We start from the raw sequence: 144,179 nt of genomic DNA, 5'->3' as shown, positions 1-144,179 counted from the left end.
GTGTATTTGTGGGAGAGGTGGTGTGTATTCATCTGGGGGGTGGTAAGTGTATTTGGGGGGCAGTTAGTATTTGTGGGGAGGGGAATTGTATTTGTGGAGTGGGGGAATTGTATTTGTGGAGGGGGCAATTATATTTGGGCTGGTGGTGGTGGTATTTGTATTTGGGGGGTAGTGGTGTCTGTATTGGAGGGGTTAGTTTTGCATTGGGAGGGGGTATTTCGTGTGTATTGGGGGGGTGTTGTATGGTTGAATGAATATTGGGGGGGGGGGGATTGTGTGTGTGACCAGGGGAGGAGGGCGAAAGGAGTGTGAGGAAAGGCGGGATTGAGTGAGAGGGGTAATTGGGTGACAGCGGAGGAGGGGGAGAGAGAGAAGAGAGAGGTTGTAAGGGAGGGAGAGTGAGTGTGGAAGAGCGGGGGAGAGTGAGGGACAGAGGGGGGACAGAAATACATGTGTGAAAGGGGGGGCTAGCAAGGCTTCCGATGCAGGGGGGGGGCAAGCTCTAGTCCTGGGCCCCAGGAAATTTATAAGTATCCCGTCATGGACGGGATGGCCACTCACAGGAAAATATACTCAGGGTGACTAATCACGTACACAATAATGTAAACCATAATGAACTTTACCAACAGGGCATAAACACATATAGGAACAACAATACACAACACAATAATAATGAACACACGCAATGTCAATGCCTTCTCCCTATCCCAGGCCCAATGGGATAACACGTGTCACAATAGTGTGTGGATGCTAGCGCTACCCCACTTGGTGTCGTTGGTGAACGGGTTGGGTACCTTCTTTTGTGAAGCTCGTGCAATGTGAGCCTCGCTCCCTGGATGGAGGCTGACGCCATGTTCCATGGTGCAGGGCCTCCGACACAGCCCACCTCTCTCCTTACCCCCGGCAGCCGCACACGTTGTGTCTGAAGGCTGAGGGATTCTTGCTGAAATCCGTCCGGCTCCGCAGTGTTAATGATGGTACCTCTAATAGGAAGGGTCCCTAACTATGACTTTCCATATAATACTGAGCTGCAGGGGTTGAGGCCTAGCTCGGGCCTTAGTGAAGCTCTGGCTTAGTCCCAAGCAGCCTGACTAGATCCCAGGACAGTCTGTTGACTTCATCTGCTCCTCCAGCATTCCGACGGTGATTTGTTACAGTTCCAGTATATGTATCCCTTGCTCTGTGTCAGAGTTCTTTTGTCCACCTCTACCAATATGGCACCACAGCCCTTTCAGAGCAAGGAAGAGGAGATTTATACACGCCCACAGTGGCCTGGAGGTATACCCTGCTAGACAGGTATAGCACCTGTTCCCCCACCCTAAGTGAGAACATGCGGCTACCTGGTGTTGCTGGTGCGTTGCATATTTGTTTGGCTGGAACAGGCTCTGAGTGCTCCGCGATGGTGTGGGGAGATATCAGGAAAAAGGTTTTTAGGTTGATTCATCTCTTAGACAGAGCCTCCAGCAAGCTAGGATCCTGCTATGGCCAGGATGGTCCATGCTGACACTTCTTAGTTGATCCAGACAGTTAACCACACAAGATTATGTTTAACCGAGGTTTATTGCATTTCCAGCAATCACTACATGCTTCACCTTCCCTTGAAGAGCACCTCCATGGCTTTAGGCCCATGTAGGCCCCTCCTGAGCTCCTCCTGTATCCCCTGCTGGGATACAGGGTAGATGTTTCCCACTCCACAAGGGGAGGGAAGAGAACCACTGACTTCTGGGAGAGTGCCAGTATATACCCTGGAGGATGGGCTTGTAACCCTGCCCCATAACAGGGCAGGTCTGATACTAACAGGCATCACATTAATGGCATGTGACCCAGCCAGTATCCTCCCCAGGCTCCCCTAGGCCTTCATGAGGAATTAACACTTCCAGTGCCTTAGCAGGACTTATACTGTTAGAACCCCCAAAAGAAGAAATAGCGGCCGGAGGCTATGCTATACAGGTTTTCAGGATATCGCTGCTTTAGCTGACTGGACCACTGATTAAGCCACCTGTGCTGAAACAGGGATATCCTGAAAACCTAACCTGTTGGTGGCCCTTAAGGACTGGAGTTGGCCACCCCTTGTGTAATGTGTCTGCCTTTGTTCTCAGTCACCTGAATTTAAGTCGCTCTCTCTAACACTCACGTGCGAGTTAAGGTGAATCAGCTGTGTCTACTTCTGCAGAATTGTCACATTGACAGATTTACTGTGAATAAACCTAATTTTGGCTATGTAAATCAGCCGTTTGCTACTGTATTTACATCTGAGTAGCTAATGAAAAATCCCTTGCTGGTTACCTAATATTATCATCCTGCGCATTTGTAAACAAAGAATTCGGCATGAAATTCCCCCAAAAAACTGCAAATTACATTTCTGTGAAAGCTAATTCAACAAATTATGCATTTTGTCCTAATGCCACAAGCAGAATATTCTATCTGCACAGCTCTTCATACTGGGCTTCTGCCATGCACAGTGTCACAGATATCTGTAAAAGAACATGTGTGCTCTGTATGCATTCAATCAGGAAACTGATAGGACAGTCTTTAAAGGTCAAGAAGAGCATACAGTTGTTTTCTTAATATTTGGATCTATGTTCGTTTCTACTGTATATTTGTAAACCATTACAGATCCTCTAACGTTGGACATATAACAATAGGTACTGTACGGGACATAGATGATCTTCCATAATGAACATCTCCTATGGAATCACCTTAGCACGTGCAATTCACAATATGCAATAATCACATTATCAATAAAACGTATAGATTTTCGTATGTATTTGTATAGACTTAAATACACACAATAAAGAAGTGGTGATACAGTCCACGAATCCCACAGATCATTAAATCAGTCATCAATCTCCACTCAATTGTAATTGGCTAAAGGTCCGTATGCTCAAGTAATGGGAGCAAGAGACATCAGGAGCATCTTCTGCTCTCAAACACTGGCAAAAAAATAGGTACAATATGTACACCTAGTCTTCATTACATACAGTAAATAAACCTGTACCTAGTGAATAACAGAACATGCTTAATAGGTGCAGGTGGACAGTATGCAATTAGCCTGAAGATTTCTAGCACTTTGTATAATCTTATTCACCTGAATTAAAATTAATTGTATTGTATTGTATGTCTTTATGTATATAGCGCCATTAATGTACACACCGCTTCACAGTAGTAATACATGTGGTAATCAAATAAATAACAGAGCATGGGAATAAGTGCTTTAGACATAAAAGTAACATTAAGGAAGAGGTGTCCCTGCCCCGAGGAGCTTACAGTCTAATTGGTAGGTAGGGAGAACGTACAGAGACATTAGGAGGGAGTTCTGGTAAGTGCGTCTGCAGGGGGCCAAGCTTTATGTATCATGTGTTCAGAATATCCACAGTGCTATTCATATGCTTCTTTAAGCAAGTGTGTCTTAAGGTGGGTCTTAAAGGTGGATAGAGAGGGTGCTAGTCGGGTACTGAGGGGAAGGGCATTCCAGAGGTGTGGGGCAGTCAGTGAAAAGGGTTTAAGGCGGGAGAGGGCTTTAGATACAAAGGGGGTAGAAAGAAGACATTCTTGAGAAGAACGCAAGAGTCTGGATGGTGCATAACGAGAAATTAGGGCTGAGATGTAAGGAGGGGCAGAAGAGTGTAAAGCTTTAAAAGTGAGGAGAAGAATGGAGTGTGAGATGCGGGATTTGATCGGAAGCCAGGAGAGGGATTTCATGAGGGGAGACGCTGAGACAGATCTAGGAAAGAGTAGAGTGATTCTGGCAGCAGCGTTTAGGATAGATTGTAGGGGAGACAGGTGAGAGGCAGGAAGGCCGGACAGCAGGAGGTTACAGTAATCAAGACGGGAGAGAATGAGGGCCTGAGTCAGAGTTTTAGCAGTCGAGCAACAGAGGAAAGAGCGTATCTTTGTTATATTGCGGATGAAAAAGCGTCAGTTTTAGAAATGTTTTGAATGTGAGGGGCGAATGTGAGAGAGGAGTCGAGTGTGACCCCTAGGCAGCGTGCTTGGGCTACTGGGTGAATGATCGTAGTTCCAACAGTAATGTGGAAGGAGGTAGTAGGGCCAGGTTTGGGAGGAAGTATGAGGAGCTCTGTTTTAGCCATGTTGAGTTTAAGGCGGCGGAGGGCCATCCAGGATGATATAGCAGAGAGACATTCAGAAACTTTGGTTTGTACAGCAGGTGTAAGGTCGGGTGTTGAAAAGTATATTTGTGTGTCGTCAGCATAGAGGTGATAACTAAACCCAAAATATGTTATTAGGTCACCTAGAGAGAGTGTTTACAGAGAAAAGAGAAGAGGTCCCAGGACTCATTGTTGAGTTGATGCTCTGACACAGAAAATAAAGCACTTTATTCTTCAAAGGTACTGTAGAATAGTAGTATCTTTGCTCACACTGTAGTAAATACTCTAATTCCACACGCTAATTTAAATTAGAATATATATATATTTTTATTTTTTTTGTCTAAAAGGCTCAAATACTTTGATAAACGTCCTAAATGGCTACAACTGTATAGTACATGGTCTGCCAGCTTATTAAATGATTTCTGTATGAGTATTCTATGTGGCAATGTGTTAGAAGCAGGCATGTGACATCACAGCCCTTCAGAGCAAAAATCAATACAAAATTGCTGCTTTATAAATATTAAGAATATCTCATCTGGCTTTATTAGGCTGTTAAACACTTCCCAGATGGCCAGTGGTCAACATGTAATGGAATTCAATATTGATGAGAGTACTGCCATTTGTTTTATGCACAACATTGCATTAGCATTGTCAAAAGTGATGTTTTCTAAGAGGTTATCTCCAGTCTGAATTCCATTGCATTTACATTCTTTCCATTAAAGGTAGCAAGAGTCTCATTGTTGAAGGTATTTCCAACAAGACGCTATTGAAGCAATTATCACAGGCCTGTAGATACATGTAAATAGCTTAATTATTCATATTTTTATATAGCTTCATATATTTTGTTTTATGTCATTTTACCTGAGTGAGTCAGCTAATAACATCTGAAGGTGATCACCTTGAGAAAGGTCCCGTTTGCGGACCAAAACGTCGGTATGGTGTCTTGTTAACTACAATATATTTTTTGACCACCAATTGGAGTGCTGCCTGTGATTTCGTCTCACCGCGGTATCGTATTGCATATACATACATATATAGCATATAGATAAGAACAATAGGCTCTCCGTCAGATCAATCAAGATGATGGGTGCAAATCCTGTAGAGAATAACTAAGGCAATACGATACCGTGTGTGAGACGAATATCAAAAGGCAGCACTCCAATGGATGGTCAAAAAAGTTTGTATTATAAAGACATCATAACCAACATTTCGGTCCTGCAAGAAAGGTTCCATTTGCAGGACCGAAACGTTGGTTATGATGTCTTTATAATACAAACTTTTTTGACCATCCATTGGAGTGCTGCCTTTTGATATTCATCTCACACACAGTATCGTATTGCCTTACATACATACATATATATATATATGTATATGTATATATATATATATATATATATATATATATGTATGTATATATATATATATATATATATATATATATATATAAAGCAACTGTAAATATTACTGTATGTTCATTTGCATGTCTTAGACAGGTCTGCAACCCTGTCTTTCCCCATTGTCACCCAGCATACAGCGCTTCCACTGCAGCAAGGGATTCTGGGAAATGACATGCAAATGAGCACTCAGTGCCACCTTTTGTCTCAAGCTCATATTACACAAGCCAATCCTCAAGCCACTGCATGCTGTTTTAAACACAGCTTTTAAACAGAGGCTGGGATGAGATGAGATGCAAAGCCATTAGACCTACTCACATACATGTTTCAACCTTGATGGGTATCATCAGTGTGAGGCTGGTCTTAATGGCTTGCAGGTTTGAGACTAGACTAGGTAATCACCACTGTCATTAAGGTTATGGTGGGTAAAAAAAAGTGACAAAAACCCTCCACAGTAAAGCATAAAGCAACTGTAAATATAACTGTATGTTCATTTGCATGTCTTAGACAGGTCTGCAACCCTGTCTTTCCCCATTGTCACCCAGCATACAGCGCTTCCACTACAGCAAGGGATTCTGGGAAATGACATGCAAATGAGCACTCAGTGCCACCTTTTGTCTCAAGCTCATATTACACAAGCCAATCCTCAATTTATAAATTGATAAATATAAATATATATATATAAGAAATAGAGAAAAAAGCGCACTCCCCTAGTGCATTTTCTTGAATGACGCAGATGAGTAAAATTGATTAAAATAGATGTGTGGTAGACAATTCACACTTACAAGATGTAAGAGGAAAGAATCACATAAAGTTATCTTTGGTAACCATGACGAAACATGTAGGGTCTGACGTCACTACGTTTTTCACGTGGTGTTCCCACGCTTTCTGGAGGGACACTTGTATATCGTTAGAATTGCTCTGGGACTTTGTAGATACCAGCTGGAGGAGGGTCTGGCCGTTTCCATCTATACCGCGCCTGGATTCATCGTGACTCAAGCGGCTGCTGGCGCTGGCGTGTGGTCCCTGGTTTTGATTCAACCTCTCATTTCTCTGACTCTGATGTTATGCTTGCTTTAACCCCTGCTTGTAGACCGTTTCAGGCACCCTTTGTGTAGTCTTGTAATCCCCAATCCAATGTTACATTCCTAGAGCCGGAAGATTAACTTTCTATGCCTCTAGTTTCTGTCAAGACCCCCTTTCTCTGACTCTCATGCACTGCCTGCTTTAACCATTGCTAGTTCTCAAACCCTAGGTTTAAAGGCATACCTTGCACAGTATGCCTCCACTGAGGTTCAACTAGCTGAGCCTGTTGAGATCATTGCTTTCATCCCCCTGTTCCAGCTAAAGTTCCTGCTACTGAGTTCCCTGAGACTTCTTCTGAAATATTGTTCCCAGTTAAAAGTGATGCTCATGAGTCTGCTTTAGCCAAGAGCCAGCACGCTGATTCCCCTGTATCTAACACTCTTGCTACACCCAATTCTTTTCCTCCTGTGTGTCAGACATTTGAAATTCCTGCCTTTGTCTCTAAGTCTGTTTCCTTAGAACCTCCTACAGCAATTAGTTCCCCTTTTGCTGCCTCTCAAGCTATCACTTCAGAGATCAGCTTATCTGTCTCTGATCCCATAGTAAGGTCTGAGTCTCCCCTTACTGCTTCTAAGTATTCTCCAGCACTTCATGTGTTAACCTGTGCTACTGCTATAACTCCTGATGTAAAACCAGGCTTCCCTCCCTCTGACTCTCCTATAGTCTGTGATATGCCTATCACTAATGCTAAAACTCCTGTTTTAATGGGTGTCTTCTCTGTTATGTCTGTAATGCCTGCAGTTTCGTTAACTTATTCTAAGACCCTTGCCACAAAGTCTTCCATAGAGCCTGATGCCCCCACTATGGATTCTCAGACACCCACTTCAGTGACAAGCAGAACTTTCACCAATGTCCCCGCATGGTTAAATGTACCTAGTTCTGTTTCTTCCATGACCAGTACCCCTATTGCTGGGGCCCATGCAGTATTGGATAAGTCTTTCTCTGTTTCTAAGGTTCCTGTCATAAAAATCCCCACAGGTTTTGGTATACTTATTGTTGACCCTCTGACTCCCACTTCAGAGACAAGCGCAACTTTCTCTGATTCTATCGAAGTACCCAGTCTGGTCCTTGCTGTTTCACAAATACCCACTTCTGAGACAAGCACCATGTCATCTGATTCAATTGGAGTACCTAGTCCAGTTCCTGCTGTTTCTCAAATACCCACTTCAGAGACCAGCGCAATGTTCTCTGATTCTATTGAAGTACCTATTCTGGCCCTTGCTGTTTCACAAATACCTCTTTCAGAGACAAGCGCAACGTTCTCTGATTCCACAGAAGTACCTAGTCTGGACCTTGCTGTTTCACAAATTCCCACGTCAGAGACAAGCACAATGTCCTCTGACTCTATTGAAGTACCTAGGAAGAAGGGGGTAGGATGGTCCGTGGTTCACAGCAACTTCAGCAGCCAACGCATGGATGTCTAAAAAAACTTTATTGATCGCTAGCAGCAAACATCAGGCAACCACTCTAACATGTTTCGTCCAGGCTATGGACTTTTTCAAAGAGTGCTGATAGTGTATGGCAGCCAAATAGATATAGGGAGTGGTGAGTGTATGCCACCAATAGAAACAGGGAACGTATTTAAACCTCACCTGTGGTAGATTAATCATTAAAGTGGATAACTATCTCCACAACAATCCCCATAGCAATGGCTGCACAACAAGGTATTTACAACATACACATGCAAAGTCTTAAAAACAAAACAGAACATATAATGGATAAATTTAAAAACACAACTACTGATGTTTTAAGTTACCAGCATCATTATTATTATATAAAGCTGTATCAATTAATGGAAGTATACAGATGTATAACAAAGGATTTCATATATCTAGTACTTATAAAATCTTTTCAGTACTTATAAAGCATTTTCAGTATCAAGATTCACCTTAAAGGGATATAAACATTTTATCAATTTATTCACATAATTCATATCCATGAATACAGTGGCAACCGCATGACAGACAGTAACTTAAAATGTCACCTCCCAGATCACAATGTAATTGGATGAACACTGTGAACCCACCCCAAAACTTGGCCATTACCCCATCAGGAAGTGTTTCAGTTCCCACTCCTGATTGATGCCGGCCGGATGGAGTGTGTTCAGAGTGTACACCCAATACATTTCCTGTTTATTTAATACCCCCTCTCTATGGCCTCCTCTAGCGTTACAAGGGATATGTTCAATTGCCATATAGGAAAAGTTGGCTATTCCCCCTTTAGGGCATCTGGAGAAGTGTCTGGGAACTGGATGAGATACATCATTCTTTTTAATAAGCCTGACATGCTCGGCAATGCGGGTCTTGACTGGCCGAATGGTTCGTCCCACATACAATTTTTTGCAACCACATCTCAAAAGATAAATGGTGTAGGATGTATTACAATTCAAAAATTCTTTAATAAAATATTTTTTTCCATTGATGTCAGTTTGGACAAATTTTGTACTATGAACATATTTCCACATGGAACAATTTCCACATGCATAAAAACCTTTAGGAATACTACCAATTCTTTTAAGATCAGTTTTAGTTTGAAAGTGACTTGGCGAGAGGTGTGATGCTAGTGTCTTAGCCCTACGGAATGAAAATTTTGGTCCCTTCAAGGTTAACTCAGCAATATCCTTATCAAGGCACAGGGTGTGCCAATGTTTATGCACAATATCGCATATAAGCTTGGATTGGCGACTATAAGTCGTGATGAATAATGGACTCATATCACTATACTTGCTCTTAGATTGTATGTACCCCTTATGATGTTTGTCTTTTTTCTTTTTATCGAGGATTCCAGGGCGATCCAAAGTCATAGCGTACTCGTATGCTGTCTGGATATCTGTATATTTGTAACCCCTGGCTTGGAATCTCTCAAATAGTGCTTGTGACTGCAAAGAGAAATTCTCGTCATCAGAACATATCCGTCTCAACCTTACAAATTGGGCCCTCGGAATACTTTTGATTAAAGATTGTGGATGACAACTTTTGGCTGACAGTAGTGTGTTTCGGGAGTTTGGCTTGCGAAATATGTCAGTTTGGATTAGCATGTCATGGTCTATGTAAAGGAGCAGGTCCAGATAAACATTTTATCAATTTATTCACATAATTCATATCCATGAATACAGTGGCAACTTTTTATTAACTCACAATTATTTCTTATTTGATTCACGTTTTTATTTACAATTATTAGGCACTGCAATGGGCACAAGTTTTGCACCATCATATGCAAACTTATTCATGGGGTTATGGGAAGCACAATATATATATCACAGTAATAATTCTTATCGTTCACAAATTATTTACTATAAAAGATTCATCGACGATCTCATTATTATATGGGACGGCGATGAATCATCACTTGTAGCATTTATAAACACACTTAATATCAATAATGTTAATATCAAATTCACTTATGAACAAAATATAAATTGCATCAATTATCTGGACCTGCTCCTTTACATAGACCATGACATGCTAATCCAAACTGACATATTTCGCAAGCCAAACTCCCGAAACACACTACTGTCAGCCAAAAGTTGTCATCCACAATCTTTAATCAAAAGTATTCCGAGGGCCCAATTTGTAAGGTTGAGACGGATATGTTCTGATGACGAGAATTTCTCTTTGCAGTCACAAGCACTATTTGAGAGATTCCAAGCCAGGGGTTACAAATATACAGATATCCAGACAGCATACGAGTACGCTATGACTTTGGATCGCCCTGGAATCCTCGATAAAAAGAAAAAAGACAAACATCATAAGGGGTACATACAATCTAAGAGCAAGTATAGTGATATGAGTCCATTATTCATCACGACTTATAGTCGCCAATCCAAGCTTATATGCGACATTGTGCATAAACATTGGCACACCCTGTGCCTTGATAAGGATATTGCTGAGTTTACCTTGAAGGGACCAAAATTTTCATTCCGTAGGGCTAAGACACTAGCATCACACCTCTCGCCAAGTCACTTTCAAACTAAAACTGATCTTAAAAGAATTGGTAGTATTCCTAAAGGTTTTTATGCATGTGGAAATTGTTCCATGTGTAAATATGTTCATAGTACAAAATTTGTCCAAACTGACATCAATGGAAAAAAATATTTTATTAAAGAATTTTTGAATTGTAATACATCCTACACCATTTATCTTTTGAGATGTGGTTGCAAAAAATTGTATGTGGGACGAACCATTCGGCCAGTCAAGACCCGCATTGCCGAGCATGTCACGCTTATTAAAAAGAATGATGTATCTCATCCAGTTCCCAGACACTTCTCCAGATGCCCTAAAGGGGGAATAGCCAACTTTTCCTATATGGCAATTGAACATATCCCTTGTAACGCTAGAGGAGGCCATAGAGAGGGGGTATTAAATAAACAGGAAATGTATTGGGTGTACACTCTGAACACACTCCATCCGGCCGGCATCAATCAGGAGTGGGAACTGAAACACTTCCTGATGGGGTAATGGCTAAGTTTTGGGGTGGGTTCACAGTGTTCACCCAATTACATTGTGATCTGGGAGGTGACATATTAAGTTACCGTCTGTCATGCGGTTGCCACTGTATCCATGGATATGAATTATGTGAATAAATTGATAAAATGTTTATATCCCTTTAAGGTGAATCTTGATACTGAAAATGCTTTATAAGTACTGAAAAGATTTTATAAGTACTAGATATATGAAATCCTTTGTTATACATCTGTATACTTCCATTAATTGATATAGCTTTATATAATAATAATGATGCTGGTAACGTAAAACATCAGTAGTTGTGTTTTTAAATTTATCCATTATATGTTCTGTTTTGTTTTTAAGATTTCTTATGTGTATGTTGTAAATACCTTGTTGTGCAGCCATTGCTATGGGGATTGTTGTGGAGATAGTTATCCACTTTAATGATTAATCTACCACAGGTGAGGTTTAAATACGTTCCCTGTTTCTATTGGTGGCATACACTCACCACTCCCTATATCTATTTGGCTGCCATACACTATCAGCACTCTTTGAAAAAGTCCATAGCCTGGACGAAACATGTTAGAGTGGTTGCCTGATGTTTGCTGCTAGCGATCAATAAAGTTTTTTTTAGACATCCATGCGTTGGCTGCTGAAGTTGCTGTGAACCACGGACCATCCTACCCCCTTCTTCCTGTGTCATCATTTCCGGAGGAGCACGCTGACGCCAGCTACACCAGAGGAGGAAGCCGCTGCAGAATTCCCTGCACCAACAGGGACGGCTTTTTCGTGAGTACTCCACGCGGTATTTCAGGGAGATTATTGAGGCGGTTAGTGCCGGGCTGTGATTTACTTGGGGGCGCCCCTTAGGGAGGTGTCCCCCTGTACCTCTATCCGGCTTACTATTACCCAACTCCCTGTTTTCAATACCGGAGGCTTATTGTTTCATTAATCATTGCTGGGTCTCTCTTCAATCAAGTTGCCATAAAGTGTGTGCACTACCTGTTAGCAGCCTCGGTATACTGGGTAATTCCAAATTCTCTATTGAAGTACCTAGTCCAGTCCCTACTGTTTCTCAAATATCCCCTTCAAAGACAAGCGCAACATTTTCTGATCCCATTGAAGCATCTAGTCTGGTTCCTGTTGTTTCTCAAATACCCACTTCAGAGACCAGTATACCTTCCCCGGATCCCTGTGCGGTGCCAAATGTGACCACTGTTGCTTCTCAGACATCCAGTTTAGGAACAAACATACTCTTCACTGGCTATTCTGCAGCTCCTGTGGTAATCAAGAAAGACTTCAATTCCCTCACTGCAAAGAATAGATTTTCTCCTTCTAGTCCCCCCACAACTCCTCATGTAGCCTTAGAGCCTGGGATTCTCACTCCTCAGACAATACTGTCTCTCACCGACTCTTTCACAGTATTTGAGGTATCCGCGACAGACTGCAAGGCGGCTACTGCTAACCCAGGATTATCTCTCATGGAACTTTCTGTAGTATCTGATTTTCTACAGAGTCAAAGGACCCTGGGCCCAAAACGGAGCTATACGTCCTTGATTCTTCCACAATTATTGGGGTACCCACTACTGTCTGCTCTTCCTCTGCCGCAAACTCAGGGTTACCTCCCAGGGAGGTCTCTGTAGTACCGAATGTATCTGCTGATTCAAAGGACCCTAAACTGATTTTTTGCTGCACTGATTCCTCTACAGTATTGCACGAAGCCATTGAATCTGGGACTTCCACTCCTAAGTCAAGTTCGTGTTTTCCTGATTCTCCTTCTGTGTTTGAAGTACCCAGTTCTAACTCCAAGACTGCGGTACTGGATAAGGTCTGCATTGATCCAAGCACTCTCACTTTACAAGCAGCTTCTATACCCGCGGGTTTCTGTGTGGTGCCTGAAATGTTCTCTCTGGATTTCACATTGCCATTGTCTAAGACCGAGACACCCCTATTGGATTTCCTTACATTGCCTGAGGTGCCCGCCCCTTCTTCTTGTGCTCTCACTGTGGGCATGGGCATGCTTCTCTTTGCTTGTTCTTTAGTGCCTACTGTATCCTCTGCAGATTCCCAGACTATGGACCTGATGCTCTCTAAATCCCATACACCCAGGGATGCTGCCCTCTTATCGTTTGCCAGTACCATGGCAGAAAACTACGTAAACACTCCAATCGTCACACTCAACTTGCTAGGGAAAACAGGCCTAGACTTTAAGAAAACTGTATCAGTATCTTTCGGTGAGCCCTCCCACCCTCTACCCTCGATACCCAGTGATCGGATTTCTTTTGGAGTAAAGGATCCTCACAAACACCTACCCGCTTATTTGAGGCAAAACTATTGCTCTTCCAGAATGTCTCTCTGCTACATCCGACCAACAATCGGTGTGTCTTGTCTTGTACTCTGAAACTATTTCAGGAAATCTTGCACCTGACTTGTGCCCTTCTGAAGTCCCTGTTCTGGAATCTCCTGTTTTTCCACAGGTCTGGATTTCCAAATCGTTCTGTGATGCTTTCTGCGTGCCAAGAATTGCAGTACCACCCTTCTCATGTCTAAAGATGGTACTCACTGTGTAATCCTGATGAAGCCACGTATCGAATTGGCGAAACACGTAGAGTGGTAGCCGCCCACAGGAGGAGAGAAGCAGTGACAGAGATTGCGGACCCCGAATCCGAAATCGGAAGTGACGTGTCACGAACAACCGGATGTGACGTGACGCAACGCCTCGGAGAGAGACCAGGAAGCAGATAGCTGACTACGGAGGCGTTTCACGAACCGATTGCGGACCGGAGGAGGGGGGTGAGCCAGGTGTCCACAGCGATTCTCTTCCATCACATTGTTGTGATACATGCGTTATTTGGATGTTTTTATTGTAAGTTTGCATTTTTTAAGCCCTATAAAGTTACGTTTTTTATGATTAGTCTGCACTTTGGATACTTCTTTTTTTCATGCATCACTGTTTTGCTGAGATTGGAGGTCTTCATCTGCTCTGAACCAGGAGCTCTTCTTCTCGTCCATTAACTGCTCCCTGTTGCCCGTTTAATACTAAAATCTTGCGAGTAGGCTGTGCATATGAGCCAAGAAATACCACAGAGTGAATTCACAATTGTTTTATTGTCTATACTTAGATTGTTTTTTGTTTTATTTCCCTTATATGCTCCCCTGGATTGCGAACGAAAATAAAGATGGTACTCGCCAATGAACTGCTGGATTACGGACCTACTTTCCGCCTAAGACAGTTCAGAAACAATTCTGTCACCCAGATCCCTAAGTGATCCTGCTCGCCCAGAGTTCTCGTATGAATGGGGGAGTACTGTAAGGAATCCACTCCTGGGTTTGGCTGAAACCTATTCCTTACAGAACTATGCAGCTTCTAGACAACTCCCCCTTGTTTCTGCAATCAGCATCCCCTGCTCCTGCAATCACTGCAGCCTGCATGCCTCCTGTGCGGCTCTGCCCCTATTCACTGGCTATACTATGTAGAGCCACCCCCTCCCCCCCTGGAAGTGGCTGAGCATAAACCAAGTTGGACTTGGATGTAACTGTGTTTGCCACAAGCTACCTTGTCTTAGCCAATCTGTTGGCCTGCTGCATTCCCTCCTTGCAGAGGCCTGCTCCCTGGTTCCTGTGGCCTGCTGCATTCCCTCCTTGCAGAGGTCTGCTCCCTGGTTCCTGTGGCCTGCTGCATTCACTCCTCGCAGAGGCCTGCTTCCTGGTTCCTGGGGCCTGCTGCATACTCCCCTCGCAGAGGCCTGCTTCCTGTGCTGTAGCTCTGGATCCCTAGGGCTAACCTTTGTTGTTTCTAGGCGGGCCTGCATTCTCCCCTTGTGGAGGCCTTGATCATGGGCTGCTCCCGTTCCTCGCGCAGAGGCCATTCCCGCGCTGCAGCTGCTATGCTGAAGCGCTTCGCACCAGCCTTCCTGTTGCCGAACCCCAGCCTGGATATCGATTACCCTGCCATCTCCAACCCTGACCCTGGCTTGTCTATGGATTACCCTGTTTTCACAAACCCTGACCCGGCTATGTCTGACCACGGAATTCGCACTCCGGATTCGGCTTCGTGGCCTAAGGTCGGTGTATTTACATCCCCACCTCACCCCCGCGGTCTGGTCCTGGTTTGTGGCGAGCATGTCCATTACAGATTCCTGGCTTCTGGATGGTACTGGCCTGCTGGTAATAGTGAGGCCTCTCTGGATTGAATTAGTGCCTCAGCCCATGAGGGACTGAGCACATGTCTCACTCCCGGCCGGGAAGGGAGCTCAGAGCTCCTACCCCATGACGGGATAGTTGTAACCCCAATCACAGACTGCTACTACCCCAAGCAGGGGTAGGCTAGAACTGAAGGTCTCACCCCTAAGGGGCTGGACTTCATACTATAATTTAGGTACTTCCTTCCTGTAGCTCTGAGGGAGGGCCCATTACATGCACCACCACTCTTGTCACTCAGGAAGTCAGCATGTGGGAAAAAAGGTGGAAACCCCAATAGGACAGCCTGTCACAGTCTTTGTCTTACTAGAACTTACATGACAGGGTAGGTAGAGAGCTAGCTGGACCCGCCACCGCTATATGTATGAGGTATAAATTATCAGCCATGGAGCTACTCATATACTTCTTTAAACAGGTGTGTTTTAAGGTGGGTCTTAAAGGTGGATGGAGAGGGTGATAGTTGGGTATTGAGGGGAAGGACATTAGAAAGGTGTGGGGCAGTCAGTGAGAAAGGTTTAAGGCGGGAGAGGGCTTTAGATACAAAAGGGGTAGAGAGAAGACATCCTTGAGCAGAAGTCATAAAGTTTGCACTTCAATGTATTCCAGTCTACTGTATGTATGTCTCCCAACACACCATTTATGTAATAAGGTATTCCAGGCTTGGACTTATTTCCCCCATTGTTTACTTGCATGTACCATGCACTTATCACTCATTGTATTGTTCTTACCTGTACTATGTCTTGTATTAGATCTCTGTAAAATGTGGCGTATATTGGCTGGCGTTATATATATAAAAATACAATGCAATATACAGCACATCACAATCTTGTATCAATGAATGCAGGCCTACTAACAGCTGTTGCAGGCCACAGAACAGAATACTGACCTATGCTCCAAGTTTGTGAGCGAAGGGTGTGGGGTGCTGAATTATTGTTGTGTGTGGGCCCCCAGTATGAGAGGAAGGCCCAGCCAGGATGTTAGCTAGGATGGAGTTTTAACTAGCAGAGCAGCTGGTTCCAATAAGGTTTGCGGGGAGGTTGTTGGGTGTGCCAGATAGGCTTCCTTGAAAATGTGCGTTTTCAGTGAGTTTGAATGACTGCAAACTGGGGGAGAGTCTGATTGTACATGGTAGGGCATTTCAGAGAGAGGATGCAGCACGTGAGAAGTCTTGTAGGCAGGAGTGAGAGGAGGTAATAAGGCATGTACAAAGGTGGATATCGTGGGCCAAGAGTAGAAGGTGTTTAGGTACATCTTTGGGGATGTGGGCTGAGATGTAACAGGGGCAGCGTCGTTAAGAGTTTTGTAAGTCAGAGCTAGGGTTTCACATTTTATTATGGAGGATGTGGGTAGCCAATGTAGGGATTTGCACAGTAGAGCAGCAGAAGTGGATCGGTGAGTCAGATAGATGAGTCTGGCAGCAGCATTTTGCAGGGATTTTGGTTGGGATAAGGGGAATTCCAACTACAAGAAAGTTTCAGTAGTTAAGGTGGAATGAGTAAGTGAATTAGGATTTTAGTTGAATTATGAGGTGCAGACAGCAGGACTTTGTGAGGGACTGAATGTGAGGAATGAAGGGGAGAGCAGAAGATGACCCCTAGACAGCGGGCTTGAGGTAATGATGAGATTGTGGAATTATTGACTGTGAGGGAGAGTTTGGGTATCATCTGCATAGAGATTATACGGAAAGTCAAAAGATTGTATTACTTCAGTAAGAGAGGAGGTGTAGAGTTAGAATAGCAGAGGGCAAGGACAGAGCCTTGTGAGACCCCAACAGAAAGAGGGAGTGAAGAACAGGAGACACCAGAGAATGAAACACTGAAGGAGCAGTTGGATAGGTAGGATGTGAACCAGGATAGGGCTGTGTCATGGATGCAAATGGAGTGAAGAGTATTCAGGAGAATGGAGTGATCAACAGTGCCAAAGGCAGCAGAGATATCCAGGAGTAAGGAGAAGTGACCCTTAGACTTAGCTGTGAGTAGGTCATTGACCAATTTTGTGAGTGATGTGTCAGTGGCAGGTACTGTACAGGATGGAAACCAGATTGAAAAGGGTCAAGCAGGGAGTTGGAGGAGAGAAAGTTAATTAGGCAGCAGTGTGCAAGTCTCTCAAGTAGCTTGGAGGCAAAACGGAGAAGTTAGATAGGGTAGTAGTTGGAGAGGGAGGTTGGAATAAGAAGAGAGGGTTTCTTTAGAATGGGCGTGATGAGAGCATGTTTGAAAGATGGGTATGTGCTGGAGCTGAGAAAGAGGTTAAAAAAGTGAGTTAGCGTGAGGCTTAGTGGGAGTGGAGGAGATATGAGGGGATAGGATCAACGAGGCAGGTTGTAGAGTGAGATGATGAGAGGAGCACAGAGACCTCATCCTCAGTCACAGGAGAGAATGAGCTGAGGGTGGATTTAGGTGTGCAAGAGGGGGTTGGTGTTGAGAGTGGAACTTGATATGTAGAGATGTCATGTCTGATTGACTTATTCTTGTCTGTGAAGTGAGTGGTGAGGGCTGTGAGGTAAGAAGGGGAAATAGGTGTAGTTGGGCGGAAAAAGGAATTAAAGGTGGGGAAATGCGTTGAGGGTTAGAGGACAGAGTTTGCATGAGTGAAGAAAAGTAGGTTTTCTTGTCACTGGGAAAAGGCAGCATTATAGGAGGAGAGCATCAATTTATAGTGAATAAAGTCTGTTTTAGAGCGGGATTTCCCCCAGTAACGTTCCGCGTGCATGGGCACTTTTGGAAGCAGCGGGTAAAGTGTGCATGCCACTGTTGTGGCTTATATTGTCGGGGTAACGTGTGGTGGCGGAAACCATTTTGTCTATGGCTTATGAGAGTGTACTGTCGTATAGAGAGATTGCTACGTCAGGGCAGGAAAGGGAAGAGATATGAGGGAGCAGAGGTTGTAAAGATGCAGAAAATTTTAGGGGGTCTAGGGCATTGGTGTGCAAACTGGGAGGGCGCAAGATTTTTCTGGGGTTGCCGAGGCCCCGTGCTCTTCCCCAAGGCATTTAAATTAAATGCCGAGTGATCGCATGTGGCCTCTGCAACTTCACTTACCGGGATTCAGAGGCTCGGTATGACGTGTCGCCATGGCAATGTGACGTCATTTGACGCCGGTTGCCGTGGCGAAGTGATGTCACAAGACCCCGGCAAAAGAGGTAAGGGAGGCGTGAGCATGGGGGGGAGCAGGCAAGGGGGGTGCAGCTCAAAGAGTTTGCGCACCCCTGGTCTAGGTTTCTGTATGTGCATTTGGGTGTAGGTGATGTGGAGGGTGCAGAGGGTATAGCAAGACAAAAGCTTAGCAGGTGAGGATCAGAGAGAGGGAAAAGCGTGTTTGAGGAGTTAAGAGACCGAGCAGAAGCAAGAGAAAATCATATCAAGGAAGTGTCCATTGCAGAGAGTAGGAGAGGTGGTCCCCTGGGAGAGACCATAGCAGGAGGTTACAAAAACAAGATGCGCAGCTGGAGAGGCATTGGGATTGTCAATAGGTATGTTAAAGTCTCTAAGGATGACAGTGTATATCATTCCGGAGTCATCACAGCATGCGCAATATATGTGATCCGATCTTTATTTCATCGGAAAAATCAGACAGTAGATTTGAAAAGCAATCAATGTGAGTTGGTGGAATAAACCAAACCACACGCAGAAACCACTTGTACACTCATGTTACAGCCAAGCTTCATGTGGTTTTATAAGTGAAATTTTGTCTCCATATGTAAACTAACTAGTCCTCAAGATTTTTACTGTTGCTGCATTAAATCATTGTCCTATCAGGGGGGCCTCCTGGTAGCAAAGGGTTAACCCTGCTGCTTCCCTGCGTGTCAGCAATACACTGCTTTACAATGTGGGCAGCAAAGGGCTAACAAGTCTGAAAGTCTCAGAAACCCTGCTCCCAGGAGCTGGACGGTGATTCCCGCCGCGTCCAGCTTGCAAGGACTCTCCAACAGCTTGGCACAGTCCTCGTGCTTTGCACAAGGAACAGGAAGTGATGTCAATTCGCTGCTCGAATCTCCGTCCAGCACCTGGTTTTGCTGCTATGATCTCGCCGATATTTTCAGTGCTGAAAGTTTGGATATTTACTTGATACATTTTAACATTATACTTACCTTGGTGCGTCTGTCTCTTTTCTTCAAATCTTCATTTATTTTCTGCCGTAGGGTTTTGTGATAGATCCCATTAAATAGCCCCATAGAAAAAAATTTGATATGTACACGTTGGTTTTTGGCATCATTCGGAGATTTGCAGTAGTGACAAACGCGGTCACCCTTCATTATCGAGAATGAAGTACTGGCGTGAATGCGGTTATTCTGCATATATCATTCTTAGTGAATACGGTGTAGGTAAAAATCACCTGCAACATTGAGTGAATCTAGGCCTGGAATCCCTTTATAGCAACCAGTGACACACACCCGAGGGTGAATTGGCACCATGACCCGTCCCCTTCACGCGTTCCACTGATAAAACAATGGCCTCTTATCCTGCTGTGCATGTCCCAGTGCATGGGTTCCAGTAACGTTAGGTACATCTGTACCCGGTCTCAGACACGTGGTCCTGGACGTTTCACCACAAACCAATCTCTGCCTGCGTTTCACCACAGGGACACAGCTACCGGGACATTTTGCCGCTGGCCGCTAAAGTAAATCCCTAGCCTTAACCCTCTAATCTTAACCCTAATACTAATGCTACCCCGACCCTAAAATTCTTAACCCCCTAACCTGAAATCCCTTAAATTAACCCCTTGCCTAATTGCTAAAACCTCTAAACTTAACCCCCTAACCTAAAACATACGTTATCGTAGAAGCAGCCGGCGATTGAGTGTATATCTGCGGCCAAGCGCCATCAGAGTCTTGATCACGGCGAAATGTCCCATTCTGCATCTGTACCATCCTCTAGGTAAGGTAGAATTTTTTGTCATCCACTCAAAAAGAAATGAAGGGTTAATACACACATTTTACATACATCTCTCTCTCCATCTCCCTCTCCATCTCTCTCTCCCCCCCTCTCCCTCTCATGCCAGAAACTCAGAGGGAAAATATATGCTCATAAACCCCAGTGCTGCCAATACTGAAGCAGAAACAAGGCCTGCGCTATAAAGATAATTCAGAAATAATATTTATAAGGCATGCTTTTGAATGAGGGGTCATGATTAATCAATTAGCATCTGGTTATAACAGCCGCCAGAGGCCTTTTCCCTGGTGCTGCTCTTCTTACTGCCGGTACAATGCCTCAGATGTTCTTTATGACGACCTGCTCACTGTCTCAGGACGTGTTGCTGTTGTTAGTTGCTGTTGTTTGTTGCTGTTGTTTGACACTTTCACTGCAGGTTGTGGCCACAACGCATTGGGGACTGCAGTATGTATACAGTGTTGCTAAAAGGATTCTGTTGTAAAGGTGACGTACAGAAGAGTAACAAATCCATGCGTCTTGGTTAGTGGTGAAAGTAGATTTTTATTCTTACAGGTACTGGCCATGGCATTTAAAACATCGGAGGTGGGAACTGAGGTGTCTCAGGGTACTCTCCCATCTCTCACCCACCTTTCACTCTCCCCTCTCTCATTTCTCTCTCTATTCCACCCCTTACACTCTCCTCCCTCTCTCCCCCTTACACTCTCTCCTTAATGTCCCCTCTCTTTCTCTTCCCCACCTTACTCTCTCCTACAGTATCTCTCACCCCCTTATTCTCCCTCACTCTCACCCCCTTACTTTTCCCTGTCACCCCCTCTAACTCTCCCCTCTCTCCCCAGTCCCCTTCGTTACTGTCCCCTCTCTCCCCCCCTTAGTCTTATCTCGCTCTTCCCAACCCCTTACTCTGCTCTCTTCCCCCCCTTACTCTCCCCTATATTAACCCTTTTGCTGCCAGTGGGGAGAGCCATGGATTGAAGGCAGAACACGTGATGAAGCAGCCATATTTACTGCACCCAGACGTTAAATACTGTATTACCGACCTCATTTTAAAAAAGTGCACCCAAGAGAACCAACATAAGATTTAAATTACTAAAAAAATGTCCATTTTTACGCTCCACATTCCACAGGATGCACACTAATTATCCGTGCTTCTTTCATAAGCAGAACTTTGTAAATATCCTTTGTATTGCATTTTTAAAACTCTGCATCCATGTAAGGTGTGATAATGAACCCCAGTGCCAGCTCTTTGAAGGCATGTCAAACCTTTGAGCCTCTATTATCTACATATTTATTCTATCTATAGTAGACTATAAGAACACAATAATATTATTATACAGTAAGGTCCGTTGTTTGGAGGCCCCATCCAAGCGAAGGGAGGGCGGAGAGTACATTTTTATATCAATGTTTATATTCAGTTACCTATCTCCGTAACCTTAATATGCACAACCTGGAGAGGAAGCGTGGAAGGGGTTATCAGTAGAAATGGGCAAATTTATTTTGCGGATAAATAAGTTCCTTTGGTCTGCAGATTTCCGTGAATCAGTCTCAAAAAAGAGCGTTCTGACGTTTTTTGGGGTTTTTATTTTCTCCCTATCACTGGCAATCCACATCGCGGATTTATTATCACTGGCAATCCACATCGCGGATTTATTATCCCTGGCAATCCACATCGCGGATTTATTATCACTGGCAATCCACATCGCGGATTTATTATCACTGGCAATCCACATCGCGGATTTATTATCACTGGCAATCCACATGGCGGATTTATTATCACTGGCAATCCACATGGCGGATTTATTATCACTGGCAATCCACATGGCGGATTTATTATCACTGGCAATCCACATGGCGGATTTATTATCACTGGCAATCCACATGGCGGATTTATTATCACTGGCAATCCACATGGCGGATTTATTATCACTGGCAATCCACATGGCGGATTTATTATCACTGGCAATCCACATCGCGGATTTATTATCACTGGCAATCCACATCGCGGATTTATTATCACTGGCAATCCACATCGCGGATTTATTATCACTGGCAATCCACATCGCGGATTTATTATCACTGGCAATCCACATCGCGGATTTATTATCACTGGCAATCCACATGGCGGATTTATTATCACTGGCAATCCACATCGCGGATTTATTATCACTGGCAATCCACATGGCGGATTTATTATCACTGGCAATCCACATGGCGGATTTATTATCACTGGCAATCCACATCGCGGATTTATTATCACTGGCAATCCACATCGCGGATTTATTATCACTGGCAATCCACATCGCGGATATATTATCACTGGCAATCCACATGGCGGATTTATTATCACTGGCAATCCACATGGCGGATATATTATCACTGGCAATCCACATGGCGGATATATTATCACTGGCAATCCACATGGCGGATTTATTATCACTGGCAATCCACATGGCGGATTTATTATCACTGGCAATCCACATCGCGGATTTATTATCACTGGCAATCCACATCGCGGATTTATTATCACTGGCAATCCACATCGCGGATTTATTATCACTGGCAATTCACATCGCGGATTCATTATCACTGGCAATCCACATCGCGGATTTATTATCACTGGCAATCCACATGGCGGATTTATTATCACTGGCAATCCACATGGCGGATTTATTATCACTGGCAATCCACATGGCGGATTTATTATCACTGGCAATCCACATCGCGGATTTATTATCACTGGCAATCCACATCGCAGATTTATTATCACTGGCAATCCACATCGCGGATATATTATCACTCGCAATCCACATCGCGGATTCATTATCACTGGCAATCCACATCGCGGATTAATAATCGCGGTATGGGATTTTTTTTTACAATCCGGCAACGGATTGTGAAATTCTTGTGTTCTTAAAAAGCCGTTCGGATTCTATCCAGTGGTGGTTTGGGATTAATCTGTGCGGATTGAAACTGGAACAATCCGTCAACGGATTTTACACCGCGGAACGGATTTTACACCGCGGAACGGATTTTACACCGCGGAACGAATTTTGAATGGAAAGACCAGGAAATTCCGGGAAATGGATTTTGACAATTCCGCCCATCTTTAGTTACGAGACAGTCTTATCTAATAATACATCAACGCTGAATAAAGCACAGAAGCCTTTCTAAGAAACACCAGGACAAGTGGTCTTTACTCCTGCATGGATCCGTCAGACCTGTTGGAGTCCACGTGTTGGAAAAACGCCCGATTTTTTTTCTCACACCGCGTAAATAGGAAATGTATTGTTTTTGGGGTAATTTTATCACTTTGTTACACTATGTTTAATTTTTCTGCTTTTTGATATGCACCTTGAGTCGAGTTTGCGCTTTGGATTTGTTGCTGTTCAACTCGTGGTGAGACATATTCCTAATAAGAATAGTATGTATTGGAGAAATGCATATATGCAAAAGTATTCAACTCCGGTACTGTATGAACAAATATGCAAAAATCTCACTGCGACAGAGACATTCGCACCTAACAAGCACAGAGACCAGCAATGCGTGACATTATTTTGGCAGTGAAAGGGTTAATCCAATCAGTACCATTGGTATGAGCGTGTTGCCAGAAAGGGGCCGATGGGCACAACAGGAGTTACAGTGTTTCTGTCCAGGGGACACTTTAACGTACTTTTACAGTTTGTGACATTTATTTCAGAAAACCATTTCCTTTCATTTGGTTAAGCACTGAGTATACTGTCTGGCCCACTATGGTGGGGTATTCTGTGCTGTTCTGCGTTCTCAGGGCTATTGAATCCAATGGGAATACTCTGTGATAGTCTGCGGTGTAATGCAATATGCTGCGTAATCAGTGGGAGCAATGGAGTCTGTTAGATCTGTAACAATCTATCCTAAACGCTGCTGCTAGAGTTACTTCACTCTCTCCTAAATCTGCCTCTGCGTCTCTCCTGCTGAAATCCCTCTCCCGGCTTCCTATTAAATCCCATATTACTCAACAAATTCTCCTTCTCACTTTTATGCTTGACACTCTGCCCCTCCTTACATCTCAGCCCTAATTTCTCGCTATGCACCATCCCGGCTCTTGCGTTCTGCTCAAGGATGTCTTCTCTCTACCCCCTTTGTATCTAAAGCCCTTTCCCGCCTTAAACCCTTCTCACTTACTGCCCCACACCTCTGGAATGCCCTTCCCCTCAATACCCGACTAGCACCCTCTCTATCCACCTGTAAGATCCTTCTGAAAACCCACCTCCTTAACTAAGCATATGAGTAGCTCCGTGGCTGATACTATACACCTCATACATCGACCTTGACCCCTTGGATACACACTTACCAAAACGCCCTCCTACTGTCTCTACGTTCTTCCTACCTACCAATTAGATTGCAAGCTCTTCCAGGCAGGGACTCCCTTTCCTAATGTTACTTGTATGTCCCATTATGTGCTACATTGTTATGTGACGTGTATTACTGCTGTGACACACCACATAAATAAAGATATACATACATACAGTACACAGTAGAGTGAGACAGTGTTACTAGCTGGGATAGGATGTTTATACTGTATGCGTGTTCTGGTCGTTCTTGCTCATTTTGTACCTTATGGCCTGGGATCTGCATTCATCGCTGAGATCAGCTGCTTTCTCCCAAGTAACTCTTTCCTTTATATGTGCCAAAAAGTGGGTGTTCAGTTCACCCAGCCTAGAAATCTGATACACACATTACATTGCTCGGAAGCTTCCCAATGGCCTAATAGGGTTTGCAGTGAGAGAGAGGAGAAGGAAAAAAGGTTACTCCTGACATTTGACTGGAGCAGCCTTCAATATGCAACTCCAACTTCCATTACAGTATATAAGCACATCGCTCATTTGATTAACCCGTTAATTCCTGGAAGAGCTGAAACAATACAAAGTAACTTTTTTTTAGTATGAGGGGGGTAATGCATTAGATTTTAGTGTCTTGCATGCTCCACTGAAGGGGGTTTCAGCACCTCTTTTAGCATAATTTGAACTTTTATTTATAAACACCAGCTGAATTCTAATTCTCCCTGTGCATGGCGATGATTCACTGGGATGGGCAAAGTTGGTCACGGGGTAATGAATCAGTAACAGCAACATGGAACATGAGACTATATACATATAAGGGGGCCTATGCAGAGAGCAGCGCTAGAATAAATTGGAGAGTTTAAGAAAAAGTAGCTTTAATGGAGAGTTTTATTCTCCATATGCAGAAATGGGTGAAATACGCTATTTTTAGCATTACTGCATGTGGAGAATTGTAAATGAGGAGATGTGCGCAGCTGAAAGGGAGAAAAAAAAATCGCGCATTTTTTTTTCCCCTATAGCCGGCGAGCTCCTGCTTCTTGCCAACTTAGTTGGCGGAGAAAATTGACGAAAATCGCGCCAAAAACAGCCACTAGATGGCGAGCGCGCCTTTCTGAATTTGGATATTTTTCAGACTGGCGAGATGTAGGTTCTCGCCAGCCGCGCGGCGAGATTTATAAATAGAAAAAAAAATGGCGCTTTTTTCATACCTCGCCATTTTCGGCTGTTTTTAGCGCGATTTTCGCCAGAAAATGGCGAGATTGTTAATAGTGCTGCTCTCTGCATGAGGCCCAAGGTCTGATATTGCCACAAAAAGGGAGGATAATGGCGTTATGATGATGCTCAGGAGATGAATGGAGGTGACCAGTATGAGGGAGAGTATGGAAGTCTGGGAGGACATGGGAAAGAGTTGTCAGTAGGTTTGATGGACATGGACTTTATAAACCTGTGCTTTCCTTTAAAAAGCGGTTATACAGCAAGTTTAAGCTTAACGGGATTAATGTTAAATTGACTAGTGGCAGCAAGTGACGCACTGTGAGTGCTGATTTGCATGTCATTACCCAGATTCCCTGGCTGCAGTGGAAGCATTCTGTGATGTGGGATTATGCGGTAAAGAGTGGTGGATCTGTCTGAGGCATGTGAATGTGCTCTAAAGTGTTCTTTATCAATAAAATAAAAGTTATAGTGTTATAAAGGGTGTAGGGGCAAATGCAAAGAAGAGTAAGGAAGGGGGAGGCAGAGGAGAGGTACTGTAGAGAGGACGTGTGAGAGAGAGGAGGCACAGAGTAATGGAGGGAGGGAGCGTGAATACTCAGGGAAATGAGGAAAAACACGAGAGAGAAGAAATGGGAACATGTGAGAGAAATTGGAGTGAGTTAGAACATAGCAAAGAGAAAACGATGTAGAACAGGGTATTAAGACTGAGACTATTGCAGAGAGAGAACACGAGGGAACATTAAAGAAATGTAGGGTGGGTGAAGAAACATATGCTGTATATAGAAAGTATGGGAGAGAGAACCGCTGAGGAAGTCTCAGTGATGAAATGCATAGGGGACTGGGAGGGAGGGGGAGAGAGACTGGGGGGTGGGCGGAGAGGGAGAGACTGGGAGGAGGGAGAGAGACTGGGGGAGGGAGAGAGACTGGGGGAGGGAGAAAGAGAGAGTGGGGGAGGGGGAAAGAGAGAGAGGGGGGAGAGAAAAAGAGAGAGGGAGAGAAAAAGAGAGGGAGAGAAAACCCCTGATGTATTCATGACTCAGTGACGAAACGCGTAGGGCACGTGGGCACATTACCTGCTGGTGACATCCTCACGCCAGTAGAGAGACAGTGCTAAAGGCATTTAGAAGGTGGCTTTTGTGACAAGCAGCCTAATTTGGAAGACTCCGAAGATTCTTATACATCCTGATTGGAGGAGATTCCATTTCATCAGAAGAACGCCACAGCTGCCTGTCTATCTGGATATCTCTGCACTTTGGCTGGTGACTATGGGACACTGTCTTACAATGCTTGATTTCATTTTATCCTTGTGGGTGCCTTTTTTTTATTCATGGCACTGTAGTAAACTGTTTTATACATTTTTACACTAATATCCTTGTTTTTTAGATTTAGTTTTGGATGTGGTACTGTACATCTTGCAGCCAGAGTCTCGATTTTTACCTTCTTGTAACTTTCTAGACAACATACAGTATATATATAGAGACACAGTTCTTTCAACTAATTTCATATGCTCTGTGAGAAGTTACATCTTCACTTAAGACATGTATGTGTTTGTTAGCAATATATCTGCTATCACTTTGTATTGTATTGATAATTGGCGCAGTATTCACTCGATTTCTGCATATATATATATATATATATGCAACCCCCTCACTAATTCCAAACCACCCCCCCCACCCCCACCACCCCAGCCTGGCACAATAATTCTGGTAAGAGCAGGCAGTGCTAGGGTTAATAGTTAGCAACTGAGGGGGTGTGGTCTCACCAGCTAAGTGTAGCAATTTACATGCACAAGTCTGGGCTTGTGGAGTTGCAAGCAGAGGGGGAGGGATAGTTTGGCCCCTCCTGCTGTATGTTTAAGTGGGTTCTGCAAATGGCAGTCAGTTGACCCCTCACCTAGGAAGTGCAGGTTCATTCCTCCCCTTGGGGTGAGGACTAGGGACTGCTAAGTGAAGACTGCCTGGGTGCCTCCAGCTCCTGGGAGGAACAGTCAAGATCAAGTGAACAGAAGCAAGCCCTTCCTATGTGATATTCAGGCTGAAGCAGTATTCTGGGATGCAGGGTGCTAGGAGACCTAGGAAGCCCACAAGAATTGTGGTGGACTAGAGGCCAAATACTGACCAGAAGTACTTACCTGAATGGGAAGTGGCACAGAGCTCCAGATCAGAACCAACGTTAACACCACACTAACTTCTGTTAATAGTTTTAAATACCTGGGCATATGGTTTGACTCCCACTTAACATTCGGAATGCACATTGATACCCTGACATCCAAAACCTATGCCCAACTAGGTGTACTTTATAGGAATAAATCCTCCCTAAGCCTGCTGGTCAGAAAGCGTATCGCACAGCAGATGCTAATGCCAATTATCGATTATGGAGACATAGTATATGGCTCGGCACCTCAAACCCACCTTAACAAACTTGACACCCTCTACAATTCAATATGTCGTTTTGTTCTCCAATGCAACTACAAAACACATCACTGCGAAATGCTCAAAGAACTAGATTGGTCATCACTTGAGTCTAGGCGCAAAGTTCACCTTTCCTGTCTTGTCTTCAAATACTTTCTGGGCAAGCTACCCATCTATCTGAACAAGCTCCTCACCCCTACCACATGCAGCACTTATCATCTGAGATCAGACTCCAAAGGACTGTTCATGGTCCCAAGGCTCAACAAAGTATCCGGCCGCTCCTCCTTCTCTTACCGTGCACCACAAAACTGGAACAACCTACCGGAGACTCACATCCACCACCAGTTTAAGTTCTTTCAAAACCAAAGCTGTCTCATCTTTTAATCTGGTCTGTAACTGTTACATACGCCCATAATATATATTATCTTTAACTGTGCACGCAATGTCTTGTATATAATGTATACCCTGTTCACTTATGTAACTGTATTTGTAACCATGTATTATTTGTCATTTTAACTCTATGCCCAGGACATACTTGAAAACGAGAGGTAACTCTCAATGTATTACTTCCTGGTAAAACATTTTATAAATAAAAATAAAATAAGAAGAAACTTGCCCTAAAGAGAGCATTAAACAGGAACCTGTCTAATGAGGTATTGTGTTCTATATGATAATAATTGATTATGTGCAAGAGTGGAGCTGGTGTGCCTGTCAATAAAATACCTGTGAGTTGCAAAAGATCCTGGCGCCCTATTTCTTATCCTGTCCTCCCAACCACCAACTATCCTCCATTAAAGAAGGCCTGAACCTGTCAGAGGGAACCCTGAGATCCCAAGTAACTGACCGAGGAGCTAACACTCTAATCTCATGAGAAGCGGGGAAGAACCCTGTTCACACATGGGTTTTTGTTAAATAAATCATGACAGTGTAATATGTCATGTGTTGTTGTACATCTGAAGGTGTATTTACCTAATTTTAAGACCTGCTAAAGAACAGTTGATTGTTATTATGTCCTGATATGTAAAACCATAGAATTCAACGATGGTGTACATTCTTTTTCACACAACTGGATATACAGTATGTATGTATCTGTACCGTGTTAGCCTGGCTTAATAATCAAAAACAAATACTCGATACCGTTCTGTGGCTAACAAAATGCTTTTATTTGTGCGAGCTTTCGATATACACTGATCTCTTCTTTGGGTTATGTTAGAATGGATAAAGCAAGATACGTTTTACTTTAAAACAACCTGGAATGTAATCTGTGTGTAGCCCCGGTCCCCGTAAGCTCCTAGAGACCCCCCTCCTTTGGGGCAGCGCGGTCGTGCGTGCCGCCGGAGGCAGCGACGGAACCGCCGGCTGTTCCCAAAGGTGGGGGCCGGAGCAGGGAGCGGTTGGAGCCTTAGGAGGCTCAGCGGCGCACCCGGCTAGCGGGGCCCGCCATTGTTGTGGCGCGCACATGCGCCGGGGTCGCGCATGTGCGGATCAGGTTAGGGAGAGGCCGGCGGCCCTGAGTAGTCGCGCATGCGCAGTGCTAAGCGCGCGAACGCTAGCCTACCAGGGAAGGCTCTTGGAAGGGACTACAAATCCCGTGAGCCTCAGCAGCGCCCCACGTGACGCCAGGGAGCCAATAGGGCTGGAGGATTGCCCTGCAGACCTAAAGAGATACATTTCGCGCACTGAGCCCACGCTAGTCAGTCAGTGCCAGGAGCATCCAGGGGAAGGAGGTAGGGTGCAGGAGTCAGTGACTCCCTGCACTAGGCCAGCACATACGCCATACATGCGATTGGGTGGGGGAATTCCCGTTACATTTGGAGGCGCTGCTGAGAGCAGACCTGGGGTGCCCTATAGTTTTTTTTCTCCCAAAATGATTGTAAAGTCCGGACACGAGGTCCTCGCCTGGGCCTTGAGGCTATATCTTAGCCCCCGCCGTGTGGTGGCCGTAGAAGGCCTTCCCGCAAAAATATCAGATGAGGAGGTCTGTGATCATATGCGTAAAATCCCCGGGTGGCCGTATGCCTGTATTATAGATGAAGATCAAGACCCCACGTCCACGTGGAGATCGATGCTTTTTGTGGTGACACCCACGTGGGATATATGCCTGTCAGAGGCACCATCCACATTGTTTATGCCAGGGTGCCCCCCTGAGGGTTACCCTTTAGTCTACTCTGACCCAGCGCCATGGCAACTTTCCCCACGTGGGCAGCGTGCACATGCTGTTGCGCTCAACGAGTCTGACCTCTCTACTAAAGTGAGTTACACTGCTTATCAGTCCGTCTTAATACCAGCGGCTTCACGGGGCTTGTGTGTCCAAAGTGATGTTCCGGACGCTGTTGCAGAAACAGATTATTTTTCCCTTGGGAATGAAATAGACTGCAAGAGGTTACACTCTGACGTGTATGTGGGCCGGCAATTGCCAGGAATAGATGCACTCGCGCTAATGTGTCCCTGCCTTCAGGAAGCCTGTGACCAGGGAATCGACCTATTCCAGTTCTCGTTAAACTTCAAGACAACTGAGGTGGACGGAGAAACGTGTATACAATGTTTTAGTGCCAACTGTGACTGTTCTAGAGGCGAACTGGCGTGGGAGCCCGAATGTGCCTACTGCGGGGCATGTTTCTTGAAACCTTTTATACCCCAGCCTAGAGAATCCGCAGAGGAAGAAGCGGTCGACTTTAATACGGAGCCGGTCAGTGTAGCTAACCACTCTACCCCCCTCATAGAAGTTTCTGAGAGCTCAAACACTCTAACCGCGGTTCCAGATCCGGTTCTAGAGTCAGTTCCAGATCCAGAACCAGCAGAGAAAGCTGCGACTGATCTCTCTCCTGGGGTGATTGATGCCGTTAACCCCTCTGCCCGAACTACGGAGGTTTCGGAGGGCCCGGACGCTCTAGCTACGGTTCTAGACTCTGCTCTAGAACCACCAGATTTTCAAGCTACCATGATCAAAATGGATAGCTGTGATGCTGTGGTCGTACCGAGTCAGTGTGCTATAACAGATGTTCCAGGGGGTCCGTGTACTCCGGTTCTAGACTCGGTTCCACACTCCGCAGATTCCGGAATCACAGGGTAAGGTGTCTCTACCCCCATCCTCTCTTAGTGATTCCAGCGCCCAACAACCAGCTGTGGTGATGCGCCCGCCGGCGGACCACGCAAGTGAAGCTGGAGATAAAGAGAAATTTATCCCATCTGCCGCGGATCCTGGTATGGGCCCGTGTCCCCTACAACAGCCAGTCCGGCCTACTACAATGGTACCATCGGCCCTAGGCTGGGGATCAGTACCTAACGACGACAAGGGTGAGTTGACTGCCCCAGGGGTGTTGGGTGTGATCTTCCAGGTGGCTGCGGAGCACGGTAGCTTCTTAAGTCTGGCCACCAGGGCGATTGGCTCCACTCGGCATTGCGTCCTGGTGGAGGTGTCCCCCTTAGAAGATAGCTGTCCAGTGGTGCGAGTGGACCAGTACCTACCGCCTATCGTCCAGGCGGAGAGAAATGTCAGCCCCATCGTGATGTCCCGTAAAGCACAGATGGTACCTGACAGTGTTCCAGATGAACCGGAACCCATCATAAGACAGCGGAGTGGTGAGGAACCTCTTTACTCCCCACAGCCTCCGATGGAGGCGGCCATGGAAAAGGCTCCTGACCTGAGTGTGAGCCCGTGCGCTACAACCCAAATGGTCCCAGGACTGGGATCCAACGCTCCCGAATTTCGAGACAGTGAGTGGACTGCCCCAGCAGTGCCGGGGACAGGTCCCAAGACAGCCGAGGTGGGAACTGACAGCGTCCCAGAGGACCTGTTGGCCACCATGAATCACCGCAGTGGTAAGGTATCAACCCTTTACCCCCTGCAGGATGAAACAGAGACTTTGAGTAAAAAGACATTGCTACTTGCTCACTACCCAGTGGGAGCCTCCCAAGTTCTTAGGGACAAGGACTGCGTTGCGAATGATTCAGTGAAAATTGCCTCCTTTAAGCCCAAAAAGGAGCGCTCCATTCACCATGTGGTGGACCGCGGTAAAGGTCAAGGCCTCCTGGCCAACCGCATCCATGCCGCGGATGGCCGGGTAAAGGTCTGGCCAAGAGACATTGTACTATTCCTTCCACCAGGGGGAGGAAGTAGTAAGGACCCTGTGACTGTTACCCCCGAGCATGCTCTCCAAGAGATTATCCCGGGGGAGGCTCACAAACGTCAAAGTGAGGTACCCCCACATGATCAATTAGGGGCATCCCACGCTTGGTCTCGGCAAACAGCAATCACTCAGCTGGCCTCGGGTATTACTGTGGGTGTTATGTGGTGTACCATGTCATATAAAAGCCCATGTGATAAGTTGTATATTCTATGTACTGCATTTTACTTATATAATGTTTGTACATGGTTATGGCTGCTACCCAAGCGAGGTCGTTGGGATTTCACCGGGGGAGAGTGTAGCCATGGTACCCGTCACCTCCTAGAGACCCCCCTCCTTTGGGGCAGCGTGGTCGCGGGTGCCGCCGGAGGCAGCGATGGTCCCGCCGGCTGTTCCCAAAGGTGGGGGCCGGAGCAGGGAGCGGATGGAGCCTTAGGAGGCTCGGCGGCGCACCCGGCTAGCGGGGGCCGCCATTGTTGTGGCACGCGCATGCGCCGGGGTCACGCATGCGCCGAGGTCGTGCATGTGCGGATCAGGTTAGGGAGAGGCCGGCGGCCCTGAGTAGTCGCGCATGCGCAGTGATAGGCGCGCGAACGCTAGCCTGCCAGGGAAGGCTCTTGGAAGGGACTACAAGTCCCATGAGCCTCAGCAGCACCCCACGTGATGCCAGGGAGCCAATAGGGCTGAAGGATTGCCCTGCAGACCTAAAGAGATACATTTCGCGCACTGAGCCCACGCTAGTCAGTCAGTGCCAAGAGCAGCCAGGGGAAGGAGGTAGGGTGCAGGAGTCAGTGACTCCCTGCACTAGGCCAGCAGCCCCCGAGGCCTGAGATAGCCCTGAGCCACCCAGTATTGTAAGTTGTGTCAGGGACAGGCCCCAGGTTAGGGACCCTGCCCCTTACTATTCAGAGTCAGTTAGGGACTCAGCAGACGCTGCGCGTCCATCCAGAGGTTTGGGCGCAGACCTTCGTGGTTGCTGCAGCAGTCATCCGGGTGGGATCGCCCCGGACGGCAGTTCCTTTGTTCAGACATCAGGATCCTTTGTGAAGTTCCGTGGCAGGCCCGGGCACCGGAGTGCCCGGCAGGTAACAATCAACAAGTGCACCAACGAGTCCTCTCATATTCACACGAGAAGTAGTGGCTGCACAGTCACACATAACTATCTCACTTGAGGGTGGGGTGATACTGTGTGGGGGTACTGGACACTGGGTGGGATCATCTGGTGGAGGTGTAGGTGGAGGTAGCGTCCTGCGAGACGCATTAGTTAGTGTCTCCTCTAGGGAGGGATACCTGTTGATTTGTTGAATTGTGATGCATGAGTACGGTCATCTAGTAAAGGCATTATTGTTATCCATACTGTGTGTTGAGTGATATATATTGTCCTGCGAGGAACCATTCCCCCTCTGGTGGGAGCCATCGCAGGTGGAGGCGCTGCACTGAGTACAGGGTTACTCATATTATACTTGCCCCACGTTCCCCACGGCGGAAGCTCAGCCCTCCTGTGAGTGTAACAGGTAAAGTACCACACCAGGTAACATTAGGTTCCCCTTACATACGCCATATATGCGATTGGGTGGGGGAATACCCGTTACATGTGGATGAAACCTATCCCTCCCCGCTGTGCAATATGCGATTTATGACTTTAGGTGTTAAATGGTCCCTGAATGTTTGTGATATGAGTCTGTGTGTGTGTGTGTGTGTATGTGTACTGTATGTGTGTAAATATAAATGTATAAAGCACTGTATTTACATAAATATACAGTATATACAGAAAGTATCATTTGAAATACACACATGAAGAGGGGCGCAAGAGAGCTCCTGTACATATATATGACAGTACCTCTCCCCATGATACTGCTGTTTGTTTAGCCTCCTGCCTCCACTTCCTGCTCTTAAAAAAGGAACAATCCCTCATAGTCGATAAACATTTTTTTGAGGAACTTCACAATGTAACTGACTTTATTAAAGCGGCAATACTGCATCGTTGGCTAGTTGAATTTCTCTGTATGTGGAATCAATCGGGTGTTTTCTTTCCCTTTATCTCCCCCTGTCCTTATCAGAGAATCAATAAAGATAAGGGGAGGTGGGGAGGTGGGGAGGTGGGGAGGTGGGGAGGTGGGGAGGTGGGGAGGTGGGGAGGGGTGACTCTGACTGTACAAGCACTGGCTGATCACACTGTGACATCACAGTGACATCACTCAAAGGGAGCAGCCAGAGGAAATCAAACCCTCCCAAAAAGGAGCCAACCCTGGCCCTGTTACCGGGCTAATAAAGACAAGAGAGGGGGGCTTTGTCTGTATGCCCCCCTCACATACTGTAGGGATATCATATCACACATAAGGGAATAACTAAGTGGAAATCAATGCCCTCCCAAGTCGGGACTCACCATGTTTACAGAGCAACTTTCATTTTTATTTTAAATATTAAAGGTGTCACATTTAACCCCTTATGCATGTCACTGCTATTGGTTCATTGATGTTGTGGGAGGGACAGCACCACTAAAAAAACATCTCGCTGGAGTGCAGGCATTAAAGAGTTGTGTTACCTATATATATTATATATTAAAGAGTGACCTTAATTTGCCTGTGTCCACTTTTTTTTTTAACCCTTTCACTACCATAGAGCCATCTCTGGCAGTGAAAAGGTTAAAATGACCTCCCTTGTTAGAGCTTGATGGATAAAATTCATTGATTTTTTTTATCTTTCTAATGTGCGCACTAAAGTTTTTTCCGTCTGGTGACCGGGCTGGGTGAAATGAGGAGATGGGTGCAGCACACCATCACAAATACTGTAGCATTCTGGTTTGCGGTCTGACCGAGTTGCCATTGGTAATAGTTATCCTTGCGAGGCAGCTGTTTTAATATCCATGCTCTGAGGTTCTCTGTCTCTGACATACAGATGCAGCCAGGGTTGCCACCTTCTACTGAAGGTCAACCCGGAGATAATAACATTTTTAAATGTAGCACTTACCTTTGGTGGCGTTGTCTCCCGGCATCCTACGAAACTCGTCTCGACATCTGCCCCTGCAAATCTGTCAAATGGCGTGCGTTGCCATAACAACGGGCTACGTGACGTCACGCGGCATCAAATTGCCATGACACCGGGACGCCTTATGGCGCCGAGGCGTCACGTGGCGTTGTCATGACAAAGTTAAACCACGGGACGTCATGTGGCATCTCGTCATGGAAACGACCGTCACGTGATGTTGTGATGTCACGTGGCATTCCAATTGACATGGCAACACTGCGCCATTTGATGCCGCCCGGCCATAATGACAGGAGTTTAAGGGGATGTTAGGAGATGCCGGGAGACGCTGCCACTGCACGCCCTCACCCAGTAGTTTACTGGGTAAACCCGTAGCCTGGAGATACGTGGTCAAAACCCATAGTCTCCGGGTCAAACCCGGTGTGGTGGCAACCCTGGATTTAACAGATGTCCGTGCAGTTGTTGGCGTGCGCCAGCGGTTGAGGTAACATGTTTCCCCACCCCCTTTTTTACGAGTACGTGTACACTATGAGTCATAACACCTGTTACATTTGTAGGTTAAATGGTCAGCACACCCTGTACTTGGTACTATGTAACATACAAAAGAGAAATCCAGATTAGATGGCTATACGTGCGAAACGTGTTGTGTTTTGCTGCCTTGTTAGGGGTTTATTGTATGGTCCAATAAAGTCTACTATTTTTTATGAGTGAGCCCCATCTGGATCTTTCTTTTCATCGTGGATAGTGCTCCTTTCGTTCTCTACTCATCTTGCTCCCTTACCTTTATGGATGCACATCATTGGACCACCCAGGACTGATCCAGATCTCACAATAGTGAGTTCTGTTCATGTTGTTACTATTGCTATTATACTAGAGGGTGGGAGATTACTCTTTGTGTCAGTAATTGCTGCTTGTGTATACTGACAGGATACACAAGACGCTAGTCTCCCTATATCTGCTGTTGATATGGTATACTGGACTTATGGATGTACCTCAGTTTCTCATATATACTGTAATGTGTCGTACTGGATGTATGTCTGGTAGCACTAGACTCCTTCAACCTTATAAACCAGGGGTGAGCAATCTTTTTCCCCTGTGCCCCCCTGCCTGCTCTCCCCTGCTCACATTGCCCTTCCCCCCCATGCTCAGCTCTGGCATCAAATGACAACTCGGGGTCATATAACATCACGTTGCCATGGCAACGTGACATCACATGACCCGCTGCATCATTTGACGCCGGGTTACCATGATGAAGCGTCGCTGGAAGCCAAGGTAAATTAGTTAAATTAAATGCCAGGGGACCGCGTGAGGCCTCTCTAACTGCCACACCCCCCCTGGAAAATCTTGTGCCCCCCCAGAAAATCTCGCGCCCCCAGTTTGCGCACCCCTACTATAAACCCTTGCCAAAGGGCTTAAGCAATACCTTACTGGTTACCCTGGCAGTGAATTTGTTAAAAGGGGACCACTACCGATACGGTATAACCATTTCTTGCTATTTGTTGTACTTCCGCATTTCGTCTTTGTTTTGCCTTACAGCGTAGAGATGGGTGAATCTGCCCATCGCCATGGGATACAATCCGTGGATTAATAAATCTGCGGATTGGATTACAGAATCTGCGGATTGGATTACAGAATCTGCGGATTGGATTCTGCAAATCCATCCACAGGTTGCGGGATCCGCTGAGTGTATTGGTGAGACCAATCAAAATCCGCAAAACCAGAATTGTCCTTTTTGAGATCCGCTGACCAAAGTAACTGGCCAATCCGGTGCGGATCCTAATCCGCCGAACAAATTCACCCATCTCTATTAAAGGGGCAGACAAAACGGCACTTAAAAATATATATATTTTGTTTTGTTTTAATATATGCAGCTTTTGATTACCTTTATTGAACACAAATTACCTAAGCTTCCGATCAATTTGTTCTCCTGTATTCAACTAGCAAAAATCCTGCTTTCCAGGGTTCACTAAATGGCAGCTTTTCAGTTTCAATCAATTCTTCAGTTACTGTAACTCAGCAGCTACAATGTATTCTTAAATAACTAAGGAAACATGATTTATTGTTCCAATTTGCAGCTCAAACTGCTGGGAATATTGGCAACAAATTATCACATACCGGAAAGTAGGAAAGTATTGCAAAGATCTTTCACTGCCGGGGAAGGTTTTTAAAAACGTGCTATAGAAATCAAAGAATGTTCATTATATTAAAACTACAAATGGCATTAAGAGTTCAATTATTTTTTTAAATGTAGGAACTTTATTACCTAATACTACAGAACTGATTTATTAAAAATAAAAAAATAATACACACATGTAGGGTATTGCATGGATTGCTCATTTAATTTGGTTTTACCAAATATATTTGGGGGAAGTTAAAATGGCTGCCAGCATGCCAATTAGTGCAGGTAATCTAGTGATGATTGTATTTTCTCTGTTGCTGTGATTAATGTCCTCCTTTCTTTAGGAGTCATCAGGAAGCAGCAAGGGAAGCTCTTCTATCCCACCACACCATAACCCCGTGTCTCCTTTGTGACTGTCCTATAATAGATGAAAAGGGAATATTCCAAGACTAGTTTGGAAGCTATTTTTGGGTTCAAAAGAAGGGCACATAAGGGTCAGTACAGAACACAAACTTTCCAGCTAAGCTGCTTCATTGAGCACGTTGGTTTATCTTTACCAGTCAGACATGGACTCCGTAAACCAGGACTTCCCAGTCTGTGATACAACTGTGGCTCTGGCTGTACATGAAATCACTACAAAATGATACTTCATACTCATGCGCTTTCTGTGTAGTTACAATAATTAATTAATACTGTACAACAACACATACATACACATATATATACACTTTGGCACACCTGCCAATATTGGATGTTACTTTTTGTCACTGTACAGAACAAAAACACTGTGTTTAACTGCTAAGACCCAGATCCACAAAAGGGTGCTAAGCAAGTTTTTACTCTCATATGGATGAAAGCTCAGGCGTGCTAAAGCGTTGCACCATTTAGTGGATCTGGGCCCAAGTGAGATCAGCTTTACTTCCAGCTTTTCAATGTATCAGCACTTACAATATGTGACTGCTAAATACCTCCTGCAGTCCCAGATAGCATTGAACTGATCTCATTGATATGCTCACTAGGGTAAAAGGAAATGAGTGATGCATTTAAAAAAAAAACCAAATGAATAACTGCATGCATATTGAAATCAATTTTGAAAAGTTTATGCTGATGTTATTGTAAATGATGTCACCTGAAATGCAGGCTGGGTTATACTGGCTTTATATAGGAGGAGCGGCTCAGTGAGTAAATACACTGACTGGCACTGAGTTTGAAGCAGGGAAGCCTGGTTCAATTCCTGGTGTCGGCTCCTTGTAACCTTGAGCAAGTCACTTTATCTCCCTGTGCCTCGGGCACCTAAAACATAGATTGTAAGCTCCATGGGGCAGGGACCTGTGCCTGCAAAATGGCTCTGTAAAGGGCTATGTAAAACTAGCAGCGCTATACAAGAACAAACAATTATTATTATCTCATATCATCACTTGCCCTTCCTTAGTTGAGCCACAAACATGGAGGGGGGTATAAATACATCTGAATAACATGCTACTGGGGTGAAGCAAACAAGTTTGACCATTAACCTCTTTCCGCATCCAACTGAGAGCAGAGACATTTCCATACTTTCAAGTGATTCAACATTACTGAGATAATAGCATTTATAGACGTATCAAATCCCAAACTGTGACCGTATTTATCACCTCACTGAACACCTACACTGGGTTTAACCCCTGAATAAACTGATTGGGAATTATAATAAGGTCTCTGTTAGTGTTGTTGCCTGATTGTTAGGAGGCTGTGTGTGTATTGTACTGTCATTCTGAGTTGTAATAATAACCATTTACTGCACAAGAATAACACAATTCTTAGACACTTTTCATTCTTATTTAAATACTGCCTCCACCCCCTTCATTTTCGAACAGGTTACAGAGGAAAGCGTACAAGATTTAGGGCTGGGTTACGGGGATACAAACACTGTTATATAGAAAGCTTTGTGTGTGGTAAGATATTGGCTTAAAATTCAGACATTCTCTCACTCCAATAAAACAGGTGCCTGGTGCATGGTTATCATATGGAGAAAGATTGGCTAAGGCAGTTGTCATGGTTACGTCAAAGCTTTTGCCCACTCACCTTTTAGAATCCACAATTCACCAATAAAACCTGTGTTTTAGGCATTTTAGGCCCCATACACTGATATTAGACATTGTTAAATAGACTTTAGCACTGCGCATGTGTAATAAAAGCATATATATATGGGAGATAGTGGAAGTGATTCTGACAGATAACGTTACAGGGGGGAAGAGAGTTCAAGATAACTCGTTATCTTGTTTTCTTACTTGATCTAATGTGTGATCTAATATATCAGCACAGCACAATTATTGAAAAAGAAGTGTCATTTATTGGTCCAGAATGCAGACTAATGCATTGCGTTTCAGTTACCAGCAATAAATTTAAATTAATTGAAGTAGTGCTGGATACATATATATATATATATATATATATATATATATATATATATATATATACATATATACATATATTTATACATATATATACATATACATATATGTACATATATATATATATACATATATACAGTGGTCGACAAATCACCAAAAAATCTACTCGCCGAACAAAAAAATCTACTCGCCACCTAGTACCACACGTGTGCTGCTTGGGCCAATAGGAGCTCGCCACGATGTTAAATCCACTCGCCCGGGGCGTGCAAATGTATAGGTTTGTCGAACACTGCATATACATATATATATACATATATATACATATATATATATATATATATATACATATATATACATATATATACATATATATATATATATATACACATATACATACACACATATATATATATATATATATATATATCTATATATATATATCTATATATATATATATATATATATATATATATATATATATATATATATATATATATATATATATATACACACATTGTATGTATAAATATATACATATATCATATTGCATGACCTCATCCTTCAGTAATACACAATTCTGAATATAAAATATTAAATTAATTGGGTAAGACACCAGAGGAATATTTGAAGCTGCCCGTGAGCTCCTTGTCTATAAGATCAGAACCCTCCACCTGAACAATAGATAATAAAGGCAGCCATATAGTTCTGTGTGCTGTACACACCCTTTTTCTTCTGTGCTGGTTGGAGATATGTAAAATAAGGATGGGTAGCAGGGGGATGGGAAAACTGAGAGCAAATGACATCAAAACGTGTAAAGGGAGAAAAAAAAACTGAGGTAAAAATGCCCCTTCCATTTATTTCGTACAGTGAAAGTCGAGGGTAATTGGGTAGAGATTGTGGGTGTTTAAATATTCATGACTCTGGTAGGGGACTGGGAGGAGATGGCTGACAGGGATGGGGAGGGGTAGGAAGGGGAGAGACAGAGGAGGCGAGGAGTCATTGAGAGGTAGTGAACAAGTCTGCGAAAGATACTGGGAGAGAGCAAGCGAAGAAAGAGAGAGAGCGAGAGAGAGAGAGACAGGGCGTGCATGTGTGTGATGAGCAGAAGCAATAGCCCTTCCAGTTTTTCCTAGCCCCCCTTAGCGTATGAGTGCCGGCGTGTGACTGTGTGTGTGTGTGTGAGGGGGGAACACAAAAAGAGAGAGGAGGAAGCAAAGAAGGAGAAAGGAAGGAAGGAGGCGAGGAAACCAACAAAAACCAACCATGCTGTGCTGTATGAGAAGGACAAAACAGGTAACGCTCCCATTTTAACATATATATATTTTGTATGCCAGGGATTGTTGGCAAGGCGATAGCAAGGATGCTGACAGACGCTTCAACTGCTCCAGGGCTCTCCATGTAATTTGATTTCAGCATCTTGCAAGGAAGGACGGATTAAATGTGCCCGTGGCATACAGTAGCATTTTTATGGCATCTGGGGTCAACTCAATTCCCTTTGTGTGTGTGAATTGAAGAGAGAGGCTTCTAGCGGAGTTATTGTATGTGAAGGGAGATGGTTGAACAGAACAAGGAAGCATCCCTTGTTGGCACTGTGCATGTTGCGGAGCAGAGCGTACACCAGGAATGTCTTGGGGGCTGTGTAGAAGGCTGAGTGGGGTTTTTTTTTAACTTTGCGTTTTTACATGTTAAGCAGCAAGTTGAAATGTACAAATACCATTTGCCTGCTTTTCTGTGCAGCGCATAAACTGACTTCTAATCCCTATTATGCGGATGTATTAAAGGCATGTCTTGTAATGAAGAGAGCACAAAGGATTAAACCTGTTGTTTTATTAAGGGGAACAATGAGTTCAATGCTAAAGCTATTAACTGTGGAGAATTAGAACCAGAATAAAGCTTTTCCTCTTCAACAGCCACTGTATCCAAATTACAAGTGCTGGAACAGCTGGGCAACAGCTGGTAGGAGCCAGACAAGACCCGCCCCTACTAACAGCTCTGATGGGATGGAGAGCATTCCATGAAACCTGTTGGAAGCCCGAACCTCTGGGTCTTAGAAACTGAATGGGGAGGTGACTGATTTAGATGATAGATGATAAGTCTGCACCTCTCCCTGTGTTCCTGGGGGTACTTGCAGGGCACAAAAAGAGATTTAAAAAAAAAAATACATTTAAAAACAACTATTTCTCCCCAACCCTACACCTATGAAAAAAAACAACCTATTTTCCTTATTCTAGTTGTTCATAGGAGCGGTACCATACAGAACATGTGGGCTACCAGCCTTATTCTGTGGGTGGGGTGTATTGGCCCCAGCTTGTTTCATGTGTACCTGTGTGCCTCAGAAATGGATATCAAGAAAAGAAAAAAATACCCTAAGTTTTAAATACAATAATTGAAAATTACTTTTTCATTGAGGAGCCCATTCAAAAAATGATCAGTTAAAATAGCTAATGTAGATAAAAAAGGCATAAAAGAGGGGTGTCAAATTTCAGAGAGGGGTGTCGCCATATACTAAAAAGCATAAGACCCATCAGTAGGTTGGTGGTGCTTTGGAAATGGATGTAGATGGTCAATATGACAATTAAAGGTGATATTAAATGTATATGTCATTACTTAGCAGATAGCTAGGATGTAACCCTTTGAGTGCAAGAGGTGCCATTTATACTCCACTAATCCCTCAATAACACAAAGGGTTAAGAAGCAGCATGTCACTGATTTGAAAGCTGTATTTCACACAGAATTCAATAAGCAACGTGGTGGTGGGGATTTGAAAAGGCTGGTGTGCAAAATGCAGATGTGGGTGTCACAGAATGCAGTGATTGCATTTGCTGGAACGAAGGAGAATTAAAAATGATGTTTGATCAGATTTCCCAACCAGATTTTAATTCTTTGAGCTCAGTCTAGTCATAGAGTGAATTGCGCGGGCAATTCAATCTTCTTCTTTTTCTTTTTTCTTTTATGCCTCGTGGAATTAGTCTCTCTGGCCATGCAGGGGTTAAAGGTGTGGCTGACAGCGTGCAGCACTTGTAGAATGGTGGAAGAAAAAACCTGTTGGGTGGGGTTAGGGAGAGATGGAGAATATAGGACCAGGGCTGAAAAGGCTGCACGGCAAATAAAGAGCATCATATGCGGCATTGTGTTTCTGTGTCTGTAAATCCATGGGCTAAAATGTGCATTTTTACAGCTGGGATTTCTAATTATTTCTCTCGCACGTCCGATTTGTTCACCCTGTCTGCTGCTCCAGTGACGTGCGTGTGCGTATATGTTGGAATAGAGGATGGGGAGGCTGGCTCACACATCTTTCCTGCAAATATAACCGAAAGATGAATGGTTTTGTATTATCTTGAGCGACTAAAGGATGACCTGTAGATTTAATTAGAAAAGCTATGGGAAACCACCTTTGTACACTACTAACAAATCCAAAATATGTGTCATAAAAAAAACAAAGTAAAATTGTTTTATTGTACCATATATAAGGGAGCAAAATAATCTTTAGAGATCAATTATATGTATATAGAATTGTAGCGAAGACTAGAAAATGACACATAGAGAATGGATGATGAAATAATACTCTAAGAAACTGGACAGGTGTCTGATTCGGATGACAGATAAATTGGCTAATAAAGAAGAAGACATGGCCCCAGCTGCAGAATACCGACAGAGCCTAGACAGCGCGTAGACACCGTCCCAGATTGTACATGGGATAGGACCGATGCTGTAGACAGACAGGTTATGTGTATAGCATAATTGCCCAGTGTCGCAGAACACATACTGTACCACATGAGCAAGGTGGATTCATTGATGACTTCCAGCTATAACTGCCACTTGTGGTCTGGAAAGGAGCATGCTGCTCCATCTCATGAAATAGAGAGATCCCCAGTCCTGAGGTTGTCGCCTTCCCCAGACAGCCCTAATTGGAGAAGCACTGTGAAGCTTCCAACATCCCTACTCATTCAACCCAATTAATAAAACAATGCATTAGGTGTACCAACACTGAAAAGCTTGACTTTATCCTTGTCAAATTCATTTGAGGATATCTCTGAGCGGACTATTGTTAACATTTGCATCTAGGGATGTTTAAAAGTAAAACCATGCTTTGTCTAAAAATCCCAACCTGATTTTAACATCAAAAAGCTGAAGCTGTGCTCTTCATCTGGTACCGATTAGCAAACCTTACTAAACCACACAAGCTATCCTATACATTAATGCCCCCTTTGCTCCCCATATATCAACCTGCCACATCTCAACTGTTCTCAGTCTTACAATCCACCCAAAGCTATAACGCAGTGTATCAAAAATCACATGAAGAAAGAAATGACAGGATGCCACGCCCATGATATAAACAGAACAAGAAGGAGGGGGATGTTACACTTGTCTTCAATGAATATAAATGGTTGTAGAAAGCAGTGTCTTCCTGTATGTTGGGGGCCACGCCTCGGAAATGAACATGGTGCAATCTGTCTCAGGCAGGGGTGCTCAACTCCAGTCCTCAAGACCATCCCCCACACCCCCAACAGGTTAGGTTTTCAGGATATCTTTGCTTCAGCACAGCTGGCTCAATCAGTCCCTGCTTCACATTGAGCCACCTGTGCTGAAGCTGGGGTATCCATTAACCTGACCTGCTGGGGGGAGGGGGGGGGCTTGAGGACTGGAGCTGAGCACCCCTGGTCTAAGGTTTAAGCCACGAAATGGGAAGAGACCTAAAACAGTATTGGAGAAGTGCAACTGCACAACCCTTTTGCCTTCAAATAAGGTTTTTAACCTCATCCAAATCCTAACACCCAAACTCTCCTGCAGGGGAAGCTATAGCTGCACAGTACAGTGCCTTAAAGTGACTGCTTTGAGTTTTGCCCAATCTTTTTTTAACTTAAGCTACAGGGGCCCCCTGCTTCCATAGATACGTACCTGGAAAGGTAACAGTCGCATCCCCTCCCAGGAGAAACAAAATGGAATTTTAAATCTCCAGCGCTACACAGGCCCGTGGGAAACCACTACATCATCATCATCATCATCACTTGTGGCTTCCTATTGGCCCACGTGATGGGAGGATTTTAAATGAACGTGGATCCGTGGCAAAGTGAATATGCGGCCGATGTGTTTTATTTTTTTGCACAGAATTTTGTGAATCAGGCAACATTTTCCGATCATTTTTTTTTTCAGACAATTTTTCTGAAAATGGCAACAAAAAAAAATGTGCCAAAGCAATGAAAAATGCATCGTGTAAATTCCAACACGGAAACAAAGAGCATAAAGTCACATCACCCTTTATGTCCACAAAGGTGGGGTGTACAGTATGTGATGCAGCGTCATTATCATGGTCACATCCAAGGATTGTAAAACATATTAACGGATCAAAGGTCAATCCAGTTGTGGTGGATTCATGTTGGACATATGTCTCCAGAACATGCACCGTATGGTACTGAAAGACTTCACATGAATGGAGATTGGCTTGGGACTGGGGTGGCCCACTCCAGTCCTCAAGGGCTACCAACATTTCAGGTTTTCAGGATATCCCTGCTTCAGCACAGGTGGCTTGAGCCACCTGTGCTGAAGCAGGGATATCCTGAAAACCTGACCTCTTGGTGGCCTTTAGGACTGGAGTTAACTAGTCTTTTTAACAATAAGTGCCTGTCTGCTGAGGAGGAAGAGAGAAGCCAGAGAGAAGGAAGATAGATGAACGTGCTGCTGAGATCTTATTACTTTAGGATATGACACATTTTGCAGGTCACTTGGGGCACGGAGTATAACTTCATTACCATCTACAGCCTTACAAGCCAGCTGAATTGGCCATTATTTTTGCACAGTGCTGTATAATATATTGGGAGTGGATTGGAACAGAGAAGAGTATTAATTGCTTTAAAGGATGCTGAGCTGCAAGATTCCCAGAAAGGCATTTTATACATTCAAATTCAGTGAAGAAGGAAGAAAAAATACTTTGATGCTTTTTTCTCTTCTGCAACCACAAAAGAAAGGTTAATTTCCCTACTTATTTCTATTACCCTTAAATATGTGAGAATGGCATGTGCTTTGCAAAATGTACAGTTTTTCGACAAACATTCCCAGTGGATCGTGAGTAGCAGCACAGACTCTGAAACCATGATTAATGGTTTGAATTTTGTTGTCAGATCGTTGTCACTTTATCTCCCTGTGCTTCACGCACCAAAATTAAATTGTAAATTCTATGGGACAGGGACTCATTATGCCAGCAAAATGCTTTGCACAGCGCTGTGTGCACTGTCAGTGATATATAAGAAAAAAAAAATTGCAAACGTTTGCGCATTTACAATTATCATCCTATGCAAAAGTTTGCAAATCGGATCTTGAAAATATTTCGTTTATGATCATATTAATATTTATAGGCCAAACTGTTAAAATCCCTGCTCTCTGATTGAATAATGACCAGCATTTTGATCAATTAGTGATGGTCCACAATTTTTGGCACCTTTCCAGCCAATCAGTTTTGACTTGTCATATAGTGAGTAAGATCAGCTCTCAGACAGGGGAGGTGATTGGACAGGAGGCACCAGCCAGACACTGACTCCTCCCCCACCCTGCCTGCAGCCGGGCACTGACTCCTCCCCCTCCCTGCCTGCAGCCAGACACTGACTCCTCCCCCACCCTGCCTGCAGCCGGGCACTGACTCCTCCCCCTCCCTGCCTGCAGCCAGACACTGACTCCTCCCCCACCCTGCCTGCAGCCGGGCACTGACTCCTCCCCCTCCCTGCCTGCAGCCAGACACTGACTCCTCCCCCACCCTGCCTGCAGCCGGGCACTGACTCCTCACCCTCCCTGCCTTCAGCCAGACACTGACTCCTCCCGCTCCCGGCCTCCAGCCAGGCACTGACTCCTCCCCCACCCTGCCTGCAGCCAGGCACTGACTCCTCCCCCATCCTGCCTGCAGCCAGGCACTGACTCCTCCCCCTTCCTGCCTGCAGCAAGATACTGACTCCTCCCCCTTCCTGCCTGCAGCCAGGCACTGACTCCTCCCCCTTCCTGCCTGCAGCCAGGCACTGACTCCTCCCCCTTCCTGCACGCAGCCAGGCACTGACTCCTCCCCCTTCCTGCCTGCAGCCGGGCACTGACTCCTCCCCCTCCCTGCCTGCAGCCAGACACTGACTCCTCCCCCACCCTGCCTGCAGCCGGGCACTGACTCCTCACCCTCCCTGCCTTCAGCCAGACACTGATTCCTCCCGCTCCCGGCCTCCAGCCAGGCACTGACTCCTCCCCCACCCTGCCTGCAGCCAGGCACTGACTCCTCCCCCATCCTGCCTGCAGCCAGGCACTGACTCCTCCCCCTTCCTGCCTGCAGCCAGGCACTGACTCCTCCCCCTTCCTGCACGCAGCCAGGCACTGACTCCTCCCCCTTCCTGCCTGCAGCCAGGCACTGACTCCTCCCCCACCCTGCCTGCAGCCAGGCATTCTCTTCTCCCAACCTGCCGCACAGGAGACACTGAGGAGAAAGGAGAGTGTATGTGCACGTGTGAAGATGGAGAGCTACAGAGTGTGTGTGTGTGTGTTTGTGTGTACAGTATGGAGGGGGCTGCAGTGTGTGTGCTTGTTTGTATAGACGGGGGTACTGCAGTCTGTGTGTTTGTATGTATAGAAGGAGGGCTGTACTGTGTGTGTGTGTGTGTGTGTGTGTGTTTGTGTATAGATGAGGCTGTAGTGTGTGTGTGTGTGTGTGTGTGTGTGTGTGTGTGTGTGTGTGTGTGTGAGTGTGTGTGTGTGTGTGTGTGTGTGTGTGTGTCTGTTTATAGAGGGGGCGCAGTGTGTTTGTGTATAGAAGGGGGAGCGCAGTGTGTGTGTTTGTGTGTGTGTATAGAGAGGACTTTAGTGTATTTACAATTTTATTTCAATAAACAAGTACAGTATAAGCACAAAAGAAAATGTAAAATATCATGTTTAGAAAAATCAATATAATTATACAAAAGTGTCCATATTATTTATGAAAAGCCTACATTTAGCCTATAATAGTAATAATCCCCTCAGAACAGGGCGTTACTGGCCTCGGCTTTGCCTCAGGCCTTCAACTCTTCCAGCCAGGGCATTATTGGTCAGTAATGCTCTGTTCTGAGGGGATTAGCCCTTAAATATATCTATAGTCCTGTAAATATGCATGTACCTGCCGGTGTGTGCTGAACAGCAAAGCAAAAGGGTTAAATGAATGTGTACCCTTCAGAGTTTACAGTCTACAAAGGGGCATAAACTGATTTTGCGCAGACATGTCAACCCCCAAGTGAGATTTCGGGGATGCGGATCACAAAATGGCATCTTAAAGCAGCAATCCCGGCTACCTATTTTTTTGTAACTATTACTTCTTTTTATTTTTTTTAGAATTTTAACAGGGTTTCTCCAGAGCTGAACCCCAATATTTTTAGCATCATTGGTCCCCTCATTCCTGAGATACTTACCTGTTTAGTTGTCAGTGATTTCCTCCTCTTTCTGGCGAGTCTCGCGGGCCAATAGGGAGCTGCAACGTCATGGATGGGTGACATTGTGACTTGCTATTGGACGGCCGTTTAAATGTCCAGGAAGTTAAATTGGACACCAAACAGTTGAGTAACTTCTGGAACTAAAAAATAGCGTGCTTTAGCTTTGGAGGACCGACCCGGTTACAATTATGTATAAAGATCCATGTTGAAATGTGTGAAAAAAGAGCTAACTTTTACCAATGCGAAGTGGATGAGATCGCTTTATGCTAACAAGCAGACTGTCTCCAAATTTGTCAGACTAACAGAAAATGAACAGGTTTGCTTACCAACCGTCACATGGAACAGACACCAAGAGTTGGGCCTGACAGTCCCAGATCAAAGGCCACTATCTCCGTCGCCTTATGCCAAGACCAGAAAGATGCTTTCCATAGATTTTCCTGGAGATTCGGTCTATCAGCGTGGCAACAGACTATCCACTTATTAGAGTGACATGTTTATAATCCCTGGACTGTCATTGTATGGGTATGGAGTCTAGTTGTTGGAGAACTTCTTTCATGCCTATGTAACACCCCTATCCCCACCCCCAACATGAGGGATAGGTGAAAAGGAGGGGAATATTAGAGTCCCGGTCACATTAAACAGGTTTTGTGCCTTAATAAAGGGTACAACTGCTCAGCGGTTTACCTGTGGAATCCCAGGACAGGTCTTCGGGTACACTTTTGGCGCTATATAAATAAAGACATACAATGCAATACAATCTCAGGGTAGTTGGGTCCGCGTTGGCTTGTATGAGGAGTGGTGGAAAAACAAATGAGGGCGCTAGGAACTTTTCAACTTGGTTTGTTAACTTGCAGCAACAGGACAGGTTTTAGCATATTAGAACAAGTTCTTTCAGTCCCTCTCACTACGAGTCACATACTGGCTCATCTCTGTAATAGAGCCTTTTGCCCTGCCTGACAAAGAGCCAGATCCTATAGTCCAGGAATCGCCAGCAGCCCATCCAGGCCCTTTCCTAGTCCTGCAGATGGAGACTACTCCCTACAGTAGTGTAGTTACTTCCAGCACCTTTTCTTTCCTAATACTGGGATACATTTGTCACGTATGATCCCTTGCTAGCACGCGACCTGCATACGGGACAAGGATTAATACCGACGCTCGCAAGCGCACCCACTCTTCACCTCCGCAAAGGTCCGTCAAATGGACAATATCCCCTCTTACAGGATCAAGGATCAATACACAACCCGCAAGCTGCCCCACTCTTCACCCCCTCAAGGGTCCCTCAAATGAGTTGTATCTCTCCCAAAGCCGTCCCAATATACCACCGCCACGAACAGCACACAAGGGAGCACGTGACTTTAGATATGCAACCAGGGTTATTACACAAGACTACTCTAGCCAAACCCCCTTTCTCCTCTGCAAGGAACCAGCAAGTTAATATTAACCCCTACTCAATTGCACATCATCTAAATCCACTGCCACCACCTGAGGTTATGCAGATATGATAAAAGATCTTAGACTAAAATATCCGCCAGGGCCTCAGGTCCCTGTTTATTATAGGAAAAACTGCACTTTAACACAAAATCAGTTGTAGTAACATGTGCCCAAATTCGTAAGTTATTCTCTCCAGAGCACGCATTCGTTCATTCAGAGCCCAAAGCATTACTTATTAAATGTTTTAATATATATAAAAATACAGTGCTTAGATTACAGAAAAGGTATTACAAAATAAACATAGTTATTACAATATAAGGCAGAACAGCTTCTTAAAATAAAATGATAAACATAAAAGAAAATCTATACTTCACCACATGACATAGATTTTCCCCCAGAGAGGTCGCTGGTAAGAAACATTGAAATATCCCATATCCGGTCTCAAAATACTCCTCTGTAGATATCTACCCCCCACCACACTTGCTCAGCCTTAAATACAGTTATTTCCCATTGAACACAACCTAAACCCAGCCCCTGTCATAAATCAGTGGTGAGGTTGACAGTCTTACCCCAGAGTAAAACTCCCCCCACCCCATGACGTTTAAAAACTGCTTTTCCTATCTAAATAACTTCATAACTTCAGTTCAGTCCTACTTACTGGCACGCAAGACATATTAATACATTCCGGCACGCATGACGCTCCCAATGAGACTAAATATTACCATGTAATACTAAAATTAAGAGTGATATTAATATCTGTCTCTTAGTACCTGCTAGACATCATGTGTCTGTAATCATTATTTGCGACTCGGTCCCACGGATACACACATGTAACTTTTAGCATGTTCAGCCGAGGACATCTCATGATATTCTTATATTTAATAAGGTCACTCATTCTGATATCTCCTTCTGTAGCCGCACCCCATGCCCCCATAAAACCCCTTGTCAAGAAATGCTTTGAAGCTGGGCCTCCTGTGTAGAGAACGTTTGTCACAGGTGCTATATTTCACACCCAATGCTCCAGACATGGGCCTAGCTGTCTCTACCAGCAATATATACTTGGCCTGCAAATTAGGTATTAACATACACCAAACCCCCTCTGTACTTTTCACACCCAACTTCAATCAAGCCTTTTGAAGCCCAGATATTTCTGAAAAGACACCCCACATATTTGTATTTTCCTAAAACTGTAGCTCATTAACCCCTTAAGCCCCAGAGGGATTAACAATACCCAATATCTCATGACATTATCATGACACTGTCCCTATGTTAAAACATAACAAAAGTGTCCCTACAGGCTAGAAGAACCTGGAGACCCCCTTGGAGTCCTCCTGATGTTATAGGGATCTTCCTGATGGTAGTTAGGGGTCTGAAGAAATAACCTTGGTAGGGGTATTACCCCACCCTCAGTTACCGGGCAGAATACATGTTGCAAAAGAATCACACCGTAACCGTGTGACCTTTCCAGCAGCTTCTAGAACAGGGCAGTGCCAGACACTTTAACCTAACATTATAGAAACAACTTTAACTGCCTGCAGCTAACATGGCTGACACGCAGGGATTTGTAAATTCTAGCAGGGTGCTACATCTACAACCCATGTCTGAGCAAGAAACAAGATAATATCCCACAAAACATGGGCGGACAATATGGATTTTGAGTGTTCAAGAAAGATAATATCCAGTCAGTATGTGAGTTTCAGCACAATCTCCAGTCCCTTCTCCTGCCGTCACTGTCACACTGGACACGTGAGACCAACACAGCACCATTTCAGTCTCGAAATAACACTAAATGTGATTCTCGAAGCCCTATTCATGTTTATAGCACATATCGGGGGAGAGGTCCTCCAAAATGTATTGACTTTCTTTGAAGTAGAACACTCTGGAGGACTTTTATAATGGAGACTGTGATCAACATTAAAAAAAAGGAAGTCATGTACAGTATGGGTAAAAATACTGTTGAAGAGATTTTGAATGTAAATATGCTTCTAAATAGGTTGCTGGCTCTGTACTTCCTTGGACTAGATATAGCTGCACAAACTGTTTAATGTACCAGGTCAAATCAAGTCAATCGGTCATCACTTGAGTCAAGGCGCAAAGTTCATTTTTCCTGTCTTGCCTTCAAATACTTTCTGGGCAAGCTACCCATCTATCTGAAAAAGCTCCTCACCCCTACCACATGCAGCACTTATCATCTGAGATCTGACTCCAAAAGTCTGGTCCCAATGCTCAACAAAGTATCCGGCCGCTTCTCCTTCTCTTACCGTGCACCCGAAAACTGGAACAACGTACCTGGAGACTCTCACATCCACCACCAGTTTAAGTTCTTTCAAAACTAAAGCCGTCTGACATTTTACTCTGGTCTGTAACAGTTACATACGCCTATAAAATATATAAATATTATCTTTAACTGTGCATGCAATGTCTTGTATATAATGTATACCCTGTTCACTTATGTAACTGCATTTGTAACCATGCATTATTTGTCATCTTTACTCTATGCCCAGGACATACTTGAAAACGAGAAGTAACTCTCAATGTATTACTTCCTGGTAAAACATTTGATAAATAAATACATGCCCATTCAGGAGCCCTTACTTGTGATGGTGTTAAATGAATCTAGGTCAAGGGCTACCAATATGTGGCTCAGTGACTAGCCACCGGTGCTGCAGCAGGGGTATCTGTAGAACCTAAGCTGATAATGGCCCTTGAGGACTGGAGTTGGCCACTCCTGATCTAAGGGGTAAATTGGTTCTCTTCCTGGAGGAACATGCATAGATCTGAATAGGTTCTTATTGGGGTTAAAGCAGCAAAAAGTGAAATCTTATATTTTCTGACTAAATCTGATCTGTTTTTTTTAATGTATTCAACTCTTAATGCCATTGTAATGACTTTTAATATACCGAGCATCCTTTGATTACAATAGCAGATTTAGCACAAGTCACCAGTAGTGCACCATCTTTAACACTTTCCTGTTTGTGATCATTTGTTGACAATATACCCAGCAGCTTGAGCTGCAAGCTGTACCAATAGTCAATGTTTTGGGTCTCATTAGTGTGGGGCTGGTTGTACTGGCTAGGCAAAGTGAAGCTAGGATAGATTTCAGTCACACTAAATAAATAATGGTGGGTAAAAAAGTGACAAAAACCCTCCACCATACAGTGTACAGCAAATAAAAATATCACTTGTGAGCACATTCACATGTCTCAGGCAAGGCTGCAGCCCTGCCTTTCCCCATTATCTCTTAGCATACAGTGCTTCCACTGAAGCCAGGGATTCTGGGAAGTGACATGCAAATGAGCACACAGTGTCACCATTTTAACATGGACAACTCCTATACCCCCTATACACACCATGATAATGTGTGCCCTATCCTCTTTCCCAAACTTCTCTGTTTGCTTCCTGGAAACACTCCCAAAATACAGACAAGTGCTGAGAAGACACAAAATACTTTGCATATGGACACTATTTACTTACTGTAAAGCCTTAGAGCAGCGGTGAGCAAACTGTGGGGCGCGCCCCCTTGGGGGGGCGCACGATTATGTAGGGGGGGCGCGGGCTGCTTGCGGGGAAACCTGGGGGCAGGCAGAGCTGTGCACGGGCGGCCAGAAGCTCAGTGCTGCTGCTTCTATGTGTCTGTGTCTTGCAGAGGGGGCGGGGCTTCCCTCTGCACACAGACAGCCCCTCCTTCTCTTCCTGTCTGCTTCCCGCACCAGTTTTTAGCAGCATGGGGGGTTGGGGGATCGGAGCATGTTGCCCCCCCAGGTGAAATTGTGGACTGATCAAGTGTGTGTGTGGGGGGATTGAGTGTGTGTGTGTGTGTGGGGGGATTGTGTGTGTGTGGGGGGGTATTGTGTGTGTGTGTGGGGGGGGGGGGGATTGTGTGTGTGTGTGTGGTGGGGGATTGTGTGTGTGTGTGTGTGGTGGGGGATTGTGTGTGTGTGTGGGGATTGAGTTTGTGGGGATTGTGTGTGGGGGGGGATTTAGTGTGTGTGTGTGGGGGGGGGGGGTTGAGTGTGTGTGTGTGGGGGGATTGTGTGTGTGTGGGGGGGGGGATTGAGTGTGTGTGTGGTGATTGATGGAGTGTATGTGGTGAGTGTGTGTGTATGTGTGTATGTGGTGATTGATTGAGAGAGAGAGAGTGTGTGTTGTAATACAGTGGTGAGCAAACTGGGGGGGCAATGAGGCGCAAGATTATTTAGGGGGGCGCAGGCGGCGTGCGGCGAAAACTGGGTGCGCCGGCCGGCAGACCCTGTGTGCGGGAGGACGAAAAAGCTGTGCGCGAGGGGCGGCCAAGAAGAGGTGCACGGGCGGGCAGCCGAAGATGTGTGCGGGTGGCTGAATAGGTTAGTGCAGGTGGCGGCCACGTGATGGTGTATGCGCACACACGCAGGGGCTTCAGAGATACGGGGAAGAGCACGCCCGAGCACGGTGAAGTCAAGCGCCCCTCCCGGTGTCTGCCCTGCAATAGCGCTGTGTTCCTGCTCTCCTCTGCTTGCAGCCTGCTTCACTGCGATAATCTGCAAGTGAAAGGGTCGGCTGCACTATATCAATCATACTATGAATGGACAGAAATAGTGTAAAAAATAAGTGAAAACACAACATTGAAAACGGAAAAAAAAAAATAATACTGTAGGTAGGAGTGTGAATGACAATGGGGATAGCAAGACAAAGAGCAGGGAGGGGAAGGAAAAAAAAAGGGGGGGGGGGGGGGGTGGAGAGGGAAGGGAGGTAGCAAAGAGGTGGATGAATGCCCCGCAAAAGTATTGCCTTTGTGCACGTACGCTCTCCCAAGCTTGGCGCTTGGGGAGACAAACAAAATTGACTTTGAAGTGTGCTCAGCAGCAGTCAATGCACACACGCAGCCACACAAACACACACAAAAATAGCCCCGATCCACGCTTGCAAAATTATGCAGGACACCCTGTGCTCATGCTTGGAAAGGTGGTGATGTCACCGCTCTCAGCGGCAGCGTGGACGCAGCCTAATTTTGCAAGCGTGAGATGTTGAAATATGTAAGTATTTAGACATATTTGGATTTATATTGTATACCGTTTAATAAAGGTTTTTTTGGGGGGGGTTTTCAATGTGATTTTGATTACATCAGGCAGGGGGGGCCCGAGAAATGTTATGGATGAAAAGGGGGCTCGGCATAAAAAGTTTGCTCACCCCTGCCTTAGAGAACTGCTGTGGTTAAAAAATACACTGTGAATTTCAAGGTGCATCCCATATATATTAAATATACCCCTACCATCCCCATATATATTAAATATATACCCACCACCCCATATATATTAAATATACCCCCACCACCCCCATACATATAAAATATACTCCCACCACCCCAATACATATAAAATATACTCCCACCACCCCAATACATATAAAATATACTCCCACCACTCCAATACATATAAAATATACCCCCACCACCCCCATACATATATAAATATACCCCCAACACCCCCATATATATAAAATATGCCCCCACCACCCCAATACATATAAAATATACTCCCACCACTCCAATACATATAAAATATACCCCCACCACCCCCATACTTATAAAATATACCCCCACCACCCCCATACATATAAAATATACTCCCACCACCCCAATACATATTAAATATACCCCCACCATATTAAATATACTTTTACCACCCCAATACATATTAAATATACATATACCCTCACCTCCCCCACATTGTACTTTACTTATCTCCTGCAGGACACAGACAGCACAGAACATGTCTCTGGCCCGCCGGGGTGTGGGCTCCGCCCCTGCTGTCCTCTGGTTGGCTGTCCTCTCCTTCAATCAGGGACAGCACACCAGTCCTCCTTGCTCTGCCCAGCCACCGTCCCGGCCCTCCCTCTCTCTGTCTCCGCCCTCTCAGCACTTGGCGCGCGCAGGGGAATCCCATGGCACATCCCCTCCGTCCCACGTTGGGAGCCGAGGGGTGGGAGCGGGGGATGAGCGGGCCCACAGGCAGCAGGGCGGGCACACAGGCAGCAAGGCGAATACCCTGCTTGCCCTTCGCGCGGAAGAATCGTCGCCATCTAAAAAAAATTTTTTTTACTTTAACGGGTATGGCTGGGCCCCCTTGACTCACGGGGCCCGGGACACCAGTGCCCTCTGCCCCCCCCCTGTTGGCGGCCCTGCCAGGAGGAGTAACACTATTATAGAGGTATCACAGTGTCTCAAACCCACACTATTCTCTCTTTTTTTTTTGGAGTCAATTAAATCTGTCAAACCTCTCTGAGATTGCATTCCCTCCCCTGCAGAGACAGCAGGTGAGAGAATAAGTGCAGTAGCTGGCAGTGCATGGCCCCAATGTTTGGTAGGAGCGACAGTGGTTGCGGGACAGTAGTCATGAATCCTGGCTCTTGAAATGATTAATATAAGAGGTGAGTTTGAAATTTGGCTTGTCAAATGAGATTCTGCTGCAAGACACATCTCGTGTAGTGGTGTGAATTCCATATATCCCCCACTCAGAGCAAGATTCAAGGCTTTTAGATAAGCCATCTATAATATTTTCACCTCTCTCCATTTGCTCATGTTCCATAAACCTCCAGTGGATGTGGCCTGAATTACCAGCAAGAGAATAGGACAGAAGATGGGTCATGGTATAAGGGGTCTGATAACCTATAGAGCAGGGCTGCACAACACGCGGCCCGCGGGCCGCATGCGGCCCGCCTGGCCTCTCTGTGTGGCCCTCGATGAGATTTAAAAAAAAAAAAAAAAACTTTGAAAAAAAATTTTTTTGAAAAAAAAAAAAAAACTTTGAAAAAAAAAACTTTGAAAAAAAAAAAACTTTGAAAAAAAAATGGCGCCAATTCCCTGCGGTCCCGGTGCGCATGCGCTAGGCCCGCTCCGTCCCCCCCCCCTTCCCTGCTCCCAACGCGGGGCGGAAGGGGAAGCAACATGCAGCTCCTCTGCGGGCCCGCTCCCCCCCCCCTGCTCCCAACGTGGGCCGGAGGGGGAAGTAATAATTAAATAATTCAGCTCCTCCAGCGGCCTGCTTCTCACCGCTTCCCTCCGCGGCCAGCTTCTCGCGTCCCCCACGAGCTCACCTCCCGTGCCCTCCTCCACCCCCTTCCCCCAACCCGCGCCCCCAAGCCCACCTCCCGTCCCAGGCAGCTGCCGCAGGGATATCGGGGGCAGGAGGAGCAAGCGTCCGGCGGCAACCTGCACCCACCCGGGTCAAGGTAAGTCACTGTCACTGTTAGTCACTGTCACCCAAGTCACTGTCACCCAAGTCACTGTCACCCACCCAGTCACTGTCACCCACCCAGTCACTGTCACCTACCCACCCACTGTCACCCACCCACCCAGTCACTGTCACCCAGTCACTGTCAAGTCACTGTCACCCACCCACCCAGTCACTGTCACCCAGTCACTCTCAAGTCACTGTCACCCACCCAGTCACTGTCACCCACCCAGTCACTGTCACCCAGTCACTGTCACCCACCCACCCAGTCACTGTCACCCACCCACCCACTGTCAGTGTCACTGTCACCCACCCAGTCACCCACCCACCCAGTCACTGTCCCACCCTGTCACTGTGTCCCACCCTGTCACTCTTCCCACCCAGTCACTGTGTCCCACCCCGTCACTGTCACCCACCCAGTCACTGTCACCCACCCAGTCACTGTCACCCACCCAGTCACTGTCACCCACCCAGTCACTGTCATAGTCACTGTCACCCACCCAGTCACTGTCACCCACCCAGTCACTGTCACCCACCCAGTCACTGTCACCCACCCAGTCACTATCACCCACCCACCCAGTCACTGTCAAGTCACTGTCACCCACCCACTGTCACCCACCCAGTCACTGTCACCCAGTCACTGTCAAGTCACTGTCACCCACCCACCCAGTCACTGTCAAGGTCACTGTCACCCACCCACCCAGTCACTGTCACCCAGTCACTGTCACCCTGTCACCCAGTCACTGTCACCCACCCACCCAGTCACTGTCACCCACCCACCCAGTCACTGTCAGTGTCAGTGTCACCCACCCACCCAGTCACCCACCCAGTCACTGTGTCCCACCCAGTCACTGTGTCCCACCCAGTCACTCTTCCCACCCAGTCACTGTGTCCCACCCCGTCACTGTCACCCACCCAGTCACTGTCACCCACCCAGTCACTGTCACCCACCCAGTCACTGTCACCCACCCAGTCACTGTCATAGTCACTGTCACCCACCCAGTCACTGTCACCCACCCAGTCACTGTCACCCACCCAGTCACTGTCACCCACCCAGTCACTGTCACCCACCCAGTCACTGTCACCCACCTATCCACCCAGTCACTGTCACCCACCCAGTCACTGTCACCCACCCAGTCACTGTCACCCACCCACCCAGTCACTGTGTCCCACCCAGTCACTGTCACCCAGTCACTGTCACCCACCCAAGGGGGAGAGTGATGTGAGGTGCAAGGGGGGGAGAGGGATGTGAGGTGCAAGGGGGGGAGAGGGATGTGAGGTGCAAGGGGGGGAGAGGGATGTGAGGTGCAAGGGGGGGGAGAGGGATGTGAGGTGCAAGGGGGGAGAGGGATGTGAGGTTCAGGGGGGGAGAGGGATGTGAGGTTCAAGGGGGGAGAGGGATGTGAGGTGCAAGGGGGAGAGGGATGTGAGGTGCAAGGGGGGAGAGGGATGTGAGGTTCAAGGGGGGAGAGGGATGTGAGGTGCAAGGGGGAGAGGGATGTGAGGTGCAAGGGGGGAGAGGGATGTGAGGTGCAAGGGGGGAGAGGGATGTGAGGTGCAAGGGGGGAGAGGGATGTGAGGTGCAATGGGGGAGAGGGATGTGAGGTGCAAGGGGGGAGAGGGATGTGAGGTTCAGGGGGGGAGAGGGATGTGAGGTGCAAGTGGGGAGAGGGATGTGAGGTGCAAGGGGGGAGAGGGATGTGAGGTGCAAGGGGGGAGAGGGATGTGAGGTGCAAGGGGGGAGAGGGATGTGAGGTGCAAGGGGGCAGAGGGATGTGAGCTGCAGGGGGGAGGGATGTGAGGTGCAAGGGGGCAGAGGGATGTGAGGTGCAAGGGGGCAGAGGGATGTGAGCTGCAGGGGGGAGGGATGTGAGCTGCAGGGGGGAGGGATGTGAGCTGCAGGGGGTGGTGGGATGTGTGTGGGGTGTAGGGGGGTATTGTGTGTTTGATGTGGAGGGGGGTATTGTGTGTTTGATGTGGTGGGGTGTATTGTGTGTGGGTGAGGGGGAGAGATGGGGGTATGAGAGATAGATGGGGAGTATCGCAATGGTTGATAGTGTTGGGTTCTGGGGGAGATATGAGGATGATGATGGGTGCTGGGGGAGAGATGATGATGATGATGATGATGATGATGATTTTACCCGTGCGGCCCAATTTATTTTTCCTTGGAGCAGTTCGGCCCTTCGCACTTTACGAGTTGTGCAGGCCTGCTATAGAGGATGAAAATGTTACAGTAATGCACCCACAAACGCCTTTACTAAGTATCTTAAAGATATTGCATAAACTACTATTACAAAAATCAATGTTTAAATATCACTTTGCTTGTAGGACACCCAGAAGTCATCCTTCTACTACAAAAAAAATGAAATGGCTCCCATACAGGTTACTTTCAAGGTATCATCCACTCCTGACAATGAGCAGTCACGCTGAGAAAGCAGTGTAAATAGAAGTGAAGTTGCGGGTGGGAAATTTGTAGAAAAACAGAATGACACTGTTACTTACACAGAAATGCACCAGAGGCAACCCTGTTGTTTCATACTCCCAACAAAGGCTTTTAATAAAGATCACAGTCACACAGTTTATGTGGTTTTCCTGTAAATCCAGTTTTCTGATATGCCATTTCAACAACAGATTGGAACCACTTCTGTGTCCAATAAACAGAATCATTCTAAAACCAGATTCCTCTCTGGCCTGTCAAACTCAACTGCAACCCAGAGTGTTCAATAAACAGCCAAGCAATTACTTAATCATTTTCCAGGACTACAATCACTTCAATATCCACTCTAAACTATTCCCAGTTGACTGTCGACAATAGAGCCATTGATTTCTTTGGTTTGTCTACAGATGGCAGCGGCTTAAAATCTAGAGTGGGCCAGGTCAGGAAAACATTGTATCATGGATAAAGAGATGTTTAAAAATAAAAGCAATGATGCCTTGTAAAGCCACAGGAGGGGTAGGGGGGGGGGGGGGGGGGTGGAATTAGGATGGAAGTGCAATATGTATTTTCAAGATGATATAAAACACATCTGGGTTCAAAATACTTCTTATAGTACAATGCTTTGCATAGAAGTAAGTCATGCTGATATATACTCAGTGGTACACAGCTCATATTAGTCCAATCTTAATAGTTTGGTCTCTCCTCTCTTACTAAGGTATCCCATTTGTGACTTAGAACTTCATCCTTTTTAGAATATGCCCTTATTTATGGGGTAGACAACCTTATAGGACACCAGTAAGGTAGGTATATGGAGGTTTTTTGCAATTTGCACCCGAAAATTCCTGAAATATCATGGAGACATAGCACTGTCATTAACCCTAACTAATTAAGCACAAATCTGTGAAATGCATCAATTTAATGGCCTTCTAATTTACTCTCGAAATTCAGGGTAGAGTTACAAAATTACTTATAGCAATTTGTATCTCTGGTTCAAGATGATAATACTATCCACAATTCATGGGAGTTCAATTTATATAAATATCTATAATAAATGGATAGCACCAGGTCATTACATACATTTCATATGCGATAAGTGGATGCCTCAGTTTTGGGACACCTTTATAATTGTTTTAAAAAAATCTATATATATGTCAAGAATAGAGCAGTTGGCACTCCTATATGTAAACTGTTATTTGTAGGTGCATGTCCCATAGGGATAAAATAGATATAATTATACATTACAGTGCCGAAGTTTGGTAAGTAAGAGACAGCACACCGAAGTAGTAGTCAACACAGTTGTATTGGTAAACAGTGGTACATCTTAGTCCAACGTTTCAAAATATGATCAAATTAAACAAAAGGGAAGTTTATTTCTATTTACAAGGGGTAACCCTCTCGCACTACCACCGTAAGAAACGCCTGCCATGAGGATTTAGGATAAAAAAAACAGCCCACCATTGGGAGAAATGATCCCGACTTTTGCAAGAAATGGATCGCTATTCTGAATAAATGGTAGTTTGACCTCACTATCCTTGTGATAGAACAATCTAGAAAGGAATGGAATAAAATTAAAAAAGAGATTGAGATCATATATAACAAACATGGGGAGATGTTAACTGCAGATACGACAACAAACTGAACAGGCAAAATACAGACAGCAATATATGGATACCCAGATAAACTGGTGAAATACAAAAGAGAGAAGTTGAAGCAGGTGACCGCAGATTACAAAGATCAACGGGTCTACCGATGGATATTGGGGATGGGAGACATTACGAAAGGGAGACCATGAGGAAAAAGATACTAGTCACGTTCCATTCGGGCAGCAATTACGGGCGCAGCATATAACCCGAGCGACACAGACCAGTCAGACGTCTAAAAGAGAACACCTGCGGAAACTTTTTTAGGAGTGGGCAACACAAGTCATCCAAAAGCCCCTCTCCCCGACCCCGATGTCGGCGAAAGATCAGGAGAGGTGGCAGGAAATCGAAGGTTCCTACCCACCGAATCCAAGAAAGAGAGGGGAGACAGAGACCTTCTGAAGAGACGGCAATATATAACATCTCTAACCATACACTCAACATCAGAAATGGGGTCCTCCAGAAAGGATTATCCTTCATTCCGACACACACCCAAGACCCATTTAACTGGGAAGTAGATCCCTTTAAGCTAAACCGCCAGCTGTGACTTAAAGATTTCTGCAAGAGACCATTGCAGGAGTCAACCAGTTGCTCTGAGGTAGACAACAAGTGAGAGAGAGTTCAAGTCCAAAAGTTCATTTGACATTTGGTCATTAACCACACCAGATAGGTCGCTATAAAACAACAGATAGGTTGCTATAAAACGAGCTTCTGCAACTTATCAAAGGAAGAAAAATGTGCCTTGAATACACTACAGGAGAATAAAAAGATAGTGATAAGGGCAGCAGGTAAGGGTGGCAGAATAGTTGTTATGTCGTATGCCTATTACAAGGAAGGCATTTTAAAACAACTCGGTTTGAATCACCAGTATAAGCGTCTACCGTCTGACCCTTCCACTCCCTATAAGAAGGAGATCGATTCCATCATACAGTTGGGGATTAACAACTTCTGGATATCGGAGGACACTGGGGCATTTCTCACTTAGCCGTACCCCATTATACCAGTCATGTACACTCTCCCGAAGATCGACAAATCTCCAACCAAACAACCAGGCAGACCGATCATTTCATCAAGAGGTTTGCTGTGTCATCCACTATGTGGACTTCTACCTGCAGCCGATGGTGATGCAAATGGCCTCTTATGTCAAAGATACCACAGACTTTATCAATAAATTAGACACTATAACCATCCAGACAGCTGAAATCACCCTCATGACCATGGATGTCACGAGCCTTTATACCAACATTCCTCATAAAGATGGGATGGAGGCCATCCGGGCGGATTTCAGTAACTTTACTGGACACAAGGGACCACCTCCAGAATTTATACTACTCCTCATAGATGTGATATTACACGAAAACTTCTTTAAATTCAAAGGGAGTTTTTATTTACAGTTTATGGGCATGGCCATGGGCTCGAATATGGCACCCTCCTATGCCAATCTCTTTATGAATTCTTACGAACAGAACCACCTCCTTAATGATGCCCCGTTCTCAGAGCATATCTTGCATTATATGTAGTACACCGATTATGTGTTCCTGGTTCAGAAACGGAACTTTTGGCATTTCTCTCTCATTTGAACAACATCCCTTGCTCCATACGCTTTACGGTGTGCTATAGTAAGTTACAGGTTTCATTCCTGGACACAGTTGTGTACAAAGATAAAGAGAAATTATCAACCAGGATTTGTAAAAAAACGACGGACAAGAATTTACTACTATATGCCATTAGCTATCACCCACCACCATTGAAAAGGGGACTCAGGCACGGAGAATCACCAGTGACCCAAAGGAAATGGATGGCGCACTGGCAAATATGGCGACATGCTTCCTAGATAGGGGCTAAATGAAGACTGGGGTGTTTTCTTTAACATCCATGTCTGAATACTAACGTATAATATGGTTCTGTTTAGGATAATTGGATGTGGGGGTATATTATCATGCTGCTACATAAATGTGTATACAATGTCCTCAGTAATGGGTAGCCTGACCAGTCACTGTTTGTGTAACACCAGTCTATGGGGCCTATGCAGTAAGCGTTCATAAGCCACTTATCGAGCACTTATCGCCCAAAATGCCTACTGCTATTCAGTAAGCCTCGATAAGTGCGTGATAAAGGCCTGAATCGCCCCAAAAATTTTGTTCAAAAACAAATCTCTGAGGGAGCGCTTATTGCCGCTTTTCAGAATGTTCATAAACTCGTGCAATTCTAGTAGCCGCGAGTAGGTTATTGTGGCCTATCGCGGCTCTAGAATGGCGATTTTATCCCCAAATCCAAACGCCAGAAAAAGTTGGCGGAAGGGTGGGGCGAAGCGGCGATAAGCAGCATGACGGGACTTGGAAAAAATCAGGCCTTTTTCCTGCATCAGATTGATGCCGGGGTCTCCGGAGCTGATATCCACTAATATTACAACTGGAAAACGTTTGCATGAATCCCATGCAATAACAAGGCATTTACAGACCCAATTCGTTACCTTAGCGGCTAACCGCTAAGGCAATGAAAGGGTTAACTACACGTGCCAGGCTTATTGTGGGTAGCGGGGGTGGGTGAAGGGGGTATTTGGCCCTTGGTGGGTGTTTAGGCCTTGCGGGGGGGTTGCGAATGGAGTTAACCCCTTCATCACCATAGTGGTTAATACCGCTAAGGTAATGAAGGGGATAACCCCTCCCGCTACCCCCACAAGGCCTAAACAACCATCCTTGGGGCTAATACCCCCTTCACCCACCCCCGCTACCCACAATAAACACTAACACACACAACAGGCCCACTACCTACATCCTAGGCCCCCAATAAACATTACAATATCTAATACACCACCCACCCCTGTGCCCCCCCCGCCATAAAACCATTATTTATTTATTTTACACTCACAATTAATACCCCAGGCCGGTGGGGGTCCCCGGGTGGTCCCAACGGGTGTCCGGAGGCCTCACAGGACACCCCGGGAGGTACCCATGGGTGTCTTGGGGCCTCCGGGTGTTCCCCGCTGGTGTCTGGGGGTCCCAGGGTCATCCACACGGGTGTCTGGGGGTCCACGGGTTGTTCCCACGGTTGTCTAGGGAGCCCTCGGGTGGTCTCCGTGGGTCCCCGGGCCCCTACAGCTGGCCCCCGTGGGTCCTCAGGTTGTACCCATGGGCATTCGGGGTCCTAGGGTGGTTCCCACGGGGTCCTGGAGGCCATCGGGTGCTTCCATGGGTGTCTGGGGGGCTCTCGGGTTGTCCCCTCTGGTCCCTGGGGCCCCCACAGCTGTGGCATCCGGGGGTCTTCGGGTGGGCCCTGTGGGCGTCCGGGGATCCTTGGGTGGGCCCCGTGGGTCGCTGCAGGCCTGCGGTAACAATCCTGTATTTAAAAAAAATAAACATGGCCTACATTTAAATCAAAACACCTCCCCACCCCCCAAAAACATGCAGTACAGTAATGGGCTAAATAACTATTATCCAGATATGGGTAATAGATTATTTGCCCATTATTAAACACAACATTAGCTAGCATACGTCATTAGCGTCCTCGTCAGGATCCTGGAGGTCCATGTCCTCCGTTGCCAGAAAAATACATAGCAAAATACATTCTAATGTCACCTAGCCCTTAATCACCTTAGTTGTTAATAATCGCTAAAGTAATTAAGGGGTTAACCCACCCTGCCCCGCTACCCATCCGGGAGGCCTAACCACCCTCCCCGTATCCACTATACCCACCCTCTACCTATTGATTGTTATAGTGGTACATCATACCCATATAATAATATGGGCATGATAAGCCACTATAGCACTCAATGTGCACCCTAATCACAATACATTAATGCACAAAAGACACAATAATAAAACATTTCAAAACACCTACATACACAAATTCAATAAATTAAAACACTAGCCAACAAATGCAATTAATACAAGCACTAAACAACACAACAATTAATTCCACCATTAACCAACAAAGCAATTAATGAATAAAACAACTCGTCAACGCAACCATTAAAAGCATTACCCATCACAAGACATCATTAATTAAAAAAGAAAATCAATCACAAGAAAAATTAAAAAATAAGGCAGCAAAACGACAAACAATTACATTCCCAGAATAACACACACAGAAATAAATCACACTCAATACAAAGAAAGAAAATAAAAACAAATTATTGGCCTAATAATGTATTGATCTTTCCCCTAAATGGGTACAGATTAATACATTATCAGTCAATGTGCAATGAAAAAATAAAAAATAAATCATATCCAATTGAAAACCTGTAAAAAAAAAAATACATTTACATACATTCAATATTTTACTTACCTTTAGAAGTGTCGGCCCTCCGACTCCTGGGGAAGCAGGAAACTCATGTATCACGAAGGCCTGAAACTGCATCCGATGCCATCCGCCATGAAGATTCAGATCAGGTACCCCAATTCTTCTCTCTTTTATCTTCAATCACCTTCTTCTATCTTCTTCTGTAATTATTTCTTTATTTTCTATGTCTTCTGTCTTCATCTGTCAATCCAAAAAACCCCATGGTAGATCCACAACACGATGTTGTCTCGTCGGCTTCTTCGGCTCAAATGAGGCGTCACGGCCTTAAATATGGCTTGTGATGTCACATTGGGGCGGGAACTCGTTCAACAGCCATCTAATTGGCTGTTAAAACTATGTATCCTTTTTTTTTTTTTAGATGACGTCATTTAAAGGGAATGATTCCAGCTATCAGAATGGCTGTGCTTCATTTCCCTTTAACATGCTGTCACTAAATCCAAGATGGCCACTGTCACATGGTATTTCAGCCAATCATATTGTGGGAACTAATTCCCCAATCTGATTTGTTTTTGTACACCATGTGAAAGAGTCATTTTAGGTCAAGTACAGCGCGGCTAAGCGTAATCTAAAGCTTAACCGCTTTGCTTCTCATTTTTTTTTCTCGCCGGAATTGGCCGCGCGGCAGCTGCATCTCACGGCCGCGTGCGGCCGGTTCTCCAATCAGCGCCTAATGGCGCTGAACAATAGAAGTGCCTGCGGCGCCAGAAAAATAAAACGTCTGCGTCTGCACGGGGTTTTAAATTACCCGCGGTGCAGGCCGCCTCAGAGTAAGTTTAGCCACAGCTGTATGTCACGTCACCCAAAGGGAGTAGTACATGGTGTACAACAACCAATCAGATTGGTGAATTTGTTCCCACGATCTGATTGGCTGAAATACCATGTGACGCCGGCCATGTTGGAATTAGTGACTGGCATAATTCCCTTTAAATTACATCATTAATAAAAAAGGGCACATAGTTTTAACAGCCAATCAGATGGCTGTTTAACCAGTTCCCGCCCAAATGTGATGTCACAAGCCATATTTAAGGCCATGACGCCTTATTTGAGCCCAAGAAGACGACGAGACAACATCGTGTTGTGGATCTACCATGGGTTTTTTTGGATTGACAGATGAAGACAGAAGATATAGAAAATAAAGAAATAATTACAGAAGTAGATAGAAAAAAGTGATTGAAGATAAAAGAAAGTAGAATTGGGGTACCTTCGCGGTACATGAGCTTCCTGCTTCCCCGGGAGTCAGAGGGCCAACGCTTCTAAAGGTAAGTAAAATATTGAATGTATGTAAATGTATTTTTTTACACAGGTTTTCGATTGGATATGATTTTTTTTTTTTTCATTGCACATTGACTGATAATGTATTAATTTGTACCCCTTTAGGGTACAGATCAATACATTATTAGGCCAATAATTTGTTTTTATTTTCTTGCTTTGTATTGAGTGTGATTTTTTCTATGTGTGTTTATTATGTGAATGCAATTGTTTGTCATTTTGCTGCCTTATTTGTAATTTTTCTTGCGATTGATTTTCTTTTTTTAAATAATGATGTCTTGTGTTGGGTAATCCTTTTAATGGTTGTGGTGCAGAGTTGTTTTATTAATGAATTGCTTTGTTGTTTAGTGGTTGAATTAATGCCTTGTTGTTTAGCCGAGTTGTTTTATTAATGAATTGCTTTGTTGGTTAATGGTGGAATTAATTATTGTGTTGGTTAGTGCTTGTATTAATGGCATTTGTTGGCTAGTGTTTTAATTTATTGAATTGGTGTGTTTAGATGTTTTGGAATGTTTTATTATTGTGTATTTTGTGCATTAATGTATTGTGATTAGGGTGCACATTGAGTGCTATAGTGGCTTATCATGCCCATATTATTATATGGGTATGATGTACCACTATGACAATCATTGGGTATAGGGTGGTATAGTGGGTCCGGGGAGGGTGGTTATGCCTCCCGGGTGGGTAGCGGGGCAGGGTGGGTTAACCCCTTAATTACTATAGCAGTTGATAACCACTAAGGGGATTAAGGGGCTAGGTGACATTAGAATGTATTTTGCTATTTATTTTTCTGTCAACGGAGAACATGGACCTCCAGGATCCTGACGAGGACGCCCTTCCTTTTACAGGGATAAGTAGAAAGGTTTTATTTACTTTATGCTGGCTAATGTTGTGTTTAATAATGGGCAAATAATCTATTATCCATATCTGGATAATAGTTATATAGCCCAATACTGTACTGCATGTGTTTGGAAGGGGGGGGTTGTATTGATTTATATGTAGGCCATGTTTATTTTTTTTTAAATACAGGACTGGTACTGCAGGCCTGCGGGGACCCATGGGGATCACCCAAGGACCCCCGGACGCCAACGGGGCCCATCTGAGGACCCCAGACACCCACGGTACCACCTGAGGACCCATATAGGACACCCGCGGGGAAGAACCAGGGCCCCACAGCTGTGGGGGAACTATGGGGACCACCCGAGGGTCCCACAGACACTTGTTGGAACCACCCAAGGGCCCCCAGACCCCAATAGGAACCACCCGAGGGGTCCGCAGACAACCGTGGGAACCACCCGAGGGCCCCCAGACACCGTGGGGGTGACCCGGGACCCACAGACACCCGTGGCATCATTGGGGCCCGCAGGGACCACTGGAGGCCACAGAGCCTAGCGGGGACCACCCGGCGGCCCCTAGACACCCGTGGGTACCACCCAGGGTGCACTATGGGGCCTGCGGGCACCCGTTGGGACCACCCTGGGACCCCCGCCGGCCCGGGGTATTAATTTTGTGTGTAAAATAAATAAATCATGGTTTTATGGGGGGGGCACAGGGGGTGAGTTGTGTATTGGTGCTTACTAAATATTTTTACATTTAATTTTTATTACTAGTGTAGATGAGCAGGGGGTCTCCAGAGCAGAACCGCATTGGTTTGAGTTTCTGGTACCCCCTACTTCCCAAGGTACAGGTCCCGTTATGGGGTGCCGGTTTCTCCTATGCATTGAAATGTCCCGGTCACGTGACCGTGCATAGGATATACCGGCATCCCATAATGGGGCCTGTATCTCGGGAAGCAGGGGGTCCCTGGACCTGAAATCAATGTGGTTCTGCTCCTGAGACCCCCTGCTCATCTACACTAGGAATAAAATGTATATTACAATACATACATTTCGGGCGACATTTTCGCTGGTAGAGGCGGTTCTCTCTGAGCAGCTCTCACTGCTGCAGGAAGGAATCGCCGGGTTAGGCCTTTTCAGAGGGTCGATCCTATCGCCGGCAGCAACTCACCCGTTTTGTGAATTTTGCTATCACAGGTAATCGACGCTTTCTGAATAGCATGATAGCAATGCTCAAAAAAACGGCGATTTAAATGGCCCGGTGATATTTTTTTTATGAACGCTTACTGCAAAGGCCCCTATGTCTTTTCAGTATTGTGCTGATCTTTTTTACACAGTACATACACCCACAGATATGATTGTGCAGATCAGGAATTGTATACCTAGTGTTGGCAAATTAATGTATATGCTGAAACTGCCTTCCATGCCAAGCAGTCTTGATTCATCCTACCTATAGCACATCACTTCCTTACATGTCCCCTACACGCCCCCCAATCACTTACTCCCCCCTGGTGAATATCGCAGCCGCGATCAGTCATCTTGCTTGTTGCCATTTGATATTCACTACACCGAGTGGTGCGCATGCGTCCTGCTTTCCAGCTTACCAATGACGCTTTACAGTGCCTTGCCTGGGTGGTCACTAGGGCCGCTTTGCCGCTTAGTGATGCATGCACACGTGATGACATCATTACAAATGAAGGTTCTTATGTAAAAGCATCCAGCACATGACACTATGACTAAGTTAAAAAATTAACAACCTGTTGGTGGCAATTGCCTTCACCTGGGTGTGTGTATATATATATATATATATATATATGTGGTGTTACTGTCACTTCTCCCTTGCATCTCCCTCAGGAAGGTTCTGTGTTTAGCACCGGAACGTTGGACTTAGATGTACCATTTTTCACCATTAGAACTGTGTTGACTACTACTTCTGTGTGCTGTCTCTTACTTACCAGACTTCGGAAAGGCTACTTTCTTTTGGTCTATAATTCACTCAGTAAGCCTGTACCAGCTCTGCACTTACTGCCAGATTGGCCCTGAAAGCCACTACATTGCAACACATGGCTAATTTGAATATTTGAAATACAGTACTGTACTGGGATAGCTGCCCAATGGCACAAACCAATACAACAAAACAATCAATAGCTAAGAGAAAAAGCAATACCAGGAGTGTTTTATAAGCGAGCATACTTCTAGAACCAAAATACAGAAGCGCTTGTAATTAGGGTTACCGATGGCTCCATGTCACTGAGGATGGGCTGAGCCAATTTTAATCATTAGAGTTTATTGGATTTCAGGGACTCAAAGCCCTATCTGCTCAGAGGGAAGGGAAAAAGCTGCTTATTTACTGCAATTACCTGTACGTGCTTCCGCCATCAGCCCCAATGCATGAGATTCTATCAGTATTCTTTTGTGGGATTTGAAACACATATACCTCCATTTCTAAAAAGTCTTTTGAAATAAAGGAAGGGGGAGGGGGATCAAAAAGAAGCCTACTAATTGTATTAGGGATATGGTCTCCTTCATTTAAAGCAGCAGTTCCCCTTTATTTAGTTATAAAAATGTTTGACCAGGAAGTAATACATTGAGAGTTACCTCTCATTTTCAAGTGTGTCCTGGGCATAGAGATATGATGACAAATAGTACATGGTTACAAATACACAGTTCAATAAGTGAACAGGGTAAACAAGTACAATACATTGCATGCACAGTTAGAGATAATATGTTATAGGCGTATGTAACAGTTACAGACCAGATTAAAATGTGAGACAGCTTTAGTTTTGAAAGAACTTAGACTGGTGGTGGCTATGAGAGTCTCTGATAGATTGTTCCAGTTGTGGGGTGCACGGTAAGAGAAGGAGGTGTGGCCGGATATTTTGCTGAACCTTGGGACCATGAACAGTCTTCTGGAGTCAGACCTCTGATGGTAAGTGCTGCGTGAGGTAGGTGTGAGGAGCTTGTTCAGATATACGGTTTTCTTGCCCAGAAAGTATTTGAAGGCAAGATAGGAAAGATTATAACTTTTATCCTAGACTCAAGTGATGACCAATCTAGTTCTTTGAGCATTTCGCAGTGATGTGTGTTGTAGTTGCATTGGTGGACAAAGCAGTATTTTTATTATTATTATATTATTTATTACTAGCTTTTGTACCCGGGGAATGTAATATTGGATACATGTCCCCGCCACTCCCCTCCCCCCCTGCTGCCGGCACGTCTCCTTGGGCCCACCCCTCCCTCCCACTGCTGGATGTAGTGCGGGGTGAGATTTGTTTCTGTCTGTGTGTGTGTGTGTCTGTGCGTATATGTGTGTGTGTCTCCCCCCGCTGCTGGAACATGTCCCCGCCCCCCCTCCCCCCCTCCTGCTGGCGTCACATCTCGCGCGCTGCTGTGGCACGTCCCCTCGCTGGCGGCACATCTCCCCCCCCTCCCTGTTGGTACATCTCCCCTCGCTGACGGCACTTTTTCCCAACCCCTCTCCCCCCGCTGGAACATCTCCACCACCCCCCCCCCGCTGGAACATCTCCCCCACACATCTCACATCACATACACCAGTGATTCCAAACCTTTTTTGTTTGGAGGAACCCTTTAAATATTTCGTTAAATTTTGGGGAACCCCTATATGGAGGACACATGTTCAACAGCAGTAAATCACAAAATAGACGTGTAAAGCAGTAGGGGTAATAAATAATAACTCATACTTTTGAATAAAGAATGTGTATATATTTTGTAATGATTTTGTTTTAAACCACCCCCCCTGCATCTCACATCACCCACCACGGATCGATGTCTCTATCTCTCTAATTTCCCTTTCTCCCTCCTCTCTCCTCTCCCTCACTCTCCTCACACACACAGATCACACGTTACACACACGTGACACACACGTGACACACACACACACACACACAAACACGTGACACACACACACACACACAGTCACACACACACACAGTCACACACACACACACACACACACACACACACACACACACACACACACACACACACACACACACACACACACACACACACACACACACACACACTGTGACACACACACACTGTGACACACACACACAAACACACACACACACACACACACACACACACTGTGACACACACACACACACACACACACTGTGACACACACTCAGTGACACACACACACACACACAGTGACACACACACAGTGACACACACACACACTGTGACACACACACACACACACACACTGACACACACACACACACACACACTGTGACACACACTGTGACAAACACACACACACACACACACTGTGACACACACACACTGTGACACACACACACACACACACACAAACAAACAACAGTTATAGAAGAAGCAGCCTCTCCCCCCTCCCCTCCCTTCGCTGACATGCAAAGATTACAGAAGCAGCAGCCTGTACTGCCGATACCACCGATCCCCCTCACCCCAACCCCCCTCGTAGCTCACAGACCTCAGGTAACAGGAGGCTTGAGTCAGCGAGGACTGCAGCATGCTCCTAGGAGAGGGGAGGGGGGGGAAGGGGAAGAGGGGAGAGCCAGGGGCAGCAGTGTGTGCGGGCGGCCAGGCGGAACCCCTGGGACTGCTCTGAGGAGCCCTGGCTGAGAATGACTGACACACACACAGAGCCCCATCAAGGCAAGGACACGCCCCCTCCCTTAGTAGCCATGCCCCGTCCCTTATTAGCCACGCCCCCGCCACCTGCTCTGGCTCTGACATTACTGCTGTCCACCCGAGTGAAACTAAGAATGTCCATAATTTGGGAGGTGAGTGACATTGGAAGCTCAAAATAGTTGCGTTCACCTACAAATCCGCCGCAGAATGTACAGTGAAAGTTTTGTTGTGCTATGTGGTGCCGTTTGTGAGATTTTGATGCTTCTGTCATACAAATAAACGGAAAACAGGAATCCAACTTAGAATTATAGTATAGATTATATTTGGTATTTTTGAACCTGCTATTTTCAGATCATGGCTCCAGAGATACTTTCCGGTAAAAGTAGAATGTTGTTGTCCCCTCCGAGGAACACCACATAGCATTTTAAATCACCATCATGAAGCGTGCCAATAGGAAGCCGCAACGTCATCTGCTGGCGGCTTCAAATTGAGCCCCGTGACGCAAGGCATTTAAATACCAGACGAAATGGGAGGTAAGTTTTTTGGTTAATATCTCAGGAACAAGGAGGCCACCGGAGCTGAAAATAGCGTGGTTCAACTGTGGAGGAAACCCTGATTACCCTCCTGGTAAAAACTGTGGGTCTTGTAGGGGACACTGCGGATTTTAGCAGATTTCAACCATTTTTCATTTTAAATTGGTATGAAGCAGGGGACTTTAGTATTTTAGCTCAGGAGACCCCACTACTTCCTGATATACATACATCTGAAGGTACTGCCAGTCCCTATGTTGAATTTTAGATCCCGTATCAAACAGGCCAACAGGAAGCAGTGCCATGGGCGATTTAAATCATCATATTCTTCAACCAGCAAGGGATGCTACAAGTAGCACCTGTGGAGGTCTGTATCTCAGAAAGCAGGGTTCCCCAGAGCTGAAATGAATGTGGTTCAGCTCCAGATACCCCATGTTTCATACATAACAGGGAAGAAAACATCTATTAGTGTTTAGACAGTTTCAATGTCATATTGTTGCTCTGTGTAATAGAGCATTGGTAGGCAACTTGATATACTTCAAGGGCCAAACATACAGACTTTGTGCTGTCAAAAGAGCCGCCACATTACATATATACACATATACACATTGTAAGAGACGTGTTCAGAGGTACGCAATGGAGTCTGTTTTAAGGTGAAATTAAAATAAGGCTTTATTGTGCCTGTTGCTTTAAACACAGCAGTACAAAGAAGAAGAAGCAGGCACACGGTCTTACTCAAAAGGAGGTTTAATATGCCATAAAGTCCAACGTTTCGGCAGTCAAATACTGCCTTTCTCAAGGTGAAGGCTACTAAACACATGAAAACAGTCAAAATATATACCACCCCCCCTGATACTCACCCCTCCCCATTCTGCCACATAACCAGGATGTCTAAATCGATGGCAATTCAGCATAGAGCTGTCTTGGAGGACTGCAACCACAGCCACACCTCTCCCCAGACTGAACACTCCCCCATGATGACGTCAGCGTGACCCAGCCGTCAGGGGGGGGGGGGTATTGATATTGAGTGCGTGTCTCATCCTCTGTCTATGCTTTAAACACAGCAAACATGTAAATCAGCAAACAAAATCCGCTCCATTCTGGAATATATATACACTTGTGATCCAGTTCTCTTTAAATGTGTGGTTAGCCAAGCGATTCACCAGCCAAAGTCATAGAGACATTTATATATATATAGATAGACATAGATAAGTCTTATAAGAAAAGTCTTATCTGTTAGCTGGGTTGCTGTAGGGGAAGCTTCTCTGCTCTCTTGGATCCGCAGCAATGGTCAGGCTCCAAGTTTAGAATCTTGTCCCCTTTGTCTTGTTGTCAGCTTGCCGCTCAAGACATCTGTCCTTCCTTGGTTCAGCCCAGTTGTGGACTAAGGAATCTCCCTTCCTGTCTCAGAGTCAGGCTTTTTCTACACCTGTAATCAGCCGGGTGGTGTTAGTTAATTGCCTACCAGCAGTTAACCATCACACTGCTGGATTAGAGGCACATTTGTGAACAGTGGTAAGTCCCCTGTTACACACATATATACACATATATAAACAGCTCAACTCCATTATAGCGCGATCCGCTACAACGCAGAGCCGCTATAACTCGGGGTGAGTGTGGCTCCCGTTTAAACTAAATAAATAAATATATTTATATTTTTTTGCAAACTTTAAAAACACGTGCACACGCACGCACGCACACATACAGACACTTTCCCTACCTGTTGATTGTGTGCAGCCTGACCAGAATTTCAACAATGGAGGTCGGGTGTTCCAAACCTCTCTCTCAGTCTTCTCTCTAATAGGCTGAGATACGTTTTCTGATTTCATCTGCTCAAGGTATGCTGGGAGTTGTAGTCCGGCTGCCTTTTTGCACAGGTTTAGACAGAAATATTTACAGCCCCAGCCGTCTAATAAATATTCTCCACATATCTCCCAGCTCCCTACTAACGCTTTCTGGAAGTTGATTAAGCAGGGAGAGGAGAGAGCTGCAGATGCCGGATAAGTCCTTGCAGAACCCATGATCGCAGATTTTCCACGATCCCGGTTATAACGCGGTCCCATTCTGTGGCCCCTGAGCACCGCGTTATAATGGGGTTCAGTTGTGTATATGTATGTATGTATGTATTGTGACAAACGCCCCTCTTTTGTAGTGCCGACGCCTGTCTGGGTTCTTCCCGACACAGTCTTCTAGGGTTATTTAATACAAAAACAGGATCATGCAAAGTATTAAGCTGCTTAACTCAGGCTTCTGCCTGCTTTATTTTCATCCAAGTAATGTACTGCAGCTTTAACATGTGAAGGTTAGAGGTACTCAGATACTTTCATTCAGCAGTTCACACATTTCAGTGTTACAGTATTTCCCACATTGTTATTTCAAGTAAAAAAGAAACCAAATGATATAAACAAAATCCTATCCCTTTCAGGGATCTAACTACACATAGAATCAGCCTCTAACTGCTGCTGGGCCAACTAACCTGGTTCCCCCAGTTTAAAACAATGCCCTCTCAATTAGGGTCACTAGATACAGCATAGTCCATTACAAACAGTAATACATCTTTGTTTGGCTTATCTGTTTTGTGGTGGGTACTCGGACCCAGGTGTCCGGCAAATCCGCTGGGACTGTGATACTTGGAGGGGCCGTCAACCCCGAAACTGGAAACAGGGGAGCAGCGATACCCCCAGCCTCTAGGCTCTAAGGAGAGAGAGTGAAATGCAAAACCTCTCTGCTCTAAATACCTGTGCATGTGATTAGAAGAGCAGGTGAGGGAGAACTAGAGCCATTGTAATCTGTGGTCTGGATTTTCCCATCCAGCTGCCTGAGTTAATGGGAAGCTGTGGAATGGATCATTTTTAACTATTCCTGCACTTTCTGCTCTAAAATGGGGCAGAAAGCTGCCTAACATCTTTGGACTATGTCACATATCCCCCTCCCCAGCTCACACCTACTGGGGTGAGCGGCCATGGACCTCACTGGGGTGAGCGTCCTACCTGAAATACTTGAGCTAACTCCTCAGTACAACATTAAGTATTCACATGATACGAATATGAACTTTTTCCATGGCAATTATGGACAATAGGTTTCGTCATAAGAGACTATACTTGGCAAACATTTTGTTGCTCTCTATTAGGGAACTATTTTGAAAAATAAGTGTCTAGCACACATTCTTACAACCCAGGATATGCTAAATATATTCACAAAACCAAACAATTTCTATTATCGTCCTGGGTTTTTCTACTGTAGAATATGAACCTCATTATATATTTACCAACCGAAAGGGCCATCAACCCTGTATATTAATTTGTAGTTTAGCTACATTTTCAACACAGAGAACCAATATAACACTGTAACATTGACAAAATGCTTATTCTAGAGGCCTAATATACCTTAACTACAATAGCTTATTTGCATAGTTAAGTGTCCGTGACATAGTCCACACGTGTAATAACAAAAAAATATCGGTCAATTCCCCAAACACATTTTTTTTCTTTTTCTTTGACTTCCAGTCCATTACATTTCCTGACTTTATTTCATAGGCTGCTGCAAACTGCAAATGACTGGACTGTTTCTTTAGCTTCTGACGGAACTCTGGGGCCGGATAGTCTTTGTCTTTATATTGTGGCCCAGAGTGGCGAGATCCGGAAAAATTCAAGGCCAGCGTTGACCTTCGTCGCTTTTGCTTTGCAACCTTTGAACCTTTATGGTACTTCTTACTGCCATGTATTTTCTCAAGACCATCACTCTCAGAGATTTGGGATTTCCCCTCTGGGGCAATTATATGGTACTTAGAAGATGAAGCACTGATTACCTTGATGGGGCGCTCACTAACTCCGGCTGTACCCTGGGGCATTTTACCTTTGCAGCTGGCAGGCATGTAGTGTTGGGCCTCTCTTTCCTGAGGCCTACATTTATTCAGGCGGAAGTACCGCTGGATAACCAGTGACGCATTTCTCAGGGTTTGATAGCGAATCCTGTTCTGTGTCATCCTAGTCAGAGACTGGATCTTTATAGTTGCTCCTTTCATAATGAGGAACCTGTTTCGTACCATGCGGGCACGGTAGAATGATTGAAGTACACAGGCTGCTTTATTCCGGCGATTAAACTGACGAATTTTCATCCCTCTGTAGGCAGCCTGTAGGATGATAGTTGCGGCGCGTTTACGCCGATAATTTTCTCTTTCCCTTCTTCCTTGGATAAGAGCTTTGCAGTGCTTCTGAATTATTCTAATGCTTTTCTCCTTTTTCAAAACGTTAAGTTCCTCCACGAGAGAATTCTGTTTTGTGCATACATGTCGCAATTCTGTTCTCAGAGCGTCCATTTCTTCCTGGTGCTGGCTCTGAGTGTGCATCAGTGCTTCCTGCACTTCTAACTTTTCCTGAGTCAACTGTTTCTTTACTTTTTCTGCTTGGTCAGTCAAATCTGAATTTTCCAATTTCAGAGTCTCATTTTCTTGCTTTACAGTCTCTTACTCACTTAGGGCAATCTCATGGGTTTGCTTCAACATTCCCAGCTCTGTGTTCAGACCGTGGCTCTCCAGGCGTAAGTGTTGCACCTCTGTGCTGAGCGCATGCACCTCTTGTAGAGCCTTCCCGTATTTCTGTTTTAGGATAGCAATCAATTTGTCAGACTTCCTCTGTTTTTCATCCATGGTGACAATTACGGTGTTGGCCTTTTCCAGACTAGTCGTCACCTCTTCCAGCTCACTCCGTAAGAGAGACTCTGTTTTCTTCAAAGCCTCGTGCTCTTGTAAAGCTGGAAGTATACACCTCTGTAACTCGGCATTCGCTTCTCGCTCCTTGTTCCAACATTCTCGCACCTTATTGTTAGATTCTTGCTCCTTCTTCCAACATTCTCGCTCCTTCACCAATCCCTGCCGCAGGACTTCATAATCATGGCGGGCAGCTTGGAGTGCAGAAACCAAAGCCTCTTTATCCTGGTTCAAGGATTCAGCTTCCCTTTGCTCCTCTTTTCCCTTTGCCACTGTTCCCGTGACAATTCTGCCGGTCACTCCGGTCTGCAGCACATCTCGGCGCCTTTCTGACGCATGTCCTGACAGCGCAGGTTCAAGTGGCTCGGTCACTTCCCCTGTGACTTGAGGAACAGTTTTCTTTTTCTTCTTTCTTTTTGCTTTATTAGCTCCAGAGATATCAGTGGTACTGGGCACACGCTCACTGGTATCAGCTTCCACATCTTGCTTGCACTCATAGGGCGTTGCTTGCTTTTGCAGCTGTTTGTCTTTGAAAATTTTGGGGCACACATCTTCCATGTGACCTACTTTATGACAGGCCCAGCATACTAAATTCATCTGTGGGTACGGCTCTCCTCCAGGGGCCACATACGAGTCATCATCATCATCATCATCATCGTATGGCCTGAAGGGACACTGTTTTTCATAATTATGTACATTACAAAACAAACATTTCACGTCGGCCATTTTAGAAGCCCGGCAGGGACAATTTGCTAGCTGCAATTTCACTCACTTCAACAACTTGCATACAGCACTTGCTAGCTGCAAATTCACTCACTTCAGCAAAAGGCATTAGCTTTACAAACAGCACTTGCTAGATGCAATTTTTTTTTTTTTCTTCAGCAAAACATTTTGGTTTTCTGTTTGGGTTCAGGGTGCTATTGCATCCACACTTCGCACATTCTCTGTGTATGCTAGAAGCACAACTGATATACACAGTGGGACAGACTTCACTCATAGCATCTGTACTTTAGTTCAGCTGGGCGGCCATTTTAAACCCCCGCATTTATTTGCAAACCCACAGACTTTTAGTGTCAACCCGCATTCTCCACCATATGTGACAAACGCCCCTCTTTTGTAGTGCCGACGCCTGTCTGGGTTCTTCCCGACACAGTCTTCTAGGGTTATTTAATACAAAAACAGGATCATGCAAAGTATTAAGCTGCTTAACTCAGGCTTCTGCCTGCTTTATTTTCATCCAAGTAATGTACTGCAGCTTTAACATGTGAAGGTTAGAGGTACTCAGATACTTTCATTCAGCAGTTCACACATTTCAGTGTTACAGTATTTCCCACATTGTTATTTCAAGTAAAAAAGAAACCAAATGATATAAACAAAATCCTATCCCTTTCAGGGATCTAACTACACATAGAATCAGCCTCTAACTGCTGCTGGGCCAACTAACCTGGTTCCCCCAGTTTAAAACAATGCCCTCTCAATTAGGGTCACTAGATACAGCATAGTCCATTACAAACAGTAATACATCTTTGTTTGGCTTATCTGTTTTGTGGTGGGTACTCGGACCCAGGTGTCCGGCAAATCCTCTGGGACTGTGATACTTGGAGGGGCCGTCAACCCCGAAACTGGAAACAGGGGAGCAGCGATACCCCCAGCCTCCAGGCTCTAAGGAGAGAGAGTGAAATGCAAAACCTCTCTGCTCTAAATACCTGTGCATGTGATTAGAAGAGCAGGTGAGGGAGAACTAGAGCCATTGTAATCTGTGGTCTGGATTTTCCCATCCAGCTGCCTGAGTTAATGGGAAGCTGTGGAATGGATCATTTTTAACTATTCCTGCACTTTCTGCTCTAAAATGGGGCAGAAAGCTGCCTAACATCTTTGGACTATGTCACAGTATGTATGTATGTATGTATGTATGTATGTATGTATGTATGTATGTATGTATGTATGTATGTATGTATATATATATATATATATATATATATATATATATATATATATATATATATATATATATATATAATGGTGTGAAAAAGAAAGTACACCCTCTTTAAATTCTATGTTTTACATAAGGATATAATAACAATCATCTGTTCCTTAGCAGGTCTAAAAATTAGGTAAATACAACCTCAGATGAACAACAACACATGACATATTACATGTGTCATGATTTATTTAGCAAAAAAAAGCCAAAATGGAGAAGCCATGTGTGAAAAACTAAGTACACCCTTATTGCTTCCATAGGAATTAAGATGCTAAGTAGCAGACAGTTGCTGCTAATCAAATGCCTTTGATTAATTGATCATCAGCAAGTGTGACCACCTCTATAAAAGCTGAAGTTTTAGCAGTTTGCAGGTCTGGAGGATTCAGGTGTGTTAACACAATGCCAAAGAGGAAAGACATCAGCAATGATCTTAGAGAAGCAATTGTTGCTGCCCATCAATCTGGGAAGGGTTATAAGGCCATTTCCAAACAATGTAAAGTCCATCATTCTACAGTGAGAAAGTGGAAAACATTCAAGACAGTTGCCAATCTTCCCAGGAGTGGACGTCGCAGCAAATTCACCTCAAGGTCAGACCGTGCAATGCTCAGAGAAATTGCAAAATACCCAAGTGTTACATCCACAACGATGTGAGAGACTGATAAAGTCATACAGAAAATGATTACTTCAAGTTATTGCTGCTAAAGGTGGTTCTACAAGCTATTGAATCATAAGGTGTACTTAGTTTTGCACACATGGCTTCTCTATTTTGGCTTTATTTTTGTTTAATAAATCATGACACGGTGTAATATGTCATGTGTTGTTGTTCATCTGAGGTTGTATTTAACTAATTTTCTAATTTTAAGACCTGCTAAGGAACATATGATTGTTATGATGTCCTGATATGTAAAACCATAGAATTCAAAGAGGGTGTACGTTCTTTTTCACACAACTGTTGTGTATGTATATATGTATATATGTATATATAGATATCTATAGATATCTATATATATACTGTATATAGATATATAGATATCTATAGATATCTATAGATATCTATAGATATCTATTTATATATATATATATATATATATATATATATATATATATATATATATATATATATATATATATATAAAACATAATACTGAGTTAAGTTATGGTGAGTAAAAAAAGTGACAAAAACCCTCCACAGGAAAGCAAATATGCAAATATAGCTGTATGCTCATCTGCATGTCTTAGGCAGGTCTGCAACCCCGCCTTTCCCCATTATCACCCAGCATACAGCACTTCCACTGCAGCAAGGGATTCTGGGAAATGACATGCAAATGAGCACAGTGTCACATTTTGCCTCAATAACCATTTTTAACATGGTTCCCTATATATTTGCATATTTGCTTTCCTGTGGAGGGTTTTTGTCACTTTTTTTACTCACCATAACTTAACTCAGTATTATGGTTTAGCCTATCCCATAGCCTCTCTTGCTTTCCCAGTAAAATCAACCCCACACTGATGAGACCCATCAAGGTCGAAACAGCTGTCTGTGGGTGGTTTTCTGGGTATGCACCTTAACCCTGGCTGTGCTCAAAGCTGTGACTATGCAGCAAGCTTAAGCCTATAGGGAACCATGTTAAAAATGGTTATTGAGGCAAAAAGTGACACTGTGTGCTCATTTGCATGTCATTTCCCAGAATCCCTTGCTGCAGTGGAAGTGCTGTATGCTGGGTGATAATGGGGAAAGGCGGGGTTGCAGACCTGCCTAAGACATGCAGATGAGCATACAGCTATATTTGCATATATATATATATATATATATGTATATAGCAACTGCAAATATTCCTGTATATTCATTTGCATGTCTTAGACAGGTCTGCAACCCTGTCTTTCACCATTATCACTATATATATATATGTGTGTGTTTCCCCCACCGGATAGGAGATTCTGCCATTACAGTGTGTGTAGTGTATGCTACCTGTTGGTAAACAGGAGGGCCGAGTCATCCGCCGATGTTTGTGGGGACACAGGACAGGTTTCTGAGGTACATACCCCCCATGGTTCTCTAGCAGTGCAGCGCCTCCATCTGCCGTAGGTTCCAGATATATTGAGGCAATCTCCTACGATAGAAATGATCACTTCTCCCCCAAGTAAGATCACACACCAGGCAGGAGGTATATGAAACAGGAACAGTTTATTCTGTCAGCACTCCCAGTCACAGCAGGCTTCTGCCCAATGTGGTCTCTGGATCGGATATCCAGCTGTAGGATGGTCCCTGGACCTGCACTATGTGTCAAGGGCCCCCATAGCAGTCCTAGCTCTTCACTGCCCTCTAGCAGAAGCAGGGAAAGGTACACACTCACTCTCCCCTAAGGGGAAGAGGCACAGAGAAGGCCCAATGTTCAGGCAACTTGTGGTGTGACCTGCCTCTCTCGTGGGTAGAGGCACTCCTAAATTTGGGCAGCACTCCCCTTAAGTACAGCCAGGAGGAGGACGCCAAGTCTGACCCAGGATTGGGCAACCCAGGCCTGGTTCCACCTCCACCCCCTGTCACTCTAGGGCACTGCTGAGATTGGGGAATACCCATGATAAGTACTGGCAGGCCTGCTCTTACCAGGACTTACTGCCAGGGAGGGCAGCCTGGTAGCCAAGAATCAGTCCTGGCTACATAGTATGTATTTATGTATGTATGTGGTGCACAAGCAGAAGTGATGTTGCAGTTGTAGATAAGAGCTTCATCCCCATTCGTTCATCTGTTTAATGGATACTGTCCCACTCCTCTTCTTACTCTGGGAACTAGTTATTTGGATAGGAGAGGAGCGACAGTACAGTATTTATCAGTGCAGGAGAGGAGCGGGCAATACAGTATTTATCAACGCAGGAGAGGAGCGGGCAGTACTGTATTTATCAGCGCAGGAGAGGAGCGGGCAGTACTGTATTTATCAGCGCAGAAGAGGAGCGGGCAGTACTGTATTTATCAGTGCAGGAGAGGAGCCGGCAGTACTGTATTTATCAGCGCAGGAGAGGAGCGGGCAGTACTGTATTTATCAGCGCAGGAGAGGAGCGGGCAGTACTGTATTTATCGGTGCAGGAGAGGAGCGGGCAGTACTGTATTTATCAGTGCAGGAGAGGAGCGGGCAGTACTGTATTTACCAGTGCAGGAGAGGTGCGATCAGTAATGTATATATCAGCACAGGAGAGGAGCGGGCAGTATTGTATTTATCAGCACAGGAGAGGAGCGGGCAGTACTGTATTTATCAGCACAGGAAGGGAGCGGGCAGTACTGTATTTATCAGCACAGGAGAGGAGCGGGCAGTACTGTATTTATCAGCACAGGAAGGGAGCGGGCAGTACTGTATTTATCAGCACAGGAGAGGAGCGGGCAGTACGGTATTTATCAGCACAGGAGAGGAGCGGGCAGTACGGTATTTATCAGCACAGGAAGGGAGCGGGCAGTACTGTATTTATCAGCGCAGGAGAGGAGCGGGCCGTACTGTATTTATCAGCACAGGAAGGGAGCGGGCAGTACTGTATTTATCAGCACAGGAGAGGAGCGGGCAGTACTGTATTTATCAGCACAGGAGAGGAGCGGGCAGTACTGTATTTATCAGCATAGGACAGGAGCGGGCAGTACTGTATTTATCAGCACAGGAGAGGAGCGGGCAGTACTGTATTTATCAGCACAGGAGAGAAGCGGGCAGTACTGTATATATCAGTGCAAGAGAGGAGCAGGCAGTATAGTATTATCAGTGCAGGTGAGGAGCGGGCAGTACTGTATGTATCAGCACAGGAGAGGAGCGGGCAGTACTGTATTTATCAGCGCAGGAGAGAGCAGTACTGTATTTATCAGCGCAGGAGGGGAGCGGCAGTACTGTATTTATCAGCACAGGAGAGGAGCGGGCAGTACTGTATTTATCAGCGCAGGAGAGAGCAGTACTGTATTTATCAGCGCAGGAGAGGAGCGGGCAGTTCTGTATTTATCAGCACAGGAGAGGAGCGGGCAGTACTGTATGTATCAGCGCAGGAGAGGAGCGGACAGTACTGTATTTATCAGCGCAGGAGAGGAGCGGGGCAGTACTGTATTTATCAGGGCAGGAGAGGAGCGGGCAGTACTGTACTTATCAGCACAGGAGAGGAGCGGGCAGTACTGTATTTATAAGCGCATGAGAGGAGTGGGCAGTACTGTATTTATCAGTGCAGGAGAGGAGCGGGCAGTACACTATTTATCAGCGCTGGAGAGGAGCGGGCAGTACTGTACTTATCAGCACAGGAGAGGAGCGGGCAGTACTGTATTTATCAGCGCAGGAGAGGAGCGGGAAGTACTGTATTTATCAGTGCAGGAGAGGAGCGGGCAGTACTGTATTTATCGGCGCACTAGAGGAGCGGGCAGTAGTGTATTTATCAGGAGAGGAGCGGGCAATACTGTATTTATCAGCACAGGAGAGGAGCGGGCAGTACTGTATTTATCAGGAGAGGAGCGAGCAGTACTGTATTTATCAGCACAGGAGAGGAGCGGGCAGTACTGTATTTATCAGGAGAGGAGCGAGCAGTACTGTATTTATCAGCACAGGAGAGGAGCAGGCAGTACTGTATTTATCAGGAGAGGAGCGAGCAGTACTGTATTTATCAGGAGAGGAGCGAGCAGTACTGTATTTATCAGCACAGGAGAGGAGCGGGCAGTACTGTATTTATCAGCACAGGAGAGGAGCGGGCAGTACTGTATTTATCAGCGCAGGAGAGGAGCGGGCAGTACTGTATTTATCAGCGCAGGAGAGGAGCGGGCAGTACTGTATTTATCAGCGCAGAAGAGGAGCGGGCAGTACTGTATTTATCAGCGCAGGAGAGGAGCCGGCAGTACTGTATTTATCAGCGCAGGAGAGGAGCGGGCAGTACTGTATTTATCAGCGCAGGAGAGGAGCGGGCAGTACTGTATTTATCGGTGCAGGAGAGGAGCGGGCAGTACTGTATTTATCAGCGCAGGAGAGGAGCGGGCAGTACTGTATTTACCAGTGCAGGAGAGGTGCGATCAGTAATGTATATATCAGCACAGGAGAGGAGCGGGCAGTACTGTATTTATCAGCACAGGAGAGGAGCGGGCAGTACTGTATTTATCAGCACAGGAAGGGAGCGGGCAGTACTGTATTTATCAGCACAGGAGAGGAGCGGGCAGTACTGTATTTATCAGCACAGGAAGGGAGCGGGCAGTACTGTATTTATCAGCACAGGAGAGGAGCGGGCAGTACGGTATTTATCAGCACAGGAAGGGAGCGGGCAGTACTGTATTTATCAGCGCAGGAGAGGAGCGGGCAGTACTGTATTTATCAGCGCAGAAGAGGAGCGGGCAGTACTGTATTTATCAGCGCAGGAGAGGAGCCGGCAGTACTGTATTTATCAGCGCAGGAGAGGAGCGGGCAGTACTGTATTTATCAGCACAGGAAGGGAGCGGGCAGTACTGTATTTATCGGTGCAGGAGAGGAGCGGGCAGTACTGTATTTATCAGCGCAGGAGAGGAGCGGGCAGTACTGTATTTAACAGTGCAGGAGAGGTGCGATCAGTAATGTATATATCAGCACAGGAGAGGAGCGGGCAGTACTGTATTTATCAGCACAGGAGAGGAGCGGGCAGTACTGTATTTATCAGCACAGGAAGGGAGCGGGCAGTACTGTATTTATCAGCACAGGAGAGGAGCGGGCAGTACTGTATTTATCAGCACAGGAAGGGAGCGGGCAGTACTGTATTTATCAGCACAGGAGAGGAGCGGGCAGTACGGTATTTATCAGCACAGGAAGGGAGCGGGCAGTACTGTATTTATCAGCGCAGGAGAGGAGCGGGCAGTACTGTATTTATCAGCACAGGAAGGGAGCGGGCAGTACTGTATTTATCAGCACAGGAGAGGAGCGGGCAGTACTGTATTTATCAGCACAGGAGAGGAGCGGGCAGTACTGTATTTATCAGCACAGGACAGGAGCGGGCAGTACTGTATTTATCAGCACAGGAGAGGAGCGGGCAGTACTGTATTTATCAGCACAGGAGAGAAGCGGGCAGTACTGTATATATCAGTGCAAGAGAGGAGCAGGCAGTATAGTATTATCAGTGCAGGTGAGGAGCGGGCAGTACTGTATGTATCAGCACAGGAGAGGAGCGGGCAGTACTGTATTTATCAGCGCAGGAGAGGAGCGGGCAGTACTGTATTTATCAGCGCAGGAGAGAGCAGTACTGTATTTATCAGCGCAGGAGGGGAGCGGCAGTACTGTATTTATCAGCACAGGAGAGGAGCGGGCAGTACTGTATTTATCAGCGCAGGAGAGAGCAGTACTGTATTTATCAGCGCAGGAGAGGAGCGGGCAGTTCTGTATTTATCAGCACAGGAGAGGAGCGGGCAGTACTGTATGTATCAGTGCAGGAGAGGAGCGGGCAGTACTGTATTTATCAGCGCAGGAGAGGAGCGGACAGTACTGTATTTATCAGCGCAGGAGAGGAGCGGGGCAGTACTGTATTTATCAGCGCAGGAGAGGAGCGGACAGTACTGTATTTATCAGCGCAGGAAGGAGCGGACAGTACTGTATTTATCAGGGCAGGAGAGGAGCGGGCAGTACTGTACTTATCAGCACAGGAGAGGAGCGGGCAGTACTGTATTTATAAGCGCATGAGAGGAGTGGGCAGTACTGTATTTATCAGTGCAGGAGAGGAGCGGGCAGTACTCTATTTATCAGCGCAGGAGAGGAGCGGGCAGTACTGTACTTATCAGCACAGGAGAGGAGCGGGCAGTACTGTATTTATCAGCGCAGGAGAGGAGCGGGAAGTACTGTATTTATCAGTGCAGGAGAGGAGCGGGCAGTACTGTATTTATCGGCGCACTAGAGGAGCGGGCAGTAGTGTATTTATCAGGAGAGGAGCGGGCAATACTGTATTTATCAGCACAGGAGAGGAGCGGGCAGTACTGTATTTATCAGGAGAGGAGCGAGCAGTACTGTATTTATCAGCACAGGAGAGGAGCGGGCAGTACTGTATTTATCAGCACAGGAGAGGAGCGGGCAGTACTGTATTTATCAGCACAGGAGAGGAGCGGGCAGTACTGTATTTATCAACCCAGGAGAGGAGCGGGCAGTACTGTATTTATCAGCACAGGAAGGGAGCGGGCAGTACTATATTTATCAGTGCAGGAGAGGAGCGGGCAGTACTGTATTTATCAGGAGAGGAGCGAGCAGTACTGTATTTATCAGCACAGGAGAGGAGCGGGCAGTACTGTATTTATCAGCACAGGAGAGGAGCGGGCAGTACTGTATTTATCAGCACAGGAGAGGAGCGGGCAGTACTGTATTTATCAACCCAGGAGAGGAGCGGGCAGTACTGTATTTATCAGCACAGGAAGGGAGCGGGCAGTACTGTATTTATCAGTGCAGGAGAGGAGCGGGAACTACTGAAATTATCAGTGCAGGAGAGGAGCGGGTAGTACTGTATTTATCAGCGCAGGAGAGGAGCGGGCAGTACTGTATTTATCAGCACAGGAGAGGAGCGGGCAGTACTGTATTTATCAGCACAGGAGAGGAGCGGCAGTACTGTATTTATCAGCACAGGAGAGGAGCGGGCAGTACTGTATTTATCAGTTCAAGAGAGGAGCGGGCAGTACTGTATTTATCAGCGCAGGAGAGGAGCGGGCAGTACTGTATTTATCAGCACAGGAAGGGAGCGGGCAGTACTGTATTTATCAGCACAGGAAGGGATCAGGCAGTACTGTATTTATCAGCGCAGGAGAGGAGCGGGCAGTACTGTATTTATCAGCGCAGGAGAGGAGCGGGCAGTACTGTATTTATCAGCACAGGAAGGGAGCGGGCAGTACTGTATTTATCAGCACAGGAAGGGAGCGGGCAGTACTGTATTTATCAGCACAGGAAGGAATCGGGCAGTACTGTATTTATCAGCGCAGGAGAGGAGCGGGCAGTACTGTATCTGGGCAGGAGAGGAGCGGGCAGTACTGTATTTATCAGCACAGAAGAGGAGCGGGGCAGTACTGTATTTATCAGCGCAGGAGAGGAGCGGGCAGTACTGTATCTGGGCAGGAGAGGAGCGGGCAGTACTGTATTTATCAGCGCAGGAGAGGAGCGGGCAGTACTGTATTTATCAGTGCAGTAGAGGAGCGGGCAGTACAGTATTTATCAGCGCAGGAGAGGAGCGGGCAGTTCTGTATTTATCAGCACAGAAGAGAAGCGGGCAGTACTGTATTTATCAGCACAGGAGAGGAGCGGGCAGTACTGTATCAGCACAGGAGAGGAGCGGGCAGTACTGTATTTATCAGCGCAGGAGAGGAGCGGGCAGTACTGTATTTATCAGCACAGGAGAGGAGCGGGCAGTACTGTATTTATCAGCACAGAAGAGGAGCGGGCAGTACTGTATGTATCAGCACAGGAGAGGAGCGGGCAGTACTGTATCAGCACAGGAGAGGAGCGGGCAGTACTGTATTTATCAGCGCAGGAGAGGAGCGGGCAGTACTGTATTTATCAGCACAGGAAGGGAGCGGGCAGTACTATATTTATCAGTGCAGGAGAGGAGCGAGCATAACAGTATTTATCAGCGCAGGAGAGGAGCGGGCAGTACTGTATTTATCAGCACAGGAGAGGAGCGGGCAGTACTGTATCAGCACAGGAAGGGAGCGGGCAGTACAGTATTTATCAGCGCAGGAGAAGAGCGGGGCAGTACTGTATTAGCGCAGGAGAGGAGCGGACAATACTGTCTGTATTAGTACAGGAGAGGAGCGGGCAGTACTGTCTGTATTAGCACAGGAGAGGAGCGGGCAGTACTGTATTTACCAACCCAGGAGAGGAGCGGGCAGTACTGTATTTACCAACCCAGGAGAGGAGCGGGCAGTACTGTATTTATCAGTGCAGGAGAGGAGCGGGAACTACTGAAATTATCAGTGCAGGAGAGAAGCGGGTAGTACTGTATTTATCAGCGCAGGAGAGGAGCGGGCAGTACTGTATTTATCAGCACAGGAAGGGAGCGGGCAGTACTGTATTTATCAGCGCAGGAGAGGAGCGGGCAGTACTGTATTTATCAGCACAGGAAGGGAGCGGGCAGTACTGTATTTATCAGCACAGGAAGGGAGCGGGCAGTACTGTATTTAACAGCGCAGGAGAGGAGCGGGCAGTACTGTATTTATCAGCGCAGGAGAGGAGTGGGTAGTACTGTATTTATCAGCACAGGAAGGGAGCAGGCAGTACTGTATTTATCAGCGCAGGAGAGGAGCGGGCAGTACTGTATTTATCAGCACAGAAGAGGAGCGGGGCAGTACTGTATTTATCAGCGCAGGAGAGGAGCGGGCAGTACTGTATCTGGGCAGGAGAGGAGTGGGCAGTACTGTATTTATCAGTGCAGTAGAGGAGCGGGCAGTACAGTATTTATCAGCGCAGGAGAGGAGCGGGCAGTTCTGTATTTATCAGCACAGAAGAGGAGCGGGCAGTACTGTATGTATCAGCACAGGAGAGGAGCGGGCAGTACTGTATCAGCACAGGAGAGGAGCGGGCAGTACTGTATTTATCAGCGCAGGAGAGGAGCGGGCAGTACTGTATTTATCAGCACAGAAGAGGAGCGGGCAGTACTGTATGTATCAGCACAGGAGAGGAGCGGGCAGTACTGTATCAGCACAGGAGAGGAGCGGGCAGTACTGTATTTATCAGCGCAGGAGAGGAGCGGGCAGTACTGTATTTATCAGCACAGGAAGGGAGCGGGCAGTACTATATTTATCAGTGCAGGAGAGGAGCGAGCATAACAGTATTTATCAGCGCAGGAGAGGAGCGGGCAGTACTGTATTTATCAGCACAGGAGAGGAGCGGGCAGTACTGTATCAGCACAGGAAGGGAGCGGGCAGTACAGTATTTATCAGCGCAGGAGAGGAGCGGGGCAGTACTGTATTAGCGCAGGAGAGGAGCGGACAATACTGTCTGTATTAGTACAGGAGAGGAGCGGGCAGTACTGTCTGTATTAGCACAGGAGAGGAGCGGGCAGTACTGTATTTATCAGCACAGGAAAGGAGTGGGCAGTACTGTATTTATCAGCACAGGACAGGAGCGGGCAGTACTGTATTTATCAGCACAGGAGAGGAGCGGGCAGTACTGTATTTATCAGCACAGGAGAGGAGCGGGCAGTACTGTATGTATCAGCACAGGAGAGGAGCAGACAGTACTGTATTTATCAGTGCAGAAGAAGAGCGGGCAGTACTGTATTTATCAGCACGGGAGAGGAGCGGGCAGTACTGTATTTATCAGCACAGGAGAGGAGCGGACAGTAATGTATTTATCAGCACAGGAGAGGAGCGGACAGTAATGTATTTATCAGCGCAGGAGAGAAGCGGGCAGTACTGTTTTTATCAGTGCAGGAGAGGAGCGGGCAGTACTGTGTGTATCAGCACAGGAAGGGAGCGGGCAGTACTATATTTATCAGCACAGGAGAGGAGCGGGCAGTACTGTATCAGTACAGGAGAGGAGCGGGCAGTACTGTTTTTATCAGTGCAGGAGAGGAGCGGGCAGTACTGTATGTATCAGCACAGGAGAGGATCGGGCAGTACTGTATTTATCAGCACAGAAGAGGAGCGGGCAGTACTGTATCTGGGCAGGAGAGGAGTGGGCAGTACTGTATTTATCAGTGCAGTAGAGGAGCGGGCAGTACAGTATTTATCAGCGCAGGAGAGGAGCGGGCAGTTCTGTATTTATCAGAAGAGGAGCGGGCAGTACTGTATGTATCAGCACAGGAGAGGAGTGGGCAGTACTGTATTTATCAGCACAGGAGAGGAGCGGGCAGTACTGTATTTATCAGCGCAGGAGAGGAGCGGGCAGTACTGTATTTATCAGCACAGGAAGGGAGCGGGCAGTACTATATTTATCAGTGCAGGAGAGGAGCGAGCATAACAGTATTTATCAGCGCAGGAGAGGAGCGGGCAGTACTGTATCAGCACAGGAAGGGAGCGGGCAGTACAGTATTTATCAGCGCAGGAGAGAAGCGGGGCAGTACTGTATTAGCGCAGGAGAGGAGCGAACAATACTGTCTGTATTACTACAGGAGAGGAGCGGGCAGTACTGTATTTATCAGCACAGGAGAGGAGCGGGCAGTACTGTATCAGCACAGGAAGGGAGCGGGCAGTACAGTATTTATCAGCGCAGGAGAGAAGCGGGGCAGTACTGTATTAGCGCAGGAGAGGAGCGGACAATACTGTCTGTATTAGTACAGGAGAGGAGCGGGCAGTACTGTATGTATCAGCACAGGAGAGGATCGGGCAGTACTGTATTTATCAGCGCAGGAGAGGAGCGGGCAGTACTGTATTTATCAGCACAGGAGAGGAGCGGGCAGTACTGTATTTATCATCACAGGAGAGGAGCGGGCAGTACTGTATCAGCGCAGGAGAGGAGCGGGCAGTACTGTATGAATCAGCGCAGGAGAGGAGCGGGCAGTATTGTATGTATCAGCGCAGGAGAGGAGCGGGCAGTACTGTATTAGCGCAGGAGAGGAGCGGACAATACTGTCTGTATTAGCACAGGAGAGGAGCGGGCAGTACTGTCTGTATTAGCACAGGAGAGGAGCGGGCAGTACTTTCTGTATTAGCACAGGAGAGGAGTGGGCAGTACTGAATTTATCAGCACAGGAGAGGAGCGGGCAGTACTGTATTTATCAGCACAGGAGAGGAGCGGGCAGTACTGTATTTATCAGCACAGGAGAGGAGCGGGCAATACTGTATGTATCAGCACAGGAGAGGAGCAGGCAGTATTGTATTTATCAGTGCAGGAGAGGAGCGGGCAGTACTGTATTTATCAGCACAGGAGAGGAGCGGGCAGTACTGTATTTATCAGCGCAGGAGAGGAGCGGTCAGTGCTGTATTTATCGGTGCAGGAGAGGAGCGGGCAGTACTGTATTTATCGGTGCAGGAGAGGAGCGGGCAGTACTGTATTTATTAGCGCAGCAGAGGAGCGGGCAGTACTGTATGTATCAGCGCAGGAGAGGAGCGGGCAGTACTGTATGTATCAGCGCAGGAGAGGAGCGGGCAGTACTGTATGTATCAGTGCAGGAGAGGAGCGGGCAGTACTGTATGTATCAGCGCAGGAGAGGAGCGGGCAGTACTGTATGTATCAGCGCAGGAGAGGAGCGGGCAGTACTGTATGTATCAGCGCAGGAGAGGAGCGGGAAGTACTGTATGTATCAGCGCAGGAGAGGAGCGGGCAGTACTGTATGTATCAGCACAGGAAGGGAGCGGGCAGTACTGAAATTATCGGTGCAGGAGAGGAGCGGGCAGTATTGTATTTATCAGTGCAGGAGAGCAGCGGGCAGTACTGTATTTATTAGCGCAGGAGAGGAGCGGGCAGTACTGTATGTATCAGCGCAGGAGAGGAGCGGGCAGTACTGTATGTATCAGCACAGGAGAGGAGCGGGCAGTACTGTATTTATCAGCGCAGGAGAGGAGCGGGCAGTACTGTATGTATCAGCGCAGGAGAGGAGCGGGCAGTACTGTATGTATCAGCACAGGAGAGGAGCGGGCAGTACTGTATTTATCGGTATATTGTCATTAAGCAGCTGAGGAAGTGGGAAGAAAAGATACGAACCATGCCTGCAACATCCTCGCTCCCTCTGCACTGGGGGAAGCAGCAGTTAGCGGACGCTTTTACCCCACAATGCTACACTTTCTGCATAATGTGACAATGTTACAGCATAACTTGGATAATGAAATAATGAAATATCCTGCTGCTCTGCATTATTCCTGTAACCCTTTATTATTTTAAGGCAACCCTCTCCCCATTGGTTTTCAGTTGATGGATTCATTGTATATACATATTATTAGAAGACAAAACGTATACCAGGCTGTATACATATGATACAGTTCACATACTAAGGTATTTCACATACTTCCTCTGAGAAAGTGATCTAAATAAATGTTCTGCTTACTTTGTTCTGTGATTAATGCTGGAAAGAAAGCAGGTTTATATTACGTATGAAAAATACTTATTCTCTGTCCAAATTGCCTGTGGGAAGATTATACTAGCTGCTTCCTTCCCACAATATTTTACCAACAATAAAGTAAGCAGAGTCCTGATGTTTCTCATAATTCGGTGTGTATAATGATTAAAGGGGCTATCCCAGTGTTTGTATACGAGATGCTGTTCTTTATAAAAACGCATGAACATTAATAATAATTATTATCACAGTATTTAATCCAATTGAAGATTCTTGCAAAATACAGTAGTTTGATTTGACTTCTGCATGTTCTCAAGTCCAAGTTCAATGGAACACATAATCCAAGGTTTAATGTGTGTGACCCAGCGAAGTATCAAAGTAAATACAGAGACGGATTTCGGAAATCCCAAGTAATAATGTTCTCAAAACACGACTGCAGAAAAACGAAAAATGGCAGCCCAGAAAAATGTCATTATAGTACAGAACCGCCAATGTACTTTATTCTCAGGGCGTCCTTCCTCAGAATTCTTATTTTGAACTCGTTGTGAACCAACTTCAGTTATGTGTTCCAGCAGGGATCCCTGGAAGTAGTCAGCAGACATATTGTTTTATCCCTGATCCTCACTGTGGGAGTTCCAACTTCCTATTTTTTTTTTATACATTTGTGCATAAATTACAACCATTATTAGGCTGCGCTTATAGTGACGGCAATGTGACGTCGCGGCAAAACAAATGTATTGCCGCCGTCGCGAGCGCTTATAGTAGAAGCGGCGCAACAGCTTGGTCGCGATCGCTGGAAGTCAAGTCAATTTAATTTTTCCAGCGACCGCAGTGTTACATCATTGTCGCGCCGTTGTCGCCATCGAAGGCATTATAAGCGCTGCCTTAACTGGCAGTCCCACGCTGCAGGTTGAAAAGAAAAGTTACATAGCATAAAAGTAATCTTTAAAATGTACAATAATCTGTTCTTTGTGTTTAATCAGCATTACAAATGATAAAATATGCAATTATTCTTGCCAGAATTCCCTCCTACTGTCTCTGTACGTTCTCCCCACCAATAAGATTGTAAGCTCCTCGGAGCAGGGACTCCTCTTCCTTAATGTTACTTCTATGTCTGAAGCACTTAGTCTCATGACCTGTTATTTATATTATTTGTTATTTATATGATTACCACATGTATTACTACTGTGAAGCGCTATGTACATTAATGGCGCTATATAAATAAAGACATACAATACAATCACACGATTCATCTCGTTGACTTCTACGGGCAAAATGGCAGCCGTCTTAATTTCAGTCAGAAGGGAAATGATTTTGGAGACACGATTCTTTTTTCTTCCCCAGCTTGCAACACCATAAAATAAAAAAGGAAAATATCTTATTAAAATACACGAGGACCTCTGGTAAATTACTAACAAAATAAAGATGCAGAAAAGATGAGCACGGGGGACTGCACTAAATAAATAGCAATCTGCAGTAGTGGAGGCTGTGTGCCAAACTGCAGGTTACTGCTGCAGAAGGATAGAAAGGGGGCAATTATTAACCCGTCAGCTGCCAAGCTGGTTGACCGTGCACTGGATAACTGTCTCTATTTCACTTCTATCCTTAACTGATCATATTTTTTATATGTAGCCAGGTCTCCCGTAGGTATCAGCCCCCCCTCACCTTTAGTGTGATCGCGGGAACCGCCGAGTCCCAGGGCGGCCCCGCGCGCCGATCGCAGGGGTGAGGGCGGTCAGGTCCCGGATCGGGGGTTGCCGGGGACGCGTGCGGCCGGTTGCCAAGGCCGCACGCGCGTCACGGGGATCCCGGCGCTCTCGGAGCCGGGCGGACAGGGCGTCGCCATTGCCCCTTAGTTCGCGCATGCGCAGAGGGTAGTGTAGAGAAAGAATCAGCCCGCGAAGCCCTAGCCTACCAGGGAAGGCTCTTTAAGAGGACTACAAGTCCCATGAGCCCCAGCAGCGCCCCACGTGACGCCAGGGAGCCAATAGGGCTGAAAAATCTCCCTGGAGGGGAGATTGATACATTTCGCGGGCAGAGAGCACGTTGGCAGTTGGTGACTGGAGCAGCTAAAGGAAGGAGGTAGGGTGCAGGAGTCAGTGACTCTCTGCACTAGGCCCGCAATCCCCTAGGCCCCAGATAGCCCTGAGTCATCCTAGCTGAGTATTGTAGGACCAGGCCCTAGGTTAGGGACTCTGCCCCATTATCTATGTATTAGTTAGTGAGTAAATCATATTGATTGTTGCTAAAAGGGAGTTGGACTATCTCCACGGAGACCAAGCTAGCAGTGACTGCGGCCTGCTGGCAGCAGACAAACCCTCGCCAAAGTACAGAAGGTGCAGAGCCGCGGTGATATTATCCACGCCGGAATTCACCCCACGCGTAGGAGGATATCCCGGCGACTCAACCCCAGTGGTATAGCAGCACCCGTGGCTGGAGCCAGGGCAGGTAACCCGCAAACTCACGTGCACCAACAAGGCCTATCACCAGACATAGTGGCTGCGCAGTCACAAACACATTGGTATATGACTTGAGAGTGCGAGACATTGGGTTGGGGTTATTGGACCCGGGGTGGGATCACTCTTTGGAAGGTTAGCGTCCGCCATGACGCATAAGGTTAGCGTCCGCTGTGACGCATAGGTTAGCGTCCAGCGAGACGCCGTAGTCAGGTTGCCCTTAGCGAGGGACACCTGTGGTTATGTGTTGATGTTATATGCCTTTTATGCATGTTAGTAAAGGTATTAGTCATTATCAATTCCGTTGTACGTGGTTATTGTGTATTGCCCTCCGGGGAACCACTCCCCCTCTGGTGGGAGCCATCGCAGGTGGAGGCGCTGCACCGAGTACGTGGTTACTCATAGTATCCTATAATTGCCCCAGGTTTCCCTTAGCGGAAGCTCAGCCCTCCTGCGAGCCAACAGGTAAAGCACCACACTCTTGGTAACGCTGTATGGTCTACGAACCCCCTATATATGTATATATGCGATTGGGTGGGGTGGAATATCCGTTACATATATAAAAAAAAGATCATTGCCTATACTGTACATGTGTTAGACACAGACTGGCCTATTAATAGCAGCAGCAGACAGTTCTCTTGCTTGATTGCAATTAGTAAATTCAATCTTTAATTGCTCAGCATTTAATTCCTCCACTATGCATGAGGGTTTAATAGTATGCAAGCATAAAACATTAAGGGTTTTTTTGTGCCAAGGGACACACATACATGCGGCTATTGTGTCCCTTGTGCATCAGTGTCTTGATATAGTAGAATATTGCAGGGGTCTTAAGCTCTCTCCTCAAGAGCTACCAACTGGCCAGATTGTATGGATATCGATATCCATAAAAACTGGCCTGTTTGGGGGCACTTGAGGACTGAGTTTGAGACCCCTGATATAGAGAGTCACAGACCATTAAAGGGAAGTGGGTCATGAACTTTTGCCCAAGGGGGCCACTTCCTCTGGTGTATGGGCTTTGGTAGGAAAGGGCTAGTCTGGCTATTTAATGGGCTAGTCGTGAATGGGCCTCTCTCTGTATTAGATCTGTAGCTGGGTTGTTGTGAGGGTTAAAAAGGTTCAGGGAGAAGTTACCAATATACTGTTATAATTTACAGTACGTCCGTTCCAACCCCTGCATCTGTGAATGTCCTTATGTTTAAAAAAAAAACTCTGTTAAGACTTTTGTGGCTTAAACTACTCTACAGATCTGTAATAAATCAGAAAAAAAGGAAACATTTTTATATACTTTTTGGAAGTTTGCTTAACAGTTCCAATGTGTTAATGTCATTTCCTGTAGAGAATGGATTATTGAATTCTTGTGCCTGTTGCCTCTTCTTCCCTGGTGTGTGCAATAGTGATTCTGTGCAGCAGCTTGCGGGGGCTCCTCTGGGAGCCAGAGACCTGTCAGCTGACTCCAAATAATACAAATCACAACATTAATAAAATAGAACTGTAAATGGCAAAAATCAGTATTTAGAATATCTTAAAGCTGCAGACCAAGCAATATCCTACCTGTGTTTTTTTTTTTAACAAATCAGTTCTGTACTATGAGACAATACTTGTAGCATTTTTTTAAAAACAACTAGAATGACATGTTTAATGCATTTTTGTTTCTATAGCAACCATTTACAAAGTCACATCCCCTTCCTCTTCTGAAACAGACTCTGGCACACCCCTGTTTGAGCCCTGCCCTCTCTCTAGCAGTGCACTAATTGTATCTAGTGACTGCCTGGTCACATGATATTCCCCACAGAACTTTGCATCTTTGGTCCCCTTCTACTGCACTGACAGCCATTTAGTGAACCCCTGAGCCAAATCTTCGCTGATCGATCACAGGAACACCGATAAATCGGCAACTTAGCTAATTACTTATCATTGTGTAGATTGTATTGATGCACATAATAATGGGGGAAATGTACAGTAATTTAAAAAAGTCGATTTTAATTTAGGAAACAAGTGTTTAAAGGAACAGTTCCCCCTACATGTTCCCTTCAGATAAAGTACTGTACATTCCAAGGCACATGTAGCAAGTTGAGGGTGGCATAAGAATCACAACTTGCTCTGCATTATGTGGGTCTTTGCGACATCTACTGTATTTGTACCATCCCTGTATTATCTGTTTTATGTAAATATATCCAATCTAACTACAGTATTTGTGTCCAGTGGTATTGCTTGATAATGATTTATAATTACAGTTACATGGTAGATTACATTGAAAAAAGACATTTGTCCATCAAGTTTAACCTATGCTACATTTCGATGACAGATACTTTATCCTATACATGTATTTACAGTATTTTGGTCCAGAGGAAGACAAACACAAAACCCCAGTAACACATCACCCAATGTTGTCTCATAAGGGGGAAAATAAATTCCTTCCTGACTCCAAACAAATGCAATCAGCTTTCTCCCTGGATCAACATCCTTCCCATGTTTACTTATTTGGTATATCCCTGTATAACTATCCTTTCTAAAAAAGATGTTCAACCCCTTTTTGAAGATATTTATTGTATCTGCCATCACAGTCTCCATTGGTAATGAATTCCACGTTGTAACTGCCCTTACTGTAAAGAACCCTTTAATTTGTTGGTGAAATCTCCTTTCCTCTAACCTCAAGGCTAAGGCCCTGCTCCCTCAGTCAGCGCGCCCGCACTGCAGACAGGCGGTGCGCTGACAGGCAATCGACCGCTACTTGCGGTCTGTAGGGAGCGGGAGATACAAATTTTCTGCCTCTCGCGCATCACCACTCCCTCCTCCCGAGCCGGCTAAAAGTTGACAAAAAAAAACAAAGACATACACCCGCAGCTCCTTCCCTGCTCCCCTCCACTCACACACACACACACACACACACACACACACACACACACACACACACACACACACACACACACACACACACACACACACACAGGCACTCACACACACACACAGGCACTCACACACACACACACACACACAGGCACTCACACACACACAGGCACTCACACACACAGGCAAATACACACGGGGGGTGAATCGGAGCAAGGGGGGAAATCGGAACGGGCGGGGGGGAGCAGAGGGAGGACTCGGATTGGCTCCCTTGCGTGTCACGTGACGCGACACCCGCCGAAACCACAAGCTCCTTGTAGCTCCGGCTGGCTGACGCGTCACAGCACGCAGTCAGCCACGCCGGAAGGAGCCAGCGGGGACCTCCAGAACGGAGGCAAGCAGCTGGTGGCCCGCGGCCGCGCGTGCGGTTCAGCCAATGAGGGCAACCCGCTCACGTGACATCACGGGCACGCCCTCTCCCCCCCCCACACCTATTAGCACGCTCTCGCCACACCCCCATCACGCAATCCTGTAGGCCCCGGATCTCGGCAAGTACAAGTGCGAGTGACATCACAGCTCAGCACTTCTGTGAAGTGATCACATGGTTGCTAGTGTGGGAGGGGTGGTGGCTACAGAGCTAGCAGGACTCCACATCCCTTTCCCAGCTTGGCTGCTGTGCACATCGGTGGGCAGCGCAAATAACCGAATGAAGGTTCAGAAAGTTATTCCTCTCATTATAACCGGCTTTCTCTGGATGCCTAGAGCTTTTCTTTTTAATGCTGTGTAATACATCCCAGCATTTTCTGTGAAAATAATGACATTTCGGTTATTGGGAAACAAAGGCTGAGCCTGGCAGAAGAATGCTATCCCCTCCGGGCAACGATGAAATGCTGAGCTCTCGCTTTGCAAAACCCCCGCAGGCACATTTTCAGGATCAGCATTTTACAAGTTGGGTTTTTATGCAGGTCCCGTGTAGTTCAGAACTGAAAATGTGTTCGCTCTTACTTAAAATAAAATATTCCTTTATTAAACAACAGCTCCTTCCTTATTAGGAGCAGAATCACTGGCAGATTATGTCACTGCCGCATGGGCCAGCTAAACACATCGCAAAGCAGGGACTGCGGTAGCGACACATACAATGCCACTGTAATAAAAAACGCAACATGCATTTTCTGTGGGTTACCTATAAGATAACGGTTTCCATCATTATTGTCTTCTATATTTTAGTGACCTTCGTTACTATACTTAAAGAAAATCCCGGTTATCAGGATTTTAGTTTGTCTAATTTTAATTGAAATAGGTTGTCTCCCGGAGATCATCAGTGGTCGCCCGACACCAGGTTCTACAGCAACGAAGGCAGGGTGAACAGGTGGGGGAAATTCAGGCAAACTTGGGAAACAAAATGGGGAAGGGCACGCTCTGGCGACCAATAGAAAAGCCACACCCATCATCAGTGATGTCACAGCTTTCTACTGGTGACCTTTGGCAGCCATGTTTGTAGTCTGCCACCATATTTGTGCTATTTCTCGTTGGTTTTTTTTTCTGTTTCAAAAGCGGCACACACACACACAAAAAATAAAACCTTACATATATCTCCGTAACTGGAATTGCTGCTTTAAGAATATATACTATAGGATTGAAAATTACTTTAATGCCTAATAGAGAAGCTGATAATTACAGGTTTAGGCTCATATTGACTAAGCATTGCATAAGACCCCTGGGAGCAGACACAGCCAGGGCAGGGTTCTCCCATCCGTTCCGACATTAGCTTCCATTGACTTGGATGGGAGTTCGTGGCAGGCAGCGCGTGTGTGACAACCTGTGCCGGCACGTGGAGCCCACGGGTGCTGCTGGAACACGGCCTCCAGGCCATTCACTGGAACGGTCTTTAAGATATCTTGCTGAGCAGGGAGGTGTTTTATGGAGTCGCAACACTTGGCAACATGGGTCTGAAATTTGCAGAGGGGCGGCGTTTCTAGTTTTCTGACCAATGGACAGCTTTGATAAATTAAGAAAGAAAGAAAGGGGTGGCTGTGTTTATAAAACAGGCTTCAAAGCAGCTTAATCCGAATGTGCGTTGGTGCATTGTGTGGTTGCTCGGGGGGTGGAGGTGTAGACACTTTTTATGCATTTTCTTACAAATTTGTCCCATATAGAGCGGTCCGTGGATCCGTCCATCTCTTTAGAACCTAGGTTATGACCTCCACATGATTGGGTATTAGTGAGTACCTGTAATTTGGCACTATCTAACATATAACGTTGTACAAGTATTACATTATCCCAACTTTAATATGATCATACCTGCCACGCAGCACAAAGTAACACATTGTTTTGTGTTCTGAGAGGTTGCGGTACAACACATGATAAGAACAGTGTTACAAAGCATCACCGGGCCTCTGTCTCTCTGCAGTGATGAAGCCTCGTCCACGCTGCTGGCGCTCGTGCGCGCGACAGAGCGCCGTGCCGTGGTGCTCTCATGCAGCAGGGGCAAATCCAGTCTTGCAGCTAAGCTTGATTCTGAGCGTTTCGCGAACTGCTCACGTGGCCTGGCCAACGCGCGGCGACGACAAAACGTTTGTCTCCACATGCAGTGCTCTCGCCGACGTTGATGCGCGCACGCAGCATAGTCGGTCTTATTGGCCCAATACAACTCCTCGCGCAGCATGAGTGTGCGCAAGCACTCCATGAGCATGGACACGGCCTAAGTGAGAGCATCACTGGGGTACTAACACGTTCTGATGACGCATTAGGTATTATTCTAGTATTGCGGTAATGTTGCTGTACAGGTATAAAGCATAAAACATAAGCATAAAACATCAACCTGCCAAACCTCTAAGTTTTTATATATTAATATACAAAAATAAGGTTTCTTTATTACAGAGCTAAAGTAGTCATATTTAATATTGCATACGGCTTTCTTTGCTGTGTCCCATAGCTCCTCTGGCAATTGTCACAAGAGAAAGTCACAATTCTTCAATCTTGCTGATAGTGAATAATAATCTCCTTGATCAGCAGTTCATTTTCTCAGCTGTCTGATGTCTTCCGTTGCCATGTTGCCAGCAACTTGGAGCTTTGCATGAGCCATGGATAAAAAAAACTCCTGTCTACAGTGTGTATGCGAAACAGACAACACTGTCCCTGTTGGCATTGTACTGTGTTTCATTAATAGAAGCAACTTTAAGGCATACCTTAATGCAGATTACCCCTCTGACACATCTTGTACAAAAAAAAAAAAAACCATTTTTCTCTGCACATCTTGACTTCTGTATGATGTTTTAAAGTCTAAGACCCAACATTGTTGACAATTTCAGTTAGGCAACTTTAGGACTACTTTCCCAAGTGTGAAGTTACTGTATGTATCTTGTGTCTTGGACCACAAGGGACTTAAGTTTTACATGATAGGTATGTTAAAAGACAGTAAGTTTAGGGTTAACTGATTTTGAAGTATTTGAGTGGGATTTTGCCCAATATGAAGATTGGTTTGTAGTTAGAAAAGCTCCTTCCTGATTTTTCTGGTTTCTATAGCAGTTCCACTTGTACTGTATTACAAGAAAGTTGGTGTTTCTGACGCCCAAGGGCACATAAAAGTTAGGTTTGTGAGGGCCCGTGAAATTATAGTCAAATAATGGCATTAACAACGTACCCACTCATTCAACACCTGAAAACAGTGCATAGCTCCTGGTTTAAATGTAACACCTTGTTTCTTCTCTTCAAGGTTGAAAAAAATGAGGATGCGGACCAAAAAATTGATCAAGATGGTAACAAACCAGAGGACAAAGCCCATAAGGCAGCTACCAAAATCCAGGCCAGCTTCCGCGGACATATAATCAGGAAAAAGATGAAGGGAGATAAGAAAGGAGACGAGAACACTGGGGAGCCTGTAGAGAACCACAAAGAAGATGCCAAGGAAGAAGTTGGGAAAATAATGAATGACATCCCTAAAATAGAGGAGCCCACCACTGACGGGCCTTTGTCTGAAGAGGATAAGAAGAAAGCGGAAAACACTCCAGCGGAAGATAAAAAACAAGAAGCCGCTTCGGAAGAAGAGGCCAAACCCACAGAGAAGTCCCAGGTTACCCCCTCAGAAGAGAAGAATGCTACAGCAAAGACAGAGAGTACCACAAAAGGTACTCCTGAGAACTCCTCAGGCACTGATGCAAGCCAAGTGAAGGAGGAGTCCAAACAAGCCGATGTGCCTGCTGCTACCCAGGAAGTTGCCCCGGCAAAAGAACAGCCCAAACAGGTGACAGCGGACAGCAGTCAAGTGGAAGAGAAGAAAGGAGGTATGCAGGTCTATATTTGACAATCTGTAGCAATGGCACTATGAGGAGTTCAACCAATCAGATTTCTCCATTTAGCAAACCTTGTATAGAACTTTCAGACATGGAACATTCTGATTGGTTCAAACTGTACCTCTGCTTTTCTATTTACATTCCAAGGGCATCACTACTTTATTTTTGTTTACAAATTGTTTTACTTTTTTTTTTTTTTTTTTTTAAAGAAAATTAGATTTTTATTAGGAGTGGACTATTTGATATATATTGAAAGGTGGGACAATCATTTGCACCCATTAAATGAAGAAAATATTTATTTGGCGAACCAGCAAGTTTAATCTTTAGGAAGACTTTCTTACTTTTTGTCTCAGTATTTACAATATTTTAAATGTCTTAAAATCAGGAACAATACCACTAATTTGTACTGCACATTTACCACTGAATAAGAGGGTTAAAATAATCTTAATTCCTCTCTCCTCATTTACAAACCTCCCACATGATGGATGGGTACTGATATCCCTGTTAACTGATCCACTTAGTGTTTAGAGAAACTATCCAAAATGCCATTTCCATGCAACATTTCCCCAAGCAGCAGAGGGATTATAATGTTGTGAAATTAGTTTTAGATGATGCAATTTCAAAAGCTTTATGGGAAATATTGCCAGACCTTGGGCATAACATGGTGTTTGTGCGCTATCCATAATCCCAACATTAAGCACATTTAGGGATTTTAGAGAATTTTGCAAACTAGATATTAAGCTAAATTGCAATGCACATCGACTTAATGTTTGGAAAATCCCTTGGGAACTCTGACTGGGCCACAAAATATTTTGCCGGTAAACAAAAGAAAGGAATATTTTTGTGGGGTTGAACAACTCCTGCAAACTTTTTGCTCTATTAGTGATTTCCATGATGCATATTAGTGACAGACCAAAATGTTACATTTAGTCAATTCCAGGCTTTTCAGTAATGGGTAATTCAGGGGTGGTCAACTCCAGTTCTCAAGGGCCACCAACAGGTCAGCTTTCTCAGATATCCCTGCTTCAGCACCGGTGGCTCAATTAGTGACTCAGTGAAAGATTGAAGCCCCTGATTGAGCCACCTATGCTGAAGCAGGGATATCCGGAAAGCCACCAATAGATCAGGTTTTCTGGATATTTCTGCTTCAGCACGGTGGCTCAATCTGAAGCAGGGATATCCAGAAAAGCAGGGATATCAGGAAAACCTGACCTGTTGCTGGCTCTTGAAGACTGGAGTTGACCACCCCTGATCTAAGGCAAAACTGCAGCAAAAATCCCCACTATGGAAGGTGATGTAACCCTTGGCAAGCCTTTTCATACTCCCTACAGTGCTTTCACCGTTTATTTTTTATAATTTACAACATTTACTGTTTTTTTGTATTGACCCCCAAAGCATTTTCCGGACACAATGCTTTGTAAAGTATAAAATGTGTGATGTAGAAAATGTGGTTGTTTTTAACACTTTTATTTAGACGCATTTGTAGCTTGACTTCAAAGTGCGCTCAAAAATGTCTCTTAATTTTAACAGTAACCCTTTCCCTGTAAGAAGGACTTGCTGTAGCAAGCTTGTCTGTCAGCAAAACAGTTTGTACTTCCACCATGAAACAACGCAGAAGCTTTAATTGAGTTGTGCAAGTCAGACTAGCTCATCTTTACAGCTCTCGAACGCTGAATTGTTTTACTTGGTTATATCAGTTGATGAATAAATGTGGAAACTGAACTTAACATCAAGCATGCATTTGAAATGTGCAACAATAGAAAAATCGACTAACCGTTGTCATCTACAATACAGATGTAGAGTGAGATACAGCTCTTCCAGATAACACAATATATCCCAGTACAGAGTTTCTGTGTGTGTGTGGGTGTGTGTGTATAATAAATGAATATCTATATATATATATATATATATAAATATATATATTTGAAAATCTTGGATGTGAGTGTCTGGAGATCATTTGATTGGTCCGTCGGTCCGCCCGCCCTCCCATGGCTCTCATTGGCCGGTGTGTCTGCCCCACCCCCCTGTGTCCCGCCCCCCACGGCTCTCATTGGCCCCCCAGAGCACGCTCTCTCCTGCTCTCTCCTCCCACAGGCCGCTCACTTCCTCGGCTCTCTCCTCCCACAGGCCGCTCCCGTCCCTGACTCTCACCCTTCCCCAGCTCTCACCCTTCCCCGGCTCTCACCTCCCACAGGCTCTCACCTCCCACAGGCCGATCCCTTCCCCCAGTTCTCACCCTTCCCCGGCTCTCACCGACCCCCGGCTCTCACCCTTCCCCCCCTCCCTCCCTGCCCGTTGCCCCACCCTCCCTGCCCTTTGCCCCCCCTCCCTCCCCCCTTGCCTTTTGCCTTCCCCTCCCTCCTTGCCCTTTGCCCCCCCTCCCTCCCTGCCCTTTGCCTCCCCCTGACAATACTAACAGCTGTGAGAGGAAGAGACTGCATATGCTGCTGAGCTGTGTGAGGAGAGGTGCTGTGAGAGAGGGAGAGACTGCATATGCTGCTGAGCTGAGCTGTGTGAGGAGAGGTGCTGTGAGAGAGGGAGAGACTGCATATGCTGCTGAGCTGTGTGAGGAGAGGTGCTGTGAGAGAGGGAGAGACTGCATATGCTGCTGAGCTGTGTGAGGAGAGGTGCTGTGAGAGAGGGAGAGACTGCATATGCTGCTGTGAGAGCTGTGTGAGGAGAGGTGCTGTGAGAGAGGGAGAGACTGCATATGCTGCTGAGCTGAGCTGTGGGAAGAGAGGTGCTGTGAGAGAGGGAGAGACTGCATATGCTGCTGAGCTGTGTGAGGAGAGGTGCTGTGAGAGAGGGAGAGACTGCATATGCTGCTGTGCTGAGCTGTGTGAGGAGAGGTGCTGTGAGAGAGGGAGAGACTGCATATGCTGCTGAGCTGTGTGAGGAGAGGTGCTGTGAGAGAGGGAGAGACTGCGTATGGTGCCGAGCTGAGTGAGGAGAGGTGCTGTGAGAGAGGGAGAGACTGTATATGCTGCTGTACTGTGTGAGGAGAGGTGCTGTGAGAGAGGGAGAGACTGTATATGCTGCTGAGCTGCGTGAGGAGAGGTGCTGTGAGAGAGGGAGAGACTGCATATGCTGCTGAGCTGCGAGAGGAGAGGTGCTGTGAGAAAGGGAGAGACTGCATATGCTGCTGAGCTGAGCTGCGTGAGGAGAGGTGCTGTGAGAGAGGGAGTGACTACATATGCTGCTGTGCTGAGCTGTGTGAGGAGAGGTGCTGTGAGAGAGGGAGTGACTGCATATGCTGCTGAGCTGAGCTGTGCGAGGAGAGGTGCTGTGTGAGAGGGAGTGACTGCATATGCTGCTGTGCTGAGCTGTGTGAGGAGAGGTGCTGTGAGAGACGGAGAGACTGCATATGCTGCTGTGCTGAGCTGTGTGAGGAGAGGTGCTGAGAGAGAGGGAGAGACTGCATATGCTGCTGAGCTGTGTGAGGAGAGGTGCTGTGAGAGAGGGAGAGACTGCATATGCTGCTGAGTTGTGTGAGGAGAGGTGCTGTGAGAGAGGGAGTGACCGCATATGCTGCTGTGCTGTGTGAGGAGAGGAATGGAGATGCTGCCGGAGCTTGGACGGGAGAGGTATTTACTGTTAGCAATTTTAAATTTGGCCGTTTTTTTTATTTTAAATTCTCAGCGCTCCCCCTGCATCTCTGAAAGGTGAATTGTCAAGTTGCCAAAAATTCCAGGCATTACTGAATGAATAATGCCCGGAATTATAACCAATCAGAGAGCATGGAGTTCAATAATGCCCGGAATTTTACTGCTTTAGCCTATAATACTGCTTAGCAGCCGTTACATCGTATCAAGCACCTAAAATACCTCCCGTTGGCAGCCACCAGGAAATCGCAATGGGCCCATGAAATACTGTAAATGTTGCTTCAACTTAATTCTGGTCAGTGTTAGAGTTATAATTTCAAAAATAAGTTCTCTTAGGGTGTTCAGTGTTTAAGTTGCTAGAAGAAGTACACATACATTTGAAATGCACCTTTACTCACTTAAGAGTTATTTAGAAGTCTTTGCTACCGTTACCTGGCTTTGTACTGTAAGTGCATGATTTTTAATGTTGGTTAGTTGGTGGTGGTTATGTGGCATAACCAGACCAAACAGAAACATGGAACAAATCATGTTATATCTTTAACATGCAGTAGTAAAATCTGTCCTTGCTGAGCTTCACCCCATTTAAGGTGGTGGGCTACGACATCTCCAGGGTCCTGTGTCCTAAGGGGCATTCCTATTATTTGCTCCAGGCCTCTGCTTTCTTTAGAAGTGTCACTGCTGAACTCCCATGCAGCCTGTGCATACACACAACAGCTTCGCATGTGTCACAGCTCTCCCCACAGTATATTTTATTTTTTCCCTAAATGCTGTGTATTTGCTTCTTTTTAGCATCTATTTGATAGTGTGTTGGCATTCAAATGGTCGCACATTGCCATGTTGCTAAATAAAATAAATAAAGGAGAAGAAAGCCACTGGCTGTTACCCTGTGCCATGGATTTGCTTTCAGCAGTGACGTTGATCATTAAAAATTATACAGTACACATGCAGTCAGCTTTATTAAGTAGTTTTCCTCAAGGAAACTGCAAGTGAAACGCAGACTGAGATCGCAGCGTCCTCAGACTAATTTCCCTTCTCGGATAACACAGCGGGGCTCCCTGCTTCCGAATGGAACTCCTGCAGTGTTAATCCTACCGGGCCGGCACCAGTCTGGAAGAACTGCGCAGTGAGAGCAGACGTAACCAGTCCTTCTCCCTGCACAGCTCTCATGTGCCATTGCGCTGTTTTCATTTTATTTTAATGACATAGTATTGAAGCAGGGGGTCTCCGGAGCTGGGGTGCCAGTACCTCCTACAAGTTTAATTCTCCTGCGCCGCAGCCCACGTGACAGGGACATTTAAACTTGCAGGAGATTCCGGCACCCCATCCCGGGGGGCCTGTAACTCGGGAAGCAGGGGGGTACCGCGGACCTGATATTAATGCGGTTCAGCTCCGGATCCCCCCCTGCTTCAAGACCATGTTATTAATATAAAATAAAAGCAGCTCCATTACCTTAATGGCTAGCCGCTAAGGTAATGAAGGGGTTAAACAGATTTACCCTGGGGGTAGAGTGGGTGGGTGAAGGGGGTAGTTGCCCCGGGGTGGGTTGCTAGGCCTCCTAGGTGGGTAGTGGGAAGGGTTAACCCCTTAATTACCTTAGCGGTTACAACCGACTGGTGCAGCCCGGTAGGATAAACATACAGTAGTGGGAGTCCCATTCAGAAGCAGGGACCCCCGCCGTGTTAATCCTGATGGGAAATTGCCCCCTTGCTCTGCACTTGGCAGTGATCAGTCCGCACTTGGCCCGCGGTTCAGCCGTTCAAGTACAGGCCAGGGCGACAATGAATCTGACTGCATCTGTATATGAACATTATTCATTTACTTTTTCATTTATACAATTGGATTCATGTGCAATATGTCCCCAAGCAACGTTACATTTCCTCAACTGTCTCTAGGTATTAAAGTCTTTAAATTAATTTGCCCTGGGAAAAGCTAGATGGAAAACTATGTGACTGCCTGCCTTTTCCACGTGGTAGATGTAAAGACTTCACCTTGCAGGATCGTATTCTAACTTTTACCAGCTGCGTTTGGTTTCTTTTACTCTACAAAGAACACCATGTATTTCAGCTGTTCTTGGTGCAGATAACAAGGAAATGAGTGGTCTGTAGCTGTTAATAGTCAGATCAATGTGCCAAATCTGAGCCTCAAACAGGCTGATGAATGTATGTATATCTTTATGTAGATAGCGCCCACAGTATACTCGGCGCTTTACAGAGACAATACAGTACATATATTATTATATTATAATACAAGAAGCGCAACAAAGTCAGGCAATAGGAAATAAATCCCTGCCCTGGGGAGCTTACAATCTAAGTGGTATGTTGGGAAACGTAGAGCGACAGCAGGTGAGGGGCCCTGGTGTCTGTTAAATAGGCTGCTTCCTTCTGTAATTATCAATGCGTCTGTCCTGCGCTTCCGTGTGCAGAGCAGTGATCTGAATATATCAGACACTGGGGCATCACACGAGGGAGCTCCGTTTGGCCACAATGACAACCGGTGCAGGGGGAATAAAGTTGCCTTACCTCACCTGCATCTCCGGTCTGGGGTCCGCTCGCCTCGGCTGCTCCTGCGTGCCACCGTCTTAGTGTAGACTGGAAACAATGGTGGGGAGAATGCGGTGTTAGCCCTTGTGTGTTTCATCAATAAAGTTTTTTGAAGAGCCTCTCTGATTCAGACATGCGCAGTTGCGCCGAATCCACCATTGTTTCCTGCTTCCTTCTGTAACATTTATTTTCCTTTACATTGAAACATGAAAGATAGGAATTTGAAACCCACAGGAAGCAGTAAAGGGAAACAAAAGTCAAATAGACACAGCAGTCCGGGACGCCCGGCTAAGTATTAACTGACTGCATTATAAAGCAATACAAATGTATAACGAAACCCTTCCAACCAGCTTAAGCTTATTTACAAAGACATTAGACACAAAACAACAACGGGTGGCTTCTGATTTACATTTGCTAACCCCCATTCTCAGCTTTTAATATTACGGACACCCTCCACCAGGGCCGCCAACAGGGCGGGAGAGCCAGAACAAATTGTCCCGGGCCCAACGGCTGCGGGGGGCCTGGGGGGGCCTGGCCGGCGCTGGCAGCTTTCATCCCCTGCTTTGGGCCTCCCCTGCTGCGGCCAGCTTCCCACGTGGGTCCCACCCCTTCGCCGGAAGTTGGGCGCGTTCATTGGCTCGGCACCAGGTAAGAGAATATGTGTGTGGTGGAGGGGGTGGGGGTGTATTATGTATAAGTGTGAGTATGTTGTGGAGCGGGGGCTATTCTGTATGTGCTTGTGTTGACGGGGGTTATTATGTAAATGGGGACGTGGGGTTATGTGTATGGAGGAGGGGGGTTATGTGTATGGGGTAGGAGGGCTTATGTGTGTAATCCTCCCTGCCTGGCTCCTAGAGAGTTTACACCAGGGCGCAGAGTTGGCTACTCATAATTTACCTCAACAGGGTGCTGGATTCAGGTGGCTGGACGATGAATTGAAAATGATGCGCACCAGGAATGTTTGTTGTACAACTCAGACTTTATTCACGTCCCCCGGGCACAGGGACACAACACACACACTATACCAGTGGTTTTCAACTTTTTTTGGTTAAGGAACCTAAGTGAAATTCTGTGGAACCGCAATCCTCTCTAATAGCAACTGTGTGATCAGATCCATTGTAAGGAACCCCAACCGGCTCTAATAGCGCGTCTGAGATCAGATGCATTGTAAGGAACCCCAACCCTCTCTAATAACGCATCTGAGATCAGATGCATTGTAAGGAACCCCAACCCTCTCTATTAGTGTGTCTGAGATCAGATGCATTGTAAGGAACCCCAGCCTTCTCTAATAACGTGTCTGAGTTCAGATGCATTGTAAGGAACCCCAACCCTCTCTAATAGCGCGTCTGAGATCAGGCACATTGTAAGGAACCCCAACCCTCTCTAATAACGCATCTGAGATCAGATGCATTGTAAGGAACCCCAACCCTCTCTATTAGTGTGTCTGAGATCAGATGCATTGTAAGGAACCCCAGCCTTCTCTAATAACGTGTCTGAGTTCAGATGCATTGTAAGGAACCCCAACCCTCTCTAATAACGTGTCTGAGTTCAGATGCATTGTAAGGAACCCCAACCCTCTCTAATAGCGCGTCGGAGATCAGGCACATTGTAAGGAACCCCAACCCTCTCTAATAACGCATCTGAGATCAGATGCATTGTAAGGAACCCCAACCCTCTCTAATAGCGCGCCTGAGATCAGATGCATTGTAAGGAACCCCAACCTTCTCTAATAACGTGTCTGAGTTCAGATGCATTGTAAGGAACCCCAACACTCTCTAATAGCGCGTCTGAGATCAGATGCATTGGAAATTCTTCTGTATTTGATACAATTTTCAAATGACCAGAAAATTATGGGGAACCCTCTATGGATGCCCGGGGAATCCAACATACTCGTAGTTACTCACGAACATAGTGTTTTCCTACGTGCCCACTCTTAACACTCAAAGGGAGGTGTATTTACGTGGTTTCATTTCATGTATTGGACCGGTCCCCCCTCTTTGGAGTAACATCCGTTGTGCCCCATTTACTGTGGGCCCTTACTGGAATCGTTGCTGGTTCTGAGCAGGTAACGCTTACTGATTGGGAACTGCCACTTCCCTACTGACTGAAGAGATTACTTAGCTGGATCCGCCTGTAGAGCTGATCCGCTGACACCCGACGCCCTCTGCATTCGGCCCGCTGTGGCGCGTCTGTTTCTCCTTATGTAATACCTGCTTGCTTCCGTTGGCCTTATAATTAGGATCACTATAAGGGGCACTTTCCCTATCTTTAACAAAGTAAACAAGGAGGACCTGATCTCTTCTATTAGTTCATGTGCACCCTCTCTATCTATACTCCCCGAGGCTCCTCTCCTCTGGTCCACCAGGAACCAATCTTCCAGAATGTTCCTCCTATCCTATATACTCCCCTGTAACATCAGTATCCCTGTGGCAACACAGGGTGGGGCCCAGCATAGGCTACTCTACTATTAACACCTCACAGCAACCTGGCAATCCCATTCAAAGGGGGAGGGGGGGGTAACATGTAGGGTAGGGGGGTTATTATGCGTATGGTGGAGGGGGGGCTGTATGTATGGGGATGGGGTCATTATGTGTTTGGGGGAGGATGGGTATTGTGAGTATGAGTCGAGGGGGTTATGTGTATGAAGGGACGAGGGATATTATGTATAGGGGAGGGAGATATGCGTATTGAGGGAGAGAGTGGGGGTGTGGGCATGAGAGAGAGATAGAGGTGAGAGAGAGGTGAGCGAGAGATGGGTGGGAGTGAGAGAGAGGTGGGGGGTGAGGGAGAGAGGTAGGGGTGTGTGAGAGGGACATACAGGTGGGGCGTGAAGGAGAGAGAGGTGGGGGCATGGGGGTGTGAGGGAGGGGTGGGAGAGAAAGGTGGTGGTGTGAGAGAGATGGGGGTAAGGAAGAGAGGTGGGGCGTAAGGGAGATACTGGTGGGGCGTGAGGGAGAGGGAGATAGGGTCATGAGGGTGAGGGAGTTTGGAGGGAGAGGTGGTGGCATGAAGGAGATACAGGTGGGCATGAGGGATAAAGGGAAGGGGCATGAGGAAGAGGTGAGCAGGAGAGAGGTGGGGGCATGGGAGAGAGAGGTGAGAGTGTGAGGGAGAGAGAGATGGAGAGACATGTGGGGTGTGGGAGAGATAGGTGGGGGTGTCAGAGAGGGAGGAGGGAGGGGATGAGAGGGAGAGGAGAGATAGGGTGTGGGGCGCAGTGGAAACTCTATTCCTGGGCCCTGAGAAAGCCGTCAGCACCCCTGCATTCCATTACAGCGAGTCAGATGCAAGTAGAGAAAGGAACCTCACAGGGTCACCAAACACCATGATAGACTGGGCATATTGGTCTTAGTGGTCTGTGCTTTGAGGGTATTTTAAGTCATATTTCCCCAATCATGAAGCGCTTCTTAAACAAAGTGTTTCTTTATGCACAGTCAGACAAATCCATGAGGGCATATTCATGTAGTCTCGTTCACTCACTCGATTGCTGAATTTCCATACAGTGATTACATTGAAGACAAAGATTCTGGAAAGTGAAGACATGCCCATGAGCACTGCGGGTTAGTAATGTACCTTTTCAGTGCCCTTATGATGTACCCATTATCCAGGGGCTGATAAGGCAGACTTCTCCAATGCATCCCCCTCTTCCATTTCCATGGGCTATGAGGCTGTCACAGTCATGTGATTACTGCTGAAGCAATCACATGGCTGCAAATGCCAGCGGTCCGGTGGCACTCTGGTGCCACTGATTCGGCGGCACCGAAAAGGGTAAAGAGTGAGAGTGCCAGTTGGGCACTACTGCACTAGTAATCCCATTGCACTATCACAGTGTAATCAAATAATCTCCATTGTGTGTGTCCCCTTCAGCTTCATATCCATTCGAAACATGGAGCCCATAGACCGTTGGCCTGCTGTATTACACAACTTACACAGCTAAGCCTGGATCAAAGAAGTAGAGAAGTATTTAATTCTTATGCATTTCTTGCCCATTTCAGCTGGCTTGGTTACCGACTCTACATTGTGAGCCTGGTAGATTTATGATGTGTTAAAAAGTGAAAAACAAGGCCATGGCTTGTAGAGTGGAGAGTAGTTGTTCCCACACGTCAACCATTTAAATGATAAAAGCTGCACAAACTGTGCGTATTATTGCAAGAAAAGCACATACACTGGAAGCAAAAACTAACGCCACAGGGGTCCTCTCAAAGGCTTCAGTTCATTACATTATTGCTTTCATTATTTGGAAGACAGCAGCATATCCTGCTGTGCAGCGCCATTGGGACTGGAGAGGATACATACACAACATAAATTATTACCACGTTTACAGATACCGATACAATACAGGAAGGGGATCCCTGCGCCAGGCAGCTTGCAATCTACAAGCAGGAAAGGGGAGAGTGGAAACAAGGTTTAGTAGAGGGGTAAGACGTCACCATTACTTGACATAAGTTTAACAAATGGGACAGGCATCTTGGCATCCTAGTGGAGGAAGGATAAGGAGTAGGTGTAACAATGTCAGGAAGTTGTTGTATAGAAACAAATGTAAAGGTGTCGTTTTATAGCAGTGGCTATGATGGGTAATTCCAGAGGTGTGGTGCATCCCAGAAAAGGTCTTGGAGTGAGAGGAGGTTATGAGGGAAGAGAAAAAGAGGCCACAGGTGCATTCTGGTAGGGTATATGGGGGTGTATATGGAGATGAGATCTGAAATGTAGGAACAGACAGTGTTATCAAGGGATGTATTTTAGTTGAGAACTAAATCTCATCTTGAATTATTTATAGAGGATAATTCTAGTCAGTAAATGTATCTACATAGGATAGTGTCCCCTACAAAGCGTGGTGGTAACGGGATAGTGTCCAGTACAAAGCAAAGCGGTATCGTGATAGTGTCCCGTAAAAAGCATGGCGGTAACGGGATAGTGTCCCGTACAAAGCATGGCGGTATCGGGATAGTGTCCCATACAAAGTGTGGCAGTATCGGGATAGTGTCCCGTACAAAGCATGGCGGTAACGGGATAATGTCCCATGCAAAGCATGGCGGTATAGGGATAGTGTCCCATACAAAGCATGGCGGTAACGGGATAGTGTCCCATACAAAGCGTGGCGGTATCGGGATAATGTCCTGTACAAAGCGTGGCGGTATCGGGATAGTGTCCCATACAAAGTGTGGCAGTAACGGGATAGTGTCCCATACAAAGCGTGGCAGTATCGGGATAGTGTCCTGTACAAAGCGTGGCGGTATCGGGATAGTGTCCAATACAAAGTGTGGCGGTAATGGGATAGTGTCTCATACAAAGCGTGGCGGTATCGGGACAGTGTCCTGTACAAAGCATGGCAGTAACAGGATCGTGTCCTGTACAAATATGAAGGTAACAGGATAGTTAAGTATCTACATAGGGTTTCAGCTGAGGGAAAACAGTGTGTGAGATCAGTGAGCCTGATGGCATACGTTTTGCTCGAAACAGGTTGCAGTAGTCAGACAGGACATTAGGAGGTTTGAGAAAAAATGGAAAAAGCTGTTAATATTGCAAAAATGGAGGTGTCCGAATCTGGTGAGGGACTGAGTGTGAGATGAATGCTACAGTATGAAGACTTTCTAAATATAACGTGTATGATAGTTGTGGGGTATTAGGATACAGGAGTCTTAAATGATACAGGGGAAGAGTTTTTGTTGAAGGGTGCTTTGAACATGCTAATATTGTGGTGGGACATCCAGAAGGAGGTGGCATAATGACAGAAGAGTGGAGGTCAAGAGAGGACTGGTATACTATATATTGCTGTGTCACCAGCATAGTTATGATATGAAAACTAAATGAATGTTCTAGCCCTTATCAGAAAAGGTAAACAGGGAGGGAATCAGATGTCATAGAACAGTGGGGTAAACCAACAAAGTAGGATTGGAAAGGAAGAAGTAAAAGAAAACATAACACTAATGAGATAGTCAGACAAATAGGAGGTGGATTATAGATAGATAGATAGATAGAGTCACAGGGGTCTGTGGAATGGAGGAAATGGAAAAATAGAGAGTGATGAACTGTGCCAGAAGGATTTTTGTATTCTACTGTAGATTGAGCTAGAATAATCACTGCCTTTGGTAAAGCAGTGTTAGTGGGGTGGCTTGGACAGAGTCCAGACTTTAGCGTATTGTGGAGGAAATTAAAGGAGAGAAATCCAAGCCTGCAGAGTTATGTACAATATGAGTGAAAGATAAAAGAGAGACAGGGGAGGCTGGACTGTACCAGTGCTAAGAGGGAGGTTGAAGAAGTGGCTTAGGGATGGTGAGGACCATCACATTGGGGATGTATCTGTGTTTTTGTGTTGCTTTAGGTAACACAGATTAAATGTAACTACTGTTGATCTTTGGATGATTCATTCCTTTAGAAATCCATTCCCAAACACCCTGCATAAATAAAGCACATTTCATTTTCTAAGATCAGGCTTGAGTTAGTGGCTCCAGGATGAAACTGACCCGATTCTTTCTCTGCCAGATGAGACTCACAAAATGTACTACGTGTCAGCTTGTTTAGAGAAAAAAAAGCCAGAGCAGTATGTAATGTAAAGGATACAAACAGCAGTATAATGGTCGAGAAGAGTTCTAAGTCACTCAGATAAATGGAACTACAATCTAGCACAGACGAGACAGCTCCACAGCTGATTAAAGGACCAATAATGACGAGCCTGAATCATTATTACATTGTTGTGAACACAAATAACTTTGCTGGAACAGAGGTAGCTAACCTTACTCTCTCTGGCGCCGCCAAAACCCTACGTCGTGGCACTGAAGGGTTAACACTTTGGTGGTCCCATTCGGAGCATGGACCCCCTGCTGTGTTAGAGGCAGACACTGTCTCCGGTGCCGCAGCTTTTTGCTTCTTCCACCGCAACGCCGGAAACAGCGAGTCTTCCTACATCTGTATGCCTATATATTGTACAGTACCATGCTGTGTGTATATACGGTACACACACATCTTTAAGGGGGACATTCGATACAGTCTGATGTGGCCAATCGGGTTGTTTACAGCTGAAAATCCTCACTGACTTCAATGGGAATTGTAGACCACAAACAGCCCAAATATTGGACTACATAGAACAAGGCCCTTTCTTTTCTACTGTTGTATTCACTACAAGGACATAACAGACACTTGGGGGCCTACAGTATGCTATAAGCATCAATAAGCCACTTATCGAGCACTTATTGGCAAAAATGCCTACTGCGATTCTGCAAGCCTCGATAAGTGGGCAATAAAGGAATGAAACACCCAAAATTTCAGCAGTCATCATAAAGATTAGGTTATCGAGGCCTATCGCGGCTCTAGCTAGAATGGGGAGTTTCTCCCAAACTCCTCACGCCAGGAAAAGTTGTCGTGAGGCTGGTGAGAAGCTGCTGAGAGGCAGAAAGACAGGACTTCCTGCATCGGATTGATGCCGGTGGTCTCCGGAGCTGATATCCATTACGATCAGCACCGGAGACCCCCAGCATGAATCCCATGCAATAAAAATGCATTTCCAGGCAACATCATTAACTTAACGGCTAAGGCAATTAAGGGGTTAAACCCTCCCACTACACACCAAAGGCCAAATACCCCCTTCACCCACCCCCACTACGCACAATAAACACTAATACCCACCTCCTCTACCCCCACATGATTGATACCAGAGGCCGTGGGTGTCCGAGGATCCACAGGTGGTCCCTGTGGGTGTCTGTGGGCCCTCGGGTGGTGCCCGTCTCTGTCCAGGGGTCCTCAGGTGGTCCCCGTGGGTGTCCGGGGGTCCTCAGGTGGTCCCTGCGGATGTCTGGTGGCCCTCGGATGGACCCATTGCGGTACCAATCCTGTGACAATTTTTTTTGTTGCAATACATTGAAATAAATACAGCCCCCTCCCTCCCCAGCACATACAGTACAGTAATGGGCAAAATAACTATTATCCAGATATGGATAATAGCTCATTTGCCCATTATAAAATAAAACATTAGCCAGCATACTGTAAATAAAGTAAATAAACTTTTCTATTTACGCCTGTCATAATGAAGGGCTTCCTCATTACCATACTCCAGGTCCATGTCCTCTGTTGCCAGAAAGAATACAAGAAAAAAATACAATTTAATGGCCCCTAACCCATTAATCACCTTAGCGGTTAATAACCGCTATAGTAATTAAGGGGTTATCCCCGTCTCCATCCATAAAAAAGCATGAAGGCCAAAAATGCACAATAATAAAAAATACACATGCACCTAAACACCCCAATTAATTAAATAAAAGCACTAGCCAACCAATTAAATAAAAGCACCAGCCAACCAATCAATGTAATAAATAAAAGCACTAACCAACACAACAATTAATTAATTGTAAACACTAGCCAACAAAACAATTAATGAATTTAAACCAGTAGCCAACAAAACAAATAATTAATTTAAAATGCTAACCAATCCTAAAATGTACTAAAAACAAGCCACCCAAAATCAAAACAATTGAATCCAAACAATAAAAACAAATAGAAAAAATTATAATCAATTCAAAACAAGCATTTGTCAAAAAAATGCATTGTCTGTCACTGTATTTATCTGTACCCTAAAGGGGCACAGATTAATACATTAGCAGTCAATGGGCAATCACAAACATAAAAATAAATAAAAACAATGAAAAAACCTGAAAAAAATATATTTAAAAAAGACATTTACATACATACAATATCTCTCTTACCTTTAGAAGTCTTCACCCTCCGAATCCAGTTGTATCTGCAATCTCAAATCTCTCTGAGCAGCTCTCTCTACAGCTGAAAGAAATCATCGGGTGAGGCCTTTTCAGAGGGTCGATCTTCACGTCACCGGCTACTCGCCCATTTTGGGCATTTTGCTATCACAGGTCATCGAGGCTTTCTGAATACCGTGATAGCAACGCTCAAAAATAGGCGATTTAAATGGCCCGGTTATTTTTTTTTATGAACGCTTATAGCATTGAACGCTTATACTGTAGCATGGGCCCCTTGGTATACGTAGGAAACAATAATTGATATTGTCACTTTCAACACTTAACATGGAGAACTGTTTTTGAAAACGAAAGTATGTGTGCGAGCAAGAAATAATGAAAACACACACCTCCCATTTCCTGGTATGTGATTGGTTCATTCAGCTAATGCCTCCCACCAAACAGGATACTTAAGACGTTGCGTGACTGCATACTGGCCTCCTGCTCCCCTTACCAAGTGTGGCAACCACACGAAACGTACGTAGGGTTTTTATGACGCCATGATGGTGGTGTTTTTAGCAGATGGCGGCATCTTCTAAGATACCCCAGTGATCAGGTTGTAGTGCGGTATTATTATAATACATACTGAGTGGCTTCATCCCTCTTGTGACTCTCCTTAGATCAGAGTATGTGATTAAGAGCTTTTTCATGCGCTTTGTTAGACTGCGTCCATAGCATGGGAAGCCATGCTGAGCCGTGCGGACACGCCGCGCTGAGCCCCTGCATCCTCAATGAGGATGCCTTGAGAGGGGGCTCAAGCGAGCGTTCGCAGGCGTGCTGAGGAGTTGGATTTTTCAGCCGACAGCCAAGCTGTTTTTCAGAGCGCTGTCGGCTGAAAACATCCAATCAGCGCGAGGCAGTGTCAACGTTACGGCGCCGTGACGTCGGCGCCGTGACGTTGACGTCACTGCATCGCCTCCCTCAGCCTCCCCCGCCTCCCGATCGCGCCCGCACTGCTACCCCCTCTATGGACGTGGCCTTACACAGATGCATCGTAGGTGCTCCTGTGAATCACTGCAGCTCAGGCTGCTTGAGAAATACCTAATACGCTTTGCTACAAGGTGATAACACTGTTGCTCATATTACTCCTTGCTGCTCAAACTGTGTGAGAATTAGTATTCATACCTAATGCGCCTCGCTACATGGATGCAACATAGTTGCTTATGTAGCCCCTGTAAGAAATAGTGGACTACATATCTTTCTCCTACTGGAGTAAGTCCTGTTAAGGGCAGGCGCCAGTTGTAATCATGGGTTTTCCACCTTCAAGCCCTGACCTGAGTGATAGAGGTAGGCTCCTGACTCTGTGGCAGGCCTGAGACAGAGGGGAGGTCCTGCTGACATCATAAGGGGCAGGGCTGTACTCTATTTAGTAGGCTGTTCCTGTGAGTGATAGTCTGTCTGTCCTGGGAGCTGAGAAAGAGAGAGGAGGATGGCTGTTATGTCCTGGAATCTAAGAGAGAAGATACTCAGCCATTCTGAGTAGAGTTGATAGCACTATAGTGCGTGGACCAATGACCCTCACCCTGCTGAGGGGGTGGGAGGGGGGAGAGATCTGGCCTCATCCATAGGGCCTACCCTTGGGTGGAGGCAGGGGTATTGCAGCCCCAACCAGGCCATCCTGCCTCGGTACAATCCTGGAGGAAAGGAGAGGAGAGGAAAAGGCCTGTACACCTGTGGAGTGCAGTGGGCATATGAACTGCTGTGTACTGCTGCTGCTGTGTGCTGCCACTGCTAAGCTGTAAGGACAATAAAGAGACATTGCTATTTTATATAAAGAGACTGTGTGTGAGAGCTGGATCATTCGCCCTGGGACCAGGGTTTCTCTGTAAGGGTCCTATCCCACATCCCTGGGACTTATGGAGATGGAGGCGCTGCACCATTGCTAAGAAGATGAGGCATATACCCCAGAAGCCTGGTCCCGTTGTCCCCAATACCACCGCGGGAGACTCAGGCCCTCCTGTTCCAAGCAGGTACGCACCACCCAGAAACACGTAGCCAGCCCTCAATACACCCTAGAGGGACAATCTGTGTCCGGGGGGGGGGGGGGGGGACATGGGCTACACTTATTTTCAACATGTGTCAATATTAGTACAGCATTGTATTTTAAGTGTTCATTTTGACCCTCAAACTAGGGCTTACACCAGCGGTGCGAATCTCTAGGGGAGGGGGGGGATGAGGGCAAGGCGGTTACAGAGATCCCGCGCTCTTCCCCATGGCATTAATTTAAATGCCGGGGGAGGTGTGAGGCCTCTGTAACTCTCTTACCTGGTCTCTGCCCGCTCCATGGCAACACCGCGTGGGTCATGTGATGTCACGTGACGCCGAGTCTTAGGAGAGAGGAGGCGCGAATGCTGCGGCTCCCGACATGGGGGCCGCAGCTCGAGAAGTTAGTGCCCCCCTGGCTTACTCCACTTAATACATTTATGAATGTCTGTTGCACACCCTTATGACAGTGTCATGCTCAACAGGTTATCATAACTAACATGCCTAGTGTTTCTTCATAAACTGTGAATACTTTTTATATGTGTAGTATCTTAACCTACACCTTGCTTGGTATACCATTGCGCTAATTATACTATCTATTTCAGGGGAGCGCAAACTTTTAGTGCTGCGTCCCCCTGTCTCTCTCCCCCCTGGCGCTCGCGCCCCCCAACTTCATCCGCGTCAGGCGACGCTGCGGGCTCATGGCGACGCGTCACAGCCGGCTGAATCCCGGTAAGTAAACAGTTGCAGGGGCCTCACGCAATCCCCCGGCATTAAATTAAATGCCTGGGGGAAGAGCGCAGGGCCTCTGCAACTGCCCGCGCCCCCCCAGCATAATCTCCCGTCCCCCTGGGGGTCGCCCCCCCCCCTCTTTGCGCAGCGCTGATCTAATTGATAGATATAGGTCTATGTGCTATTATGGTATACTATCGCAGCCAAAATGGGGATTTTAAAGCACTGTAAATAGTTTTCACTTGCGTCGCTTACACATTAATAAAGTATTTTATTATTTGTTCTAATGGGAGACAATAAATGCCATAGATATCGCTTGGTATTTACATTTTCTTTATACACTTCGGAGTGCCTCCTTAAAGTAGTGTGAATATTCATATTCTTATGACTATGGTGTCAGTAATACATTTTGCATACTTTATCCCAGAGTGCAATATTAGGGTTCTTGTGTAGGATTTCTTTCTTGCACCAAATATTGTTTGTTTATGTATTATATACCCTCTGCACCGGATATATGAGAGTTATATTTCTCCTTGACATAGCAATTTTGACTGAGCGGATGATCAAAAGACAGTAATTTAATAAAAAAACAAGAAAAAGAAACCATCAAAAATGTAATTCATTCTACATTTGGTTATATTTAGCATTCATACTGTATGTGTAGAAATAATACTTGAATTGCTTAGTGGGGGTGTAATCTAAGCTAATTTCATAAAGAGAGACTAGTGTGAAGGTGATAAAGAAGCTAATTCCCATGATTTCCTTCTGCGTGTATCACCATCATGTTGTCTGTTCCCATACACATTTTATCCCGCTTATCGTCTTAGCACAGGGCTCTTCAACAAGATCTCCCGAGGGGCCAGATCACAAAACATCTACAAGTAAAAGGGTCACAAGCTTCCTGTAATGTTATTCTAGATACATTTCAAAACTTCTCATTTTACATTTTGCATTTCTAGCATCAGTACCCTATATATTTACATCACTTTCATTTACAAGTGAGTTTCAGTGTCAGAAATTGCACTTTGCTGCCTGCGCAACTAGTATGAAAGTATCAGGAGGGGTGTCCCAGGGTCACATCAAAGCACTTAGTGGGAACGCATTTGGACCACAGGCGCCAGTTGAAGAGCGCTGATCTAAGTATTAATAAAGTCGCCAATTAGCTGGATAAATGAGTGTAACAGAATCTAACCGGGACATCAAAGTCTGGTTATCTCGTGAGGTTATTAAATGGTTACAGGTGCCTACGGTCTGTTATTTCCACTGTAAAAATGATTTTGTTTTTTTTAAATGTATTGCGATGGTTCAGGACTAAACTCTATAGTACCACAATATTTTATATCTCTGTGTCCTGAAACCATTACAATCAGGTTGTACAGCAGCTTATCTTACAATAGTAACAAACTTAACTGAAATCTACTGCATGGAGTTAGTCTGAACCTATAACAGCAAAGAGATGAGTAATCTCAGCTACGCAAAACGTTGGCAGGTGCTAGCGTAGCACGCTAAATGTTTTCTTTTTACTGGTGAAACATTTTGCGTCCAAATTAGCGTTGGCAGGCGATTCGTGAAGTACCATACATGTGCAATGGCCTTAATATACTAATTCAGTGGTGTGCAAAGTGGGGGGTGTGTCCCCCAGGGGGGGTAGGAGATGTCTCTGGGGGGGGGGGGGGTGCGGGAGGTTGCAGATGCCCCGCACTCTTCCCCGAAGCATTTAAATGAAATGCCGGGGGATCGCGTGAGGCCTCTGCAACGCTAAACTTACCTTGACTCTGCCGGCGTCACTCATGTCCATGGCATTTGACGCCGCGGGGCCATGTGATGTGACGTCACACGCGTCAAATCACATGATCCGCGGCGTTATTTGACGCTGCATCAAGGTAAGGGAGGGGGCGCGAGCACCAGCGGAAGAACGTTTGTGGGGTGCAGCAGCAAAAGTTTGCCCTCCCCTGTGCTAATTTGCTCAAATTCTCTCAAAATGTTAGTTTCGCTAAATGCTGAAACTATGATTAGGACGCGCACACGCGCACATGTTTTGCTCACTGGCGATATTTTGCTGAAAGCTAACGAAATGTTAAAATCTATGACTAATTTGAACGACGTGACTAGCCCTTTGAGGCTCAGCGAAACATTGTGCAAGGGAGTGAAATTGGAAGGACAAAAACGCTAAAAATTTTGCAACTGCATATGGTATAATTCCCCACATCTGTAGTAATCAGTTTTCTTTTTTTCTATAGTACTGTTTAACATGGTAGAAAAATAAAAGCTTTCTAGATACTAACTTGTATTTTTTATAATAGGGATTATTTGCAGGCGATAAGAACATTTTGGAGCTGACAGTACTGTATATTACAATACACACATTTTGTCATACTATCTGTACCATTGGGGATTTTTCTTTTTTCCAACACTGAGAGAGATTGCAGGAAGATCCCCCACCCCCCTTATCATGCGCTCCCCTATTTTTTTCACATCATTATTTCACTAGAACATAGAGGTTGTTTATTGGGTTTGAGCTGCACTTTAATTCACTATAGTGTTAAGCGCTGGGTTATACTTCACTATATTATTTATTTTATTTCTTTATAAAATATTTTACCAGGAAGTAATACATTGAGAGTTACCTCTCGTTTTCAAGTATGTCCTGGGCACAGAGTTAAGACAAATAATACATGGTTACAAATACAGTTACATAAATGAACAGGGTATACATTATATATGTAACGGCTGGACCCCCCTTGTCTGACCCACCCAATCTCACATTGGCCCGTGTGGTCTAACCGGTCCCATTACAAGGTCGTGTGTGGTGGTGCACCTGCAAGTAACAGGACTCCTGAGTCTCCCGCTTGGTGTTATAGAGGATATCATCAGGACAGGTAGCTGAGGTAGTGGTTACGAGTCCAACTTACTTCACGTGCAGCGCCTCCACCTCATCAGGATCTATGCTTCCGCAGGGAGATTGTCCTGGTGAGGAACTCCTTCTCGGTGGTGACTGCCACTGCTGAGTAACTTCACACTCACACAGTGGGGGTCTCTTTGAACATGACATCTTTATTGTAGGTTGGGATGTAGCAGGCTGCCCCATGCAGCTGCCGGCTCTATCCGCACATCTCTCCGTGCTGTCCCTTTGCCAGGTACGCCCTCCTGTATTGAAGTGGGATTCCCTTTCTCCTAGGGAGATCACCCCTGCGCCAGGTCCCTGGACACCGGGTGGCTTGGACAGACTTGATTGGTCACTCTGCTACCGCTAGTTACAGCACTAGGGTCACAAAAGTATTCCTCCAACCGCTTCACACAACTGCTGGCTAACACTTGCAACTACTTTGCCCTTTATACCTCAGGGGGCAGGCGCATCTCTGATGTCACTATCCAGGGACTCAGAGCATACAGCCACTCCCTTCCTTACACAGGGCACCACACCAGGGTGTGAGGGAAAACCTCCATAACTACTGTTGGCAGGCCTGTACTTACCAGGACTTACTGCCAACAGGGAAGATGTACGCAGTCATTATTATGCATGGCTACATACTCCCCCTGGTTAATACTCACCGTCCCGGCTGGGACCTAAATTTGGTGTACCTTGCGCCAGGAAACACTGCAAAAGAACACACAAATAACATGGCAAACATCATCACATTAACATAATAATGCAAGCCCATCTCACTCACTGACCAGCAGGGAGCGCTAACGAAAAAGCAGACCACTCTAATTTGGCACTCAATAGTAATGTCGAGGATCTGGCTTCTTCACCTCCCGCCCCGCGGCATCATGCACAGTCACGCTGTATTCCCGTGGTATCCCTCGCTCATTGCAATACACCACTTTGTGCATGTACACACTACGTCCTATCTTCCAGACCCGCATAAGTTGAGCTACCCTCTGCTCGGCCTGAATTCCTTTAATGGCTCCCCCTTTTTCTACGATATAGTGCTGGATATCGTTTTTAAGCCATCTCTCCCTATTCTCCTCTATCTCTCTCATTAGAGGTTCCGGGACATATGGGTAATCAAGCCCATGCGACCTTCTGTATTTTGCCGCAATAGCCCGTTCAGCTCGGCAAGCCCTGGTCAACTTACTTTTGCCAGCCGCCCCGGGCAGCACCCATGACAGGGGCTCATCGGTCTCTACCGGGTCATCCAACCCTGCGGACTCCTTTGGGATAATAAGGCCTGCCTGGATACGATCCCACCTTACCCTTAGGGCCCTAAGGTATGCCTCGTCATCAAAGTCCCCGGCAGCCCACCAGTGATCAACCACTCCCTCCCTCTCTAGGATAAATCGGGTGCGGTCGAACCAGGCTACATACCCCTCGTACAACGGGGCCCACCACCTAGTCTCCTTCCGTTCTTCGGAGCTAGGTTCTATAGACTCCTCTATCGACTCCTCATCAGGCCCACCCGAAGATACCCCGGACGTACCCTCAGATCGCTCAACAACTCCTTTGTACTGTGCGGTGTTTCTAACGGTAACGCTTAGCACACTAGGGCAATCACTGGATACCGACACTTGTCGGGACATCCTCCCTCCTCCCTCCGACCCATCATCCGAAGTTCCCCAGTCCAGGCTTCCAGTCCGATCCTCGGAAGGACCCCGTGACTCCCCGGACAACCCTAAGCTAGAACTGGACCCGAATGAAATAGTGACGGGGACAGGGGCTTTAGCTAGGGCCTTGGGGCTAACCTTGGGTGTGGACGGGGTTTGGGGACGGGACCGAACCGTAGGTATAGGCAGGGTTACGACCTGCTCCCCAGCAATACCTGTCTCGGCTTCAGCACAAAGTCTCTCTTTCTCACCGGCAGTGGGACTCTTCACTCTCCGACTCGAGCGCCCATTCCGTCTGGCAGTAGGTGAATGACTTCCGCTGCTCGACCGCAGAGGCGCGATCATCTCCCACTCGATGCCGCTCTGGTCATCCGGAATCACCTCCGCACACGCACGTGCTGCGACGCCATCTTGGGTTGGATCCCCAATCGGGATCTCTTCCTCCACGAGGACATCTGGCAACGCCCGTCTGCTGCGCGATCCAGTCTGGCTCTGGACTCGCTCTTCTTTCTCCTCCACTCCCTGGGTCTGCGACAGGCACTGTGTCATCTTAGTACCTCGCAGGGTCGGGGTGGATCGACCTCCTTCCGATCCACTAGTCACCACGGCAGTGGGACTCCGGCGATCGGGTGGTCGCGGTACTGGAGACACTCTACTCCGCGTCTCTACACCACGGGGAATGGCATCTCTCCATGGCGTACCAATAGTATGACAGTCTCTCTTTATGACCATCTTACTCGACAGCCTAGCACACTCCTCGTCCGAGGATTCTAACTTGCAATTCGGCCGAGGCATCCCAGTAGGGGACCGGCGATGGGCTCCTCGGTGATCACCTCTCCGATGGCTGGGTTTCTCCGTCGGGAGCACCAAACCTGACTCAGACTCCGCGGGACCTGCACTCTCATTCCATAGTGCTCCTGGCTGCTCGTCGATCGGCATTGGGACATTTCCTGCTACTCCCACCACTTGTACCGGTACAAAAGTGGTCATGGGCCACATGCACTGCAGTCCACAGTGGGGGCATCGGGCCTCGCTGCCCACGGCTCCGCCTGGCAGTCGGCACTGCAGGCAAAGACACGCCACAGTCTCCACACCCTCCACACGGATGATCAGGAAGCCTCCTGGAGCCGAGTAGGGATGAGTAGAGATCAACGGACTCTGGTCCACTTTTTCAGCAACTGCAGCCATATTCACCAGCGGAGGCACTCGTTTCAGAGGTCTGTACTGGTCAATGGCTCTTTGCAACTGAAGGGCAGGGGCGGGTTTGGCAACCCCTCCTCCTTCTTTCTCTATCGATATCCGGTGGAACTGCAAACAACTCCCCCTGGTTGAAACTAGGGGGATGTCTCGTAGACGTGTAGGCTGACCCAGCACAGGTGCAGAGTGAGTCATAGGCCATGAGGGCGCGGCTCCAGCTTTCGCGCCAAACTCCCCATCGGGGTGGAGTTTTCTCGTTGGCGCCAATCCTGGCCAACAATTAGCAAACTGCAAAGTTGCAAGACTTTCTGCAGCTTGCCCACGCGGTGTCCCGGGAACGCGGGAACCGCCATCTTGGTAAGTATTGTCCTTTTTCCCATTGGAGGTAGCGTCTGGCTGCTTGTTAATTGGGGTATAACAAAGTCCATTTCGTTCCTCCCGTCGGATAACACTGTCATGCTCATTATTCTCAGGGGTATCATCCCGAGAACAAAAACATGATAAACACGGCTCAGCCACGGCTTTCACGCCATTCCACAACAAACTCACAAAAGTATCTTCTGTAGCTTGTTCTTCGTCCACGCACAGTTCATATGCGTGTTCTTCCTCTGACCACAATCCTGGACCTTCTGCTCTGTGCAGATCCTCCATTCCTACGGTTCTCTCTCCCCGCCATCCTGGACCTTCTACTCTGTGCAGATCCTCCATTCTGACGGTTCTCTCTCCCTGCCATCCTGGACCTTCTGCTCTGTGCAGATCCTCCATTCTGACAGGTCTCTCTTGATCGTTGAACACTGATTTCCTGTACGTGGAGCTCCGCTCTGCGGGGCAGCTACCACATCCGTACAATAAACATGCCTTGTGCACCACCTTGTGTACCTAACGTAGATCTGACTCGTGTTTGCACTACCTCAGGCTAGGCTCACTCTTTCGGTGTCTACTGTAACCCGTTCCTCCAGTCTGTGCTCCTTGGTAAGTGGTCTGGAATGGAGACTAGAGTACTCTGGCTCTTCCATGCAGTACTTTGGGCGTCGACCTACTTTTGGCTAGCCTAGTGCGGACCCTTCCAGAATTCCTGCCCTAAGTTACCAGTTTACCCCTTCAGGCGTCCCCCGCTAGCGCTACCTCAAGGCGACTAGAACAGCAATAGCCCCCTGCTCCAGACTCACTAACCCCTAACGGATCCCAAGGCGTCTTTGCGGCATGCAGCTCCAGCATCTCCCTGACTATCCCTGGCTCCGTCCCACGCAGCACAAAGTGGCAGCAGACACTTTCCCTGTTTCCTATTGTGTGCCTAGCAAAAGCCTGTCCTGTTAACAGGTATCTCAGCAGCGCCTCCAATTGTAACGGCTGGACCCCCCTTGTCTGACCCACCTAATCTCACATTGGCCCGTGTGGTCTAACCGGTCCCCATTACAAGGTCGTGTGTGGTGGTGCACCTGCAAGCAACAGGACTCCTGAGTCTCCCGCTTGGTGTTATAGAGGATATCATCAGGACAGGTAGCTGAGGTAGTGGTTACGAGTCCAACTTACTTCACGTGCAGCGCCTCCACCTCATCAGGATCTATGCTTCCGCAGGGAGATTGTCCTGGTGAGGAACTCCTTCTCGGTGGTGACTGCCACTGCTGAGTAACTTCACACTCACACAGTGGGGGTCTCTTTGAACATGACATCTTTATTGTAGGTTGGGATGTAGCAGGCTGCCCCATGCAGCTGCTGGCTCTAGCCGCACATCTCTCCGTGCTGTCCCTTTGCCAGGTACGCCCTCCCGTATTGAAGTGGGATTCCCTTTCTCCTAGGGAGATCACCCCTGCGCCAGGTCCCTGGACACCGGGTGGCTTGGACAGACTTGATTGGTCACTCTGCTACCGCTAGTTACAGCACTAGGGTCACAAAAGTATTCCTCCAACCGCTTCACACAACTGCTGGCTAACACTTGCAACTACTTTGCCCTTTATACCTCAGGGGGCAGGCGCATCTCTGATGTCACTATCCAGGGACTCAGAACATACAGCCACTCCCTTCCTTACACAGGGCACCACACCAGGGTGTGAGGGAAAACCTCCATAACTACTGTTGGCAGGCCTGTACTTACCAGGACTTACTGCCAACAGGGAAGATGTACGCAGTCATTATTATGCATGGCTACATATACAAGACATTGCATGCACAGTTAAAGAAAATATATATTATGGGCGAATGAAACAGTTACAGACCAGATTAAAATGTGAGGCAGCCTTAGATTTGAAAGAACTTAAACTGGTGGTGGATGTGAGAGTCTCTGGTAGGTTGTTCCAGTTTTGGGGTGCACGGTAAGACAAGGAGGAACGGCCGGATACTTTGTTGAGCCTTGGAACCATGAACAGTCTTTTGGAGTCTGATCTCAGGTGATAAGTGCTGCATGTGCATGCATATAACAGAAGGTGTCAGATGATCCTCCACCTATTGAACCTTGAAAGGAGAATGATACTTACTGTATACTGTATATATAGGAAAAGAGTGCGAGGAGCGCAACAAATAAAATTACAATTAAAAATAAATAGCAGTATTAATGTGCTGTAATAGTCAGTGTGTGTGCCTCAATGGGATGGCGATAACACAACCACTTACACAGCCAAGTGTGAGTCTGTATCCAAATATGTCTCTGGTGTATAGATGTCCCTCTCCTCTTGTGGGGTGTGGTATTCGCCTCTCTCCAGGGCTGTTCAACTGGGGAACCCCGTGGTGAGGCTTTGCACATCCACTCCGTTGGACCAAGTGGGGTGACAGATACAGCCAAAATAGTATGGTTTCGGTCCCCACCACCCTGAGGAAGGTCCCGTTTGGGACCGAAACATTGGAATTGTGTGCCCTGTGTTTCTCAGAACAAACTGATTTATCTGCTTATGCCTGAGTGCTGTCTCCTGATATCATGTGAATGGTATCGTATATATATTTATATATTGTGTAAAATGTGTCACATTTACTAATGTGTGGAGATAACATCTCCATTTTTCCATATCAATGCTTGGTGTGTGTGTGTGAGTGAGAGTGTGAGTGTGTGTGTGAGTGTGTGTGAGTGTGAGTGTGTGTAGGTGTGTGTGAGAGTGTGAGTGTGTGTGAGAGTGTGAGTGTGTGTGTGTGTGTGTGTGTGTGTGTGTGTGTGTGTGTGTGTGTGTGTGTGTGTGTGTGTGTGTGTGTGTGTGTGTGTGTGTGTGTGTGTGTGTGTGTGTGTGTGTAGCATCACTGCTCTCAGTGGGATTTATTTGACTGAGGCATTAGTTCCAGTTTCCTTTGTCTAACCTTGCCCCGTGGAATCTTTGTTACATAAGCCATATTGTGATGTTTTAGTGTTTCGAACAGGCCTGTGAAGTCTGGAATAAAGGGTATTGCATGCAGTAAAGATTACGTCAAACCGCATTAACTGCCTGTTATCAAGTTTGGTCAGTTCACAGTTTAAAAGTAAAGCCGTTACTATGCTTCGCAAAAAATAAAAGCTAAGCTAATACACATATTGCACTAAGATTGCATTGCAAAGATCAGATGAAATATTTTACTATGGGAATAATACTTTTGACTTATTTTGACTGTTATAAGGGCGTAATAAAACGAGTCCCTTAAGTGGAAGCGGGGGAGAGACGATGTTCAGCGGAAGTCCCTGGCACGGTCCCCCGCTGTCACAAAATATTTCAAAAGGGATTTAAAACTCCCAGCATTTCGTTTCTGTTTTTTGTCTTTCATTCTCACCACTTTTTTTTTTAAACCCTGAAATCTGAAACCCTGAAACCCTGAATCCTGTTATTAATCCAGAATAATATTGCATATAAAGGAAGCAGCAAACATGAAAGAGGTTCCATGTTCCTTAAAGCTGTTCTCTATCCCTTCCTACTGTACCCCTTCCTACAGAACCCCTTCCTACTGTACCCGTTCCTACAGTACCCCTTCCTACTGTACCCCTTCCTACTGTACCCCTTCCTACAGAACCCCATCCTACTGTACCCGTGCCTACAGTACCCCTTCCTACTGTACCCCTTCCTACTGTACCCCTTCCTACAGTACCCCTTCCTACTGTAGCCCTTCCTACAGAACCCCTTCCTACAGAACCCCTTCCTACAGAACCCCTTCCTACAGTACCCCTTCCTACTGTACCCCTTCCAACAGTACCCCTTCCAACTGTACCCCTTCCTACTGTACCCCTTCCTACAGTACCCCTTCCTACAGTACCCCTTCCTACTGTACCCTTTCCTACTGTACCCCTTCCTACAGTACCCCATCCTACTGTACCCCTTCCTACAGTACCCCTTCCTACTGTACCCCTTCCTACTGTACCCCTTCCTACTGTACCCCTTCCTACTGTACCCCTTCCTACTGTACCCCTTCCTACAGTACCCCTTCCTACAGTACCCCTTCCTACTGTACCCCTTGCTACTGTACCCTTTCCTACTGTACCCCTTCCTACTATACCCCTTCCTACAGTACCCCTTCCTACTGAACCCCTTCCTACAGAACCCCTTCCTACTGTAACCCTTCCTACTGTAACCCAGCAGTACCCCTTCCAACAGTACCCCTCCCTACAGTACCCCTTCCTACAGAAGCCCTTCCTACTGTACCCCTTCCTACAGAACCCCTTCCTACAGAACCCCTTCTTACAGAACCCCTTCCTACTGTAACCCTTACTACAGCACCACTTCCTACTGTACCCCTTCCTACTGTACCCCTTCCTACTGTACCCCTTCCTACTGAAACCCTTCCTACTGTGACCCTTCCTACTATACCCCTTCCTACTATACCCCTTCCTACAGAACCCCTTCCTACAGTACCCCTTCCTACTGTACCCCTTCCTCACCACCCCTTCCTACAGTACCCTTCCTACTGTACTCCTTCCTACAGTACCCCTTCCTACAGTACCCCTTCCTACTGTACCCCTTCCTACTGTGCCCCTTCCTACTGTACCCCTTCCTACTGTAACCCTTCCTACTGTAAACCTTTCATACTGTACCCCTTCCTACAGTTCCCCTTCCAACAGTACCCCTCCCTACAGTACCCCTCCCTACAGAACCCCTTCCTACTGTAACCCAGCAGTACCCCTTCCTACTGTACCCCTTCCTACAGTACACCTTCCTATTGTAACCCTTACAACAGTACCCCTTCCTACTGTACCCCTTCCTACAGTACCCCTTCCTACAGTACACCTTCCTACTGTACCCCTTCCTACAGTACCCCTTCCTACAGTAACCCCTTCCTACTGTACCCCTTCCTACTGTAACCCTTCCTACAGTACCCCTTCCTACTGTAACCCTTCCTACTGTAACCCTTCCTACTGTAACCCTTCCTACAGTACCCCTTCCAACAGTACCCCTTCCTACAGAACCCCTTTCCTACTGTAACCCTTCCAACAGTACCCCTTCCAACAGTACCCCTCCCTACAGTACCCCTTCCTACAGTACCCCTTCCTACTGTAACCCTTCCAACAGTACCCCTCCCTACAGTACCCCTTCCTACAGAACCCCTTCCTACAGAACCCCTTCCTACTGTAACCCTTCCTACTGTAACCCAGCAGTACCCCTTCCAACTGTACCCCTCCCTACAGTACTCCTTCCTACAGAACCCCTTCCTACAGTATCCCTTCCTACAGCACCCCTTCCTACTGTAACCCAGCAGTACCCCTTCCAACTTACCCCTCCCTACAGTACTCCTTCCTACAGTACCCCTTCCTACTGTACCCCTTTCTACTGTACCCCTTCCTACTGTACCCCTTCCTACTGTAACCCTTCCTACAGTACCCCATCCTACAGAACCCCTTCCTACAGAACCCCTTCCTACAGTATCCCTTCCTACAGCACCCCTTCCTACTGTAACCCAGCAGTACCCCTTCCTACAGTACTCCTTCCTACAGTACCCCTTCCCACTGTACCCCTTCCTACTGTACCCCTTCCTACAGCACCCCTTCCTACTGTATCCCTTCCTACTGTACCCCTTCCTACTGTACTCCTTCCTACTGTACCCCTTCCTACTATACCCCTTCCTACTATACCCCTTCCTACAGTACCCCTTCCTACTGTACCCCTTACTCACCACCCCTTCCTACAGTACCCTTCCTACTGTACTCCTTCCTACAGTACCCTTTCCTATCGTACCACTTCCTATTGTACCACTTCTTAGTTATCCTTCCTACTGTATCACTTCCTACAGTAACCTTTCCTACAATAACCCTTCCTACTATACCCCTTCCTACAGTACCCCTTCCTACTACACCCCTTTCTTTTGTCCTACTTCCTACATTTCCTTTATAACACAATATAATGCCATGGCCCCTAAAATAAGGAACATCTTTGTCAAACATTGGCCAATATTGTTACAGGATGCAACTCTATCACAGATACTAACATCACAACCATCTATTGTTTTTAAAAAAGCAAGTAACTTCCAGAATAAATTGGCACCTAGCTGTCCTTTAAATCAAGGGGAAAGAAAAGTGACGAACATTCAGGTCAAAAATGGGTTTAGACCATGTAGTAAATGTATAGCCTGTAAGTACATTTGTTGCAGTACAGAATTTAAATCTAATGTTACTGCTAAAATCTACAAAATCCTGTCACACATTACATGTAAGTCAGAGTTTGTCATTTATATGCTGCAGTGCCCTTGTGGCCTACAATATGTGGGACGCACTGGTCGTACCTTTCAAAGACGAATATACGAACATGTCTATAATATAAAAAAGGGTTTAACATCACACAGTGTGTCCCACCATTTTTTGATACACCATGATAAAAATCCAAAAGGCCTTGTTTGTCAACCTATTGAATTGTGTACACCCAATTGGAGAGGTGGTGATAATATACAACACACCAATAGAAGGGAGGCCTTTTGGATTTATGAACTTAAGACTCTTTCCCCAAACGGGCTTAATATTGATTTTGAGCTGGGTTCCTTTTTGGGTAAGTGAAGTGGTTAAAACAATTTATAAATAGTGTGGTCTAAGAGTGATACAAATTAGGACTAAGTGCAATTTATTGGGCAGCACTTCACCTGTCTGGTTCTGTTCAACTATAGGTATTGGTAGTCTGTACAATTAGTAGTTTGGAGAAGGTTTGAATATCCTTTTGCCACATTCAAGTATTTTTGGTATACATATATGATGTTAGGATATCCCAATGAGATAGTATTATGAGGTATGGTCATGTGTTGTTATTATTGTTATTTTTATGTATTTTATGTGTGTTAAGTAGTGAGCGACATAGTGATTTGATATTAATGGCATGCTGGATATGTAGCTTTAAATGGCCAATTAATTTTTAATTGGTTAGTGTATATTATTGTTTCCCCTAATATCAGTTTCTGTAGCCCCTGAGGAAGTGGAGTAACGTCCACGAAACGCGTAGGGCAGGTGACATAGTCACTTTGTGTTTGGTACTGGACTTATATGTGACAATTGGTTTGGAGCCTTTTTACATTTATCAGCTTTTGGCATTCAGCACGCACGAACTGTCCCTTTAAGGGCACGGGCACACTCGCTCGCGGGCGCGCAGAGACAGTCTGTGAAACCGGAGGAGGGAGTGAGGAGAACGACCACACGTGGTGTAGAGCTGTGAGCCCCACAAGCGGGCCTCCGTCACCGGCACTGTTCCTGGCAATCCCTGAAGGGAGGTTTTGCATGTGAGTCGCGGCGGAGCAGGATTACAACACTGCAAAGAACCATCTGCGCCAAGAGGACACTATATAACATCGCGTGTTTATGTCCTGCTGTTTGTAAGTAGGGCTCCAATTTTTCCATCCTGGATGACCAGCGGTTTTTACATTAGTCCTTACCATTTTATGGCATAGTTCTTTTTAATAAAGAGTATTTTAATTGTCACTAGGAGTCTCACTGTTATATGTGGTGTGTAGTGTAGAACTGTTTTAACCCTACAGTGTTGCACTATGATTTGTGTTTGTTTGTGTTTTTTCCAATACATGGCCTGTCAAGCAAGGGTGCGGTCCCCCTGAGGAGTACAGGACTTTCCATTGAACTTTTGGCGCCAGGTTTTTTCCTTTTTTTCCACTTCCTACTGTACCCCTTCCTACAGTTATCCTTCCTATTGTACCACTTCCTACAGTTATCCTTCCTATCGTACCACTTTCAACAATAACCCTTCCTATAGTAACCCTTACTACTGTACCACGTCCTATTGTACCACTTCTTAGTTATCCTTCCTACTGTATCACTTTCTACATTAACACTTCCTACAGTACACCTTCCTACAGTAACCCTTACTACTGTACCCTTTCCTACTTTACCCCTTCCTACTGTAACCCTTACTACTGTACCCCTTCCTACAGTACCCGTTCCTACAGTACAACTTTCGACCTACCCTTTAATCTGTGATTTTAAGGGCGTGTGGGAGGGTGTTACTGCTTAGATATGTAGCAAACATGATGGCACTCTGGGGGTCTTTATACAGATGTAACAAGATTCACTGTCCCGTCATCGTGGACAAAAAATCAAAAGTCCGTGGCGCTGTGGACAGTGACGATTGTGGCCTGGGAGGATTAATGCTGCAGGTGGTCCACAGTGTTACTCCTCTGCTTGATCACGCCACTGATTGAGCCACCTGAGCTGAAGCAGGCATATCCTTAAAACCTGACCTGTTGGTGGCCCTTGAGGACAGGAGTTGGCTACCCCTGCTCTAAGTGAACATACACCTTATTAAAAGTATCTATCTGCAGTAGTACATCTGCTGTATCTAGCTCAGACGCAGCACTGCCCAGACTGAGACCTCAGTCCTTTATCTCAGCTTAGCAGGGTGTCTGGAAGCTGTTAGCCAAACCTTTAGCACAAAGGCTTTGTTGAAACGCACTTTACTGCAGTGATACATTCAGTTAATTTGGTATTTCTCTCAGGTGCAACTTGGCAATGGAAATACTTATTTTACTGAGAAAGCCTTAAGGGTCACAGAGGAGCGGCGGTGTTGGCAGGTGGCTGATAGCAGTGAAACAGCGTAGTCGTATCTCCATAAGTGCAGAGATATTATTGTAAAAGGGGGGTGTTTATGCCTTGTCACCTGGAATCTGAACAGTGGCTTTCAAGTTGTAACAGGACCTGTGGAGAAACCCAGGAGAGAACAGAAAATCATACAGGAGAAAATATGGCTTTCTCCGGAGACGCTTAATCTGGTCCACCAGCCAAAGATGGCAGGTTTCCACAGCAACCAGTGAGCTGATGTCTAGACACTGTGAGCTGCGGGTCTCTTCTGCTTTTATGTCCTTTAGCTTCACAGCCCATGGTAATGCACACACACACACACGCCAGAGGTTTTTCTGTCCCAGAGTGATGGGCTGTGACAAGCACGCTTACACGGAAACAATAACTCTTGTTAATTGGAATATTACAGAAGTAGTAGATGGTATGTTTCTACCATATTGTATTTTAAAGAAACACTTTTCACTGCTTTCTTCCACAAATTATGTTGTCTGCAGTGATGATTTACCTTCTTTCTTGTTTTTTTTTTTTAAACGCTGCAGCACTCCAGAAATATCTGCTTGTTTTGCTTTAGGATTTTCAGGTTCATATGAAATTACTGGATATGCTTCCTATTGTCAATCAATGATGTTAACGTAATGTAATGTGACCAGGTGTGAACCAGACTGTTTTGGGGGGAAAGGCGGAAGGGGGCTTTTGCCAAGTGGCAGCATCAAATGCAAGACATTTGTAGTGAAGTGAAGCTACGTAAGACTGACACAGATATGTCTGAGCTGAGATTTCTGCGATAACAGATCCTGCAGGGATTTTTGCAGCAGACAAGAGCGAATGAAGATGGCGGCCGACAGGCGACATTTGATACGTCTTAATGTGGGCTTTGCTCTTCAATGTGTAGCTGGACCCTGTGGCAGGAAGGGTTAAGAAATGGTGGGAGTTTAGGATAATGACTGCAGCGTGAGGCTCTGAAAGTGTAATGATAATATTAACAATAGAAATATTTGGTATGCATAGAATTACTCACGAAAGTAATTCAGAGGCGCAAAACCCATCAAGCAAATGATGAGTAGATGTGTACAAATGACACAGTATAACGAGGTCACTGGATCCACTTCCTTGAACCGCAGGGGATCTCAGCAGAGTAGAATCTCAGAGGGAAGATCTTGGGTCGTGAAAGAAATGACAAAAGAGAAACAGACATAGTGTAACACGTTTACTATAAGGCACACGTAGTGAATAAGTGGATCGCACTTACAGAATGCCCAAGTAAAAAAGACTTTGGGTGTTGTTCGTTAGGGACACCCGCGTCCTTCTTCTATGGGCCGTGGTGCATTAGATAGAATTACTCAGGGAACCAGTTCAATACTAGTGTGGAAAATATACGGGTCAAAATTCAGTTCTGTTTGTACAAAGTAATTAACGGCTAAGATATTGAAGTATGTATGAAATAATAGAACACACCTGTGTAATTCTACAGTCTAGGCATGAGTAGAGCAATTGAACCGTTTGGTTGCCCAAAACGTAGTCATTACGCACGATGGGGGTCTGGCACTCCGGGGGCCTCGTGAAATAGTGTCTGCGGCAACGTCATGCCCAAAGAATGCTTGTTTTCAGCTGTGATGGCGTCCTGCGTTCCCATGGAGCGCTGGATGCAATTTGAAGTGAAGGGAAATGGAAGAGCTGAAATATTAAAATTGACAAAATATGCGAAAAAAATAGCAGTGCCTTGAGTGACGTGTTGTATTGATGTAAACACGGATGGCACCGCTGCTGATATGAATCATCGAATTACAACGCTCAGATCCCATGAAATAAGATGTGTGGCCATATATGTGGACCACAGACTAGCCATGTCATTCTGTGATTGATTGCTAATTGGTCAAATGCTACAAACCAGCCAACAACAAAAAAACAACATTAGGGTACAGAAATATAAAAGTCATAATTGTGTTCATATTACAGTATGTACAGTATACAATATGGTATCAAAGTCCATAAAGTCACCCATAGATGCAGTGCAGTTTCACTTCCTGGCTGCAACATCAGATTAGGGGAGAATCCACTACAAGAGCATATCTGCCCCTCGTTACTTCTCAGCCTTAATTTCTCACTATGCAGCATCCCGACTCTTGCGTTCCGCTCCAGGATGTCTTCTCTCTATCCCCTTTGTATCTAAAGCCCTCTCCCGCCTTCAACCTGTAACGTTGCTGACTGCAAACAGATTACGGACCCGCAAGGCAGAGATAGGGAGTAATACACCGACCTTGGCCTGGGATCAGAGGCCTAAGATGCAAGGGTAATCAGGTACGTTCCAGGGTCGAGGCAGGTGGCAGGAATAGGATAGTCCAGGTCCGGTTCCGAGGTCGAGGCAGGTGGCAGGCAATCTGTGTGGCTCGATTTTGGGGAGTTATTTTCACTTGCCTTACTGACTGGGGGCTGCCACGGAGTTCAATTGTGCTGTACCCATTAAAAGTGGGCCAACTGTAACTGCTAGATTAACTCCCTATCCGGGAGAAAAATATGGCTTCCGAGTGAGCACGCCCCAATAACTACAGCTACAGCCCACATGATTGAGCTTTGCTAGACCTCTGGAGCTTTAAAGACCAAAAAAATTAAAAATATTTTTTAGGAGGGGGGGGGGGGGGGGATTGCTGATATATATTGATAAAAATTTTTTTTTATATATATATATTTATATATATATATATATATATATAAAAACAACATTACCATTCTCTCGTCCGGTAAAGATAGACTGCACTCGGTTCAGTAATCATGAAAAACTGTATTGGGCATCTGAATAGAAAAGATAAGTCACCCAATCCGACGTTTCGGTCCTGGAATAGGACCCCCTTGAGAAAGGTCCTATTCCAGGACCGAAACGTCGGATTGGGTGACTTATCTTTTCTATTCAGATGCCCAATACAGTTTTTCATGGTTACTGAACCGAGTGCAGTCTATCTTTACCGGACGAGAGAATGGTAATGCTGTTTTTCTATTATTTGAGACTAGCACCTGTCTATATGAACCAGTACATTGAGTGCAAGCTGTGATGTTTGTTTATATATATATATATATATTATTTATATATATTTATATATATATATATTTACACAAGGTGTGTGTGGAGTGGGAGTGGATATAAATGGTGTGGGTGGGTGTGGAAATGTGAGAGTTTGTAGCACAACTAAAAGTGTGTGTGGATACTTAGTGGTCCCTATTGGTGTATAGGGATGGAAAAACAACACACACCTTGTGTAAAGCACTGTATATACTGTGGGCTCCCCATTCATTTTTATTCACACCGATACACATACACACTCTCTCCTCACTTGCTTTCATTACCTTTTGACACCTCTAGCCATAAATCTCATCCACACCGGGGGAAGGAACAGCACAGATAACATTCCAAGAGACACTGTTTTTTAAGTAACCTTTTGCTTCATTCATTGTAACATCGCCGGAAGAAGAGATCAGTGTATCTCGAAAGCTCGCACAAATAAAAGCATTTCGTTAGCCACAGAACGGTATCATCTATTTATTTTTTGATTATATATATATATATATATATATATATTTTTTTTTAAGTATGGATATTTTTCATGGTATATAGATTAGGCTACTGCTACCTCACTGCCCTGGCTACTAATTTATTTGAATGTGATCTTGTTGCATCTATTACAGTTTTGTCCAGTGTTACATCTGGAAGGGAGTTAGTTCTCCCTGATATCCAGTAACTAGCTGAGTCCAGATTGGTGAACAGAGAGAACAAGAATGCACAATTTCTTACAGTAGAATAAAAAAATAACAATTAGTGGGGAGTTTGTCAAGTTTCTGTTTTCCTTATGCATCTCTGTAGTGTACAAAGCAGTGTACATGTAAGTTTGTATCCATGCTACAAAGGGGTAGAGCCTCAAATGTCCGTTAATAATTTAATGTTGCAGTCTAAGCAATATCCTACATGTGTGTTTTTTTAAATAAATCAGTTCTTTACTATGAGAAAATACTTGTTACATTTAAAAAAATAAACTATTTTAAAGACATTTTTAAGGTAAGAGGCATTTTTGTTCCTATAGCAACCATTTACAAAGTCACACCCCCTTCCCCTTCTGAAACAGCATCAACTTTTTGAGCCCGGCCCTCTCTAGCAGTGAACCAATTGAATCTAGTGCCTGCCTGGTCACATGATCTTCCTCACAGAACTTTGGCTGTCAGTGCAGCAGATTACCCAAGATGCATTTAGTGAACCTCCAGCCAAATTTCAGCGATCGATTACACTGAGAACGGAACGATCAGCAACTTAGCTAATCACTTATCAGTGTGTAGATTGAATTGATGCACATATTGAATGGGGAAAAAAAGCTTGAACTGCATTTTTAACGAGGCGTTAACTTCAGTTAACATATCGTTAAGTGCTAACGGGGATCTTCAAAGCTCAGTAACGATGCGCTAAGTGCTGTTTTCAGCCGCAACGAGCCCTTGTGTTCCCATAACGGATGTTAGTGCTAATGATATGCAAGACAGGCGTTCCCTCTAACAGCGCATATCCTCAGAGCTCCGTTACAGTTACCGCAGGGATTTAATGTTACGCGAGGTCAGAGCTAAAGGTGGCGTAACTCACATCCAGACCCTGATATAGATCTGTTACAGGCTCTGGGTAAGTGTAAGACCACAGCTAGGTATGATTAAACTACCGTATTGTTATTTACAGGGCTCTTTTCCTTTCCTATCTTCTTTTTTAACTTTAATTAAACACCTATTCAAGGACCTGATAGAAGTAACGCTGCCTTAGGGATACGAACTGACTTGCACAGGATAACATGGAGCTTCTAGTGGATTTTTACATACTGCTAGTTCTGACGAAATTGGTGAAATTCTGGTCTGGTATGTTTCTGTACAAAGGTTCAGCTGGACAAAATGTCTGCAACTCATTATGATGTCACAAGTATGATGCCACGTGCGGATAGCCTACCAGGTACAACACCCAGTGAACAAAAAAGGAAAAATAATGTGCGCTACTAATTAATACTCTATATATAGTGATAATCAAATGACCACACATAAACAATACACCTATGTGATAAATAATAATATCAACAACCTCTAATTAAGTGAAGAGGGCGTCTGCGGCTGCTTGTATTGGAGTGGCTCAGTACCCCTATAGAATAGTGGGACACAAGAAAAAACTGCACACAACGCATATGGTGAAGTATGTTCAATAAAAGTGTTATATTAAGTAAGGTAATATATCTGCGTACATCAGGATATAAAAAACAGGCATTACTCGTACAAAGACATGTGTTACCAGACGCCGGACACCGAAGGCAGCAGGATCAGTCTCTCCCTCGGTACCCTCAGATGGTAATCAGCTGGAACCTCGGAGCGTGTTCTCTGCAGATCCCCTACCTAGTAAAGGTTGTCTCTAAGCATTTAGCTCAATCTCTCGAGCTACAGCGGGTCTTGTATATATATACGAGCGGCGGTTGATCCAGCTGACGGCCGCCATTGCCTGACGTCTTGCCGTCGATCACACAGAGCAGCTGTCTGCAAGTGTGATTGTGGACTATCACCTCCTCCACACCGAAGCTGCTTACCTTTCAAGCAAGCCACCAGACGGAAGCTCCATAGTGACACTCTGGGAGCAGTTACCTACAGTACCTGTAGAGAACACGCTCCGAGGTTCCAGCTGCTTACCATCTGAGGGTGCCAAGTGAGAGCCTGATCCTGCTGCCTTCGGCGTCCGGCATCTGGAAACACATGTCTTTGTACATGTAATGCCTGTTTTTCATATCCTGATGTACGCAGATATATTACCTTACTTAATATAACACTTTTATTGAACATACTTCACCATATGCGTTGTGCGCTGTTTTTTCTTGTGTCCCACAATACCCAGTGGCTGACTTACTTAGAGAAATTGTGGATGGCGGATCAGAGGCGGTGGAGGAGACAAGCATCCCGGGACAGCGAGGAAGAAGGTTGCTATAGGGAGGGCGGGGGTGAGGACGGCCAAGAGCAGGTTCCAGGCAGGTTTTTTTTGGGGGTGTTATGTAGGGGCCACACAGTTGTGTTGCCAGAACTTCAAGAGTAACCTTGAACTGTCACTACTTTACTCCCCCCCCCCACATCCCCAGGCAACGCCGGGTAATTCCGCTAGTATATATATACTGTGTTGCCGAATGTTTGTCTGTGTGTCTCATTATGCACGCCCAAACTAAAAGACCTACTGTAGAACAACCAAACTTGGAAGAATTCTATGAGTTAGTACAATTTCTCTCAGCCACTGAGTGTTGTACCTTATAATAGGCTATATATCTGGTATATGGCATCATACTGGTGACATCCTAATGAGAGTCAGATAGCTATAAAGTTGACACACAAAGCAGACGAAGAGCGAAAAAGAGGAAGTCAGTTGCCACGTGAGGTGAAAGTAAGAATGCTGGAAAAGGAGAGAGCATCCGAACGAATTGGGGACATCATGTGGTATCATAAGGTAAAGGAAAGTGATGGTAGGAAGAGAGATGAGGGGGGGGGGGACGGAGAAATGGAGAGGTGAGAGGAGGGATGAGGTTGGTTTCTTAGAATTCCAGAGCAATGCTGGGTACTTTCAGCTGGTACATTATACTTTATAAACAAGATGTCTATGAGTAATATTTTAATCAAAACCAAAAAGCATATATTTTTTCTTCCTATTCAGTCGTGTAAGGTCCATTACACAGTATTAGTAATGTAGTTATTGTACCATTAGAGATGGCAAAACTGGGTGTGATTAAAATCAGAACCTACTGTACCAGAACCTTACATTCCAAACACAAATACAAAACCCTTACTTTTTTTTACATCCAAAACCCCAAATTGATTTAGCACCAAAACCAGAACACCGGGTCATGAGCCATCTCTAGTTATTTCTCTGCATATATTTTTCCATTGTTTTAAGTTTCACGTTTCTGTTTTCAGTTTTTTCATTTCCTAATTGTTTTCGTGATTTTATATTAATTTTAAGCATTTTTTATGCTTTATAATGCTATGTCATCATGTACCTGCTTGATACAAAAAAAGGGGAAGTGCGCAGCTAATATGTGGTATAATGCACAATCGTGAATACAATGTGCAATAAACAAACAATATTGTTGACCTTATAAGTGCACTAGTAGTGCGTCTGCAGCCTTTCTTGGGGGTTGGCTCGTTTCTTATGTACTTGCTTGGCTGTTTTTTTTTTTTTTTCTCCCAGTATAATTTAAAATCCAAAAGTAAAAACCAAACGCATCGAATGTTGACATGAAACCTAAACCACAATCAAAACACCCCAAAAAAATTAAACTCTAAAGTAATATCAAAACTAAAACATGAGTGAGAGTGCCCACTGTTACTTACTAATGATACAATCACTGGGAACTTGATGCATGGTTAGCGTTGCATTAGTCCACTTCCAACCATAATAAGGTCCTTACTGTTACATGAGGTTACATGGTATTTAACCATTCAAGCAAGTGTCCAAAAGAAAGAAGTGCTATTTCTGTCTCCCATTTCCTCCTTTTTCTTTATATGAAAAGTGAATTAAACATTTTATATATGAGGAAACAAAAGAGAATATTATGTGTGATCAAGGATTGTGACTTTTCGCAGAACAATATTGCAATTTAACTTGAGGGACCATCTGCCCATGAAAGGCTTTAACTGTTTAATATGTACTTCTTGATAACAATTTTATTATATGAAAAAAAAAAACAGAGGTCTATTACGTTGCATAGAAGTATTATCAGAAGGAATAAGCTGCTTACAGTTCTTTTTATGGAATATAAATGAGTGCCGAGCAAAATAACAAAGGTCAGGTCAAAACAGCACATTTCTGTACAAACTGGCAATTCCTTTAACTGTCTCAATGTAATCACATACTCCCTTATGCAACCCTCCAAACATTTTCCATTTGAGAAATATTCGGGACTATTTATCCAATTCCCATTGTGTAAAAGTGGTAGAAAAACACAGCACAAAATTTATCAACTAACCCCCAACCCCCTCCACCCCCCCGAAAAAAATTGGCTGAAAAAATGGGTTTTGATTACTCTAACACATTGTTGAACGGAGATTGCCTGAGATTGCATCAGAGTTGCTTCTGGGAGAAACATCAATCCAGAAATAGGAGACATCCCTTGTGTCTCATTTTCTTAGCTGGTGGGGCTATTAAAACCATGCCAACATGTCAACTTTAATGTCAATCTAATAATGTATGTGCCTTGTATACTGCCACTCCATTTTATTTTAATGTTTTTATTGTGTCTCAGTGTTTCGATCTTAAAGTGAATTGTCTCGAGACACTTGGGAACCAAAGTGTTGACACACAGTTTAACATACGGTTAAGTGCCTGCATAGACTGATAACAGTTTTTTTTTTAGAAAATCCTTGTGTTAACTCAGAGAAGCAGGCGATCAAACCATGATCAACTGAAAACTGCCAGTTATGTTGGTGCGAGTTCTCCGCTGATTGAGGTGTAATCGGGCACATTGGGGCTTAATATATCAGCCCCTAAAAGTCTGATTCTATATAGTCGGAAGAGGTCGTTTGGGCCATCTTTGGCCAATAACCCCTATTGATGTCAATACTGTGGGAATTTTCGGCTGAAAATTGCCTGAAAGTCCATATGAGACTTTATAGAATTACGCCCTAAGTCTTCTAACTAGATACTGGTCCAGTATTAAATATATATAATAATAAGCTGAAATGACTAAAAAAAAAATATGTATGATGCTTAGTGGTAATAAACAAGGCTTAACTGATCTTTGCCTCTTCTGTTCTTTCCCCAGACGATGTAGAAGAAACCAAACCAACTGAAAGTGCCCAACAGGAAGAAGTTGTGAGTGAAGAAACCAAGGCGAACCAAGAAAATGCCTGAACACATTGAAATGTTCCCCCGTTTCTCTCCTCTTGGACTCCATCGTTCCACCTCCCCCAGCTACCCTCTATCATTCTCATGACCCTCCTCACGTGGCTCCCACCACCTCACACCTCCTCCCTCTTATTTCTCTCTGTGTGGCAGAACATGTAAAAGGCAGGAAAGTTTCAGTCAAACCGTGTGGCTTAAACATTTTAAGTGTTTCTTGGTGTTGTTAATGGCGAGTTTTACAGTACGGTCCAATCCAATTCATTTTGGAGATTCTCTTGCACTGTATCCAAATTTTATTCCAGCGCCCCGTTGCTCTTCTCTCTCTCTCTCTCTCTCTCTCTCTCTCTCTCTGTGTTCCGCTGTGTGCAATGTTCCGTTCACCTATGGATTTCAAAACTATTCAGTGAATTTTTAAAAGAAAATGTCTTTTTTTAAATTTTTTATTTGTTTTATCAGTTTTTTTTTATTCTTGTTCCTCTTCAATGTGATGGAATTAACTTAACAAAAACTAATTAGCCCTCCCTACAGTTTGTTTTCCAAAATAAAGCAATGTGCCAATAAGCGTATAACCCACAGTTCCCTGCGTCTTTTCCTTCCTGTTGAATGTGTTGGCTTTACTGCTTATTCATGGGAAGATTCATAGTTTCTGTTCCCACTTTTTATTTTCTTATTGTCGCTGATAGTGCATGTCATGCTAGTGTAATAAATCTAGGCTACATTCCAATGCTAGCTAAAATAACTTACAGTCTCACTTTGGTACTCACAGAAAAGTACAATTTCATTAATGTTCAAATCAGTCTGGTCTTCTGTTTCTTAAATGCCTCATGGTGCACAAATGTTCGTCTTTGTTCTATTATACTGGTATTGCCAGTGACAGTGGCAGTGCCAGCTTTTTGGGGCTCCATATGAGACTATATTGGGACAGGAGTGACCAACTCTAGTCCCCAAGGGCCACCGACAGGTCATTTTAAGGATATCCCTTCATCATGGGTGGCTCAATCAGTAACTTAGTTAACGAAAATGGATATCCATAAAAACCTGACCTGTTGTTGGCCCTTGAGTACCGGAGTTGTTCTGTTATTGGACTTTATTTTTGTATCCACTTTTTATATACAGTTTTTTCCCTTTTTTGAAAATAGTATACCATAGGATGTTTTTAGTATCTCCTTGTAAGTTGTTAGCCCATAGTTTTTGTTCTCACTTATGCAATATTTACTGCATTATTTCTTGCGTTATTGAATGTTAATAGGGGGTAATAACCCCATAATCTGCTACGTCTGTATGGAGCTGTTACATGGCTTTCCTTATCTGCAGTGCTTGTTAGAATTCTGCACCAGCTGTTATTCATTTGTTTACTTTACACTCCTCACTGGAGTTGAGAAATTACCCAATAGCTCATCCTG

At 45.7% G+C, this 144,179-nt stretch overlaps 1 protein-coding gene across 2 annotated transcripts; it reads left to right on the top strand.

The window, feature by feature from the left end:
• Positions 1 to 40,660: 40,660 nt before the first annotated feature.
• On the top strand, positions 40,661 to 143,347 carry GAP43 (growth associated protein 43). 2 transcript variants are annotated; one of them, XM_075593652.1, is made up of 3 exons: positions 40,661 to 40,982; positions 101,038 to 101,605; positions 142,697 to 143,347. In XM_075593652.1, exons 1-3 carry the CDS (start codon positions 40,953 to 40,955, stop codon positions 142,783 to 142,785), a joined length of 687 nt encoding a protein of 228 aa, XP_075449767.1. In that variant the 5' UTR covers positions 40,661 to 40,952; the 3' UTR covers positions 142,786 to 143,347. The 2 variants fall into 2 exon arrangements, with proteins under 2 accessions (XP_075449767.1, XP_075449765.1); XM_075593650.1 differs by lacking the exon at positions 40,661 to 40,982 and adding an exon at positions 71,837 to 72,028.
• The last annotated feature ends 832 nt before the right edge of the window (positions 143,348 to 144,179 follow it).

Source organism: Ascaphus truei, chromosome 3, assembly GCF_040206685.1.
Source record: "Ascaphus truei isolate aAscTru1 chromosome 3, aAscTru1.hap1, whole genome shotgun sequence".
Taxonomy (NCBI): Eukaryota; Metazoa; Chordata; class Amphibia; order Anura; family Ascaphidae; genus Ascaphus; species Ascaphus truei.
The sequence above is the reverse complement of the archived record's forward strand: the minus strand, read 5'-3'. Positions and strand labels throughout refer to the sequence as shown.

Coding starts and splice junctions, on each gene's coding strand:
- GAP43 (XM_075593650.1), top strand. CDS start 71,870: ATGACTGACACACACACAGAGCCCCATCAAGGCAAGGACACGCCCCCT. Junction 72,029..101,037: donor GAATGTCCATAATTTGGGAG/GTGAGTGACATT, acceptor CTTCTCTTCAAG/GTTGAAAAAAATGAGGATGC. Junction 101,606..142,696: donor AGTGGAAGAGAAGAAAGGAG/GTATGCAGGTCT, acceptor TTCTTTCCCCAG/ACGATGTAGAAGAAACCAAA.